The sequence below is a fragment of the Ambystoma mexicanum genome, chromosome 3p (genome assembly GCF_040938575.1).
Source record: "Ambystoma mexicanum isolate Mex_15411 chromosome 3p, UKY_AmexF1_1, whole genome shotgun sequence".
In the NCBI taxonomy this organism is placed as follows: domain Eukaryota; kingdom Metazoa; phylum Chordata; class Amphibia; order Caudata; family Ambystomatidae; genus Ambystoma; species Ambystoma mexicanum.
This window is the reverse complement of record NC_090925.1, coordinates 858,391,904-858,536,082: the sequence shown is the minus strand read 5'-3', so window position 1 is coordinate 858,536,082 and position 144,179 is coordinate 858,391,904. Positions and strand designations below refer to the sequence as shown.

Below are 144,179 nucleotides of genomic sequence, written 5' to 3'. Positions count from 1 at the left end.
GTTACCACCCTGACCATTTTATGGGACGATCGCCAAGTACAAGTATGCCCTTACGCGGTACTAATGGCTAGATGCAACATATATACCGTTGTGGTGGCCTAGTGCCTCGTTGTTGGAACAGCCATGCGATTATCAGTGCGACCGAAGAGCTTATTTTATCGTAAACCAACACCCTGTGTACTGCACACGAACATCGCTTGCCTCAAGACGAACTATTTTGGATCGAGAGCAAAGAAAAATGCAAATCGCTGAATATTCTCTAAACATTTGATGTCAAATAAATGTACTTTACCAAATTTACAATCTTGCGGTTTGATTTAAAAGTACAGTTTCATATTCCGAATTGTGGCGCGCTGTGTTGTGAGCTGATCTGTGTTGGTTTCCGGGTTCTGTGTGGAGTCGCGTAGAAGACGCCTGGGCGCGTTTGCCTACGCAGCACAGTCACATCATGGATAGAGGCGGGGAATATGAATGTTTTGATAAAGTCTGTTTCAGGGGCGGGGGATATGATTTAGTGCCACAAACGCAGGTGAGCCAGGTCGATGGGGGGAAATGATAGGATTATCACAAAATGGCAGCTGATTTCGAGTGCGTTAATGGACGAAAAGTCGGGTAAGGTCCATAGGAAAGTTTTCTACGATCTACCGATTTATGCTTAAAAACACATGGCCGAACTGTAGGGACAATAAAAAAAAAAGTCCCGGAACTATCCTTTAAAGATAACACTAAAGAGCACCACACTAAACATCCCCAGAGAACGCCACAGGCTACAACTTCACAAGCTTTTTTACTAAACCAGAAGAATCCTCTTAGATAGGTGTTCCATTGCTCATCTTGGCTACATCTTCTACGTGTTGCAATGGATCCTCACAAGGTAGTGCCAATTATAGAATGGCCTTCACCAGCCTAAACAAGAGACAAGGTTTCACCAATTTCTACAAAAACCTTTTAATCCAACTCTCCCAGCACCAATTACAAATCTATTGAAAAAGTGCTTCCGTTGCATTCAACAAGCAAAAAGTGCATTTTTATTTACTACTGCCTTTACACTAGTGGAAGCAGAGGCTTACGCCGAACCATTGGTACGATATTTGATGAATAACCTCCTCCATTACCTTCCCATTTCAAAAACTGGCAGGGGAGCTTGGCTAATAACTGCGTTCTAGAAAAGGGATTGCTCATCATGACAGGCCTAATTTGACCGCACACATCTACTCCAAGCAGGATAGCTTGTGAAAATTAGAACAGACCACGTTCTACTGCATGTGGGACAGAACTAGCTGCCAAGCGATCATTTCTTTTCAAAATAGTACCTGGTCATCGGGCATATGCCCGGCCCACCAAACAAATACTCAAGAGAACATCCGAAGACCCTGTATAACAGAAAATCATCCTGGCACCATTGTGTGGGCTCAATGGCCTCCTTCCTCCAAATGCACCATGGCATCCAACAGCACAATCCATGGCAGTTTACGAGCCAGAAGCTGCTCGGGCACCTCAGCAAAATGCTCCAAAAGCAGCTGCACAGAGTGTTTGCCACAAAACCAATCTTTGAAAGCTGCTACCTGTACCTCACAAGGTCTGGGGATGCAGAAATGTATGGCACCTATTGTGATTACATGCATCCATGCCAAGACGCACCAACTAGAGCATCCCAAAACATCATTCCTCTGATGATGTCAACATAATTACAGTTCCTGTGAGTTCTTTCACTAAGCTTGCTCACGTGTTCATGGACTAAAAGGGTCCCTTCAGCTACTGAAAAGTCTATGGTTCTCCCACAGGACATCTTCAAATGACATGGCCTTCAGCTACGTGCATTTATTGTATTTTCCAAAGCACTGAAAATTAGGTAAAAAGACGGTACACATCAATCAAAATGAGATAAAATGAGTACATTCATTACGATAGTGCGACGAGCAGGTGGTTTTTCAAAGCCGTACCGAATAGATTAACAGAACAAATAGAAAGAGGGAGGAAATTCAAGGGGTATAAAAAGATAAGCAGGATAGGAAGGGGGTGGGGGACCATGGATGCATTTATATACTACTGTCATGCATGCTGGACGCTACGCTCGTAGAACAGCTAGACCGTTCTACTCCAAATGGAGGCTATTCGATACGTTACCGGGAAAACGACGTTTACACTTTTCACGTCGCTAACTTCACGTGACTTTTGCTTCGTCACGTGAACTACGGTATCACGTATTTAAGCAGCGTAGAAACTTCACTCGCTGCTTCTGATCGTCTCTATTGGCGTCGTGTAGCTGAACCTCTGATCTACATCCTGGTATATTCCTACAGCTACTTTTGGGTCTTCGATAGCGTGTGTTCCGCCACACGCTGATTCCTGGAGCTATCCCTTCGCGTGCTTTTCCACACGCGCTCTTCGTCTGCAAGTGCGGCCGGCCCAGGCTGCGTGAATCCTGCCCGCGTGTAAAATCCACACGCGCTCTTTGTCTTCATACGCGGCTGGCCAAGGCTGTGTAAAACCTGCCCGCGTGTAACATCCACACGCGCTCTTCGTCTTCAAGTGCGGCCGGCCCAGGCTGCGTGAATCCTGCCCGCGTGTAAAGTCCACACGCGCTCTTTGTCTTCATACGCGGCTGGCCAAGGCTGCGTAAAACCTGCCCGCGTGTAACAGCCACACGCGCTCTTCGTCTTCAAGTGCGGCCGGCCCAGGCTGCGTGAATCCTGCCCGCGTGTAAAGTCCACACGCGCTCTTTGTCTTCATACGCGGCTGGCCAAGGCTGCGTAAATCCTGCCCGCGTGTAACATCCACACGCGCTCTTCGTCTTCAAGTGCGGCCGGCCCAGGCTGCGTGAATCCTGCCCGCGTGTAAAATCCACACGCGCTCTTCGTCTTCAAGTGCGGCTGGCCAAGGCTGCGCGAACCCTGCCCGCGTGTAAATCCACACGCGCACGTTGTCTTCACACGCGGCTGGCCCAGGCTGCGCGATTCCTGCCCGCGTGTAAATCCACACGCTCACGTTGTCTTCAAACACTATTTTTCTTCTAACTCCTGCATCTGTGGAATTAACAGAAGGATTGATCCCTAAGTGGGAAGGAAGCCTTTCAAGGATTATTGGAAGTGACTTTGAACTGAACTTTGGACGCTATCCTGTGGTGAATTCAACCCGTATCTAGCGTGAGCCTCGTTCCGTCCGGGATAAGTCTCCCTTACTAATTTTCCCTTCCCTGTCGTTTTGTTCTTCATTTCAAATCCATCAAGAGACTTCTGGATTGTTCTACCCAGAGATACAGGTCAGTGTGATCATTCCTGTCATTATCTAACTCATCATACTCAGGTTGGAGCAGTTATTCATGATACTTTAATTTGTCCTAGGCTGGATTACTATACCTTACCCACGCCCTTTCCAGTGATCCATCGCTCTGCCTGTTTTATCAGTCAGAGGGTTGTATCATTTGGAAGGTCTTTGTTGACTTCACGACTATCAAGTCGGGTGAACAGGGATCCGGAAGACCCTACCTCCTGTATCCTTTTGAATATTGTATCCTTTTCGGTTGATACTTTGGTGCATTCTGACAACTATACATTGGAAATGAAAATGAGTTCTGGAACGAAAGGGGAGGCAGAGTCTAAATAGAGGCACAAGGAGAGCGAAAACATAGGGCAAAGAAAGGAGTTAAAGACAGAACTAAGGGGAGCAAGATGGAAGGCTGGGAGACTAAGAAGACAGGAAGAGCAATAGTCCAGTCAGGAAAAGGCAAGGGATAAGCAGTTTAGTGGCAGGGTGACAGGAATGGACTAGCACGGCAAATGTTGTAAAAGTGATACCAAGTGCGGGCAGTAGCAGCAATGTGAATACAAAAATGAAAGTGTGAGGAGTCAAAGGTGACAGATTACAGGCGGTAAAAGAAAAGGGAGAAAAACTGGCGATAAGAAAATACCAACAGGAGCTAGATTTGGGGCAAGGAATAAGAAGTTCAATTTTAGCTGGGTTTAGGTGCAGTAAACGGGTGTGCATCCAGTGTTTGGCAGAAAGGTATGCTGAGACATTGGCCTAAAGAGAATTTGGCAAAGCATGAAAGGAACAGTTGGGTGTTGTTGGCATAGTGTGTGGGGGAGGGGGGATAAGAGTTGGAAAAGAGGGATTGTTTAGTGGGAAAATAGGAGGGTGCCAATAACAGAACCCTGAAGCACACCAAATTGGAGGGGGTGGGTATCTGAGGTAGCACCGGCCTAGGAACCCAAAAAGGATCCGAAATGTATTGAAAATGAACAAGCGAAGGACAGCATCAGAAAGAACAAGGAGGGCAAGAGAATACAGGAGAGGTGTGATTGACGGTATTAAAGGCCACCGAAAAGTCGAGGAGGACAAAGGAAAGTCTATTGTGCCATGCAGCGTGAACAAAATTGGTGACATGTCCAAGGGCAGTTTTGATGGAATGGGCTGGAGGGAGGTGGCGCAGGGGAGTAAAAAGTGCAGGAACAAACCTGGACATAGACTATTGATTCCAAGCGAAAAGGAAGCAGAGAAATGGGTTGATAGTTGTAATAATGAGGAGTCAAGAGAATTTCTTTTGTAGACGAGATGGGCATGTTTGAAGCAGGAAAGAGAAAGATTAAAGAGGCAAGTAAGGTAAGGAGTAAGATGGGGATAGACCGGAGGTATAAGGGAGGATGGTAGTGGAAGTAGGAGGAGAGGAAGTAGGGTGAATAGGTGAATACTATGTACTTAAGTGGCAACATCTGTCAGAAAGTAGATGAAATGGGGAGCAGTGGGGAATTTGACCAAAGGTCAACAGTAAAACCATGTGATGGCATGTACAGATATCCACGTGGCAACCCTGCAACTATCCAGCAGGAGAACATGGGGGGATGGGGGGAAGCTGTTGTAGCCACCAAAGCCCTGGAGGAATAGGCTCTGGGCCTAACTGAGAGGGAAACTGTTGACCTGCGACTGAAGCGAAGGTACTTCGGGAGCCAGAGAGATGGATTGGGACTTGAAAGTACACACCTTCTAGGTGTAGGGATGAGAGGAAACCACCTTCCTGCCGCTGTGGGAGAATATGCTAGAGGGAGACCATCTTGAAAGTCTGAACCCAGAGGAACTTTGTTGTAGGTCTAGAATGGGCCTCCAACCCAATTTCTTCTGTACGAGACAGTATCAAGTGCACGTCTAGATCTTTGTACAGGGGTGCGGGGGGGGGGGCGTGCTCGATAGCCCCTTTGGAGAGAACCTCTTGCTGGTGTCATGGAAAATGCTTCTTGACCTTGGCCAAGGGATGAACTGTCACCCAATTAATTCCATGAACAGAGGGCGGTCAATAGATGAATTCCAGCGTGTGGCCCTGCTGGATCAAGACACCCATTTGTCTGTGGTAATGGAACACCTAGTTGGCAAACTTGTAGAGCCGCCCTCCCACTGAGATGTGAAAGTGGAGGGGCAATGGCAGAGCATAGTCAGGCCCGTTCATTGGCCCATGTTATACAAGTAACCGCTAGGGTGTAAATTGCCTCTGTAGGCCTGCAATTTCCCCATCTTGCCTTCAGATACAGGGTAGGAACTAGACCGGTAAAATGGGCTGTAATCCCAGGATGTCCTTGAGCAGCAGGTCTTCCCGGACTGAAGGGACTGGCGCCATTGTTGCAGTGTACTAAGGAAGTGGACGGCATCTGTGAACCTTGATGACTAAGCATGTGGTCCACCTTCTTGCCAAAAAGGTCTCCATCGAAGGTCATGTCCATCACCTTCGACTGCACCTCTGGACAAAGGTGAATGACCTTGAGCCAACCCTGATTGCGAATGACAGCGCCGTTAGCCATTTGCCAGAAGCCAGTGTCCGCAATGTCCACTGCCACTTAAATGGCATGAGGGGCATTTCTCCCCCTTCACGAAGGAGGGCAAAAGCTTCATCCTTTTTGTTAAAGGAAATCCAAGATGGGACCCATTTTGAACCAGAGTTCCCCATTGTACCTGGACAGGATAACAATCACGTTACAAGCCCCGATACTAGTGGCGGCCATGGTGATGATGCGTTTCCCAATTGAGTCTAGTTAATTTCCCTTCCTTGTCTGGTGGCACTGAACAAGGCAAGAAGTATTCACAGGGCAGACGGGAGATTACTCATAGTAAGCATGCCATCTTCCCAAATGTCATCAAGGACAAGTTTGGCCACCACCAACCTCCTGGTTTGTTCTCTTCACTGGTACTACCGTCTTTTGTTCATCTAGAACGAGATCAAATAACTAGACAGTCCTAGACATCACTCTGTGTCATCTTGAGAAGACACATATCCTCTGGAAAAACAGGTTTTATTGTGCATATCATTCCCCCAGGAGAAGTCATCCTTGGTATCAGTAAGAGTGGAAGGCGGAGGAAGAGTATTTGTGCATGCCTGTGAGGGGCGCCCAGCTGGTGGTGGAGGAACAGACATGCTGGAAGCTCTTGACATCGACACCAGAGTATAAGTGTGGACAGAATGTCCAAATAGAGGTTGCAAGACTCCGGTTGAACAGCAGCCAACCTTTGAGATGGTCCAGAAGGGGCATATTTGTGGAAACCGGAGCAGATGAGACTCCCCTCGAGTGCTATGGTAGTCTGAGAAGACACCTCTCTGCTCAAGTTCTGCCTTCGGGCAAGGTCGCAAAAATATCCTCTGGAAGTATAGTAGGACGAGAAGAGCCTGCGTAAACAGAGGAGGGGTACATGTAGGCCATGGTAAAGCAACGTGCAGAATCTCCAGCCAGAGAGGACTTGTGAAGCCGTCGACAGACGAGCACGTGCGGCAAACAAGTCACCAATGGGACAATAAAAACACAGGATTTAGTCTGAGTCAACCGAACAGGGGTGGACAAGTGCTTCCTAGTAGATGACTGAAGGTTAGCAGAAGATGCCAAAGGGCGTTTTGCAGTTGTAGACCAAGCAATCTTCATGGATGAAATAAACACATGGGACCGCTCATGAAGAGAGGGTCATGGACGAGGAGGGGGGTTGCAGGACCCCTTTGCCCTTTAGCCACAAGCAGGGATGAAGCGGTGCATTAAGGAGCCTGCTCCGTTGTAGCCATGCTTTGGCGACTGTCCAGAGTCTCGCTAGAAAAATACTGACAGATAGAACATTCTCAGAACACCATGGTATGTCAGCAGGGGTGGGAGGTTGGAATGTGGTTTGATGCACCCTATTCATCCTTGTATGAAGCAGCCAGTCATATGTACTGCATTTCGGTCCTTGTGCACACTGAAAACTAACACATTTTCTTAAACGAGGTCAGTGAAACTGTATCTCCGGAGGACTGGGCATAGAAAGTTCCTAGCGTTGTGAAGAGTAGGAAGAGTTTAATACAGATATCGTAGCAAATGCATTGAAGAAATTGAGAGATTCGGAGGATGCCCAGCGCTGAACATACAGCAAAAGAAAGCTCAAGATAGCCTCCAGAGGTGGAACTAAGGGAGATGTGTTACTAATACAGCACTAAAGTGACAGCAGTTTTAAAAACAAACTGCTTTACTATACCAACAATAGGGAATTTTCGAATAGCATGTGAATCTATGACAGATTCAACACTGGAGAACTAGCTCAAAGCTGTGCTCTCTCAGATCATCCATACAAATAGTTGCACCACCCTATCACAATCTCACATAGTACATAGCTAGGATCCCGCATCATAAGCTATACTCCTACGTAGCATCAGATAAGATGAAACAAGAGAAACACTGAAATGGAACATACTGAAAACCCTACTTCTCAACACCACCCTTCTAAGAACGAACCACCACCAAACTGACAACTGGAAAACACAACCACTCCAAACACTGACATGCCACAATACAAGAAAGAACTGGCAAGGAGGGACAACCGAACAAGTATGGTATTAAATACAAAACCTGTGTTAAACCAAACAATGTCCTTTCCAATCATCAACATATTATTTTGTATTATTATTTATTAACACAGAAGGGCCCCCCACTGTCGAACAGAAAATCATATCGTGCCTCCTATACTGTATGAATATATGTATGTTGGCCTACGCCAAGCCGCTTCGCGAAGAAATCCGCGTTACAAGGTCTTGACCTTAGATCAGTGTAAGCCACCATTTTAGGTCTATCCGCCATTTTAGATTCTCCCTTTAAAGTCACCCTGTGTTCCAAAATGGTGGACAGTGTCATTCTGAATTTAACATGGCCGTCTTGACCTCTGTGTACAAACTAATATGTAACTTGCCTGCAGGCCACATGTTGGGGTCATGAACTGAGACCTTGTCCTTCGTTGACTTGTGTGTAGAGGACTACCTATGCCAATGAAGCTGATCCGCGAGCATATGTTAAGCACAATGTTGTGTAAATACGAAACGTGAACACTTGTTGAACTGTATTGTATTTAAATATGTACTAAGGCTTATGTCAAATCTGAGAATATACTGTTGCCATTGTGATTTGTTGAACATGTAAACTGAAGGTGATCCATATGCATATAGCTGGGCGAGTCAGAGGTGAACTAGGCATGAACCCTAGATCCGTGATGCATTAACTTGTAGGTGGGCTGAACATCATGTTTTTGACTGAATAAAAGGTGCGACTATTCTAATGTACAGTCCCACTCACTGAGCACACCGAACCGAGCTGGATTTCGCAGTGTTGTACTGAGGGCCGATAGCTATCTGTTGCTTTGTCCTTTGAAACTGTTCAGTATCAAAAAAGATCTGCATCTTTCTTTGTAACCCACATTTGGTGTATTTCCTTTTGGGGTACTCAGCCTCGATATTTTCTTTTTGATTTCACAGATGGCGCCCGAATAGGGACCCTCAAGATTGATGCCAGCTCGTTGAAGGTTGACGCACGCTATCGGACCGGGATCGGATGGTGTGACAAAAAGGGGCCCCTTTCTGAAAGAGACGCGACACCTCAACAGCGCTGCACGGCCTGATCCCTGGACGATGAGCTCGCGGTCCGAGTCGGCATCTTGACGAGGGTCCACTTACCGAGGCGGGCAGATTTGCCGAAATCACCAAACACGAGGTAATATTCGTTAGAAAAGAGCTTTGTAATCCGATCGGATCTCCTTAGGATTGATCAGGTGAGTCGTGACCCAATTCTTAAGTATCCTAATAATTTGTTTTGGCGCATTGTATCTGCAACTACAATTATTGACCAGGTAACACCAGTATTCTGATATGCCTGGGAAATTGTCTACCTGCTTCAGGGCGTTATTCCGCAGCAATAGACAATCTTTGGAATTTAGCCGTCCGGCACCACAGGAGGGGTCGCCGGCTTGTACTATGTACTGTTAGCATGGCATTGGTAGTATAGTGTTTAATGATATTTGGCACAGACAAACAGACATGCTTCCGAACTTCAGTGGCCGATCAGTGGTAGTTTTGAAATCCCTCGTATTGAGTATTTAGAGTCAATTTTATTAAAGAAAAAGGCTAGACCTACAGCATTTGATGTATTACAGAATTGGACAAAAGAAGCTTACAGCAGCTTAAGAGTAGGGAAAACCATGCGCGCCGTCATAAGACGAATGCTGAAAAAGTGTTATATGACCAAGATAAACAGTCTGAGTCAGCTAGGAATATGGATAGGGCTTTCTCACTTGGCATTCAGAAAATCTATCCTTCTAAAGACCTTCATGTTTCCGACAAACTCATCGACAAATTGTTAAATGAACGAAGGCCTGGTGCCACTGCGTCACCTCCGTATGTTCCTCTTCCTGCTGGTTTGCCTCTTCCTGCTGTTCCTCCCATCCCCCCTGTTGTTCCTCTTCCTCCGGTAGTTGTTCCTCCTTTTGTTGCTGCTCCTCCACCTGCTCCTCCATCTTTTCCTGTTGTACCCATGATAACACCTCCGTTGAACATGCCTACTCTCCCAAGTGGTCCTGCCCCGCTTGTAGTAGATCAGGGAGCGGGATCATGGGTTGTCACTCGCAATACTCTACCTCCAGAGCAGAAACGTAACTGGATTGCATGGGCTAAGTATTGTATAGAGAGGGATGATCGAGCTAATGTTTTTGCCACACTTTCTAATATGGACAATTTTCCTGAGAAAAATGTTTTTATTGAGGGATTAGGGATTCACTTATGCATATGTGGGACAGATTAAACAATACAGATCTCCCACAAGGGTTGAGGGATTTGAACACTTTAGCGCTTTCTAGAGACACTGTGGAGAAAGTACAAGGTTGAGAGGGTATTCGAGTATAGAAAGGAGTTGGAAAGGTTACAGAATGAGGATGAAGATGAGGATAGTATGTATGTACAGAAACGGTTCCTTGCTTGTCGTAAATCGATATCGGAGGAAACACGAATTTGCACGAAAGATGCGATTAGATGGATCTCAGACAAGTCGATAACTCCATTTGAAGTATATGACACTTATAGTCAGTATACGCCAGAAATGCAGAGGAAAGTGATACAGGTAATAGTAGAGTACCTACCGGATGAATGCGTAAAAAGAAAGATTTGTTGTCCCACAGAGTTATTGAGTATTTATAAGAGCTTTTTCACTTGACACTTCTTCGGCTGCTTTAGCGCTCGATTTGGCTCTGTTGCTTAGTAAGCGTTCAGAGTTGCCTACTTCTCAGTTGCCTATAAGAGAGATTCCTCCAACATTTGTCCCAAAAGTTGAGATTCCCGCTGATGCTGCAGCAGGTACACCTGCTTGACATATTCCCGCACATTATGTGTCGCAGTTTGTTCACGTCCCGTTCTCAAGACAGGAAGTGAACACTATTAGACAATCTATTCCCGATATTAGGAAAAATCAGACAGGGTTCTATAAAGAAATAGAGTCTGTTTTGCAATCCTCAGTATTCACCTTAAGTGATATTGATCTGTTATTTCCTGTACTCCTACCCGTAGATTTGTGGAAACAGGTTAGGACTAGAGCTGATGTAGCAGGGTTAGAAGATACATGGGCTAACATAATTAGACTCGATGGAGAAAGGCCAGCTGGCGAGAGACAGCCTCAGGTGATACTAACTTTGCCTGACAGAATCGTTGCGAAATTGAAAACTATAATTCCCGAAAAAAGAATTATTTGGGACAAGCTTACGGCCTGTGTGCAAGGGAAGTCTGAGGGTGCGACCGAGTTCTTTAATCGGTTCGAACAAGTATTCTCAGATTTCAGTGGCACAGAGTCTGGGAAAAGATTATTCGTAGACAAATTTGTGCGTGGATTGTTGCCTGACATCCAGTCACAAATTATGTCTTCTGAGAGCGCTTGGCAAGCGAAGTCTCAATCAGAAGTACTGCACATGGCTCAGTACTATGTGAATCGTGCCAATAATGAAAAGGAAAGAATTGAAAAGAGAAAAGGTGATTTGAAGACAAAAGTATTATTACAACAAATTGTTAGAGGCCCAAGAGGGGGTAATTCGCAGTTTAGAGGTCAGTATGTTCCACAAGGAAGTGTGCCCTTGGGTCCTGTAAACATTAACCAGTGTGCCTATTGTAGGCAAGAAGGTCATTGGCGTGCACAATGCCCGGTCCTTCGACAAAGGTCAAATAACACATTTGGAAATATGGGTAGACGATCCAGAGGTCGCCCGGGTGTAGGGGGCCCTGGTAGAGGTCAGTTTGCACAAGATTCACAGCAACCTTTTTCACAGGATAAACAGGCACAAAGTGTGGATACTAGAAACATATTCGACCATCCTTCTGCTGCTTACCTCTGAAGAACTCCTTTTCGATGATATTCTGTTTCGTTAGGATTGCCCGAAGCAGGGTTTGGAACCTACACCTATTCCCGTTAATCAGAAAGGCCCCTACGTTGAAATGATGGTGGGAAATAGGAAACATCTATTCTTGATAGATACAGGGGCACAGAAGTGTTCCATTGATCATTCTCGGGTTCCAAACATTCCACTGTTAGGGCAAAACAAGGTTTCAGTAGGGTTTTCTGGCACACCAGTTGTTTGTCCGGTTTCTTTGCCGGTGCCCATCTCTTTGGGTCCGTTTACGGACCACTGTCCATTCCTTTTGACTTCGAATTGTGGAGAGAATTTGCTGTGGTTGAATCTGTTGAAGCATTTAAATGCGGTAATTAATTGTTCTTCTGATGGAGTGCGTTTGACGATTTCACCACAGCAACTTTCTAATTCCCGACTAGACCTTTGCCGCCGGAATTTTGTACGGTTCCAGAGTGTTTATGGGCAATTGACGACAATGATGTTGGTGTTTTGCAAATCGAGCCTGTTAAAATAGTCTTGAAACATGGAGTAAAGCTGCCACGTATTCCACAATTTAAGATTTCAGTCAGGGGTGAGCAAGCTTTGAAATGCATCGTCTCCGATTTTGTGCATCGAGGGGTGATTGAGGAAATTGCATGTAGTTTGTGCAATAGTCCGATTTTGCCCGTGTACAAAAAAGACGAAAATGCAATTCCTTTTCGTTTCATAATTGATCTACGTGCCATCAATAAGATCGTCGCTCTACAATTCCCAATTATGCCTGATGTAATGACAATATTAACCATGATCCCGGTTTCAGCTACTTACTTTAGTGTTGTGGATCTGAAGAATGCTTTCTTTAGTATCCCTATACACAAGGACAGTAGATACCTGTTCGCGTTCACCTTAGGGGGACACTCGTTCACCTTTACCTGTGCACCGCAAGGTTACATGGAAAGTCCTAGTATCTATAGTAGGGCTTTGAAAGAACGGCTTGATACTCTTGAATTGCCTTCTACTTGTACACTGCTTCAATACGTTGATGACCTGCTTTTAGCTGCCGACTCAGAGAGCGCTTGTAAGGAAGGCACTGTGTTGTTGTTTATTCACCTGGCTAAACATGGTCACAAAGCTTTGCTTAAAAAGTTTCAATATTGTTGTCAGGAGGTCGCCCATTTAGGCCATCTCCTGTCAAAGGAGGGAAGAAGATCGACACCTGAACGGATAAAACTAATTGCTAGCATGTCTGTCCTAAATACACAGAAGGAAGTCAGAGCCTTGATAGGTATGGCTTCTTACTGTAGACCGTGTATGCCCAATTTCTCATTAGTGATTAAGCTGATGTTGGCTCTGACAAAGGGCATTTCTTCACCATTGCCGTGGAACATTGAGCACCAGCAAGAATTCGATTTGCTCAAGACTGCATTGTGCTCGGCACCGGTTTTGGGCACACCAAACTATGAAAAGGCCTTTGTGTTGTTTGTGCATGAATCTGATGGATGTGCTTTGGCTGTATTAACGCAGGAACATGGAGGGAAGAATAGGCAATGCAGTTACTTTTCGTCCGCCCTTGATCCTGTAGCATGCACTTTGCCAAGATGTTTGTGAGCTGTCGCTGCTGCGTCTGTAAAACAAAGTGAGGGAATGGTCCTAGGCCATGATTTAACCCTAATGGTGCCTCACTCTGTGGATGTTCTGCTGAACAGAACTCAAACGCAACACCTCACTTCCGCACTGTTGACGATATATGAATTGATCTTGTTTGCCCCACACATACAAATCAAGAGGTGTTGTGTTCTTGATCTGGCTGAACTCTTACCTTTCCCGCAAGGTACTGCCCGCAGTGACGAAGAGTCACATGATTGCCTGTACACTACCAAACAAGGGACAAAGGGTAGAATTGATCTAAAAGACACTCCTTTGAACACTCTACAAGGGGAGCTGTTTTGCAATGGCTCTTGCTTCAAACTTCCGGATGGTACATCCACAGCTGCTTATGCAGTCACCACATTGAGCACGGTCGTGGAGACCAAGAGAATCACACATAACTCCGCGCAGGCCACAGAGATTATAGCATTGACCTGAGCTTGCGAACTGTCAGAAGGGCTTATAGTAAACATATACACTGATAGTCAGTATGCCTTTGGGGTGGTTCACAACTTTGGTAGACTTTGGTCAGAAAGAGGATTCTTAACTTCACATGGTACAAAGATCCAGCATGGCTCCCTAATAGCACGGCTACTCTCAGCACTTGCACTCCCCTACTCAGTTCGCTATTGTGAAATGCGCCACGCATCAAAAGATTGTAGACAACATAGGAAAAGGGAATGCTTTCGCTGATCAGATAGCTAAACAGACTGCCACTGATCTCTCTGTAGACTTGTGCACTTCAAGAGAGACCGTAAATGCCTATGGAATGGATGAGGGTGTCAATTTTGTGAGGGATATCCAAGCCGATGCCACATTAGAAGAGTCCAAGAAATGGGCTGAAGGCTTGGGGAAACTAGATGATGGGTGTTGGGCGGACAGAGTTGATGTAAAATTGTTACTTCTTGACGCGTACATCATGATGATGGTCGTCATGGCTCATGGCCCTACGCACATGTGCCCGAAAGCTTACAAAAATGTTGGAGAAAGTTTGGGCAAATGACAACATTTCTAAAATAGCCGAGCGATATGTTCAGGACTGTATGATCTGTTTACAGCACAATGTGGGAAAAGGAACATCAACTCCTAGGGGAAGTTTTGGGCCACCTTCTGTCCCCTTTGAGGTCATACACTTTGATTTTAATCGAACTGGAGCGGTGCAATAACTTGAAATATGTGCTAGTTGTTATCTGTGCTTTCAGCAAATGGGTTGAGGCTTTTCCTGTTAAAGACGCTACAGCTATGACTACTGCAAAAACTAAAGGAATATTTTCCTAGGTTTGGGCTACCAAGAGTCATCTGGTCGGACAATGGTCCACATATTATTGCTGCTGTAATTCTGCAGATATGCGCGGGATTGCAGATCAATAAATGGTTCCATTCAGCCACACACGCTCAGAGTGCTGGATTAGTAGAAAGACACAATGGCATCATCAAAAACAAGCTCGCTAAGATGTGTGCCGGCACCAAATTAAAATGGCCAGACACCTTACCGATCGTGTTGTCTATGCGCACGACCCCTTAAACTAAGACTGGGCTCTCTCCCTTTGAGGTGGTAATGGGGAGACCTGCTAATATCTGGAACCTTCCAAAATGTCGTTCTTTGAGAAATCTTGAAAATGTACTTCTTTCAGATTACTGTAGCCAGTTGTCTAAAAACCTGTATTTGATTTAATCACCAGGTGCGAGAGGCTTTACCTGTACGATACGAGGGCCCAGGTCACAGCATTCGGCCCGGTGACTGGGTTTTGATAAAGGCATTTGAGCGATCCTCTTGCCTTGCACCTCGGTGGCAGGGCCCGCTCCAGGTCCTGCTGGTCACACAGACTGTGGTGCGGGTGGCAAGCAGGAAAAATTGGATCCACGTCAAGAGGATTCCACACCTGGTGCCATATAATAATAATTTTGCATTTATATAGCGCTACGAACCCTCAGGTATCTGAGCCCTGCTTATTATTACCCACGGTGTGTGTGGTGCTCATTTATCGAGCTCGGAAGGATGAAGGGCTGAGTTTGGCCCTGCCAGGATTTGAACCTGCGGTAGCAAGCTCTGCACGGATGTCAAAGCAAGCGCTCTACTCACTGTGGCACTTGACCGGCGTGAAGAAACAGAACCCCTCACTAGTACTGCAACCAACGATCCCGAAGCAGTAAACAGCATCGAGAGTGCGTCGGAGACTCTCTCTGAGCCTGTGAGGCCTGGGGAAACAGCCATTTTGTCTCCACACTCTCCAAAAGTTTTGTTTCCGGAAGCTGTTGTTCCCGATCTTGAATCTTCACTTGCTCTTGATACGTTGCTTCCAATGGGAAGTGATGACACATTGTTCTCGGATCAACCAGTACAAGGGACATCGAGGTATAATCTGCGTCCAAGAAAATAGACTTGCGCCACAGTTCGGCTTTGCATTTGGAGAAGAAGGAAAAAAAAAATCAAGGTCTTGCTTTTGGCCCAAGTAATTGTTTGAAAAAGGGGATTCTGTTGGCTAGGGTTTGTGGCAGGACTAAGAAGTCGCTCGGCCAGGAGGTCGCCAGCTAAAAACACTGGGGTTTTTCCATTTGAAGACTGCAACACCTGCAACCGCCACGGCTCGTACAGTACTGATAAATGAACATGTGACCAGCAGTGAGAAGGGACAAACTATTTGGGCCCCGAGAACGTACTGCTGTTTTTTCATAATGATAATTGGTTTTATAAGTCATTGTTCTAGGCTTTTGGTACCTAGAAGTACATCCGTTAGAAAATGTGTTACCGACTGAAACTATACCTACTGTTTCTACTCCTTTTGTGCATCTGTATACTTTATCTCCTAGAGACTCTCAGCACAGACAGAGATACTACAATAATACATTACTCATCATGAATGCTACACATGCCATTTTTAATAAGTCCAACTGTTGGGTTTGTTCGCATTTACCACAACACGGGGATAAGGGGCTAGGTTGGTATATTCATCCTTTACCTTTGACAACTGTTTGTTATGATTCTCTTAGAGCACTGTTCTTTGGCCAATGGAACGATAGCATCTCGTGGAACTTTAACGGTACTAATTTGAATAGTTTTGAGAAACGTGTTCTTACACCCCTGGGATGCTCACTTTTCGCAAATAGGAGCAAGCTCAACGTTGCTTCTATTAGGCCTTCTGACAGACTATCTCGTCCTTTTCAATCTTTGATTTCTTTCAAGATGGCTCCTATAGGCAATAAGGATGCCACAACTCCTCCTTACAATGTTAACCATAGCCCCGATCCAGTTTCTTTCTGCATACAGAGGAATGGTACTTAGTCAATGGGAGATTTTAAAGGTTGCGCCAACGTTGCGAATTTGACTGGGGAAGACAGACCTTGGTATGTAGGCGAACCGGTCTACTTTGTTTGCGGTAATGTAGCATTTCCATGGTTACCCAGGGATTGGCAGGGAACTTGTTATTTAGGGACCCCGTTACCCAGGGTATTCATAGCCAGCACTGTAGAGGTTTCAAAGGCTCGTCCACGGCGGGACTAGGATGGTGACACTTCAGCACAAGTGCTGGGAGATGTAGCGAAATCCTTCATGCCCTTTTTGGGACAAATAATGAACTCTGAAGATATCAGCAAACTAGCAAGAGTACTGGAGAGAACCATCAACCGGACCACGGACATACTCTATAATATGACATTAGAACAGAAAGCAATGAGATTAGTAGCACTTCAGAACCGGATGGCATTAGATGTCATTCTGGCTGAACGTGGTGGCGTGTGTAAATTAGCGGGGTCCGCTTGCTGTGTTTCCGTGCCAGATTCCTCCCCAACTATTTTCAAGGCAGTACAAAACCTGCATGTCCTTAGTTCAGAAGTGCATGTTCCCGAGGGAAACTGGGATCTTAGCGCTTGGTTCGGGGACTTCTTGCAATCCTGGGGTTGGAAGGCACTTTCGATCTTGCTGATCATTTTGGGAATTCTGTTGTTCCTTTGTTGCTGTATACAGTGTCTACCTAGTATATGTTCGATGCTAGGGGGATGTTGCGCACAGGCGCTGGGTACATTAGGACACAAGGTACATGTCCCAGACAAGGACTCCAATGAATATGTTCTGAAGGAAATTCTGATAACTGATCTAATGGCAATAGATATTTCCGATAGTGATTCAGGGTGTATGGACGTTGAGACGTGGAGTTGTTCATAAAGTGCCCAGTAGTTTTAGCGCTTGGCATAGGCCAAAAGGAGGGTTTGTCAAACGGAAAATCGTATTGTGCCTCCTATACTGTATGAATATATGCATATTGGCCTACGACAAGCCGCCGCGAGGAAATCCACGTTACAAGGTCTTGACCTTAGATCAGTGTAAGCCGCCTTTTTAGGTCTATCCGCCATTTTAGATTCACCCTTTATAGTCACCCTGTGTTCCAAAATGGTGGACAGTGTAATTCTGAATTTAACATGGCCGTCTTGACCTCTGTGTACAAACTAATATGTAACTTGCCTGCAGGCCACGTTGGGGTCATGAACTGAGATCTTGTCCTTCGTTGACCTGTGTGTAGAGGACTACCTATGCCAATGAAGCTGATCCGCAAGCATATGTTAAGCACAATGTTGTGTAAATCCGAAACGTGAACACTTGTTGAACTGTATTGTATTTAAATATGTACTAAGGCTTATGTTAAATCCGAGAATATACTGTTGCCATTGTGATTTGTTGAACATGTAAACTGAAGGTGATCCATATGCATATAGCTGGGCGAGTCAGAGGTGAACTCGGCATGAACCCTAGATCCGTGATGTATTAACTTGTAGGTGGACTGAACATCATGTTTTTCACTGCATAAAAGGTGCAACTATTCTAATGTACAGTCCCACTCACTGAGCACAACGAACCGAGCTGGAGTTTGCGGTGTTGTACTGAGGGCCGATAGCCATCTGTTGCTTTGTCCTTTGAAACTGTTCAGTATAAAATAAAGATCTCTGCATCTTTCTTTGTAACCAGCGTTTGGTGCATTTCCTTTTGGGGTACTCAGCCTCGATATTTTCTTTTGATTTCACAACACAATCTTATCTAGCACGACCTCTCTCAACCTATAAACCAACAGTATCACTGACAGAAGGGAAAAGAAAAGGAGGCCCAAATGGACATGCCTAGCAGAACCTTGAATAGAATCAGCCTACTGAAAATGACACGCCTCATCAGGACGAAGCAAAGTCAAAAACACTCGGAAAACTGTCTTTCAAGAAACAGAACAAATCGGCACAATGCACTAATAAGTCTTTCATAACAAAAGGTTGGCGAACCAACATCACAATGATAGAAGACGGACAGACACAGCCCATTAGAAGTCTTCAGCATTTAAACAGATTAAATCCCTACAACCATATCCAGCAACACTGACACAAAAGCTCGGCTCATACCAATCAAATGCCAAACACCTATGCGCTATCCAAAGAACACAATACACTGCATCAACTGATGTTAAAGACTGTGAATTCCTAATCAACTTCAAACTCAGTAACCAAGCACCTACTCATATACTGGCCACCTACATACAACCCAAACTTCACAGTGAAACTTTATAAACGCTGTAGCCAGCCTAGCCAAGATCATTGTACTGGGAGATTTTAACAATGGGTTTGAGAGGGGAAAAACAAATTGTTTAACTCCCAGTGTTCTCCTAGAAAAAAACCTTCATCTGAAACAAATGGTCCACTTAGTCACCAAACAGGCCAGACGCACACTAGATGCGATCTTCTGCAGAGATTTACTTACAACCATCATCGCCAGTCATATGGAGCAACCACCACAATCGTGTTCACCATCAACATCCAAACTCTTAACAGCCACAAAGCTAGCTAACACGAGAAATGGAAAACCCCAAACCATGCTGCCAACACCTGAACCAATTAATGGCAGATATTTTTGGGGGAAATAAAATCTTGATAACTTACAAACCTCCCTAGACAAACTGACAGCACTAAAACACTACATTTCGAATGGATTGTGTCCTCCAACGTGTTGCACATCTTTGATAATCGCGTCCTGCTTCGGAAAACTTATTCGGCAGAGGGTGCCCTGCCTTGTCGATGTCCCTCGAAGGCGACGTCATCGGGTGATCCAAGCAGCACGCGCGGCGCCCGTTGGCCTCAGTTGCGTTTTTCCACAAACGTGTTTGCTTCTGAGACTCGACACGCCTTGTTGGTTTATTTTCACAAAACAGCATAGTTATTTGACTAACGATTAAGATGTCCTCCACTCCAACCACACCTCGCATGAGTTAAGAAGTGCAAGGCGTGTGGACTCAAACATGTCGATCACGGACCCACATCGTTCTTGCCTGGGGTGCTTGGGGGAAGGCCATGACACAGATTCCTGTTCAAAATGTCAGTCAATGACAGGAAAAGCCCTGCGAGAACGAAAGGGGAAGTTACAGGTAGGAAAACAGTCCAAACCTCGTAAGATCAAACCTGATCGTGCCTCACCTGCCGAGTCGAGAGATAGTTCTTGACGGAAGAGAGAACGATCAAAGTCCCGTAGTGGCTCACGCCATTCTTCGTCCTTGAACAAACGATTGAAAAGGAGGCACCATCGGTCGCCCTCCTCTTTTATCTTCGTCAGGCAGAACCCCAGAGAGAGTAAAGTGCCCTACCAAAAAGTCTTCATCTCCGGAGTGGGAAGTATTCCATATAGAAATTATGAGAATATTTGAAAGGCAGGGTAAGCCTCCGTCCGCACCTTCTATTGAAGCTGGCTGAGCGCGGTCTCGACCAGACACTCACGCACCCTCGAGCCCAGGTGGCGAAGGAATACAAGAGAGCCCTCAAGGGCTCCAATGAGTAAAAGTCACTCTAGACGTGACTAGCGTTCGAGATAGCCGACTCCGCTGAAGCCTGCAGAACCCACAAAGCCAAAATCGTCGATGGGGACAGTCGATTCATCGACACCATCCAGGCCATCGGCGCCATTGACACTGGCACCATAGACACTTCAGTCGATGCCAAAACCATTGGTGCCAAAAGTACCGGTAGTACCAGCTCAGCCTCCAGATCATGAGGAAACTCATAAAAAGATTAAATCAAAGTCTTCTTTGAAGCCTACAACACCTGTGAATATTCCTGACAAATCTCTTACCCCTTTGCCAAGAAAGGAATATTTCAAATACCTTTCTTCCATCGTTGAAGACAGGTCTGACGACAAGAATGCCCCTTTTGGGCTTAAATTTGGAACTCCAAATGTGCCGGAGTGCTTCATTTCACAAGAGAGCAAAATTGAAGAATTGTGTGATCCTCTACATAATGCCAGTGGTATGGATACCTCTCCTGAATTGGAGTTTGGTCCCAGAACCTGGGGAGCACGCCGACTCTTCATACAGTCACCTAATGTCCAAGGTTGTGGAACACCTAGGCTGGGCTAGACCTCCTAAACGGATATTCTGGACCAAGGTTCACCTACATATCCGATTCTACCGTTCCATGTGGCTCTACAAAATAGGGTGACCAAGAATTGGGAGACACCGGACTCCACTCATGTGGTGGACAAATCTCTCACAAGGAAATATCACCCTTACAGTAGCGACCCCAGCTACCTGTCCAAGCACCCCAGTCCGGAGAGTCTGGTGGTCCAAGCATCCACAGCTACATCGAACAAGGCAGAGTACCCTACCATCCCTCCAGATAGGGACGACAAGCGTATGGATGGGCACAAAAGATATTTTCAGCTGCGAGTATGGCCCTAAATCAGCCAACACCACATGTGCCTTAGCAACATTTTCATACACTCTCTGGTAGTGCATATCCACGGCAGCGGAGCACATTCCAGAGGGGGCGGAAAGGGACAGTTTCCTAGCCATCGTTAAGGAAGCCACGCGCGACTCCATGTGTGTGGTGTGTTGTTTGTTTGTGTATTTTTTTATTTTCTCTTTCTCCCCCCTCTCTCTCTCCCCCCTCTCTCTCTCCCCCCTCTCTCTCTCTCCCCCCTCTCTCTCTCTCTCCCCCCTCTCTCTCTCTCTCCCCCCTCTCTCTCTCTCTCCCCCCTCTCTCTCTCTCTCCCCCCTCTCTCTCTCTCTCCCCCCTCTCTCTCTCTCTCCCCCCTCTCTCTCTCTCTCCCCCCTCTCTCTCTCTCTCCCCCCTCTCTCTCTCTCCCCCCTCTCTCTCTCTCCCCCCTCTCTCTCTCTCCCCCCTCTCTCTCTCTCCCCCCTCTCTCTCTCCCCCCTCTCTCTCTCCCCCCTCTCTCTCTCCCCCCTCTCTCTCCCCCCCCGCCCCCCATCTTGATTGACCACAGCATCAACAGATCCATGGCTACGAGCACTGTAATGCGCAGCTGTGTGGTTGCGGGAGTCCGGTTTTGCACTGGATGTTCAAGCTCGTCTTCTCAACATGCCATTTGACGGGTCTCAACTTGGTTGCAAACCTCAAAGGCAGCTGCCAAATCTTTAATGGCCCCTGTTAGGTAACCTCAGCCTTTTTGTCTGACGGACAGCCATGGAGGGGGCCGATCCCATCACAGCATCCAAAATGCCTTAGCTAACAAAATCACTGGTCTTCAAAACAAAATCGAATCCAAAAGATTACAACTATCAAACAGCAACGCCTTCATACCTAGCACACCCACCCCTACTAGCAATACCTCCGGCTTTACATTTAAACTGGTTACTATACCTGAAATTCAAAAAATCAAAGTATCCCTTAAACCTTCAAATTGTAAAGGGGACAGCTGCCCCGCACAGATCATCAAAGACGCGGCAAGACCTCGCCCCATTTATCTCCAAACTAGTAAACCTATCCTTCCAAACTAATTCTGTACCCAACAACCTAAAAGTCTTGGGTTCTCCCTCTCCTTTTAAAAAAAAAAAAACAGTCTCTTGACCCAGCCATTCCCACCAATTATAGGCCTATTACCACGGTCCCCTTCCTGCTAAAAATCCTCGACAGAGTTGCCTAAAAATCCAGGACTACTTGGAGTCTAATCAACTGCTAGGCCTGCATCAATCTGGCTTTCGCCCTCAACATGCAACGGAAACTGCCATTGTTGACCTTAAAAGCCAGATTGATGACATCAAGGACAAAAACAAAGCAGCCGGAAGTGTAAGAAAGTGTACTGTTGGACTGGCTGCTGTGTCGCCGTGCTCTGGACTTTCGAGCGGTGGACTCGCGGACTTGCTGGCAATCACTAGTCTGCAAGAGGAAGGGTCGTGTCCCTCTAAACACGCTGCCAGCGCCGTTAGTTCTCGAGGGAAAAGAGAAAAAAAAAAAAAAAAAGTAATTATCCTTTGTTAAAATAAGTACTTGCTAAAAGTACTTACTAGTGGTACTAGTGGTACTTGAAGGCAGCACTTTTTGAGAGTTCTCCCTGTGAGAACTTGTGTTTACTAAAATACTTTGTTCGCTTTTGTCCCCTCCCTAGACACTGCCCCACACCGTCATCAGTCCCTCCTCCCTCCTGGATTTTGATTGGCTCTGACCACTACAAACACTCAGGTCACGCGCACCGGAAGTGTATGAAAGTGTACTGTTGGACTGTTGGACTGTTTGACGGTGTGGCGAGTGTCGGGTGGATCTATATATAGGTACGTTGTTTTTTTAATTGCCTTTCTCTCCATATTATTGCAACTCGCACGTTGTGACTTTGGGATAATACTAATCCTGTTGTTTGATCATGGTTGGGAGCTTGCGTAATGGAAAGAGTGTCATTAGAGATAAAACAGATACTGCACTCGATGGTAAAGTACCTATTCAATTACATGACTCCATACTAAACAAATCTGTGCCAACATCGTTTAAGGCACATGGAAGGAAAAGGGTGATGGATGTTAATACGGTACCCTATAGCCTCCAGTCTCTGTCTGTCGAACCTAATGATGACAGAGACAAGACTGGATGCAACCTCAATAACCGCTTTGGGAACTGCACAAAAAGGTACTATTCTCAAGATGCCCATATATGCGACTCCTTTTAAGGGGAAAAATCCCCCACCTTCATCTTTTAAGATCGCTAAAAATGAGCTGTCAGATGTTTCTATTATGGCGCCAGCTTTAATAAATGAATGGGAAAAACGCTGTCGCATCTCCCTAGGGTCCTCTTCACCTGCATTATTGCATCCTGGGGACATTGAAAGCATCTACTTGCATAATGAGGAAAATATATCACATGTTGCGTTCTCTTCTGAGCATGATTCTCCGTTGATACCACCACTTATAGGCCCCTCCACTAGTTCACCAACAAATCAAATTATGGGGGAAATTTCTCAAATTGGGGTTTCGGGGGCTCATCCGCCCAGAACCCCACATGTGAATAGTGGAGGGGGCGTTGATGAAATTGGTCAACAAACTGAAGACACAATGAATAATCAGTCTGACACAGCTCCAAACAGTACTCTCAATCCACCAACTACGGGCAATGAAAATGCAGCATTTCCGGTGATCACCTCTATTTTGAACCTATTAGATAAGGGCCATGACCTCACACATGCTCATTTAAATACGATCACGAGTAATTTGGCAGATTTGTCGGGAAAAATATGTAAAATAGAGGGTTTTATGTTGGCCTATGTTACGTGTCAAAATGAAAAAAATTAAGCTGATTGATTCTCAGCTTACAAATATGACCCAATCCATACAAACACGAAAACAGGATACCTCCTCTCAGACTGAGGAAGCTTCATATGCAAAGGTTTTGACTCTAGGGACAAAAGTTCAAAATCTAGCACCTACAACATCTACTAATGTGCTTCTAAAACTAATCCAGGCAAACTCTGTAAAAATAGACGAAGTGTTATATCGCTTAACACTACAACAATGTCTCGCACGACAGGCCTGTGAAATGACACTGGTGAGATTGCCCCACCGATTACAACTGAGGCAAATCACGATGTGGACATTAATAGTCCCACGCCTCTAGTTGACCTGATAATGGGTGATGACTCAGATCATGGAGAGCTAGGGGGTGATAAATTGAGCACTGACAGAATTGATTCTCGAGAAAATGATTCAATCAACCCGGAAAGTAAAACTAAACTCAGTGAAGAAAATCCAACAACGTTTATATCTCGAAAGATGAAACGTGCGCAATTAAAAGCCCTAAAAAAAGTAAACCAAAAAAATAAAAAAAATTCTTGCTCAGACTATTCAAGTCTTCAAAAGTGCAAAAAAAAAATAATAAAAAAAAAGAAAGCAATCAAGGACAACAGAATATTCCCAATGATGACCAAGTTGACATTCATGTGATGAATGAAAACGAGTCCGTCAACGAGTTAGTGATTGATCTATTACAACTGAACGATGAATCAAAAAGCATTGCTAAATCTGGCGCTTCCAAATGAACAGAAATTAAAAGGTATGGGAAGGAAGAGTATTGAAAAAGATACGTATGGCCACACGGTGATGGTATCTGACGAATCTAATGCTCAGAAGCAAGGGCGTCTCTCAGCTTTCTTCCCCGTTATTAAAATAAAGACGAGCAGAATAGATTCTAATCATGATGTAGTAACCAACACACAACACAAAGAAATCTCTCACTCGACTGTGAGTGAACTTGTTGCTAAGGAGTTGCAGAAAACAAGAGAGGATACTCGGATAATTACACAAAACAATGATGCGGATAATGAAACTAAGCAAAGTGATGAAAGAACTGAATTGGTCAATGCGATAACGAAAAATATTCTGGAAAGCATTTAAAACGCTCCCTCTCACCAAGAACAAAGTACCCATAAATTGAGTAACATATTAACGAGCAATATACAAGAAGAAATTGAGTTGGAAAACAAAGATCACCAGGCACACATAAAGTTAGAGGTAGCTAGGGAACAGTGCTCCTTTTCAAGGGACACACGCTACATATTGGGTTGGCAGAGTGATCCCCAGATGAATGGTCAGCAAAGATTAAACAGATCATTCATGTTTCATAACATATTCAAAAGGGAGTCCGCAATTAAGAACCCTAAACTCTAACAACATTGAATGGATCAGGCTTGCAAATCATAACAATTTGCGCATGATATGTGCTCCTCAGTCACAAATTATTACGAAGCTATTGTGGGAACAGAGGCAGGACTTTGAGTTGCGTGGTTTGGAACTATCTCTATTCCGATCTATTGAAGAAGCTGAGGTTTTTTTGGATGCGCCATCTGCATTGGATGTGAGCAAATCTGGTGATAAAAGTCATGCTGGTAGTCAAGAACAGGCAGCAGACCTTGTCACACAGATCACTACACTTGTAGGTGTAGCATCCAATATAACCTGGCTGGGGCCCCTAATGACATCTATCATCGACATGGCGACAAATAAAAAACAATCCTAATGAGGTTGAACTAAGATTCACCTCTTGGAATTGCTGTGGGATGAAAAACCTTGGCGATTGGCTTAAAGTCTCTGTGGGTATACAATCACCTATGGTTATATTCCTACAGGAAACAATGTGTTTAGATTAATTTTTTATTGATGGATTCAATACGATCAGTGTACCTGCTCGCAAAGGACAAGCTGGTCGTCCTTCGGGAGGTGTAGCAATCATGATTGGTAACTCTATTGATCATAATGCGAAAACCCTATATGCAACAGATAACCTACTAGTAATTGAATTTTTTGTGTGCGAACATCCTAAGTATATGTATCTTTTGGTCTGTGTTTACTACAATCCTGCTGATTGTCTCTTAGAAACACTTTTGGAACTAATAGATGGGATTTTTTTGGTTGCTATGGAACAAAACCCTAATTATTCGATATTGATTGGTGGGGATCTTAATTCTATTTGCATTGATTCAGGGTTACTTGACAGACAAATTTGCAGTTCTAAACATAAAACCAACCTAATTAATAGGGGTGATAAATTGCAGCAGTATTTTAAAGCGTGGAACATTGTCCCGGTGGATTTTGAAACCGGGGTATTAAATGGTACCTGGTGGAGCTGAAACTTATCTTGACTACTTTTTCGTCTCAGTCAACCTTATGGGGCGCGTGAGTAGGGTCACTATAACGGATACACCTTATAGTGACCATGCGCCTATAAATTTGAACATTAAGATTGCTTTTACAACTCTGGAAACTAGTTCTATTCTTAAAATGATTAACACCAAGAGAATTCAACACTCAGTCAGGTGGCATCCCTCCTTATGTAGAAGTTTGAACTTCCTGGTCCATAGGGACCTATGGAGAAGTCCCAAAGGAGAGGATGCAAAACAGAATGCCAGTCTTCGAGAGGCATGGAACAATTTGATCATAAAAAAACATCTTCAATCAATTATAAGCGATGCAGGGATGCATAATTTAAGTAAACCATACACGTTCAATGCTGAAATTGCTTCTCTGAAACGTGAAAAAAACCGGTGTTTGAGAAAATTGCGCAAATTGAATTTAACTATTGATTTGCACTCATTATGCAAAAAAAAAAATCTGTCTAAAATACACAAATAAGAACAAAAGTATTAAATTTAGAACTAAGCTAATGAAGAATCAGCAAACCATGAAAGCCATTATTCGAAATGACACCCGTAGGCTCTGGTCGATTATTAATGATACCAATGGACGAGAGCAGCATGATTTTAGTTCCTCGGTTTCTTCTGAAACTTGGAAATCATTCATGATTGAGAAATTCAAATTACCATTTAAATTTCATAAAATCACCTCAAACATTCATACTGAAAAGTGCACTGATAATTTTGTACTAACTATGGATGAGATCCTGGATGCTATTAATTTACTTAAACCTTCAAAAGCTGCAGGTCCTGATGGGCTGCCTGCATGTGTTTTAAAGGATGATCCGATTTTCTGGGCTACAATCCTTTATACCAAATTTTCTGGAATCAAATTGCATTCCCATTTCTTGGCGGAATGCGATAATTATTCCCATCTATAAAAAGGGTGATCCGACCGATCCTGCAAATTTTAGACCGATTGCCCTCATGGACGCTTCCGCAAAGGTTTTTGCCATTTGTTTACTAAATAGACTTCAATCCTATATTGACAATAACGATATTTACTCAAAGCTCCAATCTGGATTTAGAAAGAACATCGGAACATCCATTAACGCTATTATCCTTGCACATTTTATTTCTAAATCTAAATTACCTGAGTCCGGACCAATATACCTTGCATCGCTTGATTTAACTAGTGCATTTGACTGTGTAATTCGTGAAGTGCTTTGGGAAAAATTGTTGAAGGAACAAGTTACTTACCTGTAACTGTTGTTCTCCAGCATGGGTCTGGCATGGATTCACATGCTCATGAATATTCCCCGTCGTCAGGCTGGGAATCCTCGGTAAAGAAAAAACCAGTATCAGTTTCGTTTCTGATCTGTCTTTCGTAGTAATAACCAATCACTGGTCTCTGCGTCATACTGACCACAGCCAATGACTGCCCTCTACCTAAGCACCGCCTCTGGCAGCCATCTTCAGATTTGGAAGCACGTGAAGTGGCAGTATGACCAAGTGAAGAGCCGCAGAGGGGTAGGCGGGAGGGTTCGCATGTGAATCCATGCCAGACCCATGCTGGAGAACAACAGTTACAGGTAAGTAACTTGTTCCTTCTCCAGCATGGGGTCTGGCATGGATTCACATGCTCATGAATAAAGAATACATAGCAGTACACACATGCACAACCACGGGAGGTGGCAAAGGCTCAACATTAAGCATCACATCAACTCAACATTAAGCATCTTACCTCCTCACCAGGCTCACCTCAGGCGAACAGGTTGCGCAGCACTGCTTGGCCGACCCTGGACTCCTCCCTGGAATCCCGGTCGACGCAGTAGAATTTCGTGAAGGTGTGCGTCGACCTCCACGTAGCAGCCCTGCATATGTCCAGCAGGGGCACACCAGATAGGAACGCCGTGGTAGCTGCGATCGCTCTGGTGGAATGGGCTCTCGGACGGCCAGGCAGCGGTCGGTTTGCCAACCGGTGACAGTACATGATACAGCCGGAGAGCCATCTGGAGATGGAAGCCTTCGAGAGAGCCTTCCCCTGATTGACAGGTCCAAAGTTCACAAAGAGTTGTGACGTCTTCCGAAAACCTTTCGTGCGGTCCACGTAGAACTTCAGCGCTCTAGCTACATCCAGCGAGTGCAAAGTCCTCTCAGCCGGCGACGAAGGCGACGGGAAGAACACAGGTAACACCAAGGGTTCGTTGAGATGAAAGTCCGACGGTACCTTGGGCATGAAGGAGGGGTGCGTCCTGAGCACTACCCTCGTGTCGTGGAAAGTCAAGTACGGGGCCTTGCAGGAAAGGGCCTGGATCTCTCCCACTCGTCGTGCGGAGGTGATGGCCACGAGAAAAGCTGTTTTCCACGATAGAAACTTCAACGGGGCCGAGTGCAGAGGCTCGAACGGAGGTCCCATGAGTTTGGTCAGCACCACGTTGAGCTCCCACGCCGGGGCCGGAGCCTTCACCGGCGGGAACGATCTGAACAGTCCCTTCATGAACTCTTTCACCAGACGATGAGACCACAAGGACGTCCGGCCCGTGGTTCTGGTGTATCGGGAGATCGCAGCAAGATGAATCTTGATGGACGCGTGTGCCAGACCAGCTTTGGCCAGCGTCAGCAGGTACGGCAGCACTTGGGGAGCCGTAATCCGTAGAGGGTTAATCTTCTGTGCGTAGCACCAGACAGAGAACCTCTTCCATTTGTGTCCGTAGCATTTAAGAGTCGAGGACGCCCTGGCCTTTGCAAGAACCTCTCTGCAATCGGCCGGTATGTCGTATCCTCCAAACTCTAGCGCTGCAGGAGCCAGGCCTGCAAGTTCAGCGACTTCGGGTCGTGGTGGAGGATGGCGCCTCCTTCCCTGGAGAGTAGATCCGCGTCCGCCGGCAGCTTGATTGGCGGGGACGCCGACAAGTCCAGAAGGTCCGGGAACCATATCTGCCTCGGCCACGCAGGTGCGACGAGGATCATCCTGCACCGTGACCTCTTGAGCTGGTTGACGAGCCGGATTAGCAGAGGCAAGGGAGGGAACGCGTAGAGGAACAGGCCCTCCCAGGGGAACGAGAAAGCATCGCCCATGCTCCTCGTCTGGGGAAACCTGCTGGCGAACCTCCGGCACTTGGTGTTCGTCGCCGTCGCGAACAGGTCGATCTGGGGTGTGCCCCACCGTCGGAAGAGGCGATCCACCAGATCCTGCCGTAGTTCCCACTCGTGGCACGAGCGCAGCTCCCTGCTGAGTGAGTCGGCGATGGTGTTTTTTATCCCTGCCAGATGAAACGGCACCAGAAGAATCCCTTGGGCGACGGCCCAATGCCACAGGTCCTGCGCCTCCTTGGACAGCGCTGGGGACCTGGTTCCGCCCTGTTTCCTGATGTAAAACATGGTGGTGGTGTTGTCGGTGAAGATCCTCACCACCTTGCCCTTGAGGGACGGAAGGAAGGACCTGAGGGCCCAAAACACTGCACGGAGCTCCAGGACGTTGATATGCAGGGACTTCTCCGTCGGGAGCCAGAGTCCCCTTGCGTGCAGATTTTCGGTGTGCGCTCCCCACCCTTCTAGGGAGGCATCCGTGGTCACAGTCACCTGGTGGGCTGGGGTCTGGAAGTCCATGCCCGCCGTCAGATGCGCGCGGGTGCCCCACCACCATATCGCTCGTCGGAAACTCTCGTCGAGCTTGATCCTTTCCTCGAAGCTGCCCGTCGTCTGGATCCAGCGCGCATCCAGGAACTCTTGCAACGGGCGCATCCGGAGCCTGCACATGGGAATGAGGTAGATGCAGGAAGACATCATCCCGAGGAGGGACTTGATGGACCTCACCTTGGCCGCGTCGGCCACCAACATCCGTTGCACCTTGCCCAAGATGGTCCTGGTCCTCTCCTCCGACGGGGAGGCCAGAAGGGACACTGTGTCGAGCCTCGCTCCCAGAAACAGTGCGACTTGCGCGGGCACCAGGTGGGATTTGGCGTAGTTCACGGAGAATCCCAGGTCCGTGAGGAGTTGGACGGTCCTTGCCGTGTGGACCACGGCGAGCTCCCTCGTCTTGGCGCGGATGAGCCAGTCGTCCAGGTAGGGGTAGACGTGAATCCCCTCGCGGCGCAGCTGCGCCGCCACCGGTGCGAGGCACTTGGTGAAAACCCTGGGTGCCGACCGCAGTCCGAAGGGAAGGGCTTTGAACTGGTAATGACGCCCTTGGACCACGAATCTGAGGAATTTTCGGTGCCCCTTTAGGATGGGAATGTGGAAGTAGGCATCCTCCAAATCCAACGACGATAGGAAGTCTCCTTCCTCCAGCTGACCCAGGACGTGCTGGAGGGTGACCATCCGGAACTTCTGCGCCTTGATGAACTTGTTCAGGCGTCGCAGGTCCAGGATGGGGCGCCATCCTCCCGTCTTCTTCTTCACGAGGAAGTAACGCGAGTAGACTCCGGAGCCCCGAAGCCTCTTTGGGACGAGTTCGATGGCGCCCTTTCTGAGCATCGCCTTTACCTCCAGGAGAAGTTGAGGGACGTGAAGTTCTTTCCTGGCCACGGGGGGGGACGCGCGGGCACCTTCTTTGAAACTCGAGCGCGTGGCCCCGGGCCAGGGCGTCCAGCACCCAACGGTCGGTGGAGATGGACTCCCACACGCTGACGAAGCCCGCCAGCCGGCCTCCCACCGGGGTGCTTCGGTGGGGGCCCGACCCCACGGCCGGTTCAATCCTGCTTGGACGCGGCCTTGCCGCCTTGGCCTCCTTGGCGACGACGGCGGGGGCCGCCAGACTTGCCTCGTCCTCTGTAGGCCTCTTGCGACGACGAGCGGGCCGCTTGACGGTAGGAAGCGAAACCGCCGCCGGAACCTTTGGAGGCGCCCTTGCCTCCGCCGCTCCGAAAGGGCGTCCGCCGTTGCTGCAGTACTCCAAGGGCCCGGGCCGTCTCAGTATCCGCCTTGATGGCCTGAAGGGAATCGTCCACTGTCTTCCCAAACAGGTTGTTCCCGTCGAAGGGCATGTCCAGGACCCTGGTCTGGACGTCCTGCCGAAAGTCCGTAGCCTTGAGCCATCCGCGACGTCGAAGGCAAACGCCGTTGCCCATCTGGCGGAACCCAGTGTCGGCGATGTCCGTCGCCACGGTGATGGCGTGGTCCGAGGCCACCTCACCTTCCTGCAGGATCTCAAGGGCCTCCGCCCTCTTGTCGTCCGGCAGAAAATCCAGCAGGGGAGCTATCTTGTACCAGAGTTCCCTGTCATAGCGGGCCACGATAGCCAAGGCGTTGGCCGCTTTAATCGTCGTCGCCGCCGACGAGATGACTCTGCGTCCCATGGCATCCAATTTCTTTCCCTCGCCGTCCGGCGGGGAAGTCGACGTGGAGGCCGCACCCCCCCCCCGCTTTCTTCCTGGCTGCCGCGGAGACGACGGAGTCCGGGGTAGGCTGCGCCCGGAGGCATAGGGGGGCCGAGTCCGGGACCCGGTACTTTTTCTCGTACCGGTCTCTTTTAGCTGGCGTCGTGGAAGGGTTCTTGAGGAGGGAAAGGCCCTCATCCCAAATGTCGTCCAACAGAGGCACTGCGAGGACCGTCTTCCTCTTGGTCTCGCGCCGTTGGTAAAGGAAACCTTCCTTTTTCTTCTCCTCAGGGCAGAGTTGGAAAAGCTCGGATGCCCTGGCGATCATTGAGTGGAACGATCCAATCTCGTCGGGCGGAGAAGCCCTGGTGGGAGGCGACGACGGAAAATCCTCGTCGTATGCCTCGTCGTCCGTACCCGTCGCTGCCGTGTCAGTCCCCGTATCATCCCCTCGGGTGGACGGGGAGGAGGGCTGGACGGGGCGCGACGGTTGAAAAGGAGGCGGTGGATGGATCCTTCTTTTCTTGGTAGGGGGAACACCAGAAGGTCCCGGTTCTGGATCCCCCGACGGGAGAGGTTCCTCCGTCGGTAACGGTAGTCTCGTCCTTATCTCGGAGCATAAGGACTGTATAGCCAACAAAATGGCCGCTGAGTTGTCTTGCGGCGCTGGCAGAGGGGAATCCGACGGGCGAGCAGGGACCCCGTCGGTATCCTCGACGATGTCGTCGTCGTCACCTGCGTCGGGGCCCATTCCGACGGGCTGGTCTTGTTCCACGCCTAGGCCGTGGCTTAAGACCTCGATCAGTTCCTCTTCTGAGGTTGAGGCCGAATCTACGACGACGCCCTGCCCCCCCCTTCTTCCCCACGGAGGGTTTCACGGGGGTCCTATCGATGGGCACGAAAGAAGACTCCCTCCGAGGAGGCAGGGAGATTCTGGGCCCCGAGGCCGCCACCACTGGTGCAGCCTCCACAGGCTGGGCCAGGGCCGCCGCGACCGTTTCGATAGAGGGCTTGGTCGAATGGATCAAGGCCTTCACCACCTTAGGTGCGCTCACCGCCTTATCCTTGAGGGAGGGGGCACTGCCACGCTCCTCCTCTGCCTTAGAGCTCGACCGGGGTCTCTCCAGGAGCTTCGCCGGGTGCTCGGCCTTCCTCTTACCCGACCCAGAGCGTTGGCTCGTGGTTGATGGTGCCGGGGAGGGTGCGCCCTGCCTGGCGCCCGTAGAGCCCGACCGTTCGGCGCTCCCGGTGCCAGCGGACTCGCGGTGCTTGGCCTTATGTTGGGCCCCCGTCGCCGGGGCGCCCTCAAAGGTCTTAGAAGACCGCTCAGATTTCTTCTTCTTCTCGCCAGACGGGCTCTTACCCTCCAGCCAGCTGGCGAGACGTTGATGGCGGTCCTTCATGGTCCGTTCCGACATGTTGCCGCAAAACGCACAGTCCTTCTCCACGTGCGTCTTGTCCCCATGAAGGCAGTAAAGGCAGAAAGAGTGTTCGTCCTCCTTGAAGACGTTCTGCAGCTGGCATCCAGGGCAGGCCCTGAACAGCTTTCCGGGCGTCGAGCTTCCCTTCTCCTGGGCCATCTCCGAGACCGGGCCTGAGAAGCTTCTGGAGTCCTCCGAAGTGTAGCTCGACGAAATCTTCACCCTTGAGGGGCACAGATGAATCCGACACGGGTCCCCGTTGATCGGATGTAGGATCGGTGGAGCTTGAGGCTCTTTTGACCGAAAGAATCGAAGTTTTTGTGAAAAAGCGCGAAAAAATAGCACTAACGCTCGAGAGCAATAGCACGAGGATCCCAACACATGAACGTGCGGTAAAAATCTGAAGATGGCTGCCAGAGGCGGTGCTTAGGTAGAGGGCAGTCATTGGCTGTGGTCAGTATGACGCAGAGACCAGTGATTGGTTATTACTACGAAAGACAGATCAGAAACGAAACTGATACTGGTTTTTTCTTTACCGAGGATTCCCAGCCTGACGACGGGGAATATTCATGAGCATGTGAATCCATGCCAGACCCCATGCTGGAGAAGTTTAGTTCTTGTTGTATATATTGTACATAATCTGAAATGCTTCTTCTACCTGCCTGTACATGCCATATATGGCATATTCCCGCCACAATTGTATAACTGCTTGTATATTGAAACTTTGTAACTTGTCCTTAAGCGCCCATTTACCCCTGGGTCTGGAGCGCTATACTAAATAAAATAAATAAACAAAAACAAAGCTACTCCTCATTTGGAAAGGCGAGAGGAATGGCCAGTCGAAGAGGCCAACAGAAAATTCCTCGTGGTGGACAAGGTAAAGGAGCAAAGCCAGCTCCAACTACCTTGCCATGAGCAGCAACTGCTCCAAAAGCACTTTGAGAGCTTGCGTCACAAGTCAACGGTTGGGGGGCAGACTGTCCCAGCATCTCGAAGAAGGGCGAGCCATTACTTCAGATGCTCTAGCTCGAGACAATAGCCCAAGGTTACTGCCTCCCATTCATAACTCAGCCCCACACCAATCCACCTGGGAAACACTTGAGGATTCCAGACCAGCTCTTTGTGCAGGAAATATTAACCCTGTTAGAGAAAGGTGCTATAGAACCAGTACCTGTAGCGTTGTGAGGTTGGAAACCCTGGTTCCCATGGGGTTGGTCGGCAATGGCTATGCAAAACAGAAAAAGAACAAGGAAGCTCAAACCAAGGGGTTGGTCGAGTAATCCAGAGTCACTGAGAGCAGTGACTCCCACTCATAAAAACACGAGAGGTTAGTAGGTCAGCGTTAGGCATTGTGGATGTCAGACCATGCTCTACATCTCCCATAATGCCTCTCGGGCAACACAGAAAGATTCCCTTTAAACCAAACATGAATAAAAGAGGGTTGCATAACAGGAAGGAAAGGTTCCCTTTTCCCTATAGCCGTGGCAGGAAGAGCTATGGGATGGGCAAAGTACAGGATAGGGAAGTTGTACTGAGCCATGGTAAAAACAAAGAAGCAGAAAAACCCAACGACTCGAGAGGCGGAGCGGTGAAGGGAGGGGCTGACTGGGGAAAGGTAGAACAAATTGAGCACACCTGAAGGTGAAAAGGGTGGAGGGGAGGTACAGTTAAAAACAGCCACATGGAAGTCATTAGCTCTCCCAATTCTTTCATCTAGGAGCCAAGTGCGGGCACAGAGGAGTGGAGCCCAGACATCAGTGGATTTGAGTGGGCATACTAGGTCAATCTACCCCTGGGACCAAGGAAGCACCTACAGCCGCACATTCAAAGCAGGGAACTGGACAACCACAGCGAAAACAAAGACGGCAAGGAATGAGTGCTCTTGGAATTTCTGTGGCATTTTACGTCCGGAGCTCTGATTTCAAGAGCACAACGCTGGTCTGGGAGGAACATCCTTGGTTTGCTTTTCTTTATTTTCCTTCTTTGTTCAAACACGACTCACGAAGAAAAGCCAGCAGCAACAAGGGGAATGCTCAGTGATATTTTTAGTATTTATTTTATTTATAAAGCGCACCAGGCCCACGGGCATCCGGGCGCATCACTTAGGTTACAGGCATAATACAGAGTACATACAACAGAATGCATAAGGGAGGGAATACAAGCAGTGCAATAAAAGGATAATATACAAGTTCTATACAGATTAACAATCAGGAAGGGCAACTATCAGGTGGGCACTGGTGTAGCAAGTCCGAGTGACAGTGGGCGCTAAGAATCAAGGCTGGTCTTGGGCTGACAGCCAAGCGTTGGCTTTGCTTTCGAAGGCCAAGAAGGATGGTTCCACTCAGAGTGGAATGGGTAATGAGTTCCATAGTTTCGCAGCCAGGACTGGGAAGCTGCTCCCGCCTGATCTCTGGAGGTTGAAGCAGGGAACGGAAAGGCAGTTGGTTTGAGCACTTCTAAGTGGTCTTGAGGAAGTGTGTAAAGAAAATCTACTGGCCAAATAACTGGGTGCTAGGTTCGTGAGGCTTTTATGCTTTAGCGCTTAAGTGAAACTCTTTGGGAAACAGACAGCGGAGACTCCGTCTAGAGTCTGAGGGGTGGAGGTTCCTAGGGATGTTTAGTGCTGCTCTAATGGCATCATTTTGGATGATCTGTAGTTTGTTGCATTAGTTCGTGCCGAGGGTGTTGCAATAATCAATCTTAGACAGGACCAAGGTCCTGGCCAATGTGGTGCAGTTGGCTGGTGATCGGAACGGTCGACATGCAGTAATGAGCTTGCATGTATATGATGCAGCATAGGATACTACGTTAATTTGTCTAGAAAGTGATAGCATGGAATCAGTATAGATACCAAGTGTTTTTGTATCTTTGGCCACTTGTGAAGGATTTGAAGGCCGGGTCTAACTTCCCAAGTCTTTGGTGAGAGCCTAAGATGAGAATCTCCGTCTTTTCATCATTCAGGCACAGTTCATCCTGCACCATCCAAACCTGGATGACTTGGTAAATAGAGTTGATGGCTAAAGTGTCAGTTTTGTGGTCACCTGTGATAGGGATGAGTATCTGGGTGTCATCAGCATAGTTGGTACATGTGACACCAAGATAGTCCAATATGTCAAAGAGTAGTTTCGTAAACACATTATAAAGTGTCGGGGAAACACACGATCCTTGTGGAACCCCGCAGGTGACCAGCGCGGGATCAGCAGAAGGGGGAGAAGACTCATGGATCTATTTTCCAGAAAGGCGGTGACCCAGGCCGTGGCTTTGTCCAAGAATTGGGAGGCAGTTTTAAGGTGACGGCAGAGGATTTGGTGATTTACTAAATCGAAGGCTGCAGAGAGATCTAAAAAGGAATAATAGGGCTAGCTTGCCCTTATCTTTTGGTCTTCAATCTGTGTTTTAAGATCTAGGAGGGCAGTTTCCGTACCATACCGAGGGCGGAAACCAGATTGTCTCAGTCCCAGGATATTATTAGTTTCCAGGTAATCTTGGTTCTGCAAGTATGTTGCACGATCAAGAATTTTTAAGAGGAAAGGGACCGTGGTGATGGGCCTGTAGTTAGTGGGTATGTTCGCATCCAAGGTGGGTTTTCTTTTTTTTTTTTAAATGGAGGGGGAACGACCCAGGCATCCTTTAGGTTGTCAGGGACAGTCTCAGAGCTGAATGATGACTTTGAGCGTGGTAATGAAAGGTGCTAGACTGTGTGAAGCCTCCTTAATAATGGCAGCAGGACATAGGTCGCCCCGACAGTTAGAAGGTTAAAGGTTATTGATGATATGCTCAACTTCAGTGGTGGATAAAAGGTGAGAAGCTGAATGGTTTTAGGGTATCGAGATTAGTGTTAGTGCTGACCTGAAGGATTTTTTGCTGCAGACTAGTCTGCAGGCTGTTTTTTTTGTTGTTGATTTTAGTTTGGAGAGTGGTGATTTTGCCGAAGAGCGTCTTTTGAATATTAGTACACCAGGTACTGTCTTTGGTACAGGTGTCAGGGGGAGTGGCAGGAGACTCCAGTTCCTTTAAGATTCTAAATAGCTCCTTGGTGTTTGATTGAGCTAGTTCAATGCATTTGTTATACTCTTCTCTTTTGGCCTGGAGTATGACCCCTGTGATTTAGAGTAGCTAGAGTAACGCTAGCTTTGTTTGTTTCAGTTGGGTTGCTTTTCCAGCGTGATTCGAGGCTCCTTTTTTCTTTGTGAAGGGAGCTCAGCTGTGGCGTAAACCACGAGTTGAGGTGGGCCCATGGTTTTGGTTTTCTAAGTTTGGTGGGCGCAATGAGGTCAAGGGCTTTCAGCATGGTCTGATTGTACGTGTCTACTAGGAGAGTAGGGTCAGAACATGCGCGGGAGAGATCGTTGAGAGCAGGGAGGATAAGTGGGAGTAATTTGGGTTACCCTGGTTTCTTGTGGCGGTGGCAAGTGCAATATCAAGGGTGGTGTGGATGATTTTAGTAGGGATACTGAAGGTGATGAGGTGGTGGTCAGTCCAAGCACATGGTTGGTTAGATACAATGTTAGTGTCACAGTTTAAATTAGCTATCCAGTCGAAAATCCTGCCCTTGGAGTGTGTTGGCATATTGATCTGTTGTGTGAAGCCTAAATTGAGTAGCAGGTTGTTGAGGTCGTGTGCAGAGGCATCATTAGGGTCTTGGTAGCCTAGATTGAAGTCGCCAAGGACGATGATTTGGGACTTCGTTTTGGTGTTATCACCAAGGATGTGGGAGAGATCTTCAGCAAACGTGGATAAAGGACCAGGGGGTCTGTAGATAAGGTGGAGTGTAATAGTCTGATTAGAGGTGATGGCGAGCTTCACGGAGTAGTTCAGCTGAGCTGATTTGGAGGGCAGAGGAAAGGCGAAGACAAATGGTATTTTTGTGTATAAAAGGCAATACGGCCTGCTTTAGATTGGCCAGTGTTGCGGTCACTTCTTATAATAGTGTAACCTTCAGGGATCGCTAGAGATGGGAGAGGGCCTGAAGCTGCATGGAGCCAGGTTTCAGTAACAGCTAAGAAGTCAAGGTCGTGAGAGGTGATAAGGTCAGCTAGATCATGTGCTTTAAGTGATCAGGTGTTGATCAGAGCAGCCTTGAGAGATGCTGTGGGAGTATGGGGTTGGGTACTGGCATCAGGATTAGTGCCCACTGTGGGTGTGGGTAAGTGCTGGGGGGTGAGGGCCATTAGCTCTGGATATGATCGATTGGACTGCTGGTTAATATTAATGTGGTGGTAGGAGCCAGGAGGTAGTCTAGATCCTAGTCTGAGATTCCTCAAGGGCCCAGTGCAAGGTTGGTTAGGAGTTGGTTTGGATGCAAAATGTTCAAGCCAGAGGGAAGGGGAGATGAGGTAAGGGTTGCTGGGAAAGCAGCAGTGGCAGTAGCCAGAGAAGGGTTTTGCTGCCGTGTGAAGCACAAGGTGCCAATGAGGCAAGGAGCGTGTGGAGTAGGAAACATGATAGTTAAGAGTTGTGGCGCGCAGGAGAATGAAGAGTGCGCGTGTAGGTGGGTCAGTGTTGGGGCTGCAAGTGGGGTGTTACTACAGATTAGGAGAGGTCCTAGCAGAGCTAATAAAATTAGGGTGAGGCACAAAGCGCGGTGGGTACAGACAATGGGAGAGTGCTGGTCAACCATATGTGACATGGGTTTAGGGTTGCCAGAGTGCAGTGTACAGTTAGTTGGTGGACAGTACTGTGTAGAAGGGTAACTAGGCTGGCAGTCAAGCAAGTTAACAATGGCGCAGGATAGCACGGGAGAGAGAACAAAAGAGCATTATTGCGTGGGCAGTAATGTGCTTGGGTGGGAAGGAGGGGCTAAAGCACGGTTGGTGGCAGGTAGTTCGCCATGGGCCCCAAGTGCTTGGGCGGGGTGGGGTGGGTCAGTAGTCACAGACAGAGGCATCACGTTGGCAGAGTGAGGTAATAATGAAGGCAATATACGTCAATAGTTGCTCAGTGGTCACAAATACAATGGCATCACCTTAGCAGGGTGCATGGGTGAGGCAATAATGAAAGGCAATGTAAGAAGACAATAGCTGCTCACAAATACACAGAATGGTCACAAATACAGTGACATCACATTTGCAGAGTGCATGAATGCAGCAATAATGAAGGCAATATGAGACAGTGGTCACCGGTACAGTGGCACCACGTTAGCAAAAAAAAAGGGCATGAGTAAGGCCAAGATACAGGCGAATCGAATCAGATGTGCTGAACAAATGAAATAACAGGCATCTGAGTATGGACGTCATCTGCAATGCCATAACATAGGGGCAACGTGAGAAGGGCTCGAGTGTAACGGGGGTCGAAACAAATCGTGGACAGGTGTGCCTAATAGTGCAGGGAGCGGTCTCAGTGTGCAAGAGGGGAGTGGGCAAGCATACACAACAGGCAGATTTAAAAAACAGGAGCTTGTTTTAAACAGTTGTGGGGGTGCACGTATGCAGTTGCTATAGAGGTAAGCACGGATGCGTTATCTAGTGTAGGTCAGGGTGGAACAAGTATTCAATGTTTACAGTTTGTAGAGTCTTACTGTAGCAGGATTATGTTGGCGAGTCAACGGCGGTAGTGCATTTCATCAGGATCTGCGTGCACGGTTCATATGTTCATAGGGGTGATGGTGGGGGCGAGGTCGGGCATAGGATCTTGGCTAACGGCGAGGAAGGCTGCGCAAGCTGAAGATCAGAGTCAGCCTTCGTGTTCTGGCCTTAGTGCTTCTGGGCCGGCTGTGGATTGGCCCAAAAGAGGAGGGCAGCAGCCAATAAGGATCGTGATGGGATAGTGGTTAGGCAAGACCAGCACTAACACAAACAAAGTCTGCCATCTTAAAAGGTGCAAATGCCTCGTGGCAAGCAATGGAGAATGCACAGGCTGATGAAAGTACCCAGCCAAAAGACAGTTGCAGGATCAGAAGAAGGACTTCTCTGTGGCATCCGAGTGACTGCCAACAATAATATATCAAAATGGCGCAATATCGCCGCCGGATAGCTAAAACGGCAGGTTTTGAGCAGACGGTTGCATTAGCCAGCAGGCTTACCTTTGTGGCTGCAAATGCTCTGGTCATACAGATAATTAAGGGCACTGCTCAAGCAGCACTGTAGGGAGCTCCAGCTCCTCCGAGACGGTTGCGCAGGCTGAATATCATTGCAAGTGAGGCGCAGGACTGGAAAGCCAAGCCGGATGAAATAATGAACACGAAGTCTGTTTTGTTCCTTGCCCTCATTTATAACTTTCTTCCCCCCTGGACACTTGAACTCTGATTTAAAGAAGGAAACCCGAGGCGGGACTTGTTGCCGAATACAGTGCCAGCGAGAAGCCCATTTACTTTGCATAGTACGTTCTATGAGTTACAAAAAAACTGAAATTTCGTTCTGAAAGCCTGAATAAACCACTTCTTTATGTGAACCTGAAGTACTGACTCCTGCCTGCTATTTAACAGTGGCGTGATTCACGGTAACCCCTTACTACCACATCCATCATGGAAGTAGTAATAAAAACTTTGGCGGAAGGGCAGCAACAACAACTACAGCAGCTGATTCAATTGCAAGGCCACCAGGCACAAGCCAATCACCAGGCATTACAGCAAGCCATACAACTGCAGTGCGTGGCCCAGGACCAAAGAAGAGAGGTGCCAAGGATCCTGGGGGAGGCTGTAGCCGCAACCAGAACACAACCGGCAATACCGCCTACTATTCTGCAAAAATACCAAAACGGGGATGACCCAAGTTTTTTCTTTGTTAACTTGAGCGTATTGCAAGAGCAGCACAATGGCCACAGGAGAGATGGGTGTTCTTTCTGGCCCCTTTACTAACGGGAGTCATGGAAGGGGCCTACCAAGCCGCCAACCCCACAGGCGATACCCCATATGCAGACCTGAAGAAAACGATCCTCGAAAGGCTTGGAATGGATGAACAATCCTACAGGATTAAATACAGAGACCCGATTAAAGCCCAGAGAAAGCCCAAGACAGCTGTTCTACAGGATACACGATTTAGCCAAGAAATGGCTGCAGCCCAGCACCGCTACAGTAGGACAAATTAGAGAAAAACTCATGTTGGAACAGTTCGTGGAGGCATTACCCAGTCCAATCCAAAGATGGGTAAGACAGCATCACCACTTCACCACTTAACCCTGCCTGAGGCCATAGATGTGGCCACCGCCTACCATAAAAGCAGGAGCGCCTAGATCTTTTATGATACTTCCAGTGAAACCACATGGTGAGGCTACAACCCAGCACCAGGGGCCCTACCGGACACCCCCGGCAGAGCCTAGAACGAGACCAGAACTTCGGTCAGTAATAGGTGGTGGCATCCAGAAAAATTCAGGGCCGCAGTGCTTCGGATGTGGGGAATGGGGTCACATCGCGAGGTTCTGTTCCAAGAAATCAGAATCCATGGAAATCGGAACCCTTCAGTCACAAGAACACAGAAGGAAGTGATTACCCTATGTGATAGAAGTCAGTGTGGATGGCCACTCTGCACAAGCCATGCTAGACAGCGGAAGCAGACAGCAATCCAGCCACATGTGAGCAGTCCAGAAAAATTCCAGGTGAGAAACATAGCAGTGAAATGTGTGCACAGGGATGTTAAGGAGTATCCCACACGAGACATCCTGGGGAAAAAAGGGGACAGGATACCTATAAAAGCAGCGGTAATACCCTCCCTTCCAGCACCAGTCCTAATAGGCACCGACTTTCCCCAAGTTCGAAAAATGGTTACAGGAAGCTCCTTATGCCGAGACCGAAATAACAGAATATCCAAAAAGGGAACAGTTGTCCCGGGCTCAGAAGAGGGAAATCAGGGCAAAGTGGAGGGCAGAGGCCCATGACATAGACCCGATAGACTGGAGAGTGGAAGATCATACTCCCTCCTTCCGCACTGAAACAGAGCGATGACTCCCTCAAAAGAGCAAGAGAACAAGCACAGGAAGGGAGCCCCCAACAGAGGTTCCACGCCATATTTCAAAGAAAAACAGGGCCTCTATTACCGGGTTACTAAAGGCGCTGACCACACAGAACAGGAGCGGTTATTGGTACCCCAATCTTACAGCTCGAATTTGGTGCAGCTAGCACATAATCACAACACGGGGGGACATTTGGCGGAGAACATGACGCTTAAGAGACTACTCCAGAATTACTATTGGCCAGGAATATATGCAGAGGTGGCTAAATATTGCCAAGAACTTTTTTTCATCAGGAAGCCTGCCGGTGAGTTTGATCTTCTAGACCTCTGATTTCATCTCCCCCACAAGGCCAGAGGGCCACCACCCCTCCCCCCAGGCCCGTGTGCAGCCCCGCTCCCCAGTTCGCCTCCCTTCCGTGTTTCCTGCCCCTAAGCCCGCCTTCCAGCCCTCCACGCTTGGTACCCCATTTAGTTCATAGCCGAGTCTCCCAGGGCAGCCCTCCTGCCCGTGCAGCCCTGCGGCTTAGGGGCCAAGGGCGGCTCCAACAGAGGCGGCTCCAGGAAGTGTCGGCAGGTGTCCGCAGGGGAAGCCAGTGGCCAGCCGTCAACCAGCAACCACAAGGACCCATAAGGCAGGGTGGCCTGGGTTGGGTAGAGGTACAACTCTACCCCAGAAACCTGACCACTAGGCAAAACCAATGTCGATCAATGTAATCACCGCCCATTGCCCCAAACTGCATTGATAGCAAGGCCCCTGTGCCCAAATTGCATTGTGTGACCTCCAAACTGCACTGATAGCAGGGCCTCTGTGCCCAAATTGCATTGTGTGATCCCAAACTATATTGTTGGGCCTCTCTCCCACTATACAGGTGTCTCAAACTTAGCGGGGCCTCTGTGCCCAAATTGCACTGTGTGATTCCCCAAACTGCATCGTTAGGCCTCTCTCCCACTATACAGGTATCTCAAACTTAGCGGGGCTTCTGTGCCCAAATTGCAGTGTGCGATTCCCCAGGCTGCATTGATAGCAGGACATCTGTGCCCAAATAGCATTGTGTGATCTCCAAACTACATTGATAGACCTCTCCCCAACTATACAAGTGTCTCAAATTTGATAAGCCTCTCTCCCACTACACAGGTATCTCAAATCTAGCTCACTCGCACATTTAGCAAACTCTCAAGTAAGACAGAAACCACCAGTGAACTACAGTGGTGGGTCACTCTGACTAGGGCCTCTCGCATCACAAGGCGAAAGCCCAAGCTATGCCCGTCCAAGCCACCCTCCAACCAGCAGATACCCTTCCCTACCCACAGAGCCTGTTCACCACAGTGAACCGCACTTAGGGAGACAGATAGTAAAGAGAGCCACCGATAACACCCAACTTAATAACCCTCACCACCCCCCTTCCCCTCCTAGGACAGCGACTGGACGAGTCGACAACTCCAGCCGGAGTACCACCCACAGACGGAGCCCAAACTAGTAGCAGACACCCCCTCACCAGCCACTACACCACAAGACCACAAAACAACCAGATCAAAGCAGGACCAACTAGACATCACCAAACAAAGATTAAACAACTCTCAATCCTACAATGCCGCACAAACGACCAATTCCGAGAAAAAGATGAAAGAACACGCCAGACCAGCAACCTAGAACCACCATAGACTGGATGTCCAAAACAACAAACAGACGACCGACCCAATAACCCCCTACATCACAAAAGCAAGAGGAACTCCCAATCAACAACCACAACTCCTGGAAGACGAACCCGAGAAAACACAAACCCAAGACAAAACCTAGAAGAACTCTTCGAAGACACTGAAACCCCGAACCGCACAGCCCAACAAGTGGCTGACCAAGAAGGAAACCCCAACACCGACCGGAAGACGACCTCGACAAAACCCAAACCATACCTCCTAACTTAACTGCAATCTAATAAACGCAAGATCCATGTCAAAACACTCCGAGATCTTCGACCTACTCGACAACAACGGCATTGACATCCTGTTCATCACAGAAACATGGCTGGACGACAACTACAAAAATCACACTCCAAAATTGCCTTCCGACCAACTTCAAATGCCTACAAATAAACAGAAAAACACAAGGAGGCGGCATCGCTATAGCATTCAAAGAACACCTGAAAATAAAAACTGACGAACCACTCAACAGCCTCAACTGCGAAACCATGGTAATACACCTAACAGCGAGCCCAAAAACCAACATCACATTCATCCTGGTATACAGACCACCAACATATGATGCAACATTCGTCGATAACTTCATAGCCATCACCAAGTTAGCCATCAACCACCAACACCTAATCATCCTGGGGGACTTCAACATCTGGTTTGAAGACAGCCACGCCAACTCTCAAAACTCACTAATTGAACAACTCAGCACCATGAAACTACGACAACTAGTCAAAGGAGACACGCACTCAGCAGGACACACCCTAGACGCAATTGTCACCAAAGAAAAACTCATCACCAGAGCACCTCCGATAAAATACTATGGAGTGACCATCTCATCATTCCATTCGTGATCACTCTGCCTACCCAAGCCTACATCCAACATTCGAAACTCGCAACCACCACCAAAATAAACTGGAAACGCGTCAAAGAAAGCAACCTATTCGAACAACTGGAATTAACGAAACCCCCAACTACAGAACTGGAGCTAGCCGACCTAGACAGAAAAGCAGAGATACTGCACAAATGGATCACAGATACAATAGACAAGATCGCCCCAGAAAAAACCGTTCACCCCATCAAAGAAAAGAGCAAAGGCAAAATGGTTCACCCCACTATTAAACGACATGAAAAAGGAACACAGAAAGATGGAATTGGAATGGAGGAAAGAATACGACCCAGGAAAAAAAAAAAACACTGTACCAGAAACAAATCTGTGCATACAAGAAGGAAATTCAAAAGGCAAAGAAAAGACATTACCATGACAGAATCAACAATGCCACCAACACACAAAAAGAAATGTTTAGCATCATTGAAGAAATGAGAAACCCACAAGGCTGCGACAACACCCCAACCCCCTCAGAAAAACTATGCAACGACCTGCCAGATCACTTTAAAAAAAAAAAAAAACGACATCCGTCAAACCATACAAAAGCGACCAACCACAACGCACAACCCAACGAACCCAACTCGGAACCTCAACACAAACTCTGCAGCTTTCCTGAAATATCAGCAGAGGCATTTGCAATGCTGGTTAAACGAAGCAAGAAAGCGGGATCACCCATAGACCCATGTCCCCCAGACATCTACAAATCAATCCTTGCGCAAGGATCACCAGCAGAACACTACAGAAACCTTCTAAATCTATCACTATCAACAGGGACTGTACCGAAAATCTTCAAATCAGCATACATCAAGCCACTCTTAAAAAACACAAGTGGTGACGTAGATGACCCTTCCAACTACAGGCCGATCTCTAACATCCCCTACCCAGCGAAACTTCTAGAAACCTACGTATATAAACTAACCCAAGAACAGCTCAAATCGATTTCAGACCAGCGAGAGGAACGGAAACAGCACTACTATCCATCTGGGATGACCTAAAAATTAACGCAGACTCACTACCTCAGCCCTTGTTCTGCTCGACCTGTCCGCAGCCTTTGACACAGTTAGCCACGACACCCTGACCAAAAGACTAGAAGACATAGGCATAACAGACAGCAATACGCTTGACCAAATCATTCCTAGCAGACAGAACAGAAACCTAAACCTTTCAAATCCACTCCACGAGTTAACGACTGCGGAGTACCACAAGGATCCTCACTATATTTCAACATCTATCAGACTCCGGTCATCAGAATCTTCAAAAAATACATTACATGTTACAACTACACAGATGACATTCAGATCATATACAAAATCAAAGACACTGATGCCGACCATTCAACCCTAATCGACTGTCTAAAAGAAGTCTTCAACTGGATGGATGCCAACAACCTGAAAATCAACCCAGGAAAGACAGAAATCATGATCGTATCCAAAGACCAAGAGAACGAAACCACCATGCCATGGCCCATGGAAATGGGAAACGCACCAACACCTTCGAAGGTAGTAAAAAATCTGGGAGTCCTAATGGACAACAACCTGAGCCTGGAACCACAAATAAATGCAACAGTGAAGAAATGCTTTTTTCCTCCTCCACACGGCAAGAAGAATTCTACCTTTCCTCTCCTTCACGCACAAATCAATCACTATCGTCACCCTAAACATGTCTAAAATCGACTATGCAAACAGCCTCTACCTCGGAATACCAGAATACCTCCTGAAGAAACTGCAATGGATCCAAAATGTAGCAGCAAGACTACTCCTCAAACTATCCAGAAGAGACCACATCACTCCAGCCCTAAAAATACTACACTGGCTCCCAGTAAAACATTGCATCACCTTCAAAACAATGTGCATAACGCACAGAGCAATCAGCGGACAGGGATCAGAATTCCTACAAAAGAAAATAACAGTCTACAAACCAGCGAGACCCCTCCGATCAAGCAACGAAATCCGCCTGGAACTCAAACCATACCATAAGAAAAAACTTGGAGGCACCTCCTTCTACCACTTAGCCGCAAAAACCTGGAACAACATCCCAAAAGAAATAAACACCTAAAATTCAGGAAATCACTAAAAACCTGGCTCTACAACACTACAGACTAAACCAAGAAACCGAAACTGGAAAAAAAGGATGACTAAACCAAAAAGACAGACATCCCTGACCCCGAGAGAGTAACGCCCACGGCACCTGGACGGATGACACCGGATAGACTGGAACACAGGTGGCACGCTCGGAGACTGAGTCATCTACTCCAGACAATCCCACCAACACTCTTGCATGCCTACTTAATCACCGCCAGGTACCACACATTACCTGAGAGGTTGTCATTGGCAGGTGCAATGGCCACAGGAGTATGAACGGAAGATAAGGGGAGCTATGAGAGAGCATGTTAGAGGCGGGGGCTAGAGAAGTAAGGAACCTGTATGCCAGTCAGACCCAGATCTGGACAGAGCCACAACAGGGGAGACTAAAAGAACTGAGCGCTTCAATTCAGGATAAAGACGCAAACTAACCCCTACTAACAATTTCCCTTTCTGCATACACCTCTCAAACTCCAAACCAAACACAACCAAAACCTACAGCACAACAAACCGCACAAACTTCGGACCCACCGGGCTGAGGCCGCCAACAGCACATCACTGCTCTCTTGCACTTTTCCTGCTTCCTCCCACTAACCCAACCTCCCCTCCTCTTTCAGAGCCACCAGAGCGCCAAGGGACCACTCCGGTGGTGATAGTGCACGGTACAAATGTCCTTTAACAATTTGTACCGCGCACTAACAAGAATGTTCTACCTGTTAAAAAACCAGCGCCCTTATTCTGCCCAGGGCCCCATTGCAGAGAATGCCCATCAGAGAACCATTCCAAAGAATAGGGATGGACATGTGGCACCTCTTGAACCAAGCAGTCGGGGATATAGGTACCTATTGGTAGTGGTTGATTATGCCACCAGGTAACCAGAAGCTTTTCCTTTAAGAAGAAACAATTATGCATTGTCCTGTTTCCCTATTCCGCAAGAGTGGGAATACCCCAAGAAATAGTGACAGATTAAGGGAGTAACATTATGTCGGTAGCGATGAAAGGTATGCAAGACCTTGGGGATAACCCACCTCAAGACCTCAGTGTATCACCCTCCGACGGATGGTCTGGTGGAAAGGTACAATCAGACAATAAAACAAATGCTACGAAGAGCCACCAGCCCTACCGAGTTGGGCTGGGACAGAAGCTTACCTTGGGTCTTGATGATCTTGCGCGACACCCCACAATCCTCTACAGGGTTTTCACCATTCGAACTCTTGTTTGGGAGACAACCTAGGTCCATCCTAAGTGTGTTAAGGAAAACATGGGAATCCCAAGAAGAGCCCAATTTATCAGATTATGTTAATAATCTACAAGAATGCTGGGACGCCTGCGGGACCTGGCCCAAGAGAAGTTAGGAAAAACACAATTACAGCAGGAGAAATGTGATCAAGGGACCAGATTACGCACCTTCAAAGCCGGGGACAAAGTGCTGGTATTGCTACCTACCAGCTCCAATAAGATGTTGGCTCAATGGAAGGGTCCATATAAGATCAAAGGTTTTAGGTCCTGTAAACTATGAAGTGGAATAGCCAGATCGACAAGTGAATCAAAAGAACTACCACGTGAACCTGCTTAAATTGTGGAAGGAACCAACCCTCAGATTTTATGTAGCACCCAGTCAGAACTATCGGTAACAGAACAAACGGTTACCATGGTTCAGAGCGGTTTACAGGATGTAGTGGTAGGAGATAAGCTGAGTCAAGAACAAATCACTGAATTATTCAACCATCTGCAACCAGTTTCCGGCATTTTCTCAGGATTTCCCGGGCGAACTAAGATGGTGTCACACCACATTAACAGAGAACCAGGAAAGATTGTACGACTCAGTCCTTATCGTATACCCGAGGCAAAAACAGAAGACATGAATCAAGAAATAAATGTTGAAACTGGGGGTTCATTATACCATCTAAAAAGCACCTGGTGCTCCCCGATAGTTTTAGTGCCCAAACCAGACGGAACTACCAGATTCTGCATGGATTTCAGGCAATTAAATGCCTTATCTCACTACGAGGCGTATCCCATGCCCAGAATAGGAGTTATTAGAGAAATTAGGGGCAGCAGCGTATCTAAGCACATTGAACTTAACTAAAGGGTACTGGGAGATTCCATAACATTCGAAAGACAAGAAAAACAGCGTTTGCCACTCCTCAGTGTCTCTTCCAGTTCACAGTGTTACCCTTTGGGCTACACAGGGCGCCAGCTACCAGCACTAATGGACCAGCTACTTAAACCACATGAAAAATATTCTGCAGCCTATTTGGACGATATAGCCATATTCAGCACATCCTGGGAAGAACACCTAGTACATCTGAAAAAGATACTGATAACCTGGGAAAAGGCTGGCCTTCATATAAATCCAAAAAAATCCAAACTAGCAGCCGAGACCACCAAGTACTTACGTTACTCGGCATGAGGCGGGATCATAACCCCCTTGGTAGATAAGGTCCAAGCATTACAACAGCTACAAATACTAACCACCCGGAAAGGAATAAGGGCATTTTTGGGGTTTGTGGGATATTACTGGAGATTCATACCTCATTTCTCCACCATTGCGTCTCCACTAACAGATGCCCTAAAAACTAATAAACCGCTGGAAATCAAGGAGGACGCCATTAAAGCCTTGGTGGGCATGATTTCTAACAGACCAGTTCTACACCGCCCTGATTTTTCCCCAACACTTCCATTTACAAGCGGATGCCTCAGGTTGCAGTCTGGGGGCTGTTTTGTCGCAAGGAACAGAGAATAACCTATGTCCCATCGCCTTTATTAGCAGGAAACTGCTACTGCATGAATTGCCCTATTCAACCCTGGAAAAATAATGCCTTGCTATTAAATGGGCAGTGGAGTCCTTCCGCTACTACCTACTGGGAAGGAAGTTCACCATATTCACAGACCATGTGCTTCTACGTTGGCTAGCTACTCAAACATTCTAATCAGAGTTTTGCGGTGGTTCCTCACGTTGCAGCCTTACAACTTTGAAACCGTACATAAGCCTGGAAAGTACCAGTTGGTAGCAGACTACCTCTCTCGCTCTCTGGATCCACCCGATCGGTGTGATCCTTTGAGGGGAGTAAGTAGGCTGGAAACACTGGTTCCCGTAGGGTTGGCCGTCAATGGCCATGTGAAACAGAAAAACCACAAGGAAACTCAAACCAAGGGGTTAGGAGAGTCACCGAGAGCAGTGACTTCCACTCATAAAAACACGAGAGGTTAATATGTCACCGTTAGGAATTGTGGATGTCGGACAACGCTCTACATCTCCCATAATGCCTCTGGGGCAACACAAAAATATTCCCTTTAAAACAAAAATGAATAAAAGGGGGTTGCTTAACAGGAAGGAAAGGTTCCCGTTTCCCTATAGCTGTGGCAGGAAGAGCTAACGGGTGGGCAAAGTATGGGATAGGAATTGGCACCGAGCCAAGGTAAAAACAAAGAAGCAGAAAAACCCAATAACTCGGGAGGGGGAGGGGCTGACTGGGGAAAGGTGGAACGAATTGAGCACACCTGAAGGTGAAGTGTGGAGGGGAGGTATGGTTAAAAACAGCCACCTGGAACTCATTAGCTCTCCCGATTCTTTCATCTAGGAGCCGAGTGCGGGCGCAGAGGAGTGGAGCCCAGATGTCAGTGGATTCAAGTGGGCATACTAGGTCAATCTACCCCTGGGACCGAGGAAGCCCCTGCAGCCGCACATTCAAACCAGGGAACTGAACAACCACAGTGAAAACAAAGACGCCAAGGAAAGAGTGCTCTTGGAATTACTGTGGCATTTTACGACCGGAGCTCTGATTTCAAGAGCACAACGCTGGTCTGGGAGGAACTTCTTGGTTTGTTTTTCTTTATTTTCCTTCATTGCTCAAACACGGCTCACAAGGAAAAGCCGGCAACAATAAGGGGAAGGCTCAGTGATATTTGTCTATTGCAAGTGACGCGCAGGACTGAAAAACAGAGCCAGATGGAATAATGAACACGAGGTTTGTTTTGTTCCTCGCCCTCATTTATAACTTTCTTCCCCTCTGGACACTTGAACTCTGACTTAAAGAAGGCAACCCGAGGTGGGACTTTTCTTTACTTTGTTGCTGAATACACAGTGCTAGCGAGAAGCCTATTAAATTGTTCTGAATGCCTGAATAACCTGCTTCTTTATTTGAACCTGAAGTACTGACTCCTGCTTGCTATTTAACAAGCAGAGAGGAACAAGGGTTGGTATTCCCCTTTTTGATCCCCAAGACTGACTAACAAAACCCATCTTGGATTAGAGATACTTGAACAAGTGCCTCAGGAAGGACAAAGTCAAGATGGTTACACTTTCTCAGATCCTTCAGGCCCTCCAATTACAGGCTTGGTTGGTGTCATTGGACCTTCAGGATGCTGATTTTCATGTGCCAGTCGATCTCAAGTACAGAAAATACCTGAGGTTCACTGTTGGCGGTTCGCACTTCGTTTGAAGTCCTGCCATTCGGGTTGACCTCCACCCTGAGGGTCTTCAAACTGATGGTGGAAGCGCCTCTCAGGAGAGGGGCGATTAAAGTCTACCCCTACCTTGACAATTGGCGGATCAGGGCGCATTCTCCCAAACAAGCTCTGGATCACCTCAAAGTCACCTGCCACTCCCTTCACAGACTGGGCTTCTGCCTCAATTTCAAGAAGTCACAGATGAGACCTTCCCAGCAGCTCCAGCACATCGGAGCTGAACTAGACATCCTTGGGAAAGAGCTTGCCACCCAAGGCAAAAGACATTCTTCAGATGGTTACCAAATTTCAAACTGCCCAGAATCTTCTGGCCTTAGATTTCTTCAGGTTGTTCTGGCTCATGGCATCCTGCATTTTTCTGGTGCCAGAAGCCCACCTGAGAAGGAGATCCCTTCAATGGGCTCTCAGAACACAATGGCCCCAGTTCTCAGGAAAGATGTCAGACCGACTTCAGGTTCCAACCAGGGTCTCAAAGGATTTTCTGTGGTGGGATTGCAAGAATAATATTCTGAAGGGAGAAGATTTTTGGCAGCCATGGCCGGAGATTACAGTAGTGACGGACGCCTCACTCACGGGGTGGGGAGCCCACACCAACGGTCTGACAGTCAGCAGTCGTTGGTCTCCATCGGAGGCCAAACTAAGGCCTTCCTGCCCTCTGTCAGGGAAAAGAATGCCCTGATAATGATGGACAACACAGTGACCATGTATTACCTCAACAAAAGAGGTGGTGTAGGGTCACTACCACTGCAGAGGCAATGTAGCTCTGGTTCTGGGCAATTCAAGAAGGAATCTCCCCATCGACAGTTCACCTAGCCAGAGAGAACACGACGGCGGACGCTCTGAGCAGACAGAGCAGTCTCCCACGAGTGGGAACTAGCTCAGGAAGTCCTTCAAGAGATCTTCATCCTTTGGGGAACCCCTCAAGTAGACCGGTTTGCGACTGGGATCAACCGTAAGTGCCCAAGAGGAGCTCTAGGATACGCGTTCGTGGTGGATTGGAAGTTCCCACTGCTATACGCGTTTCCACCAATCACAGTCATTCCTCAAGTAATCAGGAGGTTGAGATGGTTCGGAACCTGCATGATTAAAAAAAAAAAATTAAAAAAATAGATATATATATTTATTTATTTATTTTACCAATGCTTGCCAAATCTCAGGCAGTTCAGCAGAATTTTTTGCAGGGGCCTCGGTAAGAACAATCGGATACCCGAGTTGTTGATGGCTTTGTTCTTTATTTTTAGTAGCTGTCTGCATTCGTAAGTGGTTCATGTATTGTCACAATGTGATCTCCAATATGTTAATGTTAAAGGATATATGAACTGCACACTATCACCACCGGAGTGGTCCCTTGGCACTCCGAATAAGGGGACGGGTGGGGGAAGTTAGTAAGAAAAAGCTTGAAAATTGAAAGAGCAGTAATGTGCTGTTGGCGGCCTCAACCTGGCAACTCCGTTGGCTGGGCTTGGGGTGTTTTCCAGTCGGAAGTCTTGTGCAAGTCCACGTGTGGTTTGTTTTGTTGCAGTGTAGTGAAGGAACAAGTTACTTACCTGTAACTTGTTCTCCTGCATGGGTCTGGCATGGATTCACATGCTCATGAATATTCCCAGACGTCAGGCTGGGAATCTTCAGTAAAGAAAAAAAATCAGTTTCGTTTCTGAACTGTCTTTCTACTAATAACCAATGACTGGTCTCTGGGTCATACAGCCCCCTAGCCAATGACTGCCCTCTACCTAAGCCCCTCCTCTGGCAGCCATCTTCAAATTTGGTAGCACGTAAAGTGGCAGTAGGACCAAGAAAAGAGCCGCAGAAGGGTTTGGAGGGAGGGTTTGCATGTGAACCCATGCCAGAGAACAAAAGTTACAGGTAACTAACTTGTTCCTTCTCCAGCATGGGGTCTGGCATGGATTCACATGCTCATAAATACAATACTTAGCAGTACACATGCACAACCACAGGAGGTGGCAAGGCTCAACATTAAGCATTTCAACAACTCAACATTAAGCATCTCTTACCTCCTCATCAGGCTCACCTTCAAGCGAACAGGTTGCGTAGCACTGCCTGGCCAACTCAGACTCCTCCCTGGAATCGCAGTCGAATCTCCTGACGTTGTGCGTCGACCTCCACGTAGCAGCCCTGCAGCTGTCCAGCTGGGGCACACCAGACAGGAACACCGTAGTAGCAGCGATCGCCCTGGTTGAATGGGCTCTCGGATGGCCAGGCAACCGTCGGTTTGCCAACCAGTGAGTGCATGATGCAGCCGGAGAGCCATCTGGAAATGGAAGCCTTAGAGAGGGCCTTCCCTTGGTTCACAGGGACAAAGTTCACAAATAGCAGCGATTGTCTGCCGAAAACTTTGTGCGGTCCACGTTGAACTTCAGTGCTGTAGCCACATCCAGCGAGTGCAAAGTCCTCTCAGCCGGCGACGGGAAGAAAACCGGTAACACCAAGGGCTCGTTGAGATGGAAGTTCAACGGCACCTTGGGCATGAAGGAGGGGTGCGTCCTCGGCACTACCCACGTCTCGTGGAATGTCAGATATGGAGGTTTACAGGAGAGGGCCTGGATCTCTCCCAGTCGTCGTGCGGAGGTGATGGCCACAAGAAACGCTGCCTTCCATGATCGAACTTCAACGGTGCTGAATGCAGAGGATCGAATGGCGGACCCATGAGCCTGGTCAGCACCATGTTGAACTCCCACGCCGGGGCCGGTGCCTTCACCGGCAGGAACGAGTGCTAACAGTCCTTTCATGAACTCCTTCACCAGGCAGTGAGACCATAGCAACAACCGCCCCGGAGTTCTAGTGTAGCGGGAGATCGCCGCCAGATGGATTTTGATGGAAGCATGAGCCAGCCTCACCATGGCCAGCGACAGCAAGTACGGCAGCACTTGAGGGGCCGTAATCCAGAGGGTTGATATTCTGTGCACAGCACCAAACAGAGAAACTCTTTAATTTGTGTCCATAGCAGTTTGCAAGCACCTCCTTGCAGACCGCTGCAATGTCATACCCTCCGAACTCTAGTGCTGCAGGAGCCAGGCATGCAGGTTCAGCGATCCTGGGTCATGATGTAGGATGGCACCTCCTTCCCTGGCAAGAAGACCCTCGTCTGTTGGCAGTTTGACAAGGGGGTGTTCAGGAGGGGGGGGTGGGGGTTTGGGGAACGCTGACATGTCCAGAAGGTCCGGGAATCAAATCTGCCTCAGTCACACTGGTGCAACGAGGATCACCCTGCACCAGGATGGTCCAAGTTGACTGATGAGTCGCAGCAGCAACGGCAACAGCGGGAACGCATACAGGTACAGGCCGTGCCAGGGGAATGAATGCGTCACCCATGCTCCCCAGCTGGGGAAACCTCCTGGCGAACCTCTGGCACTTGGTGTTCGTCGCTGTCGTGGATAGATCAATCTGGGGATTGCCCCATTGTTGGAATAGGAGATCCACTTGATCCTGCCGAAGCTCCCACTCATGGCAAGAGCGCAGCTCTCTGCTGAGTCTGCGATGGTGTTCTTTATTCCTGCCAGATGGAAGGGTACGAGGAACATCCTGTGGGCAACGGCCCAGTGCGACAGATCCTGCGCTTCCTTGGATAGGGCTGGGGATCTGGTGCCCCCCTGCTTAAGGATTTAGAACATCATGGTGGTGCTGTCGGTGAAGACCCTCACCACCTTGCCCTTGGGGGATGGGAGGAAAGATCTGAGGGCCCAGAACACTGCTCGGAGCTCAGGACGTTTATGTGCAGTGACCTCTCCTCCGGGAGCCAAAGGCCTCTTGCGTGGTGATCGCCAGTGTGCACTCCCCATCCCTCCAGAGAGGCGTCCGTTGTCAGTTTCATGATGTGCTGGGGTCTGGAAGTCCATGCCTGCCGCTAGATGCACACTTGGCGGAAAGTCTCTCGTCTTCGAAGCTGCCCGCCGCTTGCATCCAACGGGCATCCCGGAACTCCTGCAGCGGCCACATCCGGAGGACGACATCATGCCGAGCAGGGACTTGATAGACCTCACCCTGGCTACTTCCATGGTCAACAGCCATTGTACTTTACCCAGGATGGCCTTGTCCTCTCCAACGGTGAAGCCAACAGTGTCACTGTCGAGTCTGGCTCCCAGGAACAGGGCGTCCTGCAACGGTACCAAGTGGGAATTTGCATAGCTGATCGAGAATCCCAGTTCCGTGAGCAGGCAGACGGTCTTCGCTGTGTGATCGATGGCGAGTTCTCTTGACTTTGCTCAGATTAGCTAATCTTCCAGGTAGGGGGATACGTGGATCCCCTGCAGGTGCAGCTGTGCTGCCACCGGTGCCAGGCACTTGGTGAAGACCCTTGGCGCCAACTTCAACCCTAAGGGCAGGGCCTTGAACTGGTATTGCCGCCCTTGGACCACGAACGTAGGATCTTAGATGTCCCTTGTGAATGGGGATGTGGAAGTAGGCATCCTCCAAGTCCAGCAACGACAGGAAGTCACCTTCCTCCAACTGTCCCAGCACGTGCTGAAGGGTGCCCATCCGGAACTTCTGGGCCTTGATGTACTTGTTGAGGCGGCAAAGTTCTAGGATGGGCTGCCAGTCTATCGGACGAGGTAGTACCGCAAGTATACTCGGAGCCCCAGAGCCTCTTTGGAAGAGTTCCATCGTGCCTTTTTTTAGCATTGCTCATACCTCCAGAAGCAGCTGTGGCATGTGGTTTTCTTTCCTGGCCACAGGTGGGAACGGGGACACTTCCTAACTCCAGAGTGTTCCTGTGGGCCAGGGCATCTAGCACCCAACGGTCAGTGGAGATGGACTCCCACACGCTAATGAATTTCAACAGCTGGCCTCCGACTGGGGTGCTCGGGTGTGGGCCCGACGTCAAGGCCGGTTCAGTCTTGTTTCGCCGAGGCCTTGCCACCTTGGCGACGACTAGTGTCATGTCTTGTTGCGGCCTCTGTAGGCTTCCTGCGACGAGGAGCAGGCTGCCTGGCGGTATGAGGAACTGCCGCAGAATCCTTTGGAGGCACCTTGAGACTTTCCTCCAGAGGTCCGAAAGGACGGCCATAACCCAAAGCCTGGGCCGTCTCGTGTCCGCCTTGATGGCCTGCAGTGACTCGTCCACTGCCTTGCCCAACAGGTTGTTCCCGTCGAAGGGCATGTTCAGTACCCTTTCCTGACGAAAATTGGTGGCCCTGCGCCAACTGCGTCAGCGAAGGAAAACGCTGTTGCCCATCCGTGATGGCGTGGTCCGACACCACCTCACCTTCCTGCAGGATTTGAAGAGCTTCCACCCTCTTGTCTGGGAGGAAGTCCAGGCGGGGAGCGTTGAACCACAGTGATTGCGAGGGCGTTGGCCGCCTTGATGGTCGTCGCTGCCGACGTGATGACCCGTCGTCCCATGGCATCCAGTTACTTCCCCTCGGTGCCTGGTGGGGGAAGTGGAAGTTGATGCCATCGCCCCTGCCGATCTCTTCTTGGCCACGACGGAGACCACCGAATCAGGGGACGGCTGTGCCCTGAGGCACATAGGAGCAGAGCCCGGGACCCGGTACTACTTCGCATACCGGTCCCTCTTCACCACGGCCGTGGATGGGTTCTTCAGAAGGGACAGTCCTTCGTCCCAGATGTCTTCCTCTTGTCCTCCCGTCGTTGGAATCCTGCATACTTCTGCTCTTCGGGGCATAGTTGGAAAAGCTCTGATGCCTTGGCAATCATGGCGTGAAAGGAGCCAATTTTGTCAGGAGGGGAGGATGGGAAATCTGTCCGTCACCATCCTCTTCTTCCATCGCCACCGTCTCAGTCTCGTCCCTCGGAGGCGGCAATGGGGGTGAAGGCTGGAAGGGAGGGGGAGGATGGACTCGCCTCCGCTTGTTCGGTGGGCTCCCAGATGGTCCAGGTGCCGCTGGATCATCCGCTGGGGCTAAGGGCAACCTTGTCCCCATCTCCGTACACAGGGTCTGCAAAGCCATCAAGATTGCTTCTGAATTGTCCTGTGGCATAGGCATTGGTTGCAATGGGAGCGACGGCTGGGGCCCGCGGCTCCTCGTCGGCCCCACCGTTGCTCTCTACATCCGCCTCGTCGGGATCCCTCCCGTAGGTCCTGACCTCCTCGAACTTCTTGTCCAGGATAGATTTGATGCAAGCCAGCTCATCCTCAGAGGTGGTATCCGTGTCCGTTAGGGCTACCGTGCCCTCCCCCTCTTTCTTGTCCCAGGGTTTCACAGGGGTCTTCTGGATAGGCTGGAAAGAGGTTTCCCTGTGTGGTGGCAGGGAAACACTAGGCCCGGAAGTCGTATCCACTGAGGTAGCCTCTGCAGGCTTTGCCAGGGCAGCCACGACTCCTTCAATCGAGGCCTTCGGGGTCTTCACGACCTTGGGCGCGTCGGAGGCATTCACCTTGGGGGGGGACGGGACGAGGCGGTGACCCTCCCCTTTGGTTGTTCATCATGATCGACTGGGGCTTCTCCCAAAGTTTACCCTGGTTCTCTCACCGAGCCGGAGCATTGGCTTGTGGATGACAGTGACATTGCGCCCTGCCTGGCAGCCGAGGAGCCCAAACCAACGGCGCTCCCGGTGCCCACGAACTTGGTGCTTTGCCTTTTGTTGGGCCCCTGTCGCCAGAGCATCCTCAGAGGTCTAAGAAGACTGCTCGGACTTCTTCTCACCTGGACCTGAGCTATTCCTCTCCAGCCAGTTAGTGTGCCGAGTAAGACGGTCCTTTGTTGTCCGGATGGACATGCAGTCCACCTCCACGTGCGACTTGTCGGCGGCACCGGGAGTGCTCATCTTCCTTGATGACATTCTGTAATCCACATCATGGGCAGATCCTAAGCAGCTTGGATCCAACAGGCGTCGTGTCTTTGTCCTGGGCCATATCCACGCGGGGTAGGCCTCAAAGACCTTCCGGAATCCTCCAAGAAGTGAAAACTCGACAAAAAAAAAAAAAAAATTGCCCTTGAGGGGCATAGAAAATTCCGAACTAGGTCCCCGTTAAACAGAAGAAGAATCGGTGGAGCTTGAGGCTCGAATTAACCGAAAAAGAGTAAACTCTTAGGAAAAACGCAGTAAAAGCTCGAGAGCCAAGCACGAGGACTCCACTTGAACGTGCGGTAAAAATCTAAAGATGGCTGCCAGAGGAGGGGCTTAGGTAGAGGGTAGTCATTGGCTGGGGGCAGTATGACCCAGAGACCAGTGATTGGTTATTAGTAGAAACAGTTCAGAAACTAAACTCAGATTTATTCTTTACCGAGGATTCCCAGCCGGACGTGGAATATTCATGAGCATGTGAATCCATGTTAGACCCCATGCTGAAGAAGTTTGTGCGGATTGTGTTATAGGCTTGTGGTTGTGTTTGGTTCTTTAGAAGTGGTTTTATCTTTACTAGTTTCACCCACAATACAGCCATTGTGGCAGATTTAACCTTTTTTCCATACATTATTGCTTGACAGTATTTTTTTCTTTAACAATGTTCCATTTCTTTTATGGTTTTTAATTTTTACCCCTTTTTTCTGTTTTTGATATATACCCATGGGTCTTAGTTGATTGGGTTTCTGATATGTGTAATGATTACATTCATTAGGCACAAATTCAGCTACTGCAACATACACTTTTCTCGCTAGTAATGAACTAACTTATATTCAGCTAGTGTTAGTACTGCTGTCTTTGTAGCTCATCTTCGCTTTTTTACTCATTTCGTGCAGTAACAATGAATGAATATCTTATTTACATTCAATTGGCTCGCATTTCTCAGTAAGTGACATACATTTTCTAAGGCTTGGAATAGGTTGTCGGTATTCATGCTTGCAAAGCTATTATAGGTGCATCCAAGATGCCAATTTGCAAGCTTTTCTATGGAGTATCAATAACTATGGATACCAACGGCCTACAATCCAAGGCAAGTCTTGACTGGTCTATAACAATCTGGCCAGTTAAGAGGATCGAACTCAAATCTTTCACCTTGCTTTTATGGTTGATAGTTCTCATTATTCGGTAACTCATCTTTATGTGTTCCAGTTTTAGCTGAACTGTTGCCACAGGATGATTTTTCCATAGGATAGGTATTGTTCAATGAGACCAACAGTTCTTTATTTCTAAGTGCCTGCCTTTTTGATTTACTAAAAGGCATAGTGGGTTCTATAATACCACTTAACTGTTCGGTACTCACTTCTATGGTCAAATGTTTTTCAGCCAGATCACTTAGTCTCTGTACCTGACATCTCTTAACCACTATGTCTTTGCCACCACCATCAGTGACATTAGAGATGGTTGATTTGGCACATACTTGGGTCAGGGAAAGTGTCTTTCCGTCAGTTATCTTTGCTAATAGACATTCCAAGTCTTGTGTTTTCTCTTCGATCTCTACTACTTTATGAGGGGCTTAAATAGGGCTTGTTCAAATATCTTAGGGGGGGGGGTTATCATTGTTGGATTTGCCATCGCGGGCTGGTCAATTTTACTGAAAAAAGTCATTTTGGCTAACTTCTTATCGTTGAGGCGGCCAGGTTGACTAATTATTTTACATTTGCATGCACGGCTAGAACGTGTTGAAGATTTGTTACTGGTAATGATTTTATCCATATTAGTACTTCTTGTTGGGGAACAGCTAGCAGATAAAGTGATGGGTTGCTGGGCACTTGTGGAACACAATTCCATCATCACAATCTAATTAGTGATTTGGATCAAAATCAACACTACAATGCAGCATTGTCGCAGCACATGTGCTTAACAAATGAAAAAACATCTCAGATAACCGGCTAAGCTTACAGATACAAAAGGTGGAGGTCCTCTCCCATTCAACTTAGCACTATTGAAACACAAATAGGTGCAAACAGACACTAAATCTTTGAATGGAGACAATAATGTGTGTACTATCTTTAGGACAGCAAGCAGTACTTCCATTTGGAGTAAGTCTAATTACTGAAAGTAAGCAGTTTCTAAGTTTCCATGTTATGCACACCATGCACAAGACAGCGAACAGCCAACAGTGCACACAACTTTTTTAAAAACTGCGGGCGGTTAGGGGGCAGGCACAACATGTGCTCTACGTTGCTGCAATACAAGAAGAGAACAGGGCCTGAGCACAAGGAGCAAAGGATACAGTCGCAACACAAGGTCACAACAAACTATTAAACATAAAGTCTCATTTCCTCGCTAGGCAACAATAATTACTTTGAAAAGGCCAAGGTCCACGCATTTCACCGCATATGCTTCCTCGTGCTGACCAATGCCCTGTAAATCCACAGACAGCAATCTTGGGGCAGATGGATTCCAGAGAGACTCTCCAACGCAGCCAACAGTACACTTGCAGCCGCATGATCTTAATTGCCCCAGATCGGTCCAGGAGAACGCGAAGCCTGGACCTTCTGGATATCGGTCCTCCGATACGTCTTCCACAAAGAGGATCTTCTCTCGCAAAGGGACACACAGGTTCTCCAGACACACAGGTTCTCCAGAGGTCACTCAACCTTCACGCATGGTTTCTGAAAGGTTGAGATACAAGGATTGGGACCTCCTGCATGATATGAGGTGTTCCTTTCGGAAAGAAGGCCAGCAACAAAATCCCTATACCGATGCCGTCGGAATACGTTTTGCAACTGGTGCAGAGAAAAGAATGTTGATCCTTTTCTATGTTTAATTCCGGATGGGTTTTCTTTTCTCCCATCATTAGCATACAGGTCTTACTATTGGGACCATTAAAGGTTACCTGGCAGCGCTTTCCATATTTAAGCGCTCTTCGCAAGAATGCTCCTACTTCAAAATTCCCTTGATCAATTCCTAAAAGGGCTCATAAATGTGTTCCCACCTTCTTCCTTTCAGGTTCCAGTTTGGGAGCTTAACCTGGTTCTTACACGTGTGCCCCACTTAAACCTTTGCACACGTGCCCATTGAGGTTATTAACCTTCAAAACCATATTGTCGGTTGCACCAACATCTGCACGTAGAGTGAGCAAGTTGCAGGCACTTTCTTCCAGGCCACCCTATATCGTATTCCACAAGGACAGGGTTGTGTTGAGGGTAATACCCCCACCCGCCCTTCTTCCTGCCTAAAGTTGTATCCAATTTTCATTTGAAGTTCTGCCGGCATTTTATCCCCCGCCGCATCCCAGTAAAGAGGGGAGGCTACATGAGACCCTAGAAGAGCTTTAAACTTTTATATTTCTAGGTTCTACAAATTGAGAGGGGAAAACCAACTCTTTATTGATACACTGGACGAAAATTAGGACAAGCTGTGACTAAACAGACTTTGTCAAGGTGGATTATCCTTTGTATTTCAGAGTGTTACAGATTGGCAGGCAAGGACCCACCAGAAGGTCTGCGGGCTCATTCTACCAGGGGCATAGCCATTTCCGCAGCCCTGCAAAGAGTACCCATTAGATCCATTTGTGATGCTGCAACATGGTCATTGTTGCATACATCCACCAAACATTATGCTTCCCACGTTCAAGAAGTCACCTTTGGTAAAACGGTGCTTTATTCTGCCGTATGAAAGATTGTTCAATTTAAAATTCTCCACCCCCCTCCAATCCTACATACTGCTGTGGGAGTCTACCCAAGATGAGGAATATGTTGAGGACACAATCCATTCGAAGAACAAGTTACTTACCAACTGGTAACGTTCGACTGGATGTTCCTCCAACGTATTCCTTATCGCCCTCACATCCTACCCCTCTAGAATTTCCTATGCCGTTACAGCTTTCGTTCTTGCAAGGCGGATTACTGCCTGCCTAGGCTAACAGCAATCTCCGATGAGGTCACCCTCGACGGAGGCCTTCGAGGGACATCAACTCTACGCAGGGCGCCCTCTGCCGAAAAAGTTTTCCAAAGCAGCCAAAGCTGGACGTGGTTATCAAAGATGAGGAATACGTTGGCGGAACATCCAGTCGAAAGAATGTTACCAGTTGATAAGTAACTTCTTTGGCAATGTCAACTGTTTCTGCACCTCCGCAGACCATGTCTTGCACAAAGTTTGATGGTAAGGCTTGATAAAGCTGGCACAAAGATCCCAGGAGGGTGCGTTGCGGTTAAGGAATGGAAGGACGAGAATGGGGATGGCCAGTCATTGGGTGGGTACATAACCAAAGACCTACAAACCGTGACCCTTCTTGTATGCCCTTTAATGCAATCGTTTTGACTTGCAGGTGGCGCTCTAGTGGCATACAATAAACAAAACTAAAAAGAAGCTGCATGATAGTTCACGCCAGGTCAAAGAAAGCATTACAAGCAGACAAAGTGAAATACCAACAGCTCAGCCTTTACAAAGAAGCCATGTTGAAATCCAAGAAATCACTCTATGCTGAAAGAATCCAAATCGGCAACAAATCCACAGAAAATTAAAAACCTCATGCAGCAATACACCCATATCCTCCCAAAATCTATGCAGCAATATTAGGGACCAGCTCCGAAACAACATCAACAGAACGACACAATCACTCCATATACAACCTACCATATCTAGGAAATATTGGGTAGGTTGCATTCAGGAATACCATTCAACCACTCAGACAAAATCTTAAACAAGCGAGTAAAGGCGAGCAATAAAGCTGGATCACCCAATGATCCCTGCCCACCAGACATCTACCAAAACCTACTTGCTAAAGAGACCCTAGCCCTTTACTTCCAAACATTAATGAATACATGTCTGGAAACAAAGATTGTAACAAAAGCATTCAAAATGGCCTACTTTAAATGGTTCCTAAAGTACCAAACAGGAAAAGCAGACTGTCCAACATACCCCATCTGGCATGAAGGAACATGCATACAAAGACATACTCGAGCATATGGAATTAAGTGGATTAATGACCAAAGCCAGACACCCTTCACAATAGGAAGAGAAACAGAACAGTTACACCGCACCCATATGGAATGATCTTGGGATGAATGCACCCAACAGCGCTTATTCAACTGAACGTATCGGCAGCCTTCAAGACCATCAACTACACAATTTATCCGGTATTCACAACTCTGCAATGGTTATAATCCTTCCTCACAGACAAAACAATCTACTTACCTCATGTCACCTGAACAACCTCCACCAATGGTGGCATCACACAAGGCTCTCACCACTCCTCTTCGTCCTATACATAGCCCTACTGATGAAAGCAACATGCTAGAACTAGGCAGAGTCAGAGGACATGTAGCAAACTCAAACAACTCACTGAATATATTCCTCAACAAGATGAGCTTCTGGATGGCCAACCACCTAAAACTGAACCCAAACAAAACCAAAATACTGATCACCCCATACAACTTCCACCACAGATTTCACTCTTGCAGGACACTGGCAATGTGAACACCGGAAAGATCAACAGGAATTTCAAAAAATCTAGGCACTCATTTACATCAGACAGGAACAAAAGATTAGCTAAATTGTACTAAAACGCTACCACCACCTACACACAATCAAGAGCATCCTCCAGCTTCCCACACCAAACCCTTGTCCCAAGCTCACTTAGTTTCACAAGAAGATTACAGAGTCTATACCTATGAATGCCAGGTTACCTCCCCAAGAAAGGACCACGCATCCAAAACACTGCAGCAAGACACCTGCTTGGAATAAACCGGAGATAAAACACCATCCAGGCCGAGAGTCGTACAGTGGCTACCAATAAAGGAAATAATCCACTTCAAAGCACTTGCAACAATCACAGGGCCCTGCACGTCCAAGAAGCGTAATTCTTCCAATCAATTATCACCCACTACCAACCAAGAACATTGAGATCAAGCAACAACGTACTCCTACAATCAAGGCAGAGAGAAACGGTGAAATCAAACATGACAAATCCTGGAAACTCTTAAATTAGAACAGGATAGGGTGCTACCCATAACCTCAAGATTGGTCATTGTGCTAGTTTTCTTTGTTTCCTAATACCTTTAAAGGGACTACAACTAAACCTCAATAACAAAAAAGGCGCACAGACAAACGGAGCTAACTTTCCAAAGCTAGCACACTCCAGCCTGAGCCACAGAAACCAGAGTACACAAGATTCTTACAAGGCAGGAAGATGAAAACCTGGCTTTCAGCCCCCACTGTAGGGTGTGGATATGGCCTAACAACGCCTTGGGGGCCCATGTTTGCTTCCCACATTTAAAAAAGTAACAGCGAGGGGCCTCGGGTGGCTGAACAGCAGGCGGAGAATGTGTATTCTCACCCACTGGTCCACCAACCTGGTTAGCTGAGCACCCGTCCCCGGGTGCTAATTGAAACAATCTGAAGAAATCATAAACACATCCATGTCAATTACAATTGCGAGCCAACGCTAGTGGATAGCAGTAGTGTTAATTGTTTGCAGTGCTTATGGATTATCCCTAGTCAGTGTTACTTTGAGTGCGCACCCCCAGGTTCTCTGCCTATGTGGGGCAATGTTGCACGTTTAGCCAGGCTTCATCATCTTTGATGGTTCCCTTACCCCCTTCGATGGTCTGTATTCTGCAGGGTGTGTGTGTGTGTCGGGTCTTCATTTCAGGTGAAATCAGGCAGCACTCCTCCCATCGGCTGCCTCCAACCGGTCCCCATGTTCAGTGTTATCAGTGAGTGCATCACTTACTTTAGTCTTCGCCAGTATAAATTAATTGGATGAGTCTTCTGCGCTCCTTGCGACACCTTGCTAGGTTTATGCACAGGGCATGTACTAACTCAAAGGTCAGTCACACGCTGGTATAAATTTTTTTTTAAAAATAGGGCATGTCGCTCTGTCCCGTAGTAAGCCTGATTTATACGGTCTAAAAGTACAAAAGACATGAGGGCAAAGAACAGACTAAAGAAAAGACTAGCTTACATAAACAAAATCCCACCCCCATTAACCAGACAGACTTTCAAACCAGGAACACTCTCGATAACTAGAAAACAAAACCGCCAATGGAATGGTATGCAATATGATAAGATGGGTATATCCAGATCCATAAAACAAATTACTGCTGTGAACAAAGACTCAGTAGTTTTGCCATCTTTCTATTACAAGCCAATTGCGAACTGTATACCTGCTGTACATTTTTTTTTAAAGCGTCCCACAGGTTGGTCAACACAAATCAGACAACGTAAAAGATCACTGCCCAAACGAAGAATGAATATGGTTTAAAAGTAGTCAGTTTTGTATGTTTAGGTGTAAAAGGAACAGTTTGCGGTTGGTCCCATATGAAACCCCAATATATATATTTGATAGATTCATTTGGAGATGGAATGCATTGTGTGTACATTAACACTGGATCCAACCGTCATGAAACGTGCATGCCAGAAATAAACCCTCACTTTTCCATATGGTTAGCATGGTTTGCTTATTCGTCCATTGGAATAGTCAACACATCATTTGTAATTGTCGGCAGTTCTAGGCACATACAAAATGTCCACACATCGGACAGATTTTTCTTCTCCATGACTCAAGGAAGAATCATGCATACGAACCAAAAAGCACTACAAACTAGGCAACAGCCATGTGCACAAACACTTTCTGGAGAGCTCTCATTTTCAAACCTCGAGATTTATTTAAAGAGGCCACCTAACAATCTGAAGTGATTGACAAGTAAATCTTGTGGAAAAGGTTCAGCTAGTGAGAACATCTTGCTTCTTAAGGGGCTTATATAGATACGTTCACCTCCACCGTGCCAAGTTTTTGAGCCTATTTGGAGTACCAAATGTACAATTCAGGAAAGTGTAGACATCCAGTAGCATGTGGCAACCTCGAAAAATTCAGATTAGATTTCTTGCGGGACAAACTGGCCGAACATCAGTGGCAAAATAGATTAAAAAAGCTCTGCATTGGAGCCAAATTAAATTACCATGGAAAGGGTCTAGTTAAGGCTATCCATGAAGCAAGACCATTTAATTTACGATAGTGTGCTCATCATCTCGACCCAAAGAGGCACAACAGAAAATGCATTTACCTTGGTGGAGAAGGCTCAAAATACGGACTGCTACCAGCTGTCCCTAAGCGCACTAAGGAGAAGGCGCAACAGAGGTAGACGACCAGGAGACAGTCCGTTTCAGTAACGTTTAAAGGCTGCTGTATTTCGTAAATGCAGCAGGTTAACTTTGTAGGGTTCTTGCACTTATGTGGTTTCAACCCAAATGTGCAAATCATGAAATCTGAAAACAAGAGCAAACAGCAAAACTGCATGTAAGGACCACCCATTCATCCATTGCAATGTTACTGGAATGAACAATCTTAGTTAAGTCCTCAGTCACAGAAACAGGATTTTAAACTCACTTCCGTTACACACGTTATTACAAACCGTAATTAGAAACTAGCAAGTAGAATGACGTGCAATTATCAGTCAAAAAGTAACAACCCACTGTATTAAATGCACTCGCCACCAACACAAACTGTGCAGCGATACAAAATAAACGCGCAGGGCTATCCATTTCCACCCTACTACTCAGGCGGCTTGACATTACCAGACAAACAAAAAATTCTTTTTGTCCTTTTATTATTGCACAGTTCACTCACAGGGAGGGAGCCATTTTGAATTCAGTTCAAATGTCAAAGATGGCAGACAATTCTCGCCTGCATATATGGTCCATCATGTGACTTTTGGCGGAAGGTCGCAGGGCCAGTCTTCTGGCACCAGCAGCCAACAGGATGTGTTCATTCCAGTTTTCCGCTGACAAAGTAGCCACAGGGCAGGCGCTCAATAGTCCAGCAGTTTTTAGAAGGCGGAGAAGACATTTTCCACCTGTTCTTCCCCAGCAGCAGTAGAATTTGCAGAATGCAGAAGTGGGGGTGAGGAGAAAAGGCAGTGGGAAAGGGGCGTCATAGTGGCTGATCAAATCCTTAATGGAGAGCGCAGAATCCGGAACTTGGGAGCAGAATCAGTTCCTGAACTTTCCCACCGAGAAATGGGTGTATGGGGTCCAAGCAGAAACAGGGATGGCATAACCAATATGCAAATTTTAAAACAAATTTCAGAAACACAGAATCCACACCAGGAACAAATCTAAATAAATAGGCACCTTCAAACATACAAAGGAACCGCAATCTTTACTCCCATGACAATACAACTTTAAGAGCAAAAAGGGTCCTGCCCACTTACTCATCAAATCCCGAAGCAAGTCCTCGAGACAGTCCTGAGATCGTGCATTAAGTTGAATCAGTCCCACGTGTGGAATCAAGGTTCAAATGTTGAGGCCCAAGCAAACAAATTCCCCCAAAACATGGGCACATGGTTAGCAAGACTGAACAAGCAGTACGTGAAAGAGCCCTCTAGTTTGGAAAAATGCAGTGCTGGGGTAGATGGAGCAATTGCATTACAAAGTGACACTCCCCCGGCCCTGCACCCTTCCCTCCTCTGTTCGCTCAGCCAAACTACTCCAGGCACAAACCAAGAAGGAAAATTCAGCAATGAAAACATGAAAAACGAGCAGGGAATCGAAACAAATTTTACACATTTTGGCTCAGATGGACATTAATAACTCAGTAGAAACAGACAAACTCTCCCACTTCGCTAAGGAAAATGAATTATGCTTTGCAGCCTTATACTTCTAGTTACCCCCACTAGTCTATTGTGGGCCCAAAGAAAAAGTGTAGGTATTAAGGGTGTGAATGACCTTGGCGTAGTAGATGCAGCACATGAGCATTAGCAATACCACATCTACGCCCAGCTTCCACAGTTACCTCAAACACGGGACTATATAATAGTGAATTAACCTTGAGTTGCCTTTTAGAGAAAGCGGGCTAGCAGACGTGTTTAACTATCCACTCAAGAACGTTAGAAATAAGCTTCAGAAGCAACGGCAATGCCCCCACGTTTACACTAACCCCAAAAAGGACTGTCCCCAATTAAACTCTAGAAGTTAATCATAGTAAAGCAGTTCCCACCCAGGAGTGTTTTTTGGGTGAAGGGGGGGGGGGGGGGGGTGTATCGTTTATGCCAATTATGGACCGGTTGAACAGAGCTAAAAGCACTACCTCCCCATGGCCAGATTCCAACTAGACAGGTCTCTCATACAATCTTACTGAGAACTTCACAAAAAATGTGGACCAAGGTCCCACAAAATCACAAGGTATAGCAGCCAAAACAAACTGCTTGGCAGTTAAGGGGGAAGGGAGGAGTTGAGAGACCACGGCCAGCCGCAGACAACCATTGCTGCACCAAAGGGCATGTCAAGCTCAAAGTAGGTTATAACATTTTTATTTTTAAGGGCAGAACGAGGTGGCAGCACTGCAGGAAAATAGGGAGGCCAAAGCCCAAGTTATTACCCTTTTGAAGGAAGAGGGATAGGAAGCTTGAAAAAGAAAAGTTAACAGAAAAGCAATATGCATTCCAAGACCAACAAACAAAGAAAAAAAGCTTAATTTAAAAAGCCAGCCAACAGTCCATAAAAAACCCTCAAAAATAGAATTTTCTTTTTTTAATCTTGCGCATAGACAAACAGTTTAAGAAAGGGCAAGTGGCGTTTCTTTCCTGTGGGCTTGGGTGGCTAGCACTGTCTGTGGCCATACCGCATTGTCAGATACAGCTGACTGAATGCTTGGTAAACTCACACATTCGTTTCTAAACTTTAGAGAAAAAAAGTTAATAGGCTAAATATTATTTCTACTTATCCCACACACGCATGGAACGATGCACATTCCCACAGGGCCCTCTTTTTCCCAAATCACCAAGGGCTAACTGCTCCAAGCGTTTGTCTCCCCCTACCCACAGTTTTCTGGTTGCTGGTATGTCGCTAAAGACCAGCGCACCTACAAATGTGGATGGTGTAGAAATAACCCCAGAAGCAGATAGAACCAAGATGCGTGAAAACACTGACAGGATAGAAACCAGACATAAAATAAATGCTTCCGGCTAAAAACCACCATTGATTGCAGGACAAAGGACAAAAAAAAAAAAAAATTAAATATATAGATTTCTTTTCACCAGCCCACGTTAAGAGGCACTTGATGTGTTGCTGCCATGATAAAATTCCGTTTGGGTCAATTAAAATGTTTATTGTATATATATATATATTTCTTTTTTAAAAAGGTGCCATAAACGAGTTGGGGAGAGCGAAGGGACAATCCCAAAAAACAAAGACAGCAGCTACATACAGCATCAAGCACCCTCTGTTCTTTCTCTGGAGAGAAAACTGCTCTGGAACGGTGTTAATAACTTTTCTAAATGTTTTTTCATGTTTTATTTTTTTTGTTTTTTCTTTTTTTAAATTCAGATGTTAAAATTTCACAGCTCGGGAGTAGCCCCTTTTTGAGGTGAAAGGGCGCAAGTAACGGGCATGGCGCTACCTCTCCTTGCCGGCATGGTGTACACCGCACCACCACTAGCCTCGTGTGCACACACACAGACACACTTGCACAAGGGCAGCCTGTTCTCCCTCACGCATTTTTTTAACGTATTTTTACATTGTATTTGGGGGGATTTTTGTCCATAGTTTTATTTTTTACATTTTTGTGTGTTAAAGAGGTAAAAGACAAAAGGGTCCCAGGAGGTGTGGCCCCCTGGGGATGAAATCCTTTTAACCCTTTCCGTCCATGGACTCCGAGTAGACAACAACTCTGGTGGGATCTGTAGAGGAGAAAGAAAAAGGTCAGTCAATATTTAAAAGAAATGCGTTTTTAGTAAAGCCCTTGGCAAGGCAATCACATGGCATACACTTTTAAACTTAAAATCACCCACACGTACTGGAAAGGATTTAGGTGAAGGAGAAAGAAACCTTAGCTAGCCACTCTGTACACAATACTGACTTGCTGCACTTTTGCTAGTTCATAAAAACGAGGGCAACCTACAAAGTACAGTCCATCAGTCCCAATAGTGGCTGGGTCAAGGGATTCACGCAGAGCTATTCACTTTAGGACTGAGGATTGGTATGAGAACGCATAGCCATGGCACTCTAAAGTAGATCAGGTAATACAGCAGGTCAGTTAGCAGGGTAGACTGGTTGGGAAGATTAAAAATTAGACAAATTGTCATCGCCAATACAGATCACTCCTGCATAACTGCGCAAAAATAACCCTTCTATAAGGACTTGGAGGAAAATAAAGGGTTGGAGCATCAAACTGGTTCCTCATGTTACATCGTTTCCACACTTATTCTCAACCTTATGCTTGCGCCTTATCTAGACAGGATTATGAATCCTAGCATGTGCCACACTTAGACGGACTAGTGAATGATAGCAGGCACCACACCCAGACATAATTGCAAGCACAGCTATGCCAACTAACCAATCCACTAACAATTTAATACTTCCGCATACACCTCTCAAACGCTAACCAACCACAAGCGTTAAACGCAGCAAATCGCACCGCACAAACTTCACTAACAAAATAAACCACACAGACTTGCACAACAGCACACGACGACTACAGACCGTAAAACACCCCAAGCCCAGCCAGCGGACCCACCGAGCTGAGGTTGCCAACAGCACATCACTGCTATCTTACACTTTTCAAGCTCATTCCTACTAACTGACCCCCCCCTCTCCCTTTTTCAGAGCCGCCAGAGTGCCAGGGGACACTCCGGTGGTGATAGTGCGCGGTACAAATATCCTTTAACATTACATAGAAAAAAAATGAGTTAAGTGTTCACCAGGACAGGAGCGACTAGGGCCCTTCCTCTAGATTGATTAGCAACTATGCAGGATTTACGATGGATCCAGGAGCCCAATAAAAACCTCGGCCATTTCCCACCTCTCTGAAGGTTAGTTAAACCCATATAAAAACTCATCCACTGCCTCCACACTTTACTCTCCCACCCCTCACTCATCTCACCTGGACTCCCACTCTCAATATCTGCTAAAAAGTGGCTGCGTTGCATTTTCATCTTGTCCTGCTAAAGGTGAACTTACCTGTGTACACTACCCTCCTGTGCCTCAGTACTTCAGACTGGCAAGTGTCCTCACCACTGCAGCTAGCTATGTCACTCCATCTCTCCCATCTTCGCCAAGTCTGTCTGGAAGAAACTTAAGGACATACTTGGCCCCAACCATAGCCTCACAGAAATCCTTTTCTTCGTTAACGTTCCTGACCTACGGACTGGCTACATAGTCCGCTACCTCTCTCCCATTGCCTCTTCTCCCATTAATGGTGGCACTCGCTGGAATGTTCTCCTTGACCTCTTCTGCATTTTTTTCCGGCCTCTGCAGGAGAGTGGAAAGGCCCATGGGACCTATTTGGATTTGTTTTTTAGTGACAACCCCCCCTCCCAATTGCATTCTGTGCCCAGACCCTCTCCCAGATCCATTTCCTCGTTTGCCGACCCTCCTCCCATCCTGCCCCTCCTCCCCGATTGGGTAATGGCTGCCCTGTGAGGGACTGTTAAAATGCAGCGCTCTGCCTGTCCAGTCCCTGCAGCTAAGGGCGGCTCCTACATTGGCGGCTCCAAACTGTCTCTGCAGGGGAGGCCAGCAGCCAACCAGCAGCGACCATCAAGGTACGTGTGGGAGTAGAGCAATCACTGTACTTGGGAAACCCTGACTCTACCTACCCTAACATAGCACGCTAGGCTGTTAATACAAACCAGCTTAACTAAATAGAACTGTGAACATTAGCTTTGCCACATTACTATCCTAACCATAAAATACTAGCCTGCGTGGCAGAGACGTAGAACTGCGAATATTAACCTGCATCGCACTGATATGATATGGCATTTATAACGCGCCTATACACAAGTGTTTCAAGGCACGACGAGACAAGGGAGGGGGGAAACGGGGATGACAATGATCCTACTAGGCCAGGTGTCATTCAGATCGCACAAGTGCATTGGAAGAGGGAAAGGGCAAGGGTGGGGGGTAGGAGGGAGGGGAACTGCAGTACATGGGATAATTGAATAAATAAGAAAGTAAGGCCAGCAGGTGGCAAGTGCAAGGGTAAGCGCAGACATCAGGTGTTCAGTGCTGGTAGCGGGGCTTTAGGGATACAGAAAACAGTCCCCAAGTGTGGGGGTTGCCAGGAAGACAGTGCAGGTGACCAACTGGCGGGGAGGGGACCTGGGCCCGAGATCGGAGGGTGGCCAGATCAGCCAGGAAGTCAGCAGGGGAGAGGAGAAAAAGCAGAAGTAAAGTCAGGGAGGCTGTTCCAGAGGGAGGCCCCAGCTGAAGAAAGATCTACCACCAACTCGTTGCTTGGAGAAGCAACTGACCCTGAGGGCATTGGAGGCGGATGAGAAAGAGCTTGAGAAGTAAGCTATTTAGGAAGAGAGAGAGTAGAAGGTATTGAGGTCCCAAGCCCCAGAAGGCCTTGTGGACAATGCAGAGGGTTTTGAACTTAATCCTTGCAGCCACTGGGAGCCAGTGCAGGGATTTTAGTCCTGGAGAGATGCGATCCCTGGGCTTGAGGCAAAGGACAAGTCTTGCAGTCTTGTTCTGGATGAGTTGCAGAGGACAGAGTAGAAGCAGGCAGATTTAGAAAGCGGCTGTTGCAATAGTCCAGCCTAGAGAGAACCAGAGCTCTGGAGACAGTGAGCTTCTGGGGGGGGGGGGGGGGGGGGGGAGGGGGAAGATGAGTAAAGGAAGAATACCTCTGAGGAGGTGCAGCTGGTAGTGGGACCAGAGAGTCAGATGTGAGGAGAGTGCCGACCGAGGTTTTTAGCCTCACAGGTGGGAGCAGGAAGATGGCTAAGAGTGGCCAGCCAGAGTGACAGGAAAGGAGGGTGTGGGTGTGCCAATGAGGAGAAGCTCAGTCTTACTGGCATTAAGGCAGAGATTATTGGCGGCAAACCACTCCTGGATGGACTAGAACTGAATATTGTTGCTATAATGTGTAAACCTACTCAATTGTGAAACCTAGGCCTCTCTCCCACTATACAAGACTCAAATCTAACTGTCTCCCATACCTGTATTGTACTGTGAAACCTGGGCCTCTCGCTACTGTACAGGGCTCCCAAGTCTAGGTGCACCCTCCATATCTGCCTACTCTATTGTGAAATCTAGGCCTCTCTCACTATACTGGACGCAAATTCAGGAGTCTCTCCCATGACAAGGGCAATTTTGCTCCTCCAGCAGTGAAACCGGCTTGGTCAGTGAATTTTGCCCTGAATTTGTGATTTTCTTTGCAGAGCCAAGTCAGACACTTACACCCACCGCATCAAGGCCATACTCTCTGTCAGCTTCAATGGGAAGCTACACAAATCAAACATTCACCCCCCTTGAAACACAGGCCCTGATTCATGGATCATTTGCGCTGAAAAAAATTGGATTTGTGCGCCATTCTGCCCACAAATCCCCATTTGTTAAACAGGGATTTGCGGGCAGAATGGCGCACGGGTCCTGTTTTTTTCAGCGCAAATAATCCATGAATCGAGTACACAGTCTCTATTTTCATTGACTTGAATGGGATCGCTGTGGCTGGGCCAAACCAGCCCTTTATCGTTACATGACGGATGGATAGACTGCCCTTAAGCAATGCAATGCATCGCTTTCCAAACCCTCGGAGCGCGGTGAGTGTGCCCCCAGCAGCACCCTCCTGGTGTTTTTTTCCCCCCCAGCCCTATGACTGGTAGGCCCGTGCCCAGTAGCTGGCCTTTTGCATCCCTCCCTCCCAGCACCCGTTCCTGGTTCCCCAGCCCGCCTCCCGACCCGCCCTCCCTCCCTCCCTCCCATTGGTGCATCCAAGTTCTGTGTGGAGTCTACCGACTCGCGAGGCCCCCACCGGCTCCTTTCCAAACCCTCGGAGCGCGGCGAGTGTGCCCCCAGCAGCACCCTCCTGGTGTTTTTTCCCCCCAGCCCTATGACTGGTAGGCCCGTGCCCACTAGCTGGCCTTTGCATCCCTCCCTCCCCGCACCCGTTCCTGGTTCCCCAGCCCGCCTCCCGACCCACCCTCCCTCCCTCCCATTGGTGCATCCAAGTTCTGTGTGGAGTCTACCGACTCGCGAGGCCCCCACCGGCTCCTTTCCAAACCCTCGGAGCGCGGTGAGTGTGCCCCCAGCAGCACCCTCCTGGTGTTTTTTCCCCCCCAGCCCTATGACTGGTAGGCCCGTGCCCAGTAGCTGGCCTTTGCATCCCTCCCTCCCCGCACCCGTTGCTGGTTCCCCAGCCCGCCTCCCGACCCGCCCTCCCTCCCTCCCTCCCTCCCTCCCTCCCATTGGTGCATCCAAGTTCTGTGTGGAGTCTACCGACTCGCGAGGCCCCCACCGGCTCCTTTCCAAACCCTCGGAGCGCGGTGAGTGTGCCCCCAGCAGCACCCTCCTGGTGTTTTTTCCCCCCCAGCCCTATGACTGGTAGGCCCGTGCCCACTAGCTGGCCTTTGCATCCCTCCCTCCCCGCACCCGTTCCTGGTTCCCCAGCCCGCCTCCCGACCCGCCCTCCCTCCCTCCCATTGGTGCATCCACACTTCATCACCGGTCCCCCCAGGGCAGCCCTCTGCCCGGCAGCCCCCAGCGGCTAAGGGCCCCGAGGCCAAGGGCGACTCCAACAGAGGCGACTCCAGGAAGTGGCCGCAGGTGTCAGCAGGAGAAGCCAAGGAAGCCAGCAGCCAACAGACACCAACAAAAACCGTGAGTGTGGCATGGGTGGGGAATAGAGCAATCACTCTACTCCAGAAAACCCCTGCCACTCTATCTTACCTATCAATAAAATAAAGTGCAATAATACTTGCATGTCCACTCTTTTAGAACTGTGAATGTTAGCATGTCCACTCTTAGATAGAAGCGCCAAATCTAGACAGAAATGTGATTGTTAGCATGTGCCACACTTGCATGGAATTCTCAAAGTTTAGTCTGCGTCGCATCTAGATGGAAATATGACGGTTTGCATGTGCCACGCTTAGATGGAATTGCAGAAATGTGACTGCTAGCATATACCACACTTGGAGGTAACTACAGAAACGTGATTGTTAGCATGTGCCACACTTAATGGAATTTCTCAAGTTTAGTCTGCGCCAAATCTAGACAGAAATATGAATGTTAGCAGATATCACACTTAGATGGAATTTCAGAAATATGATGGTCAGCATGTGCCACACTCAGATGGAATTCCCAAGCTTAGTCCGCGTCGCATCTAGATAGAAATATGATGGTCAGCATGTGCCACACTCAGATGGAATTCCCAAGCTTAGTCCGCGTCGCATCTAGATAGAAATATGATGGTTAACATATGCCACACTCAGATGGAATTCCCAAGCTTAGCCCGCGTCGCATCTAGATAGAAATATGATGGTTAGCATATGCCACACTCGGATGGAATTTTCAGGAATGGGACCGTTAGCATATGTGACTCTTAGCATGCACCACACTTAGAATTATGAACCCTAGCTTGCGTCGCATCTAGATAGAAATGTGACTTAGCATGTACCGGACCTAGATGGAATCCCACAATTGCAAGGACAGCAATGCCAACTAACCAACCAACTAACAATTCCATCCCTCTGCAGACACCTCTCAAACTATAACCAAACACAACCACAAGCCTTAAACGCAGCAATCCGCACAAACTTCACAACAATGCAACAACAAAACAAACCGCACATAGCCTTACACAACAGCACACAACGACTACGGACCATAAAACACCCCAAGCCCGGCCGACGGAACCACCGGGCTGAGGCTGCCAACAGCACATCACTGCTCTCTTGCACTTTTCCAACTTATTCCTACTAACCCACCCCCTCTCCTCCCCTTTTCAGAGCCGCCAGAGCGCCAGGGGACCACTTCGGTGGTGATAGTGCGCGGTACAAATGACCTTTAACATTAACATTAACATGACTAAACTGTATTGTGAAACTCACCACACAGGACCCACAAAGCCAAGTTACCCTCCCGCACCCCCCATGATCTACCAAACCTACTGTAACCTAGACGTCTCTCCCACGGAACTGCACTCAAATATAGGCCCGATCTCTCAGACTCCAATTGTACCATTCCATGAAACTAGCCTTTCCCCCGGCAATCTTGCCCGGCTGCCCCACCAAGTACCATAGACCAGGCAAACGCCATGCCACAGTGCGCTGGCGCACTAGTAGGCCCGATTACATTCACTCCAGCCGATCTCTACCTCCACCAACACAGCCAACTACCAACCCTCACAATTCTCCTATCCCCACTCGTCAAACCAACCCTCCTCACCTCGACCCGCTATCCAACCCTCCCCCACAGATCCCTCTCTGCGCAACTAAGAGCAGCAAGATGGAGACAAGGAGTGGACAATATAGTTCCACGGAACAAACCCCAAGGCACAGTGAGCCACTTAAACAACTGTCACGCACCACCAACCACTCACTCCCACCATCTGCTCACACCTTCCCCATACTACAGCACCTCAAACTAATTTCCCCAGCCTTAGCACAGCAAGTGCAGCTCTGGCCAAAAACCCACGCTCCACAGACCCACACACGCTCCATAGACCCACCCAAAAGTCATGGAAATGCCAAGACCAAAGGCACCACATACCCCTAACTAGCATCACCTTTTTTCCAAACCAGCCCGCAAACACTGCCACCACACTATTAGCACCCAAACCTCCACTCCCGCACCCAACCCAGTCCTAGCCCCATTTCCCTCTCCTCCCACTCCTGCTGTTCCTTCTCCACACTCTGCCACCAACTCTCACCGTCCCCCACTCTACTCATTGCCTGGCCTCTTTCCAGCCCCTGCTATTCCCTTTAATTTCACCCACCCAGCACCCACAAGGACAACCTACCAAATATCCTGCACCCTCATCAACGGCAGGTCAGTTTCCAAAAACAAATTCCACATTTAGGACATCACAGATTAAAACCCAGACAGTCTTCATCACCGAGACCTGGTTTTCTGACGACTACAAGCCCTTCATACACCAGACGTTCCCTCCTGGCTACAACCTCACTGTGCAGAGCAGATCACGAAGGGGGGGGGGGGGGGGGGTCACGATAATACACAAACACTAACTCCAGCTAATAATCAAGGACACCTCCACCAACACCAGGCTATGAATCTCTTGGTAAAACTGCAACTCTCACCCTCCACCTCCCACAGTGTCCTACTCCTCTACAGACCCACCCCACCCCCCAACCTCCAGCTACAGACATTTGCAGACACGCTGAGTGAAGCACTAGCCACCAACATCATCGTACACTTAACATCTTTGGGGATTTCAACATATGGTTCGACTAACCATCAAACCCGATCACTCAGACAATCTAGAAACACTCAATCTGACAAGACATCTCCACACCTAACCAAACGAGAGGTCACACCCTGTATGTGATTTTCAGCACCACAAATATATCTACCCAGCCCCCCTGCTCCCTATCCTGGACTGATCACTCAGCAATTAACCTCTGCACACCGCTTAACACAGCGGCCGGCGTTCCAGGACACTTGCAACCTCCACCAATCACCCTGCTACCATTCCACTATGGAACAAAGTTATAATTACACCAGATTAGCACACGCCCTCAACTGTAGATACATTGTCTCTAGGAAGAACCTCCAGCGATCGAATCCTTCAACCTCTGGCTTACAAATGCCCTCACACCAACAAAACAGATCAGGACCAACACCCAGGTGGTTCACTACCAATCTGAAATCACTTAAAACTCTCAAGCACCATCTTGAACGGACCTGGAGAGGCGACCCCTCAGCCCAGAACAAAATCACCCTAGCAAAAACAACCAGAACATACAGACTGGAAATCAAAAAAGAAAACTTCTATGGGGACAGAATTCTAAAATGTTGGTAACCCAAGCAAGGAAACACATAGAATCACAGCGTAATTCAAATCCACTACATGCACGAGCCAGCTGCCACCAATGTCCCAAGCTCTGTGTGACAACTTATTACTGCACTTCCACACTGTTGCTAAAGACAGACACTCCGTCAGCATCTCCAAATTAAAAAAAACGGCACGCCACCCATCGCCCTCCTACCAAGCTTCAATCACGTCCCATGATACAAACCCTCGACTCTTTCTCCCCCATCGCACACCAAGAGTTCCTCTCGCTCATAGCAAAGGACCCCTGACCATCCTCACTCATAAGCATCCTAGTCTCTACATGTGCAGGTAGCGCCGCACGCACAATACTCACATTCACTCACACCAGGATCTTTCTTGAAAGCGCTAAAAACCTACGTCAAACCGATCCTCAAAAAACCAACACTCGACCCACTCCTCCCCCAGAACTACCGCCCCATCTCCAACACACGCTTATCGCCAAACTCATGGACTGTGCGGTATACTAACAGCGTGGCCCCTTTGCAGAAACCAACAACCTCCTAGACCCTGCACAATCAGGCTTCAGGCCACGAAGGGGAAACAATCTTCCTTAGTCTCATGTGAAAGACCTAAAAAGAACAGCCGACACAGAAGGCTGCGCAGTACTCATCCCGCGGATGTCTGCTGCCTTTGATACCATTGATCACTATTTTACTAGATCGACTAACCACCTCAACCCAGGGAAAACTGAAATCCTAGTCTGCACGAAAACTGCCCTCCACCAACCGATCCCATGTCCTCGAGCCCTAGGACAAGCCCCGGAAATCTCCAACGTGGTAAAAAAACTTGGGCTCCACATTGGACTCAGACCTTTCCCTCACCAAACACCACTACCATATCCAAAAGCTGGTTCTTCCATCTATAGATTCTCAGGCGCCTCTTCCCTTAGCTCACCTATCCCAACCGCTTCTCAGCCATCAACTCCATCATCCTGTCCAGCCTCTATTACGCAAACAGCCTCTAAGCGCTCCAGCATCTCAACTAAGGAAACAATAGAATCCAAAAAGTAGCAGCACGCCTGCTGATAAACCTACCTGCCAGAGAACACATCAGCCCCACACTAAGCATCCTCCACTGGCTCCCAATTTCGATGAGCCTCTTTTAAAACCATGTGCATCACCCACCAAGCCGTCCACAACACCTGACCAGATTTCCTTCGAGATAAAATCATGCCCTACCAGCCCCCAAGGAATCTCAGATCGCGCACAGCATTTCGCCTAGTGGTCCCACCTCACAACTCGAGGCTGGGTGGATTCTCCTCCTCCGTCCAAGCGCCAATCACCTGGAACTCCCTACCCATACACATTTGCAACATTGAAAACAATCTGAAATTCAGAAAGTCCCTAAAGTCCTGATTCTTCCCAGAATACCCCCCTGAATCCACTCCACCGAACCCAGTCAGGCCAGCCAATCAGGACACCCTTACACCAATTACAGAGGCCGGCAGCCCTTGCAGCGGCTCAACCGTCATACTATCCCCCCCATACACAACACCCATTACACCAGGGAAGCCAGCAGCCATCGCTGTGGTACACGCAATAAACTAACTCACCCCACCACCCATACCCTCGAACCCAAGAAAGCCAGTCATCTGGAATTCCATAACCCTACACATTCGCAACACTGAAAACCATCTGAAACTCAGAAAGGCCGTAAAAATCATGGCTCTCCCAATTTCCCCTGAACCATCGCTCGTCGAAACTACACTACCAAACCCAACATCCTCTTACACCAAGTACAACACAAGTGGTCAGCAGCCCACCTGACCATCACCCCATTCACAACAACACTCCTACCCGACAATACATCAGTGAAGCCAGCAACCTTTCGCTGTGGCACGCTTCAATAAACTCCCCCTATCCCTCCCACTGCCCCACCACACAAGAGAGACCACGAATAATGAGACAACACCTACACTAGAGAGACCAAGAAACATGAGACCACGCCATGCACACTGGGCAAAGATGGTTCCAGCCGAACAACCTCGAAGACTACGGTACGTATACCTTACACCACACCTGTGGACACAGGCTGCAAGCACGGCCAACCATCCATGCACCACAGCATAGAATGCAGCTACTATGGCTATGCTTTACGGGCCAGCAGCACATATAGCCGTCCACACTTCAACACCAAACGTACCTCAACACCTGCCACTAGCACACAGCAACTACGATCAAAGAAATTCATTATAGCTGGCCAGGCATCAACTCTCCCAACAATAGCATCCCATCACAAACCACCAACATAACCCACCCTCGTGCTCAAACTCTTTTTGGGCAGCTTAGACCAGCATAGCCAGCCACCTAAGCCTCAGCGAAAATGCACATCTCAATCTAAACGTTAGAATTTTGCAGCACACCGACTGTTAGAGGGCGTTTCAACCACAAAGCACCTTCAGGACATACAAATGGGGAAGAGCGATATATAAAATGACCAAATACAATACAATTTCCATTCTCGTCGTTAATGTGCATTTCAAGGGAACCATCATGGTTCAGGATCCTCAGCCCAACCTGCTCTTCGACCAGCTCCTCCTTTGGCTCTCTAACCTCACCTCTCCTTCCAGACAGCCTTTCTTACCCGCTGGGCTCCTCCTCCTCCTCAGACTCCTCCTCCCAGACTCCCTTGCCCACTGGGCCTTCCTCTGTACAGGCACCCTGGCCTTGCCTTACAATCCCGGCTCCCTAGTCAGCCTTGGCTCTCCAGCCATCCTCACTGTCCCCTGTGCCCCCCGCAGAAGGCCTTCAAAGATGGCAAGCTGCTCCATTGCCACGCTCAACACTTGCTGCGCTGTCAAACACTAATCCGACATCTAAAATCTCCTATAAGTTCTGGATCTTGATGTGCAGGTCATCACAGACATGGATGGTTCGGGGATTGCACTGACACTCCTCCCCGTAGGCTACAAAATCCTCTGTGCCCAGGCCAAAGAAAAGATGGGGTGGTGGTGGGCGGGATTATCGCTGAACTTCCCAGAATGGATACCTGTGCCTATCATGCCTACTCAGGCCTACTCCGATGGCCTAATCTGCATGCTCGCACTCTCCTAAATCTTCCCTCTTTATGGCCACCATCCATCAGCCACCAGGACAGTCCACTCTTCCTCTCAATAAGCTGACCTGGCCTCATCGCCTCCTGATTGATCGCAACATCCACCTGAACTCTCCTGAATCCACAGGGCCTTTCCGCAACCTATGCAAGGCTCTCCCCTTCTATCCTACCCATCCTCTGGCTCCATGCACACCGCAGGCCTGACTTTATGCACTGATCTCTACCGACAACTCTCTACCCTCTCTTGACTGACCACTCTTCCCTCAACACACCTGAAGATCTGCTCTCCTTTCCTCTTGCGGCAACACACCCGGCATGGCCACTCCACCACATGGTCACCAGACCAATGGAGAAAAAAAAAATGCTGCCTCTGCCTACTCTCCACCCATTCCTGCGGCTGACTCCCACCCTGACACAGCCCTCATTAATTTCAATCTCTCATCTCAAACACTCTTGCCCCCGTCATGTGGGCCCAACTGAAGCCTTCCAAAAAGTGCAACTATTGGTACGGCGCCAATCAGGCTGCCCTAGGTCAGCTGATCGGAAATGGAACTAGTCGGGCGGACCATCTGACAAACTGGCCTGCCAGCTCCTTCAACTCATCTGCTCCAAGAAAAGAATGCATTCAAGCTTGCATCTCTGCGGCATCAAACATGGCCGAACTTTTCAAAGTCTACAAGGAACTGGCCAATACTGCAACAGCCTCTTCGGTCACACCGACCCAGGATCTTTGCTCAGCCCTGGCTGCACACTTCATTACAAAAACCTAAGATCTTCTTTCCTCCTCTTTTCCGCACCACAACATGCACCAACACCGTAGCCTCCCTTGCCTGCCCCCCACTCTCTCTCTCCACTTCCCCTCTCTTCGCTCACCCGTCACACCTTATGAGGTCACCAGACAAGTCCGGTCTATGAAGGCTTCATCCAAACCGATGAACCCCTGTCCCTCTAAAACCATCAAGGACAATATTTCGCCTCAACCTTTGCTGATCTCTGCAAGCTCTCCTTTTCCCAACTGCTCTTAAGCACTCCCTTGTGTGCCCTCTGCTCAAGAAACTCTGCCAATCCCTCCATTCCAGCAAATTACCACCCTATTTCTATCATTCCTTTCCTGGCCAAACTCCTGGAGAAGTTGGCCGTCTCTCAGCTGACCCTCCACACTGAATCTATTGGTTGCTTCCATGACCATCACTGGCTTTAGAGTATCCAGAGGCACGGAAATTGCTCTTCTGAAACTGAACACCTGGGAAGACCTGCTCTCAAATCTTTAAAACACTCCCTCTGTCCTCATTCTCCTGGACCTCTTCTGCCTTCGACACGGTTAACCACAACATCCCGATAGTACGTCTGAGTGACACCCTGGGAATCACAGGTCAAGCTCTGGTGGGGTTAACCTTTCTCTGACCGACCATCCCAGGTTAACTGAGCCTTTCTCGCGACTATTGCTCCCTCAACCTGTGGCGTTTTCCAGGGATCCAACCTATCCCCCCTGGTTCAACGTCTATATGGCTGCCTTGGCACGTGCGATTGCCACCATCACCTCTAGCTTCCAATGTTAGGCGGATGACATGCAACTTTCTTTCAGGCTACGCTCAGCCGCTTCCTCCTCCTCGCTCATATCAGACTGTCCGCTATTCAGTCATGTTGTGCTGCAAAGGACTTGCCTCAACGCCAGTAAGACAGATTGTTTGCATTGGGACCCCTGCCCCAGCTTTCCCACTTTCACTCTGGCCAGCCTCCCTTGGCCCTGCACCCGCACCTACCTGCGAGGCCAAAAAGGTGCCATCTTTGACTCCACCCTCTCCTCTCACATTTCGGACATCTCTAAGCTCGGTCTATGCTGGACTATTGCAACGGCCTCTTCCTCAACCTCCTATCCCGTGCCCTCTGCAACTCATCAGAACTGTGAGACTTATCCTTGGCCCCAAGCCCAGGGACCGCATCTCTCCAGTGCCGAAATCTCTTCACTGGCTCCCTGTGGCTTCAAGGATCAATTTCAAGACCCTCTGCATTGTCCACAAAACTTTCTGGGGCATTGGACCCAACTACCTGCAACATTGCCTACCCAAATACTCTGCTCATCTACCTCCAACCTTCTGTGAGTGAGCCGGTTCTCTAAGCAGAGAAACTTATCCTCAGCAGGCGCTTCCATCTGGAACAGCATCCTGCCGCCCTCCGTCTTGAGCCCGATCTTAAATTCCGGAAACTCCTCAAGACCTTACTCTTCTCTTCCTTCTCCCCCTGTACCCTGCCAACCTAGCTCTTTGCCCTTTCCCTCCAGCTTGCCGACTGGCTGCCTGATGTACCTCAGTCTCAAGTCCCGGGCTTCCCTGCCAGTCCGCTCTCGCACTTGCCTGAGGGCCTTACACCCCACTCACCCACACCGTACTTGAGAATGAACACAAGAGTGGCGCTCTCTGCACTAACCCAGTCTCCACCGATTGGGTGCACTTGTACCTCCCCCTCCCTGTGACCATCTGTGCACTTGCACTATCCGAATGCACCGAGCCTGAAGATCGTCCATCTGTTGTCGCTTGTCTTCACCCCTTAATTGTACTGGTAAAACAGCAGAACGCTGCCAGGCCTATTTGCTGTGTCTCAACTTAATATAGTATACGCACTTACTCTGCCTGTGTATTAGCGTCTCAGAATTTCAAGGACTGAGCCATTTTTCCCCCCATGCTCCCACCCTCCTTGAGCACTAACACTTGCCCGTGTAGAGGCAAATACCATACCAATGCCACACCCTGAACTTAAAAGCCAACCCATCCATGTACGCATTGTTGCATTAGTGGTGATAAAACAAAAATGTTGCTAATTGTGTGCTGTGCAACATCTCGGTTGTTTGAACAGCACAAACTTCTATTCTAGCCCGTGATGCGAATGTCAAAATGTGCCACTCGCTCTTCATAGGACTCATACTGGCAGTACATGGAGTGCAAAGCCCCTTCTGAAATACTAAATGCACACCCACTAACTGTGGGTGTGGATTCCTCATTCGTTTGGAGAGAATGCTCCTTGCAAATGGAGGAAACCCTCCTGCCAAGTGTCCATGATATTAAAAGGGCAACTAGGCACGGGAGGTGTGCTAAACATGCGTGCCACGGTTGCCAGACATTTGGTCGAAAAAAATTGGTCGACCAGACAAATGGTTGAACCAATTTGGTCGAAAACCAAATGGTCGAATTTTTTTATTTTTCCCCTTTTTTTTGGGGGGGGTCCCCCCCAACCCCCTTTTTTTCTCTAAACACCCCTTTTTTAACTAAACGAAAACCCGAAAAATAAATATATAAATAAAAAAAATTCAACCATTTGGTTTTTGACCAAATTGCGTCGACCAGTTTTTTTCGACGAGTTGACTGGACACCGCGTGCCACCACAAGGCAACTATGGGAACACCTACAGTCTTCACTTTGGAATGGGAAAAAAAAATCTGGGCAAAACACTAGCTGGTACACCAGAGCCAACAATGACAATGCCACAGGTGAACCCGCCACTTGAAGCAGTGTGCAACTATGTACCACTGCAGCTGCATTTCAATGCTTTTTTATTAAGTCCCCTGCCCGGTTGCGCTTTACACAGCCTTCGTGCACTACATGAGTTAGTGTTTGGACTGCTTGCAGGGCCCTGTAACAGAGCAAGGGTCAGGATAACCATTTGGGAATCAGGTAATTATTTCATAACCCCAGCAGAAGCCTGACAAATTAGGTGAAGGAAGAACCTGGTCTGTTGTAGAATGTGGGTGGAGTGACCAGAGTCCAGAATAGTGAAGCCGACAGCATGTGGGAAGAGGGTTAAAGTTTTTCACTGCAGCAGATCTGGATTCAGCAAAGCTCCAATGCGATGAAGGGTCCCCTCGCATAAGCTACCTACAACCAATAGCACGGCCATGACTCACTACAGAGCCACCCAAGAAATGGATGCTTAAGGGGTAGGCCCTGTGTGGGTCTCTGGAGGGACTCATCCACAAAAGAGTCCCGAGTCACTTCCTGATAAAGTAAACAGGAACACCCAATAGTCTATTCAGTCTACTCGAGTCTTTCCCAGACACCACAATGTTGCTGTGCCCAACTGCTTCCCTCTTTCAGGCCTCAACAGTTCCACTTCAGGAATCTGAATACAACAGTGCCTAACATACTACATGAGCAATGTGCCCAAGTGCTTTGAGGATCTCAATGTAGCCGAGCCTGCGCAGTGTGTACCCAATCTCGGTGTGTGTGAACTTCCAAAGAGGCTTGGCAAAGTTGCCGTCTTCCTGCCTATAGTGGCTCAGGCCAAGGTAAAGAGTTATTACTCAAGTTTGGGTGGGAGGGAGGCGGACGGACACACAAACACACCTCATGTTCTCTGTTAAATATAAAAGGACAGCTTCTCCCAGAGATCAGGCAACGATTTGCTAGGAAGCGTATGCCAGAATTCATAATCGTTCTGAGAGAGTTAACATGGAACTAAACCAAGCATTGTAACACCATTATTCTACATTGGGTGGTGAGGCTGGGAAGATCAGTGCTCTCTGCGCCCCCCCCCCCACCCACTGCCACCCACTTCTCAGTAATCCAACCCATGAAGCATGCATCAATTACGCCACCACTTTCTCTCCCTCTCCTCCACCTCTGGCTGCCTCAAATCCCGACAGCCCTTTCCATGCTCCACTCTTCCATCTCTGATACTCTTGGTGTACTTGCCCCGGTCACGAGAATCCGCTTGAAGCCCAAAGCCAAGTCCTGGTACGACTCAGACCTCGTCACCCTAAAACGCAAGTGTAGGGTGGCTGAGAGGAAATGGCTGGCACCTTGCACATCCTCTGACAAACTGGCCTGCTGCCTACTCCAAAGGCAATACCGGCTCCCTGTCCTCACTAAGAAGAGAGCTCACATCCAAGCCCGCGTCTAACAACTCGGCCGAACTTTTAAAATCGGCAAGGAGCTGGCCAATCCTGCTAGTCTCTACCTCTCCTGTCCCCTCCCAGGCCCTCCGCACAGCCCTGGCCTCACTTATTCTCTAAAACCCAGGACATCCTCTCCTCCCTCTCCAGCCACCTCTCCTCCTCCCTTCTCTACCTTTCCTCTGTTCACCCGCAACAAGGTTTCTAGACAAGTCTGATCTATTAAAGTCTCGTCAAAACAGGTTCTTCCCAAACCATCAAGGACCACAATTTCCATCACTCCTTTCCTGGACAAACTCTTGGAAAACTGGCCATCCCCCAGCTTAATCTTCACACTGAATCGGTACCATCAGTCTGGATTTAGAGCAGCGAGCAGCACAGAAACCGCTCTCCTGAACATCTGTGAAGACCTGCTCTCTAACCTTGATACTAATCACCCCTCTGTCATCTTACTCGATCGTTCCTCTGCTTTTAACAGTCAACCATGCCATCCTGCTCTCCGATAACCTGGGTATCACTGATCAGGCCCTGGCCTGGCTGACCCCTTTCCTCTTCTATCGACCCTCCCAAGTCCAACTTCGGTCCTTCCTCTCCTCCATCTCACCCTCTACCTGTGGTGTTCCCCAGGGATCTAACCTTTCTCCCCGGCTGTTCAATCAACACCCGGCACCTCTCACCTACTGCATTGCTGCTCTTTGCTCCAACTTTCAGTGCTATGCGGATGACACTGCTCGTTTCCAGGCTCCCCTCTGCCACCTCTTCTCCCTCTCTCATCGTGGACTGTCCGTCTGCAATCCAGGAGTGGTCTGCAGCCAATGATACTCTGCCTAAATGCCAGAAAGACCAAGATCCTCCTCATCGGCACACCTACACCCTCCTTCCCAGTCACTCTGGCCGGCCTCCCTTCGCCCTCTTCCTGCTCCAACCTGTGAGGCCAAGAACCTCTGGGTCAGCTTCCACTCCATACTCTCCTTCGCTCACGTCTGACGTCTCCAAGTCAAACTACACCACCTCAGATCTTTTTCCTCACCTTCCCCCAGAAGCTCACCATCTTCAGAGCTCTGGTTCTCTCTAGGCTGGACTACTGCAACAGCCTCGTTTTAAATCTGCCTGCCTCTACTCTCCACCTTCTACAACTCATCCAGAACAGGGCTGCGAGACTGGTCCTTGGCCTCAAACCCAGGGATTGTATCTCTCCAGCCCTGAAATATCTCCATTGGCTCAAAGTTGCTGGGATCAAGTTCAAGACCCTCTGCATTGTCCACAAGGCCTTCTGGGGCATGGGCCCACAATACCCCAACTCACTCTTGGGAAAAATCTTCATACTCAAGCGCTTCGCCCCTCCAACTCCTTGAGGGTCAGTCGCTTCTCCAAGCAACGAGTTGGGGTAGATCTTTCTTCGGCTGACGACTCCCTCAACAGCCTCCGTGCCTCTCTGAAACTTTAGCAGAACCATCTCAAGACATTCCCCTTTGCTTCTGCCTTCTCTCCCCTGCTGATATCCTGTCCGATACTGCACTGGTCACCTGGCTACCCTCTGAAATTTGGGCCCAGGTCCCTGCCCGCCCAGTTGCATACCCGCACTGCCTCCTGGCAACCCCTACACTTGGGTCTGCATCTATAACGCTTCAGTCCCCTTACCTGCACTTGCCACCTGTTGGCTGCACTATTTGTTTTATTGATCCCTTGTACGGCACTCGCCCATCCTCCCCTTACCCCTGGCACATTTCCCCTCCCCCTGTACTTGCACAATGTCACTAGGCCTAGTAAGATTGTCGTCTTTTGTCCTCCCTCTTTTTCACTCCCTTGCCTCGTCATGCCTTGAAAGACTTGTGTATAGGCGTGTTATAAATGTGATAACATGGAAACGGTAACTAAGAGCACAGCCCACAACTAGTCTTGTGCTTAGAAAGAGGCAGTGACATGCGCTTAAAGAAAATGCAAGGTGTTGCTACATACCTTGTTTATGAAGCTTCCAGATGTACTCCCATTCTGAAGGAAAAAAACGAATCATTTCAGAACAAATGCCATCACATCCGAAATAAACATGTTAATTCTTAGCAGAAACCATCATGCCAAACAGGCTCTCGCATTGTTGTGGTCCTGCAACGAGCAAGCAAGTCCACAAATTGGTACCCCCTGGAATAAGGCTGTGAAAAGCTCAAAGTCATAAAGAAATCGTCCCTCCAGTCCACATTGGGAGCACCAGTTATTAATGGGCAAAAAACACATTAGCCCCAGTACCACACCCTCTTTCCCCTTCAACCAAAGGTCACAATTAAGTGGACGAAAAGTTCTTTGGGGTGCCCAAAATGGCATAGTAGGATGTGCTGCAGGCAAAGGCTGACACATGCAACAACTTTGTGGATCTGCTACTAAAATAGTACAGTGGGATACAGATTAGGAATTAAGGTACAGAAATTTGCGGCAGAGTACTGCACCCCTCAAAGACACCAGCCCAAGATCCCCTTCCTTATGATGTTACGCCTTCTATAAAAACAAGCACATCAACACCCCCCCACCCCCATATGTGCAGGGTTTTGAATTATCCACCATCACCATAATTACCTCACGGATCAGATCTAAGACTCGTACCTTGCGTATGGTAATGCACTGTAGCTTCCCATTCTTTTGTGTCCATATCCCAGAATCCCTGGTGTCCATTCTCCTGTGGAACGGCCATCTCAACGAAGAACCCATGTTGGGCGAGCTCAGACTGCTTCCCTGTATCAGCACCACAGTCCTGGACATCCGCAGGCACAACCTCCTCCTGGCAATGCACTTCCACCAGCGGAGACCCACCAGGATCAGCATTTGTTGCAGGAACAGTCGCTGCATCCTGTCCAGGGTCATTAATGAAGGAAAGCCCCCACTCATTCTGGAAAATGGCACCCAGCTGCTCCTGACTTTGGCCTGCTGAATGTCCATTCTCTTGGCAGGGCGAAGGAGATGGTGAGGAGGAAGAAGAGGCAGCCGATGACGAAAAAGATGAGGAGGAATTTGAGTGTAGAAGGGCAGGCTCTTCAGTTCTATTAGGAGCAGAGGATACGGTGGTCGCCACAGCACAGTGGAAAACCTCAGAGGCACCTAGTGGCACTGCACCATTCTGCTGGCTCGTAGGACTGCTAGACAACACACAATTAGGCAAGCTGCTGGTAGTCCGTACTGCAGAGGCTGGTACTTGGGTGGGCTTCCCCTGCTGACTAGCTAGCGGCTCTTGCCGCCGCCTCTCCAAGTTCTCCTTCACCTTACTGGCATAGCTAATTTTCGGTTGAGTACGTGCACTACTGTTGTCCACAGGGAAGACTGGCAGTGGCTTGAACAAGGACCAGGTGTCCTCTGCAGTGCCAGGTGGCCGGCCCTTGGCCAATTCCTCCTTCTTAGCTGTAGCAGGCACTTTGCTCTCGTCAGCAGTCTGCAGTTGTTCCACTGGCGGGGCTGGAGAGGCAGTGGCATAGCGTCCATTGGGTTTAACGGTACCAGAGCGGAAAGGCCGGTTGTAGTCAGCAGATGGAGGACGTTCACCCTCTTGTGTAGGGGGAGGTGTGCCCTTACCCTCCTCCAGACTGGCCAGTGACTCTGTACTGCGTGCCCTGTAGTTCTTATGCTCCCCACTTGGATGAGGGCCATAACCATTCACAGCACCACCTGGCCGGGGCGCCCACTCCTTCCGCTCAGGTCGCTTGTTTCCATCTCTAACAAACTTGTTTCTGTCATAGTCCCGATAGTTTTTTCTATAGCCAGGGTAGAATGGCCGAGGCCGATCAGAGTAATAGTATTGTGGGTTCTGATACTGATATTGGTGGTGTTGGTTATGGTACTGGTGGTGCTGGTTGTAGTAGTGGGTGGCAGGTCTCTGTGACCTGGGACCATGCTCCCGGTCAGAGCCCCGCACATGGTGAATATTGAGACTGTTGGAAGGACTCAAAGGGACACTATCTTCGCTACGGCTTGGCATTGCTTCAATCTCGAGGTCTGCCTTGTGTCCGTTAGTGTCCCAGGAACCTGGAGGAAAAGAGAGATTAGTCAGCCATGGTCAAAAAGGAACCAACAGAAAAGATTGGAAGAAGAGACTGAATGTGGGTGACAAAATCAAGGGACAAAAGGGCATTGCAAGGCATATGGTTTGTATTACGTAGGCTACATGAGGGGATAGGATACAATTCATTAAGAGAAGCAAACTATAGTTTCCTCGTAGCGGTTAAACCATCTTGGTATGACACAGAATCACAACACATACATGCTCGGATAAATAACTGGCAACCATGTACTGCAGTACAAACTATGTGGAGACTTAACGTGCCAACCACCACCATGGTCACACTGATGGAAGGTCCAATACATCTCCCACCACCAACTAGCACATCTCTGACAGATACTATTCATCTCTGTTCACTGCAAGTTCAAAGGGACTAAAACAGAGCGGGTGCAGCCATAATCACCACGGCCACTCTTAAGTGCCAAAGGCCTTCTCACTAGGCAATTTTTTTTGTTTTTAATAGTTGCAAACCATAAATAATCAGGGTGATAATATAAGTGAAAGTGAGCTAAAGAATCTGGGTAAGGCTCTCGTAAACAGGACTAATATCTGGCAGAGGGACTCCCAGGGCCCCACCACCCCCTGTTAATTTGCATAATTAAAAGTAACTTTGGATTGCCCCAAGTTACTAGGAGAATCCAGACGTGGACCCCTTGCTCGCTATAGAGAGGCACAGCTACACCCTACCGATTAGTTCCAACCAGACCGAATGGCGTGTCTTGGTTTGCTGTTGGTACAATTATTCAGAGGAGAATTGCCTAGCATTTCGGTGCTATACTGCCCCAGGGCAGGACAAAGACTGATATGTTATCGGATATTTCTCATCTGTGAAAGAAATGTGAGCTAAAGAATATGGGCAAGGCTCTCGTAATCAGGACTAATGTCTGGCAGAGGGACTCCCAGGACCCACCCCTGTTAATTTGGATAGGATAATAGAAGTACAACATCCCAAAACACATGGGTGTGTTTGCTAATCAAGCACCAATGTCGACCATGTCCATTAGCTTTTGGCACTGATTTATGAACGGGTTGAAACCTCGCCCTGTCAGGAGCGAGAGAAACGTAGCTTCAAGTTTGAAGCATCAGTGTGGGCTTCTGGTAAATTGGTTCTGCAACCTTTCACAACAGCTGCCTAGGATGGTCTGTGTGTCGGTTCCTTCAGGAATGCAGTCAACAGTAACTAGTATGGATGGTAAGTGTGGGTAGAAGTGGTTGGGGTTGCAAACATTAACACTAGAAAGCCACAGGCCCGAGTGTTGGTGGGTGTTTCTCAGGGATGCGTTATGCGAATGTGCGTCAGCTTCTTCAGGGTTGTCAAATTTCCAACTTCCATGATTTCTAGAATATGCAAATTAGTAATGGGATTGCAGGGAGCGAGGGGGAGGATGTTTGCAAGTTCTGAAACATTAGCATGTGAAAAAGTGTGGCGTTTGTCATGGTGGGTCGGTCATATCTGCCTTTGCCTTCCACGACGACCAAGAGGACAGAGTGGTTTGTTCACTCACGCTGGTTGGGCCCGGATTCCATTGCGTATTCAGAGAGTGGCTGAGTACTTTCCTAATCCCCAGTGCTAGTTTCTGGGCGATGCCATTTGGAAGCTTCCAAATGTGCTTACCGTGTCAGTTTAGGATTGTAGCGCTTGCATCTACCATGGCATGTGTGTGAGGGTAATGACCAGACTTACCTTCTTAGCTAATTGGAGTCCATTGAAAAGCATTTGCAGAGGGCACAAAAAGTGTCCCACATGCCTTGCAGACCTCCAAGTGAACACGTTTGTGGAAAGCCACCAATGGGGCTTTCACGCTCCCCACTCAACTAGAGGAGCATGCATGCCTGTAGATGAAGCAACTTTCCCATAACCTGTAGCATTCAAGTACGCATTCAGTCCAGTGAGCAGGCATTCGGTGTTAAAAATGCCCACCCGGAGGAAGCAGCTGAGACTCTCAGGAAATCCAGCACCTGGCTGCTTAATGAACACTACCAACACCGCCCCCCCCCACGGGGCCCCCCTCCACAAAAGCAGGTAAGTTTTGTTCTTTGGGGCGAAAAGGGGCCACCCTCACAGGGTGAACAAACAACTGCCGTCGGAGGGGACGGTTCTGCATGCAGTGTTCTCCACCTGGACATGGACCTCATCTGCCTGAAAACCAGTGGGAATTGCCATGGGGCACAAACCAGTTTTAAACGGCAAATCAACAGGCATAAACCAGAGGGATTGTGTACCTGCTGGCTGTTGAAATAAAACAGCCATCACATTGTCTAAATGAGCAGCACTCCGACATGCAATCAAATGAGGCAAAGCATTCATAACGATAAGAAAAAACCCGCTTTCCACCGTATTTTCTTTTTGCAGAGGACCCACATGCCATCTACTTTAAGTGCCCCCACAATCGTGCTTTATTTAACCAGTCAGGGACAAACCAGTGGCAAAAAAAGGATGATTTAGGATATCAGAAGAAATTCCCACAAGACTGACTCAACTACCTGAAATCCACATTTACTGGAGCAGATCCTGATAAAAGATTGTGGTAAGGGCTCCAGGTACCTATGCCGCGCAAAGCACATGTCTCGCTCATGTAAAATCTTGCTTACAAAACCACCTCGATGCACAACCTTCATGGGCCTAGAAACTCTTGGGTACAGGCGTGTTGTAAGTGCCATATCATGTCACAAGGCCACCAGCCCCAAGGGCCTCTGAAACATTTGAACTAAAGCCAGAGTAGCACCAAACATCTCGAAATAGACCTCCCCTACATCCAGAGTTCTCGCTTGGAAGGCTTGCCCACCCAAGTGAGACAGGTGTCCCAGACAGTTAAATGTAAAGAGTCTGAATCAAATAAGAAGTCATGAAATGGGCCAAAAATGCCTAGCCAAAGCGCACCAAATGTAGTGTTAACTAGAAGAACACCTCTGCCTCCAAAACCCAGCTTGGATCAAACACTCATCCAAAAACATCTGAAATCTCCAGCAGGCCACCCCCCCAAGAGTTCTTCAAACAAAATGGCAGCAGCTGCATTGTCCACAAGGCCTTCTGGGGCATGGGACCTCAATACCTCCAACTCTCTTCCTAAATAGCTTCCTTGGAGCTCTTCACTCATCCACCTTCAACTCCATCAGAGTTAGTCGCTTCTCCAAGCAGAGAGTTGGTGGTAGATCTCCTGCTGCGGCCTCCCTCTGGAACAGCCTCCCTTGACTCTCTGAAACAAGGAGAGCCATATCTGGTACCAGAAGCACCACAAGAACTTCCTCTTTGCCTCTGCTTTCTCTCCCTGCCTCCCCTGTTGATCTCTGGCTGAATCCGAAATGGCACTGGTTACCTGGCTACCCTCCGATTGCGGGCCCAGGTCCTGCCCAGCCAGTTGCACACCTGCATTGCCCCCCCCCCCCGCAAACCCTTGCACCGGGGGACTGTTTCTGTAACCCTACAGCCCTTACTAGCACTTGACACCCAATGTCTGCACTTCTTGCACTGCAACCAGCTGCCCGTAGTGTCCATAAATATATCATTACCCATGTACTGCACTGCCCTTCGCCCCCCCCACACTCCCCTTCCCCTGCACAATCTTAATGTCACATGGCCTAATAGGATCGTTGTCCGTCTCCCCTCTGTTCCCATCCCTTGAAACACTGGTGTATAGGCACATTATAAATGCCATATCAAACTTAAATGGGCAGAAAACGGATGGACAGTCTACAGCATAATTCATTCCCTGCCCCTGGAGGACCAAAAGTAAGTGAGAAAAAAAAAAAAAAAAAAAAAAAAAAAAAAAAAAAAATCACTTGAGAAGTTCGAGAGAAACTTGCCCTATGGTACGGATATACAGGACGCAATTTACTCATTTAATGAAACACATTGTGAGGGATGGATAAGTGCGATGAAGCCGTACACATCACGAACTACCTAGTCAGTGTAGACACCTTTTTGGATTTCAGTGTGAGGGCTAAACATGGTCATCATCGGAATTTTGATATACTGGGCACCCAATGTCAGAATGGTGGAATAACAGATACTGAAGGTTTCTGAAGATCTCTGCCACATCTTAGAGATAGCCCCAACTTTGGTATACCTCCATGCCGGGTTTAAAAAATACAAAAAAATAAAGAATAAAATCGCACACAAGTTGTGCCTATTAGTGAATTTGAAGTTATCCAAGCCTCACCATCTAAAAGCCATTGCCCATGGGTTGCAAACAAGCCCATCACAAGGAACACCCCACTCCCACCCCAAACCCAATGACAATGCCAGTCTCCTGTATGAACTTGGTTCCCTCAAGCAAGGCATTCCCACAAATGTCAATCCAGAAACCTGTGCACCTAGCAGCAGGGCCAGCATACGACATTCCACCATTTCCAGCGCTGGATTGGACATTGAAAGCCACCGAAACTGCATTATAGGTCTTTCTTTCTCAAGAGTAATGTGCTATTGCATACCAACCTGCATGCATCCTGAGCCAATATGACTGTAGTATGGGAAGGGCCACTGTGGCTGATGGCAGACGCGGTGGTCGATCAAAAAACCGAAAAAATATAGAATCACAAAAATATCGAAACCAAAATCTCGAAAAAAAATAATCTCGATTTATTTATTTATATGTATTTGTGGGTTCAGGTAAGTATAAAAAAAAGGGTAAAATTAAAAAAAAAAGAAAAAAGGGGGTTGGGGGAACCCCCCCATTTCGAAATAAAAACGTATTAAAAAAAAAATTCGAGATTTTTGTTTGAGATTTTGGACTCGAGATTTTTTTTTCTCGAGATTTTGTAATTCGGTTTTTTCACTATAAACCGGCAGACGCTGCCATGGAGCGATGGCTGAAGTCACGACTGTTGAGCTAGCAACTAAGAAAGGGGTAATGCCAGAACAGTCTCATAGTAAAAAGGAGTAGAGCCTTTTAAGCAGAGGCTTTAAATGACCACCTTGTAGACCGCTGGTCCTTGTGCCCGGTAGAGGCTTTGCATGGACGAGGCTAAAAAATGTAGCCCCTTCCACCAATCCAGAAACCGGAACTTTATGGCATGGGGAAATAAGTAAGAGGAGTTCAAGCGCTCCATATTGAGTTCCTGCCTATGGGTGAAAATTAAGTTGCCTGTGACTTTTATAGTCCGTTCCATAACTGCAGGGTTCAGATGGAAAGGACAGGCTACTTTGGGGGAAGGTAGCTCTGGGTGAAACATTTCAAGTTTCTAGGCAGGCAACCAAGTCACTTGCCACACACACCTGTTCAAGTGTCATCACTAGCCAGTGGCAAGTGGAAATGTTGACCCTTTCTGGCGTGGCATGGTTGCTCTGTCAAGTTATGGCAGCAAAGGGCCTTCCGGGCCGCCCGAGCGAGGCAGACGAGTCAAACGATACTACACTCCTAGGATCCTAAGCATGGATGGATTCCATCTTGCACAACACCCCCAACATGCAGTGATTGTTTAGTCTGGCAATTGCTCTTCATCAGGGGGGAGCAGATGTAGGGAAAGTACTTCACAGGCAAACTCCAAGGGGATTGAGTTGGGGGGGGGGGGGGGGCAGAGGGGTGTAACCCGGAGGACAGGCAAGTACCCCCGCCCCTTTGTTATAGAACCAGGTTTACGCTCAACTGGGCAGGGTTCTGGATTGCTCATACCACCCCCCTTGCCCACCCACCAGACTAAACGAAACTCAGGAAATGAGGTACCCGGCAAGGATACCCTACATCAGTGGTCTTCAAAATGGGTAGCCCGAAGGATATTCAAGAGGGATTAAGATTACTTTAATATAGAAACTAATATCAAAAAAGGATTAAGGTGACTGCCTTCAATATAAAATATAATCATCGGCTTATATTTGAAATGGCCCGGGGCCTCCTGGAAATACTTTAGGTTCCCTTGGGGGGGGGGGGGCAACCACTAGGTGGGGGGGCTCAAACAATGTTTTTACTCGGGGTGGGGGGCGCTCAGCAAGAAAACGTTTGAATACCACTGCCCTAGAGAATGGAAGAGATTGCTTCCATTTACCACCATGAAGTTCGTCAAGTCCCATGGACAACATTCTCCCATCCCAGAGCCACGCCTTCAATGTGAAGCTTAAGAGCACGCCGACAATGAGCGCCCATGGTGGTCCAGGAACGCCACAGCAAAGAGTGCAAGTTAGCGACAGAAAGCCTAGCCGCACAGCACAACCTAAACTTCTTTGGCGAAAGGAAAACCAATGTAGGTTCTTGTTGAGCATAGCTGGCTCAGAGCTCTGGACAACAGCCACACAAAGAAGAAACGGGCGGTAGGCACATCAGCATGCACATGGGAGAAAATGGGCAACGCTGGCGTCTTGCTTTATACTAAAAAAACAAGTCGACATCCAACCTGCTTCGGGCCAGGCACCCCATAGGTGTGTATAACGGGGACTGGTTGTAGCCCTCCGCCGCCTTGAGCCATCAGGATCTACCAGCTAGAAGCCGTACAAAACCAGACTGGCGCTGGATGAGGTCATGGCAAGCTAAGAGCATGGCCAGTTGAAGCTCCGACTATTACGATCTTGATTCAGTTCCTTCATTAGGCATGGGGAGAAGCGCACGTGGAATGACTGGCGATTGCCAGGCACGGCACATCATACACACAACATGGAATCTCAGAAGACCTTACACGGATAACTGCGGGCAACTGCAGCCAGGGAAAGCTGCCACACAAGTTAATCAACCACCAGCAGATGCCAATGAGCGAGACTCAGACAGGGCAGGTGGGCAAGAATAATTGTGAGGAGGCGATAGTTTTATCTAAACACTTAAGCAGTTTCGAGTGGAGCGACAAGAGCTGCTGCTGGTTAATTACCAGGCAAGGAGAGTTCCGTATAGTATGGTTCAACAAGGCTGCATGACTGTCAAGGATGACATCCAGTGTTGGAAAACCAAAAATGAATCCTCCTGGAGATCGCAATGACTGGATTTCTTACGGTTAATCTTCATTAGACCGGGCCCTCTACTTGCCTCAAAGGCACTCCCCTCCAACAAACCTCTTCAATCAAAACCCGCCCATCCCCCCCAAAGGTGATGGGCAATACCTCATTCATATCACATAATTCACCAGTTACATGAAAACATGCTGTGCCCCACGCCTCCCAAGTTTCTTAAAGATCTCAGTTCGATATTAATTGTAGGACTGATTTGGGAGAATGAATGTGCAGACTGATCTTTGAGTCCCGAGAGACTGACATCACGTCACGTCTGGATCCCTAAACTCCATTGTTTGCAAAACCTAATTTAGGAATTCAGTCCAGATAATTCCTCCTGGGATCACTTCTCTGACCAGGCCATAGATTAGGAGCAAGATTAAAACGAAGAATCATAAGGAGGTTAAAGAGGACAGGCCCTTGCTTCTGGTTTCCTCTTGCTGCATAATGGCTTTCACCACCTACTCTGACATTCCACGTCTGTGATCCCTTTTCATTTTTTCAGTTTTTTGTTGCGTGTCTTCATTGTCCTTGGAGTACAGTCTGCATCAGTACCTTTTCTTTCTTTTAGTACTCAGGATTTGCCTCATCACTCAACAGCACAGGAGACCTGCTCCCACCACTCTGGCCAGCTACCACCCGCGATTGGCAAGTTGGTCCCTGCATCCGAAACGTGGGCCTATCGCAAAGGTTTCTTCGCTTAACCTCGCCACGGAGGTCGCTTTGTTGGAATTAGACTGGCCATTTTGGTAATGTATTTTATGCCATCCCTTGTGCAAACCGCGCTAGGAGTGCTGGAGTCTGCTTTCACCGGCCCAGCTCCTCCCTCCTGGCCAAACCACCACATTTCATTGGCCCATAGCCTCATATCACACATTGCTTTGTGGCAGCCCCTTCCCATGCAGCCACCTGAGGCAAAGGACAGCTCCAGCAGAAGCAGCTCCAGACAGTGTTGGCCTGTGGAACATGAAGCCATAAACCAGCAGCTACTGACAAGGTAAGTGCGGCTCGGGAAGGGGGCTGCAGCCATTAATGTACCCCACTAAACTGACCAACCCAAACCTCTTCCGTTTACTCTGATACAGTCTGATACGTTCAGCCCAGTTAGTCTAGTAATCCTATCTCGCATCTAGCCAAGTGTCACTGCACCTACTGCTGTGCCCAGCTTTACACCTTTCTCCCGCTATCCAGGTGTAAGGTTGCTGCATATGGGGCCAGGGAGGAGGGAAAACAGCGGGTAAGGATAACAGGCCCGCTTGGGAAAAGTCAAGGAGGAGGAGCAGAGGGCAGCACGGGAAGTGGAGCCTCCTAGCTGTAGTAGGGGCATTCGAGTTTAAGGTGACAAAGGTAAACATGGGGATGGGATGATTGTATGGGCGTGGAGCAGAGGGCTGGTGGGTAATGTTTTGGACTCACGAGGGGGGACAGGGGGCGCAGTGAGGGGGTTTTTGGGGGAGGGGGGGTGTCAGGATACTTCCCAGTGGGGCGACCTTAGGTGATTTTTTAGGCCAGACCTTTGGGTTTAGTCCCTGAAGAGAACATAGGATCTTTGGCTAGTCCTGAGATGGAAAGTTGGGGGGCAGGGGGAGAGAGCAGGGACAGAGGTTGTGGGAAGGATAAGCAGGCCAGTGTTCACGGTTGTATCATTTGAGAGGGGGTTAAACTCCCTCGTAAAGCGTAAAAAGATGGAAACCCTAACATTTTTTTTTTTTTAAAAATGGAACGAGCAGATGTTACGTTGCTGGAGACACATTAAGAGGGCTGACAAGTCAGTGTTGAAATTACGGTACTTTTCTCGAATTTCTCAGTCCAAATCGATGGGAAGACGTCTGGAGTTTTGATGGGGTGCAGGGATACATTGAGGGCTACGATTGTGCATGCACTATCAGATACTGAGAGGAGGCATCTATTTGTATACTGAAAGGAGGCATCTATTTGTATACTGAAAGGAGGCATCTATTTGTATTAGTGCAGATGGGACACAGACAAATCCCTTTGGTAACGGTCTATACACCAAATACAGGGCAAGTTGGATTCTGGCAGGAGATCGTAGCGAAGCTGGAGATCGTAGTGGAGCTGGAGGAGGGTGCAGTGGGGAAAATGTTATTTACTGGTGATTTTAATTTGGCCTGGGACCCCACAATAGATAGAAGTGGGGTGGAGGGAAAGCAACAGTACTCGAAAACACGGGCACTGAAGGAGAGTTTTGAATCATTGACATTCCAGGATGTTTGGTGGACTATACAGGGAGAAGAAAGGGGCTACACATGCTTCACATGTATACCAATCTTTGTCCAGAATTTATTGTGTGGGTAACAGCTAGGCTAATAGAGGTAAAGGAACTGGATCTGGGTTCTATTTCACTGTCTGACCATGCTCCGTTGCTAGTAGAGACGTAGGGTGGCGTAGGGGGTTATGGGCTTGGATATTTCCAACCAAGTTGAATGATGCAGTGGCGGCGGAGGAGATTGGGGACAAGATCGAAGAGCATTTTCATAGTAATAATAATCAAACTGTCTAACCAGACGGGACCTGGGATGCCTTTAAGGAAGTGATGTGAGTGGAATGTATTGCTTTGCGCACTCAGCAAGAGAAGCAGAATGGAAATGGATCTGAAGATCAATTACATGAAGTCCAACAAGCTATTGCAAAGGGTAGAATGCTGGCTCTGTATGAAAGATTGAAGGAACTCCACAGCCAATAGAATTGCTGCAGACCCGTAGGGCAGAGAGATCCTTGCAGATGAATAAGCAAAGGTATTATGTGCGGATAAAGCAGATAAGATGCTGGCCACTGAAGGGACCAGAAGCAGCTAGGACAATATTGTGGATAACGCAACTCGACGGCCCTAATGAAACCAAAACAGAAGCTATATTGGAGGCCTTCGCCAAATTTGAATCGTTACATGCATCGGCGCATCACAACCCAAGGGCGATAGATGGGTATCTTTTGGAGATAAATAAGGCAAAAATAATGCAGTTGGAACAGAAAGAGCTAGAAAGGGATATTAGGGAGGAAGAGGAAGCGCCAGCCATTAAGGCAATTTCAAGGAATAAAGCACGAGGACCATATGGGTTTCCAGCGCCTTTCTATAAAAAGCATGCCAGGTTTCTGATCCCCAGGTTAACTAGGTTAACACAATGGTGGCTGTGTGGGGTGGGATTGGGGGTGTTAGGTGGTGGGGATAGGGGGGCGCTTTCAAGGGTGGGAGTAACATCCATGACAGAGGCAAAAGTGGTATTTGGGAAATCAGGCAAAGACTTATCAAAATGTGTCGCATTCATATTGATATGAAACTATACACAGGTATTTTGGCGGCGCGACTGGCACCTTTACAGGTTTGATTACCTATGATACAAACCCTGATTGGTCAGTGTTAGACCTGGGACAACACTAGGAGGATCATTAATTTAAAAGAGAAGGCCAACACAAAGCAGATCCCATCAGTGCTTCCGTCATTAGATGACGAGAAGGCATTTGACTGGGTAGAGTGGCCCATCTATTTGCCGCTATAGGGTGTGGGAATAGGAACAAAAGTTACAGATGGTATGGGCAATTCACCACACTTCCAACATACACCCGTCAGTCAATAAAAATCTCATAGCATTGCAATAGGTTAGGGAACGAGACAGGGGTGCCCCTCGTCATCCCTCCTGAATGCAATATATTTAGACATTTTTGGAAAAATTAGACAGACGTTGGCGATACATGGTATAGTCTTTGGTGAGGAGGAACATAAGATCGTGGCCTTGGCAAAGGATATGCTAATAACACTGACACACCCAGAACTGTCCATTCCAGCGCTCATGGCCAAACTGGCAGTAATAGAACAAATAGCGGGTCTTAGAGTTAATATGGGAATTCTGAGCTATTAGATCTAGGTCTATCCCCAGAGCAGAAGGAATTCCCACCTTCCTATTCTCCACTTGCGGTCACTGCCAACTATATTATCGCAGATGTTCAATGGCAATTACCCGCAAGTGCTGCAACAGGTTAAAGAGGATATGGGGAGGTGGACCCCACTATGTATTTCATAGCTGGGTAGGGTGACTACCATTAAGATGGTGACCCATCAGAGAATAAATTACATTTTTCATGCTCTCCCGATATCTGTCCCACGCTCGTTCTTTGTGGCACTGAACGAAGTGGCCTCAGCATTTCAATGGCGCAATAAAACCCAGAGAGTGCCACTATGCACTCTAGTGGCACCGAGAGGTGGGGGTTGGCCTCCGAAATTTTGTAAAATATTGTGAAGCTGCACAGCCACCAGTGCTACAAGAAGGGTTTAAAGGGGATATCTCAAAACCCTAGAAGGATGGACCAGGCGGTGGAGGGGGTTCTTTGGCTGCGTAGACGGATAGACCCAAGAAAATGCGTATAGTCGTGATTTGTGATGTATGAGATCAACTACTAGAAAAGGGATCTTTATCCATACGCCCATCTCCATTCCCCCCACTTTCTGGAAATCCGCAATTCCAACTAGGAACGCTACAGGGAGCGTTTAGGCAATGGAGGAAAGTGAGATGTACAAAGTTGAGAGATATGATGCAAGGAACTGACATTTGTACTAAACAACTGGTGGGTCTATCAGAGAAGGGCAGAATGGAGTACTATCAAATGAGACACTGGATAGCTAGGTTAGGGGGGAAAGCAGTTGTGGGGGAGCGTTTACAGGGTTTGAGAAATGTATAACCACACATTCAGGTACTAAGCAAATGGTGTCAAAATTATATTCAATACTGATGGAAAGACAAGATGGGTATACCTGCGCAAGTGGGAAAAGACATTGGGAATGACTGTCCAAGGGAGCATTGGAACACTTATGGGCAAATATCCCCAAAATGATAAGGTCAATTCAGGTTCAGTACCCAGGGAATCGATGTGCGGTTTGAGCCAGACATCCGCCTGCCCACTACATGCTAAAAGCAGCATGGCTGGTGAAAGCATATGAAACAGGTGGCCACTTTCCATAAGGGACTACCTGTTTAAATTGTGAGGGTTTATGGCAATGGAATGGAATGTTGAGATTCCAAAGTGACTGGGCAATGGTTTTGGACTTCCTTAAAAAGGGAATATGTACAGCAATGCTAAGAATTTTGAACATTATATAATTGTACAATGTGGTACTATGGCATGCAATATGGAATAGATTTGCCCTTGCGCTGCCTCCGGGCTCCCCATCCGGTCTGTATTGCAACCCTACAGCCCCTTCTCTCTGCACTTATGAGCCACCCGCTGGCTGCACTTCCTGCATCCCTTCCCACTGGCCCTTCTCACCTTCCCTGCACGCGCAATCTGAAATGACAAAAAGCCTAGTAAAATGCCACATCATATTATACCACAACCCTGTCCCGGGGTGGTAGGAGAGATCAAGGATTAGTTTCATATATATATATATATATTAACCCAGACGGTCTGAGGAGTCATACAAAGGACAAAGCAAAGAGACTACATCTCCCATTACATCTCCTCATAAGACTGAGTGGTAAACAAAGATGGACCAGCAACAACAGACAGGCAATAAGCATTAATAGAGCCCACCAGGATACCAAACTTAACACAAGTAATAAACGACCCCCAACACAGTCTACACCATGGCAATACCCCAACCGGAATCAGGGACAAACTGGAATCCATTAATCTCTACGCGCCTTACATCGCCAAAGACTGGAGCACCGGACGGGTACCAACACAGATCACCATCTGCAACCAACCGAAACCCTGCCCCACCCATTAACCTCACTACTTGACAAAGACTGTTCAAAGAACTACACCGCCCAACATGTTCAACCAGTGAAAACCACCAGCAACAAAGCCCAACCAACATACCGAACCGACAATACAAACAACCCGAATATCACTGCAGCCATCTCAACATTAGATCCATGGCAAAACACTTAATAGAAATCCATGACCCAAGCGAAGGAGGCACAGACGTACCGAAATCCAACAAAGCAATACCGGACAATACACGCCAACGGAGAAAACCAAAGAAGAGGCGGAATCGTAATCATACACAAAGAACACATCAGACCATATCAACTCATCACAACCAACGTAGAAGACTGAACCCCGCCATCAAGATAGAACCTAACGACCAAACCACCATAGTATTCCTCCCGATCTACAGATCACCTTCTTACACCAACTTCGCAACAAAACCAGCAGACGGGGCCACCATTTTATCAATCTACAACAACCTAGTGATACTGGGAAACTTCAATATCTGCCTCGAAAAAGAAACCTAATCCACTACAAACACAATCTGGCCACTAGTGGAAACTTTACATTTCAAGCAAATAAATGGATCCACCCACTACACCGTACACACACTGGATGCATCTTTCTGCAGGGGAGGACTATGCACATCCGCGCCACCTACAAAAATAAATGGGCCAAAAAACCACAACAAGAACGGGGCAAGATACGGCAAGCAGCATATAAAGAGCAGCACCAGAGTCTCCAATAAACTGACCAACGTACTAACCCATTCTCCCCTTCCTGCTCTTCCAACAGACACCATACAAGACCATACGCTAGCCACACTACACAAAAACCAAGAATGAATGTTCACACCCAGCATTTAGATGCTGAAACACAAGAGTGAACCACCCACAGTCCATTAAAACAGCAACAATGAATTACACACAATTTAAGCTTACAGCTGTGGCCACCTGTGACTCTGGATCCCTTATGGACACCATTTAACCAGTGCACACAACCTAACTTAACGCACCATCCAATCAAGGCACTGCATCTTAACCATACGGTTGCACCACACAAGGCCTCCCGCGCGAACGCCCACAAAACACTCCGATGCCAGTTCATCCAGGTTCTGAACCCATTTCACCTTATACTCACTAACATCCCCACACTCCTTTCTTGCAGAGCCACCAAGTGCCTGGAGACAGACCCTGGGTGGTAGCGGCGCATGGTTTAAATCAACACAACAGTACAAACACAATGTTTCATTGCTTCACCTTCTCAGTTGGTGCCTCATAGTCCCCAATTCAATACGGCCACTGTAGCATTTGGTACACTGTACACACCTACCTACAAATTGTGTTCTGTGTAGGTGTACAGAATTCAGGAGCCGAGTGACTTGTTTATGGCTGGCTAGTAACTTTCTTGATGCCTGTAGTGTGTGTACCCTTACTTATCTGTGCCCGATGCTGCCATAACTAACTTAACTGGTCGAGAGCCTGACTTTCCTGGAGTGGGCCGCTTGTGCCTCAGATTATTTTCCAAAGTCTCAGAAGGATATTGTTCCAACCCCCCCTCCTGCCACAGAGGACCAACTGCTCTTTGTTTCACCGCTCACCTGATCCTGGGTAAAGGAAGGTTCATGGGAAAGATCACTCTGGACCATGGTGTTCTTCCTTCCGTAAACAAGCTTCTCGGGAGGCCTCCACCCCCGTCCACTCGCCTCACAGACCAAGTCCTGAAGAGGATCTGCTACACAATGCTCCCGCAAAGCCCAGCAGTGGGAAGATTATTAGGAGGGAGGGAATTTGTATTAATGGTGGATTAATGTACGGCACTGTCCTTTCCCACTGCACTTCTCCTTCCCATGCACGCGCGATCTGAATGACACCTTCCTAGTAGGATCGTCGTCTGTCCTTCCTCTGTTTCCCCCTCCCTTGCCTCGTCACGCTTTGAAACACTTGTGTATAGGCGCGTTATAAATGCCATTTCATTATGGGCAGGGGTATGCCTCCACATAGGGGAGGGGGGGCAGGGCTATAACTGGTTTGGTTAACTGCTACTGGGTGAACTGCTACTGGGACACAGAGGTAATGATCGGAGTACATGCGCAAGGATCTGTAGAAACCACCCGGATCTCATGGGGTCAGTGTTGAGATGGGTGATGCATAATTATAGTGTGATTGGTGGAGGAGTAGAACAGAGGAGGGTCAATGTTGTGAAACCTATAGCCATATGCTGGACAGGAGACCAAATAGAAGGGGTGGGGGTGGCTACAGGGCGATTCCCCCCATTGAAGCCCCACTCATGATGAGGGGGAGGAAAGGACAGAGGTGGGGGCTGTGAAGAGAACAGGTGTTGGAAGCTCAGAGAGTGAGTGGAATTATGTAGGAGAGGCATGAGTCCAGCCTGCATGGGAATATTTTCAGCCGTACTGCCCTGTGGGACCCCGCCCAGGGTGAAGAGCACACAGCTGAACGCCCAGTCAGGCAGGCCAGCCAATGCGGTAACAAAATCCATCAAGCCCTGGGGAAAAGGCAGCATGGAAAAGAAAGGACAGATCAGAGTGGGCTGCACGTAGATGGCAATAGGGTCAAAAGGGCACAAGGCACTCAAAGGGTTGCGACTTACACTACAAATGGACAATGCATGGAAGATGGAGCAGCTTCAAAATTGCTCTAGGCAGCGAAGAGAGAATTTGTACACAAATGCCCAGTTTGGAACTTGTGCAGCAATGGAGGACAAGTTGGACCTGGAATACACACTTTGGAAGCTTTATGGACCGAGGTGAGGGTTGTAGGACTCTTCGGGACTACCATGACGGGTACAGAAGGTGGTCTGGGTGACTGTCAGCGATCAGAAATGTCTTGCTGAGGTGTGAAGGGCCACCACAGCAACAGGGAGGCACTGCAGAGTTGGAGTGATGGTGGGACATGGATCTGGTTGGATATGGTTGGGTAGGTGTAGACATGCTGCACCAGTTTAAGAGGAGAGTGCGTCAGAGCAGGAGCTGGCAGGGTAGTAACAGGAAAATATCGAACATACAAATATACACACTTTCTCAGTGGGCTCAGGAACTATGGGGCAGCCACAGGATCCAATTCCTCACATTTCTACTGGTGCTGGCGGTACTATGGAATCAAAAGTTGAATAGGAGCATCCATCTCACACTGGCAACTAGGCTATGGTCATCATTAAAAGAAGATCACGATTTTTTTTTTTTTTTTTAAATGGAACATTTATTTCCAGGAATGATACGCCAACAGATAGTGCTGGCTGCACTTGCTCAACAGGTTCCAGCTATTGAGAAGTTGCAGGAGCGGGAGCTCTGGAATGGTGGATGCTGCTGTGCATGTCAATGAATTGCTCTGAATCAATAGTTTGTTATTAGCAGAAGAACACATTACTTCCCTGTGGTAATGTTCTTTCCAATTGATGTGCCTCCCAGAAATATCTCGTGGCAGCAGATCTAAAATGACTGCAGTGGGCTCTGCTACATTGCCTTGTCCACAGGGGAAGCAACCATGCATTACACCTCTTGGTGCAGTGCATGGCCACCATGAGGTCCATCATGATCAGCAAAAAGGCCATCAGCAACAGTTTGATTGCTCTCATCGCCGAATAGGTTTATGTGTAGTTCAGTGCAGTCTGCTAACCGAGGTGGGCACCCCAGCCTTTGAGGGAAGAGTCGCCGGCTGGAGTATGGCTTCATCGGTCTACTTCTGGCCAGTTGCCAAAAGGTTCTCCAGCCATCAAGTTCTCCCCACGAGTCCACCACAAGGCATCCTGCAAGACTCTGGTCGGGACATGTGTCAAGACGGACATAACGCCTGAGGACTGCGACCAAATTATCCAATTCTCAATCAGGCCTCTGGCAATGGGAAGATGCAGGGTGCTACGAGAGCCAGCAACTTCAAAAAAGCCCCGAGTTGCCACTGGGCATTTTGAAATCTGGCTACCATCTGCTGGCTGTGCAGAGCCCGGTCACCGGAAGGAAAATCCTCACCCGAGGCAGAATCCAACAGTGCTCCAGTGAACTGGTGGATGTCACTTGAGACTTCTTGAAGTTGAGGAAGCCACCCAGTCTGTGTAGAGGTGGCAGTTGCAATCCAAATAGTCCAGAGCTTGACCCTGCGACAGAGCCTTGAACAGCCAGTCATCCAAGTAGGGCAAAAAAAGTGAATTCCTCCTTTCCCAAAGACTGCCCGCTACCACCATTGACAGTTTCGTGAAGACCCTCTGGACAGAGGGGGAGCCTGAAACTGATATGGGAATTGCCAACGACAACACTCGCATGCTTTAGTGGTTTGGATGGATCGGCATAGCAAAGTAAGCATACTAGAGGTTGAGTGACTACAACCAATCGAAACTTGGAGGATCTCCGAGAGCGATACCATCTTGAACTTGACCTTCTTGAGGAACTTGTTCGAGCGCCTCAGGTCCAAAATAGGTCACAGTTCCAGTCCTCCTTTGGGACTAGAAAGCAAAGGGGTAATCGCATGTGTCCGGAACAAAGGGGAGGCATGACAGGGGTGAAGGGAAAACGACAATACAGCAGATGCTGCAGAAAGGGCAGTCAGTACCATTACCTGCTGCGCCCAGGTGTGTGTACTAACACTATTGTGTGAAACTGTGCAACAGATCCCTCCCCTTACCAGCGTACAGTGGGGGAAGATTTCAACATGGTTTTAAAGCTGCAGTTTCACAGAAGGTGCCCACCTCATACCCTGGGCACTGTCAAAAATCTTCTGATCCAGGTCAAGCAGACAGTTTGTCTCTTTGGATACCATAACTATAGTAGCGAAAAGGCTTTCCATTGGGATGTGGGTTGGTAGATGCACATCCGCTCCCAAAGATTTCACTGCTGCCTTTGATGCCTGTAATTTCCCCAGGCTATCACCACCTTTTGGGATAAGCAAATGTGATTTATCAAAGGGCATGAGATTGTACATCTTGAGCAAGCCCTGCTTTTCTGAGCCAAGCAAACCTCTGTGAAACTGAGCTTATTGCCATTTCCATCCCAACGCAAACTGCTGCACCCAGTCCCAATTGAACGACAGGGCTTCTATGTCATCCCCTACCATTACGGGAGCTATACCTCATTTTCCCTTCTGGGATAAGCTCTGCCGCTTCAGACATCACCGCTTGCAAGGTGTGTTAGGGGTTGAAAGTGCTGTGTGCCATTTAGCTCCAGCTTCTACCCAAGGGGATCCCGGTTGGCGTAACTCCCAAAGTTAACGAGTACTGTACCAACAAACATCAATCTAAACCTTGAGTATTTGAAAAGATTATTGAAGAATTACGACATCTTGTATACAATTAAACATAATGAGCAAAATTTTCAAGTTTGCCTCAATGGGCTGTGTACTCATTCTTGGTTACCCTGTGGTTACTCCTTCCTACGGGTTAATGCCAGATACTGGAGAGCTGGATTTAGCTCATACGCATTGAATGTTGAAACGTGTGTATATTTGAAAAACGCACATGTAGCAGTTATGTCCTTTAGAGGCATACTGTCTGGGGCAAAGACTTTCTTTGCTAAAGCGCCTTAGCTCGTCATCCCAGTCAGGGGTTAAGGAGAGATGAGAAATGTGCATATGCATTCAGACCTGCAGCTTGGACTACCAAGCTGTCATTAATGGGGTGCCTTGTGAGAAATTCCGGGTCACAGGGTGCTGGCTTGTATTTCTTCATAAGATCCTTGTGCACGGCTGGCACTAAAACTGGAGGGCAGGTCCCACCTGTGTCCCCAGTCAAGGATTTGAGATATACTCCGTTTTTTTCTATAGCAAGAGGGGCCCAACCCAAAGCACCCGAGGTTTTGCCATCATTTTCCCGTAGGCCACATTAGGATCAAATTCCGTCTCTGGAGAGGTGTCTAGCCCAGCAGCATGCTTAAGACCTGCTTAAGATGCAGTAACTGATTGGACTAGTCTGTCCTCATTCTGAAATTCCTCAGGGGCTTGAAATCGATTCCAACATCTCAAATCCAGACAGGCTCAGGCACCCATTGCCCAAGATGCTTTGGAACGAGCCCATGAAAACCTTCCTGCATTTCGAAGTGAACCACGAAGCTGGAGATTGCTACCCAGTCCACGCCTAACAGCACACAGCCGACATGGCTTTAACAAGTTCTTAGCCATCGCCAGGATTTTGCTTTTGGGTGTACCCTAAGGACAGGTCTCAGACGATGTCGGCTTCGCCAGGTTCCGTGGGGGCACCAGTATCTTCGAAGAGGAAGCAGGTGTCCAGCGTTCTCAAATATAGCTCACCTTCCGGTCTAGGCAGTTCGAGGTAAAGAGGGAAAACTCAACTGTTATCAGGTGAGGAGTCTGATGACTAGTACATCTGCCTCTTCTTGGGAGACAAATGTCAGAATTTGCTCCTCAAGTCTGATTGTTGATGCCTTCTCATTTCGTCTGCGATCTTTCAACCGCAGCGCTCTTGGCCTCAGAGCTTTGTTTTGAAGGGGCAATACTTTACGACTGATGCGGAACGCCCGAGTGACAATTTCAATACCCTCTTCAAATGTATGGCGTCAAGACCTACATCTGCGAGGGCGTGATCAGCACAGAAACTCCACAGGCAAACTTTGCGTGCTGGTCAGGTATATTTGCGTCTTATTCCCGACACTTTAACCCAGAGGGCTTTGAAGACGACAAATTTAGTACATTTTAAATACGTTAGAAAGACTAGCTCCAGAGAAGTATGCAGACTATATAGAAACAAGGCCACAAGGCGGGCCATTTGTGCAGATTTCAGCCTGAGCAACAAGAGCGCAGGGGAATCATAGCTGGTAGATCCACCTGCCCCCCCCCCCCTCCCCAATTCAAGATTCCAAGATCTACTGCTGCATGGAGTAAACATATAAGATGAAGAATCAGTGGGAAGAAACAATCCAGTAGAAATTTGTGTAATTTTTTTTAGTAGGACTGGCCATTACTGAAGGTGAATGAAGATGACTGTAAGAGGGTGTGTGACAAAGACAAGGGCGCCTCACAGGTAAGATTAGAATGAAGTGATTACCATACCATAGAGTAAAGGCAGTAAACGTTTCAGACGGGGCATTTTTTTTTCCAGAGCATGAGCCAAAATTGCTAAGACAATTTCTCTTAGTATATTTGGGAGAGGGGGTTTTGCAGCGCTTAGTGTTCAAAGTTACAGGGGTGTGAATAAGAGCGGGTTTGGGAGGAGATGCTGTGAAGGAAACCAATGGGTGGATGTATAGTAAAAAAATGTTAGGGGCCAGCCAATAAGGATTAGTGGCAGTGTGGCAAAGGATCTCCAGGGGACCCTAAAATACATATAAAACTAATTCATTTGTTTGCTTGTGAGGCGCTTATACAATATACTGTTTCAGAGCACCCACGGGGCAGGGAGGGAGGGTCGAAAAATAAGAGATGGGGGGGGAGGGTTTGAAGACAACCCTACTGTGCCTTGAGTTTTCAGAACATGCAAGTTCAGAAAGGAAGAGAGGGCAAGTGCTGGGGAGTCCAAGCCTGTGGGTGAGCCATGGACGAAGTGCTAAGAATGCAGAGTGCTACACGGCCTTGTCCGTGGGAGGTGCAAGTGCAAGCTGGGAGGAATTGGTGCAGGAGGCCAAGGCCCCGATGATGCATAAGGGCCAAGGACAGCAATTCAGCAACTGTGGGATTAGCAGAGGAGAGAAGGAGGAGGAAAAGAGGAAAGTCTTAAGGAGCTTCTGAAATTTGAGAAGATCCTGCTCAAGGTGCAAGGGGAGGCTTTTCCAAAGGAGGGAGCTGGAAGAGGAGAGAGAGCAACACCATGTTTAGCAGAACACTTTACACACAAACAGTTGGTGCAGAGGAGCGAAGTGGTCTAGAGGGAGTGCATTTAGAGGGGTAAGGTTGAAGATAGTGGGGTCCCGGGCCCAGACAGCCCGGTAGATGATGCAGGGGGATTTGAATGTAATTGTGCAGGAGCCAGTGAAGACTTTAATGTAGGAGAGATGCAACCCTTGGGTTTAAGGCCAAGGATAAGTCTTGCTGCCCTATTCTGGATAAGTTAGAGGGGCCACCGAGTGGCAGGATGAGGCTATTATAAGTCTGGAGAGAACGAGGGCTCAAGTCACACTGAGCCTCTGAGGGAAAGTGAGAAAAGGTAGAATTCCTTTGAGAAGAGCCGACAGTTGGACCTCTTGGCAATGTCCTGAGCCTGAGGGAGGAAGATTACTCCAAGGTCTGGCTTCGGTTCAAGGCACAGGGGGGGTGAGCCCAAAAAGCAAGGCCAGAGTGAAGGGAGCAGGGGTCCCAATGAGAAGGATCTCAGTTTTACAGGCGGGAGAGATCATTGGAGGCGCACCAGCACTAGATGGCAGATAGGCAGTTAGGGATGATGAGGGTGCAAGAGGATCAGCAAGCAGGGAGTCTGAAGAAGAGCCGTGTAATCTGAACTATTTAATTACCCATTGAGGCAGCTGTATGTGTGGCATGCAAGCCGTATTGAGTATGCAAGCCGTATTGGGTATGCAAATACAGTTAACCTCTGCCCCGGGGGAACAGAGGTATTGAAATAAAAGATTGGCAGAGTTTTCTTTTATAACCTCCCACGCCTGGACCAGAGGAAATAAATTGAGAATGTTGCGGAATGGGGAGAAACCAGACATCAGTAAACCAATGAAACCATTAAGAACAGGTCGCAGTACCTCCCCCTGCTCCCATCAGAGGTCCAAGTAACAGAAGGGGAAATTACAGAGGAAAAACAGAATCCTGGAGGACAGCTGCTCAGAATGCTGCGAGTAAGCACTCTGGCCTTGTTGGAGCACGACTACCTTGGTTAAAGTCATCAAGTTACTGTATTTTGTTAAGTGTACAGATTTGATGGGGGTTATGTGGAGAGACCACAGACAGTTTCCGTAGAAGACAGGGAAGCGTTTTGGTCCCTTTGCTAGTTTTATTATATATTGACAGTTTGGTTCCAGCATTCCAAGTGGCTGCCATGGCTGCTCCAAGATTGGGAAGTTATAAATGGAACCTCCTTTTGCTTGCAGATGTCGTTTTGTTGTCTAAAACCCTGATGGGTTTTCAGAATCAACTGTATGATTTTGATTAGCTGTGTTCTGCATCAGTTTGGGCGTAAGGCCCGCACAGGGTTGAGCTTCCATCTGAACTCTCGGTTGTTGGGAGTCTGAAGCCTTTAATTATTTGGGGGCATATCTTATCTAACACATTAAAATGGTTGGTTGAAAAAAGCTCATTGAATCTTCTACCCCAATGTGGGTTAATAGGAGTCTCATGAATCTCTCGATGGAGAAGCACTCAATTCCCTTTAAGATCCATCAGGGCCAGACAATACCTGCAGTAACATACAGAGCCGAACTATGGGGATATGGTGATTGTACCCCCCCCCCCCATCCAGATTGCCGAGAATAGATTCTTGAAAACTCTTCTCGGCCTTCCATCAAGTGCACCATTTACCCCGGTGGTGTATGAATTTGGTATAACAGTAATTAAATGGATTATCATGATTCAGCCTGTCTTACACTGGCTATGCATATGGAATACAAGCGCTTACATTATTATTGGGAAGAATTACATTAGTTATTTCTTATACCGGGTGGAAGACGATGGTTACGACATGTTAGAAATATGCTAACTAGTATTGGGACTGCGGACTCACGAGAAAACCAGAAAAAGTTTGGGTCACATATAAAATGTCAAGAAATGTTTCACCGAGTGGGCTTGGAGTAAGATGATAGACAGCTGTTTAGGGAAAAAGTCAGCAGTCTCTTTGCAGCTAAAAAGTGGGCTGTAATCAGCAGACTCCCAACCTTAAACGCTGGTATGCAAAGTTTTGGTTGGGTATTCTTCCACTGCCCTACTTTACTGCCAAATGGAGTAGCGGTAGTACATCAACTCTTTGCCCGCTCTTAGCCCTACAAGTTAAGGGGTATATCCGCCACTTATTGCCAGAAAATAGGCAAATACTCCCAAAATGGGGAGTAAAAAGAGCATACCCTTCTTCTTTCATCAGGGATGTGTTTGGACCAGTAGCTAAGCATAAGGCCACAGAAAGAAGCTCTATTATTATTACTACCTGATATGAAGAGGAAGAGTGTACTTTTCCATGTACATGTGTAGATTGGTGCAAAGCAATAGGTCTTACAAAACTTTTTTCCATGCTTATTAAAATAACTGGGAATGGAATTTTTTACACTCCTAAAAAATAAATTTTACTCCCAACTTTAAAAATACTTTATTACTTTAGGGGGGGGAGGGGAGACTGGTTGCTGTAAGTGATTAATGGAGATGTAACCGACTGTTTTATATCGGTTTGTACCATTTTAATATGAGTTAGTATTTTATGGCGTTTCTGCCGAAACAGTTATTGGAATTGGACTACCAAGTTGTGGAGGTTATAGGGCTAGAGGAGGGAAGCAGACAGCAAGTATAGTCAGATGATCCTGGAGATCCCAACAGAGCAGGAGAGCTCCTGCAAAATTGAAACTTAGTAGTTGATATTTGGAGAGCAGAGATTTGTGGTGCAGGAAGAAGCAGGACAGCCAAGGAAATGAGTAAAAGTGCCGAAAGAGACTGCAAGATTAAGAACACAGATGCTGCATTAAGTGTCAGAAAGATAAGAAAGCCATGAAGGTGCTTGGACAAATAGTGAACACACTGAAATAACTAATTATCGAGAACTGAGGGCACAATGAAACTAAGCATCAGAGACCAGACGTCTCTTGGAAGGAAAAAGAAGAGATGTTCCACACCCAATCATTTAAAAATAAACCTTGTAGCGAAACCTACACAACTATGAATTTTTGCTGGGAGCATGTTTACCTGAGAGCGAGAAGGGCTGTGGAGATGTTTATGCCAGCCGCTGTAATATGCGCCATGTCAGTGACCACTATAGTATATCCTTTGGGCATGTGCTGTGTCCATACCAGGGTTTTTCAAACTGGTTTGGTGACGTCAAGTTAGGTGGGAGGAATGGAGGAATAGTGATGATTCATGGGTCCAGGGAGCAGAACCTAACTAGACAAGACAGTGAAGGGGCAACAGTAGGAATTTCAGATTAACTTCGCAAAAACAGGAAGCACAGTAGTAGACCGCCGATGCATAGGGTACGGTACGTTCCAGCAATCCATTGCAGTGTGGAAGTCGGATGGAATTAATAAACTTAATCTTCTCTTCAGAAACCAGCCCAAAAGGACTGGATTTGCCATGGCTCAATAGGTCAGGTAAATTTGAAGTCCATGAGAGGACAGTGCAAGAAACGCACAGGGGCAAAATGAAGGTGAGGCAAGTGCCTCAAGAGCAGACCACGGGTGCACACTGAACGACATGCACCAGTTTGTAGGTTTGATAGATTAGGCTGCTTCATGAGTCAAAGGGTCTGCGAGAGGCTGCCTGAAGTGAAACCTAGATTCTTGAAAAATTCCTGCTCTAGTCGCAAAAGAGCGACTAAATCAGGCCCATTGTCTGCGATACTGAACGTTTCAGAAACCCCTGCATCTAGAGGCCCCCCCAAAGTCAACTGTCAGGAAGTAGTGGGGCTGTAAGTGCTATGTATTGACTCAATCGTCCGGCATACACGGTTATCCCTTAACTTCTGACATGAGCAATTCTGAGCCTCTGCCTGTGGGTTCAATAGGGCTGAGAAAACCCCTCCACCAATTTACGTCCACATACTGAAACCGAAGCGCCCCTCTGCCCCCACCCCAATGAATGTACTTGCGTGTGGAGGCGGGGAACTGAAGATTACCAATTTGTAATCACTAGTCTTTAGGAGGAACTGTAACCTATGTAGAGTAAGCACACTGGGCAGATGGGGCATCTGCACCATCATGTAGCTCCTTGCTCTTCCCGTTGCTCAAATTCCTGTATTGGATTGACTAGTAGGTTCTGCCCCTTTGTGAACGCCCCCACCCCCCTAAACGGCACACCTTTGTTCTTCTGTATTGCTTAGGTTCAGAGTTGCTCTTCCTCACCCGTTTTTCTGTTTGTCTTTTAACATAGCAGCAATAAATATCTAAAATGCTGAAAATGCCTTTTCTATTTAGTGCAGCTTTACCATTGGGTGCTCCTTTTTAGACATTTAGGTGGGAATTAAGTGTTAGAGGTTTGTCTGACCAGACGCAGCACTTGCTTGAATGCAGATGCTTTACTGACACTGTATGCCATTACAAGTAAAAGAGCCAATATGAGATGTGTTCAGGGCCGTTTTGCCTGTGATTGCCCAGAAGAGCTGTGTTTTGGGCAATCGCAGGCATAGCAGCCCTGAAGTTACAAGTAGGAGCATCCCAGAGGAAAAGTGTGCGTTCTGAATCACTGAACATTTAGTAGCCCTTTTGACAAGTCGAAAAGTAAACTCTGTTACAGTTGAATGTTACCTGCATCTTAAATGCCCATCTCTTATGCAAACTCACTAACCCGCCTATTAACCCTTAAGTGCCAAGGACGAATATCTTTTTGCATAGACTTGCATAATGGCCTGGCACTTAAGAGGATAACAGGATTTTAACTAACAGGTTACACAATCTCTGCAGCAGGGTTCACCGACTGAGCTGCCTTTCCCAACAGGCAGACACTGAAAGGCACATAGGGTTAGGGCACTGGCAGTTCCATGCGAGGCTTGCCTGACAAATGCTTGTGAAAAGCTCCTGTCTGGGCTATCCCTCTATAGTCGGGAGATTCATAATGAGGCTTTGAAATGTGCTAGATATTTGGCAGTGAGACTCCAATCTGACATGGGAGAAGCATACGTTTTGAAAAGCGCAAGACCAAATAGAAGGGATAGATGTATATGACAGCAATGCCATCTTCACACTGTTGGATGTTGGTGGGAGGAGCTCAGACACTGTTCTTGCTCTGTACTTTAGTTCGCTGCAGAAAATGCAAACACATGCTCATGCTTTCTTTCAGCAGCCCTGTTAAGAAATTCAGGTACTGCCCCAAAACATAGCAGTCCTGCTAAGAAATGCGGGCACGATGCAATCAGCCCTGCTGTGAATATTTGACATTGTGTGACATGTGCACGGTACAGCAGCTCTGTTGATCAATTAGGCTACTTTGCCTGAATATATAGAAGTCCGGTTGAGAGGTACATCTGTGCCACTGACAATATATACTGCACTGCCTCTAACTGTATCCATTATACCTGCTTGCGGTGGGTAGTCATAAAGGGAGTTAAAGTTCAGACCATATGCCTAGCTATGCAATTGGTGTGCTTCTGTGATGAAAAGAACACAAAGTATGAAATGCCCATGCTGCTGCAACTGCGCTGCCTCCATTAAAGCCAATTAAGCAGAAATGCAGCCCTTAAGACAATTTTAATTTTACACAATGCTACCTGTGTCCTAAAAAGCAAAGTGAAAAGCATGTTCACGATTCAAGATGATTTAATAACACTAACCTACAAAATGCAGGCAGTTGTGGAAAAAAAAAAAAAAAATAAATAAAAAAAAACACATTCCCTTTTACATTACTCAGAAAAGTATTATCTTGATAAAGAGGAGAGTGTAGTTGCTCCTTTCAAGGAACGATTAAGTAAAGTAAAGCGTGGATTTGCAAGTTGCTGCTAGCCAGGCTGTCACCAGTGAGTTCCATGATTTATGGAGGTGATATGATATAGCACCTATACACAATGTGTTTCAAAGCGCTTCAAGGCAAGGGAGGGAAAAGGGAAAATACAATTCTTACAGGCCATGAACAGCAAGGACGTGAAATTAACTATCGTACGCAGCCTGACGACATTTCAGATAGTGCTTGGGAGAGGTGGGGGGGTAGGAGATAAGAAAAGTGAGGAGGAGAGAACAAGTTTTCAAAAAGAGTGGAGAAGAGAGGAGAGCGAATACAATTGCAAAATTCAGTAGTAACACAATGTTGCAAGCCAGGATACAAGATGAAGACGGGAACAGCATGATTCAGGGCCGCCATGAGTACAAGATGCAAAGAAGTCCAGCATGAGAGTTGAGAAAGGGTGACGCACCGTGAATCAATGAAGTCCATAAACGTCAAATCCAGCATTGGCCACAAGACGGTGATGGTGAAACCAGAATGTATCAGGACTGACTCATGCAGAAGTAGGTTGGGGGAGAGCAGGGTTGAAGAATCAAACAAACAAGCAACACCTCTGTGCGAGATGGGTGGAAGGGGAACAAGGGAACATCACGGGTTACTAGAGCAGCAACCAGAAGGCGCCAGGTGGGCAGGGCTTAGGCAGGTGACCTTAGATCCACTTGCACCTTCTCTCCATCTGCAAAAGAAAAGGGGCTGGAGGGCTCCTTGAGTAGGGAAAAAGAGCAGCTACCAGGAAGGCACCAAGTGGGCGGGGCTTGCTAAGTGGTGAAAGGGAGCAGCAACCTGCAAGGCGCCAGGTGCTGCCATAAATAGCCAGTGTGGTGTACGCAAAGAATTAAAAAGGGTTGTATAGATAAGATTTCGAATGGATTGTGTCCTCCCACGTATTCCTCATCTTAGATAGCTTGTCTCCCAGCTTTGCCGATTCGGAAAAACATTTTCACTAGAGGGCGCAGTGTTGGAGGCCGCAGAGTGTCAAAGTCATCCACTGTATAAAGGGCTCGAGCAGCACACACTACCTCAGTTCCGTTTTTCCGAGCAACTGCTTCGTGTCACGAATGGCGCATCAGGTTTTTTCTCGACGATGACCTTTGTCATCTACTCCCACCACACCCAAGACAGGTTTCAAATAATGTCAGAAGCGTGGTAGGAAAATGTCAATAACCGACCCCCATCGGAATTGCCTCTGGTGCCTCAACCCAGACCATCAGGTTGACGTGCAGTTCCTGTCAGGCCAGGGAACGGAGAGGTAAACTGCCGCTTGGGGGGTGGGGGGACTTGCACGTCTTCTAAAAGACAAAGATAGGAAGAATCTAGTCGAAAATGAGTCATTCGAGGAAACCCCCCCCCCACGCCTCTGACTAAGAAGTCAAAAAAGCAACGTCACAGGTCATCCTCCTCTGAGAAAGTGATTTATCCATCCAAGCACAATTCCCCGGAAAAAATGTGAGGCCTTCGATGCTTAAAATATTTGAGAAAGCGGTCCAAACCCTCTCGAAGATGCCACGTGGAGCTTATGCCTCTGCTCACTCTAAAAGTGACAGAGGGAGATGAAAGACCAAACACGCGAGAGCCGAAAAATAGAGTGTCAAGGGAAAGTTCCCCCGACGCCTAGTACTAAAACAAAACCTCGGGTGCATAAAATTGGTGGTAGCGGAATCGACGTGCAAGTCAAAACTCTACGACTACATCATTGAAACCGCCGACAAAAGTGGCGTCGGCACCCTCGACTATATCGAAGCCTTCGACATCATCGAAGCCTCCTTCGTCAAAGCCAGTGTCTTCTTTATCGATGCCTTTATCGAGGCATTCTTTAATCCTGATACCCAAGTCAACGCCATTGCCAGGCCCTCTTCACCTGAAAAAGCTTTCCATCCGCAACCCAGACAGTAATTTTTCAGATCCAGGTCATCCATTTTTGAAGAATACTCCACTGAAGAGGATGTTACTTCAGCTGGAGTTGGGTTTGGAGCCAGAGAGGTCCCTGAAGAACTAGTGGACCCGAATTCCAAGGTAACAGATCTTTATGACCGTCTCCAAAATGCCATTGGCCTAGACACTTCCCCTGAAGTGGAATTTGAGAGACCAGACCCTACAGATCCTAGTTATAGAAAGCTCATGGGAAGTGTCATTGATTTTGTGGGTTGGAAGGCAGCTTCCCCAAATTTCGACCAGGATGACATGACGGACATCCTGACTAAAAGTCCTCTAAATGACCCTGTTCTTCCATTCCATAACACACTTCAGAAGAGGGTGATGGTAAATTGGAATACTCCGGATTCGGTTTCAGCAGAAGAAATTTGTACCAAAATACAAGCCATCTTCATCAGATCCAGAAACATCCCTCCCCTGAAAGTTTAGTGGTACAAGCTGCAACCTCCACTGGGCAATCAGCTAACCCCTCAATACCACCAGACAGGGAACGTTGATGCTTGGGCCCGGAAAGTTTTCTTCTGGCTGCATGAAATCGACTAATGTACCTTGTACTTTAGCAAGATTTACATATACCCAGTGGGACTGCATGACATCAGCGGCTGAACGCATCCCGGAAGGTGAGGAACGGGATGGTATCCTGGCGATAGTAACAGGCTATGGAGGAATGCCTTCAGTCAGGACTGGACACTGCTGATAGTGTAACCAGGTCCATGGCATCTAGCACGGTTCTACGCAGATTTGCATGGCTGAGGATATCTGGCCTTGTACCGGATGTGCAGTCTAGATTACTCAATATGCCCTTTGATGGCTTGAGGTTGTTTGGCAGCAAGGCGGACGAGAGCTTGGAGAAGCTGCAGACGTCAAAAGAGGCAGCCTCAACACACTTACGCAGGCTCATCTTCCTGGAGGAGTCGCCCCTTTTATTTCTGCTCTTTTGGGAAAGGGAGGGGGCAGGCCAGTCAAAGAGGCCAACAGAGAAAACCCTTTTGTGGGGGAAAAGTGGGAGGTTCTAGATCAGCCCCAGCAGCAGCTACTACCTCCTCAGTCACTGCTGCAAAGCCACTTTGAGGTCTTCACCCACAAGACCCCTTGGGAGGCAGAATCACTCGGTATCCGGATGAATGGCAGGGCATTACGTCAGATGCCTGGGCACTATAGATAGTGACCCATGGTTACTGCCTTCGTTTTAATCAAAGACCTCAAAGTCATCCATCGGGAGCCAACTCTAAAAATTCCAGACCCGCTCCTTGTGCAGGAGATTTTAACACTGCTAGTGAAAGGAGCAATGGAACATGTACCTGTAGCGGAAAGGAACACGGGTTGGTACTCCCCTTATTTTCTTATCCCCCAAAAAGGACGGAGGATTGAGACCCACAAATTTGAACACATTCCCCAGGAAGGACAAGTTCAAGATGGTGACCCTTTCTCAGATCCTTCAGGCTCTTCAGCTTCAGAACTGGCTGGTTTCATTGGACCTTCAGGATGCTTACTTTCATGTGCTAATCCATCTCAAGCAAAGGAAGTACCTGAGGTTCGCAATTGGTGGTTCTCATCAGTTTTACCATTTGTGCCGACCTCCGCCCCGAGGGTTTTCACCAAGCTGATGGCGGTGGCAGCGAGTATCCGGAGAAGGGGGATTCATGTCTACCCAGGGCAAGTTCACAGAACGAGCCCACGAACATCTGGCCTTGACCTGCCACTTACACAGACTGAGCTTCTCCCTCATTTACAAGAAGTCACAAATGGTTCCAAGCCAAAGACTCCCAATTCATCGGAGCAGTCCTGGATACTTCCTCAGGGAAAGCCTAGCCTACCGAGGAGAGCTCACCACATTCTGCAGATGGTAACAAATTTCTACCGGCATTCGACTTTGTAAGGTTACTAGTCCTCATGGCATCCTGCATTTTTCTGGTGCCAGAGGCCAGATTGAGGATGAGATCCCTTCAATGGGCCCTCAGGACTCAATGGTACCAATTTTCGGGGGCGATGTCAGACCATCTGCAAGTCCTGGCCAAAGTGGCTCAAGATCTCCTATGGTGGGCTTGCAAGGAAAATATCCTCAAGGGGGAACCTTTTTTGGCAACCATGGCTGGAGATAATGCCTCAATCACAGGGTGGGGAGCCCACACCAACAATCTGACAATCAGCGGTCGTTGGTTTCCATCGGAGTCCAAACTACACATCAACTTTTTGGAGCTGAAGGCAATCAGACTAGCGCTGAAGGCCTTTCTGCCCTCTGTACAGGGACAAAATGTCCTGATAACGACAGACACCACAGTGGCCATGTACTACCTCAACAAAAGAGGCGGCGTAGGATCACTCCCACTGTGCAGAGACAATGCAGCTCTGGTTCTGGGCCATGCAAGAGCGAATCCCTCTATCAGCACTTCACCTAGCCGGAGAGCTGAATACAGACGTGGATGCTCTGAGCAGGCAGAGCACAGTCTCCCAAGAAAGATCTTCGCCCTTTGGGGAACCCCTCAAGTGGATCTGTTTGTGACCAGTGCCAACCGGAAGTGTGAACTGTGCTGCTCAAGGGAATTCCCTCCAAGAGGAGCTCTAGGAGACGTGTTTGTGGTGGACTGGGTATTTCCACTCTACACGTTTTCCCCAGTCCCTGTAATTCCTCAGGTAATCAGGATTTTAGTTCTGAAAAACCATGATCCTAGTTGTCCCGGATTGGGCCAGGAAGACGTGGTACCCAGACCTTCTTGACATGTCCATCTGCCCTCCAATACGTCTTCCACAAAGAGAGGATCGTCTCTCTCAAGAGGAAGGTTGGGTTCTCCATCCAGAGCATGGTTTCTGAGAGGCAGAGATATGAGGATTGGGACCTCCTGAATGACGTAATGGAGACACTGCTTTAGGCCAAAAGGCCAGCAACAAAATCCATGTACCGGTGTTGTTGGAACAAGTTCAGTAACTGGTGCAGGGATAAGAATGTGGATCAATTTTTATGTAATACTCCCAACAGTACTTTTTCCTCTTACACTTGGCCAATTTGGGGCTCCAGGTTGGCACTATAAAAGGATATCGGGCAGCACCATCTATCTTTAAGCGTTCCACGGAAGAAGGGTCCCATTTTAAAATGCCCTTAGTCATTCAATTCTTGAAATGGCTAACAAATGTGTACCCTCTGACACCTTTTCAGGTGCCCATCTGGGAGTTGAATTTAGTGTTAACATTTCTCATGTGTGCCCCTTTTGAATCTTTACATTCTTGCCCATTAAGCCTGCACTCTTAAAACAATTTTGTTGGTGGCTATAACATCAGCCCGCAGGGTGAGTAGCAGGCCCTTTCTTGTAAGCCTCCTCACACCGTTTTCCATAGCGACAAAGTTGTTCTAAAAGTCAAACCATCTTTCTTGGTTAAAATAATCTGATGTTCATACAGAAAATTACCTTACCTTCTTTTTATCTTCCTCCTCCTCACGCTAGTAACGAAGAGGAAAGGTTACATAGACTGGACCCAAAAAAGGCCGTTTCTACATTTCCAGATTGACAATGTGACCAACTATTTGTTGGATATACTGGACACAAATTGGGCCGCGAGTGTTTAAACAAACCCTATCCAGATGGATAATTCTAGCAATTTCTGTGTCTATAAATTGGCTGGAAAAGAGCCTCCAGATGGAGGAAGGGCTCATTCAGCCAGGGGCATGGCAACTTCCACGGCTCTTCAGAGGGGTGTCCCGGTGCAGGATATTTGTGCTGCGGCCACCTGGTCGTCAATGCACACCATTGTGAAGCATTACTGCGTGGACTCTACTTCATATCAAGGCAGACTCTTTGCTAAAGCGATCCTTGATTCAGTCCATAATTGAATTTTCTGGTACTCCCTCCTCTAAATTTTTACTGCTTTGGGAGCCTAAGATGAGGAATACGTGGGAGGACACAATCCATTCCAAGAACAAGTTACTTACCAACTGTAACGTTCTTTCGATTGGATGTCCCTCCCACATATTCCTCATCTACCCTCCCAAACTTCCCATCCGTACAGTTTGCGCCAGTTGCACTCGAAATTCCTTAAGAGCCTAAGGACTTTAAAGCCTGATCAGCTGATGCGACCATGAACACTAAAAACAGAACCGAGGTAACGGGCACTGCTCGAGCCCTATGCACAGCGGATGACATCGACGCTCGACAGCAGCCCTCGGGGGAGTACAACTCTGCGGCCACGAACACAGTCCCCTCCGATGAAAACTTTTTTTTTTCAGAAGCAGCCAAGCTGGGAGACAAGATATCTAAGATGAGGAATATGTGGGAGGAACATCCAATCGACAGAACGTTACAGCTGTTAAGTAACTTGTTCCGTGCGTAAAATAATAAGCACCTTTTCTGGAGGGATGGCTTAATCCGTTACTTTCTTATTTGAGGTGGGTTGTCCTGCGAACAATGGAATTGTTACCCAAGATGGCTATGAAGAAGGTGTAAAAGGAGTTCCCGGAAGGCATTGCATTTCAGTCCTTGGATAGCTTTGAAGGTGATGCATAGGCAATTCTCTGTCCCTCAGCGAGCCAATGAAGGAATAGCAGGATGGGGGAAAGCGTTCTCCAAATGGCACAGGATGAGTTTAGTCTGGTAGTCTCACAAATTAGCATAGTTGTGCTCAAATCAACCGCAGTAAATCTAGCAAGAACTAAGGAAAGGGCGGGACTGTATTGGGGGTAGGGTGGAAACATGCAAGGAAGTGAATAATTCTTTGTGGATTTAAGGTGGCAGAAATACATGGAGGGCGTCAGTCTCGACTCCAAGTCTCATGTGATGGTTCATGAGACAGGTCAGCCCATGCAGAAGGTCTTTTAGAAGTACGGCTCAGAATTTCCATTGTATTCCCAGTCCCTCAGCTCTTTTCTGCAGGCCTGGAAAATGGGAAGAATGAGTCAGCCAAGACTGAGACCCTTGACAAACTGGAGAGGTCAGTTAGGACTGCAGGTCTAGGCAGTGGAAAGGACTGGTGTATAGTGAGAGTATATGCTGTTGCAATGGGAAGGAGAGCCATCCCAGACAAACGCATACTGAAATGTCAAATTGCAATCTACTAGCGAAGCCAATATCACTTAGCCCCAGCCCCATGCATGAATGCCAGCTCCCAAATATCAATGAGCACACCAATGGCACCAGATACACTTAAATCAGAACTGTTAAATCAGAACAGAGAACTAGAAAAAAAGGAAGCCCAACACAATACTTTTCCTTTCAGCCCCACTGCAAGGGGCTCTGGGATTTTCTTGAGGACTGGGAAATGGCAGGTGACCAACCCAGGATAGGCATGGGCAACAGGAGAAAAGGCATGCAAGACTAAACTGCATGCCTTGGGGAGGTACATTAGCCCAGGCAGAGGGTCTCGTAGATGGCATGCCAACACCAGACCATCCATTATATCCCCAGTCCAGGGACTGGGGTGTTTTTCCTCAGGCTTGGGGAAACGCAGTCTGGACTGTGGTTCTGTGGAAGAGGGCAAGTCGGGCCCTGGGTGGCCCTAGACACACAACCCCCATTTTTACCCCAGAAAGACCATGAAGTTGCGGTCAAAGCGCTAGTCAATGTAAGGCTGACTACGGGAACAGTACACTTGTGGTTATACCTGATAAATTAAATTAAACTGCCTTCATAGGGCCCAACATGCTGAAATTCGATTGATATTTAAAGCACCCAAAAATGCAACTAAATCTGCAATGCGCAGATCACTACTTGCTTCAAGCAGAGAGGATGACCAGAAAATCCTACGCTAGGTATTAAAATGCCTTAATAACCTAGCTCCAAGCTACATGCCTTGCAGGAAGGTTTATTATAAGCCTAAGCACCACTTACGATCCCTTGACAAGCACAGAAGTGATTCCACCATCTAGATCCGTCTATAGGGGTGGCAAACATTTTTCAATATATGGGCGCATATTATGGAACTTACTGCCTTTGGACATTCGGAGCACCATACCATTTAGATATATTCAGGAAGGCATTAAAGACGCATTTGTATACCTAACCGCACTGCCCTTCAGTTAGTGATACCAGTGCGTCTAATAAACTAGTAACATCTGCGCTTGGATGCAGGCAATTCTGCTGAAAGCACGTAGAAATACCTAAAAATTAAATTGCAATATTGGACCCTAGGCAAAAGAGTGGGCTCAGCACACTGCAGGAATAGGCAAATAGGAGAGCAGACGAGTCAGTCCAGGGTGCCGACCAGGCAACTGTAGTAGGGCTCGCAAAATCCACTTGCATAGTCGTGGAGATTTAAGTGGGACGTTTGAAACTTATTTCACATTTATTTGGTTGCTGTAAATGGCAAATAAGAGTTTCACTGTGTGTAGCTGGCCTCTGGGTGACATTGGGCCAAATATTAAGTGGGCACCATTTTCAGTTAACAGAACTTAGTGGGAAAATGTCATCACCTATCACCACAGGTCAATGACATATCTCCTAAATTGGCTAGGCAATGTAAAATGACAGGCCTGATCGAGTTGGATTGTAAGTATTTGCAAGGCCTGTGTATGGAAGAAGAATCGGCCCGGACAGCAGTGCAGGTCTGACCAAGAAGGGAAGCTCTAGACTACATCCATTTCAACCATTGCACAGGGACTTCAGACCTAGCAATTATTGGGATAACTAGTCAGCTCAGAGACATCCCTGGGCAATGGGGAGGCAGAGTCAACTGAGCCCGTGGGTCTACTCTATGGGAAGAAGGGCAAGTCACTGCGGACTGGAGGCATGGGCAATATGACAAAAGAGTAGGTAGTGAAAGTTGGTTTAGATGGCAGTCTAGGAAGCAAGATATGCAAGCAAGATGTGCCAGACACAAGTCTGGTAAGAAGAGAGGCCAGCACCAGATTGGTGTACCCCTGGGTACTAGAGTATCAAGCCTCTTCTAAATGCATGTGCAATGGGAGGGACGGAAGGTGAACAAATGAGCCCAGACTACCGGTCTAAGTTTTAGGCAGGATGGAGAGTAGGACCAGACTGGAGGATTGGGCAATGGGCTGGACAAAATAAGGGGACGCGAGTCCAGACTGGAGGATTGGGCAATATGGGAGAAACATCACCCCACGGATGAGACCTAGGAAGCCTAAGAGGCAGATGCAAGCAAGTCACCCCACACTACAGGCAGACAACACAGGGGGAGGAACATGAGATTACAAGCTTCTAGTGGGGCTTATGCCCCAGACATTAACTGCCAGTTCACAGCTTGCCGTCAAGCACACCTTTGGCGCATGGATATGGTTTGGTCAAATCATACAGGAGGGAGGTCAAAACCCCCCAAAAAAAAAAAACAAAAACACAAACATTTTTTTAAAAAAATGGTTCCAGCACCAGCCCAGGGCCTTTGGCTTCTGCAGGCTTGGACATTGGCAATACCATCAAATTCCAACTGCTGACATTGATAATGAGGGGTTGGAGTTGGGGGCAAGTCTGAAAACGACAGTTGTAAGCAGTGGACAAGTAGAGTCAGCCCAAAATACAAGCCTAGGCAAGTCGGCTCAGACTACTTAAGGCTTAAGAGGGGGGGTTGTAAACAAGGCAACATAGGTAAATGGGAGGGCAGAATCGATGTGTGTAACCCCAAAAATGCAGGACTGGGGCCGGGCGATAAATGCTTCGGTCAGCAAATGCAGTAGGCCCAGAATATTTATTCTAGACCCGGTTGGGTGCTCTCCTATTCTATCAGAGCACCCTTACAAGTTAGGAAACCTGGCCATCTACAACCACCCCATAGCATTATGCATTCCCTGCTTCCCAACTGATCACCACATGCTACAACGGTAGGAGTCCCTTCTGTTCTCCACGGCATTGAACTCTAAGAACACCAATGGCGGACAGCGTCTCAAGTGGCTCAGCGATTGTACTGGCATTTTCTCAGTTCGCTCTCGTGCAGCTTGACACGCACATCACGTTAAGAGTGTGTTCCTGGGCTTCGGGGCCCTTTGCCCTCTACCTGGGGGATTCCTCTACACTCCTGGGTGCCAAGGTTATTGGTGATTGATTGCGCAGGGGCTGGGGACGCTGCAGTTACCGAGACGGTGCTGTGCGTTTGAGAAGCAGTGAACCCACTGTACCAGCCAGGGTCATGTAGTAAGTGGAGTGGATCACTCGGTAGGGGGCCTGTTGGTGTTCAAGTGTTGGGTGGTGAGGCTTTCGCCACAGTCATAGCTGGCAAGAAGGTGGAATTTTAGGAAAATCCACAAACTGCCGCTAGTACCCAGTACAGGGCAGTGTTTTCCAACAGCTCCCCCAGCATTTGACAACAGTTATTTTCAGGACATTAGGGAAGCAAAGAGCAGTGAGATAAGAGCAGTCTGCAAACAGAGTTGGCTGGAGCAAGAAAGTCAGTGCAGCATGTGGTCGGAGCGGCGCTGGGATATAACGGATGAAAAAAGGATCATAGTGCACGCCTTGCCCGTGTTGATTTGCATGTAGCTCTGCCGCTTGGTAGAGCTAAGGTTGCCTTATTCTATATGTCAGAAGCGGCTTCGGTTTGTTCCTGGAGGTGTGGCTTGACACACAGGCAGTATTTATTTTATTTATTCACATTTGTTGAGCGCACAAAAGCCTGCAGGCATCGTGGCGCTTGTTACAGTGGATGATCATGGCTTAGTTACATACAACTACAGACAAGCATACGAAGTACAATTTGTATAAGCAGTTAGCAAAGCTGCAGGAGTGGGAAAGTATAAGCAGTTGAAGAGCAAGGTTTTTCCAGAAGGCATGGAGAGAAGTTTCAGCTCTGAGTCCAGTAGGGAGTGTATTCCATAGCTTAGGGGCAAGGTATGGGAAGCCCATCCCTCCAGCCTTTGCCCTGTTGGTTTTTTTTTCCCCCTCTGATACCTTCTCCACGAGGAAGGTGTGTGCATCTGCCGTGCAATGCTGGAGAACTGAGTCCAGCATTCAGGAAAGTGGGCCAAAGCACACACCAGAGTAAAGATTGAAGAGTAGAGTGAGTTGCGACAGAAGCTACCTGATGAATTGAGGTGGTGAGCTAGGGGGTGGGGTCTTGTGAGCACTTCTGTGGGAGGGACATTCAGAGTCGTGTTGCCTGCTCTCCCTTTTCTGCCCTGAATGTAGTGAGCCAGTACTACCTTGGACTATAGTGACTGGCATGACGGTGAGACTCTTGGTCCAGAAGGCACTAAAAATCGTTATTGGGTACAAAAGTTGGTAGGGCTTGCAATACTTCACGGCGGACCACGATTAATTGTAGTGCCTGAAGTCAAGTGGCTATGAGGGAACCCCCTGGGATCGAGAGACTGAAGGAAGTGAAAAAACAGGGAGGCGGCAGCAATCTGGCTGGCCGAGACAGGTGGTGATGAACTAGGTTGACGCCGAGGAGACCATTGTGATTAACACAGCCAGTTCCTCGAGTAGCCTGGTGGCTGCCACTGTTGCTACAGTGGTTTCTGATGGTAACAATGATGCAGAGGACTCGGAGCTGAGAGGCGGGTTGCAGGGAGGATAAATCAAGCATCAGTACTATTGGACGTTCATACGTATGATCTATCTGGACGTATAACCCAGGGGATAATCTCCAGGCACATTCTTGGCACCACATCTGTTTGCGAAGGGCCATCATTAATATCGACTAGGTCATGTGTACCCACTGCGTCTAATGATAAAACCTCTGATGTTGCTCACAAACTAGTAGCCACGGCCGAACCCTCATCTAGATCAATTTCGGAGGAGTTTGAGCGTTCAATTGACCGATATTACTCAGAGAACTGTTTACCAGGAAACTGTGCATTGCAAGACAGGGTGGAGTGCGTAGCTGTGGAAGAAGTCCCGGAAGATGCCATTACATCCATATGGGTGTACAAGTTGTGACCTTGGAGGAGGATCTCATTAAGGATATGGGGTTGTCCACACAGTGCGGTCCGGCATCTCAGGATTTCAGTGGTGGGACCAATCCTATTTGACAACTCCTATGTACTCCATCCATAATCAAAGAAATTAGTAGCAACTATCCAGTATGCCCAGTGTGAACCTTGGATATCTGCATCCACCGATTTTTGGGCTTAAGCCTGCTATCCGATGGCGAACTAGTTGTTGGGCACAGTAGAAGTACAAATACAGATCATATTTTATATTTTGCCACACCTCTTAACAGGCTCTCAACAGCATTTATGGAATTGAAGGACAGGGGAGAAAAGGGAAAACTGATACATGTCTGGGGCTATTAGCCTGCTGGTAAAGTCTGTGTCCAGCCTGGTAGGAAGGGATATTGATAAGATATGTATATTCAGTTGGGGGCCGTGTCATCTGTATCCCACTGCCGAAATCCGACAAGGATAATACGTAGCCCCTCCTGGAAGAGCTGGTGGCAAGCCACCCGGTACGGATTATGGGGGCTGCTAAATCTGTGGGAAAAGATGAACAGACAAATGATACATCTACGCAGCCCAAAAGCAGGGCAGAGTCTAACATCAGGATGCCCAACCCTAACTTACTATTAAGTCTGATAATGGAAAGCAAAGCAGTGTGCACGGATTTAATCTGGGTGACAGTGGAAATAACACTTGTAACAGACAAATGATGCATCCACACAGCCCAAAAGTGAGGTTGAGGTGGACACCAGGATGCCCAGCCCTCAACTCACTCAAGGCTGACAAAAGAAAGAGGGGCAGTGTGCATGGATTTAATTTCGGAGACCGTGGAAATATCATTCGGAGCGATGTCAATCAGGAAATTCCATGTGGTGGCAGGAAGCTGGGGACTCCCAAGGTCGATCTGGGTTGTCAAAATACAAACTTAATCTGTTGTTTTAAGGGACTAACACATAGTAATCAAAATGCCTACAAAACAGCCTTAGCGAAGGGCTTATCCGAGGGGCACGCCATTTTGTTGCAACCGTTTCCCACTGTACGCATTCCCGACTAGGTTTTGTAAGGGTTGCAATGCTAGCTTTTTTTGTGTCAATGCAAACTTTCCCATGTGTATCCTAAATTGTCAAGATGCACTAGCTAAAAGGGGAATTGAGGACACCAAGATAGACATGCGTCATCTTCATGGATTCCAGGGTTCGAAATTGAGATTCAATGAGCAGGAGCTAAAAACCAGCTCCTCTGTGTCGGGCATCACCCTGTAGGGCGTAGCTACTGTAGGGGGAACCAGGAGCCAGAGATGCTCTTTTAACTTTGTGAACATTTTGTTTGAACCATTTTCTTTAAAATGGTTATGAGATGGGTTCTGGTTCTTGTTTCTTATTCTCAAAGTTAATATATTTACATGTTTGGAAGACACCAGTTGGCATTAGGGGCCAAATGTAGCTACTAGTAGCTGTTTGTTTCAAGCTAACCAGGCTCTATTATGCTAGAAGCAGGAGCTAAATAGTGCCCATCTCCCCTCAATCTCAAACCCTGCGATTCATGGTATTGTTGGCAAGAAGAGGTGAAAGGGGACAATGGCTTTTTGAAATCTGCACGTCATCCCTGGGAAATTGTGCTATGGTACCAGTACTGATCTTATCAAGCCCAATCGTCTTATTATTGATTAGACAAGAACAGAGTTGGAGCAGAGGTCGAGGCAAGCCGGCATGGGAGAAGGTGTATGCATTCCATATACTGGTTCCACCCTTGAAACAGCTTTAGGGAACGTGGCCTGAGTTTGGAGACTGAGAACTTGCTATGGAGGCAACTGAGAGGTGGCTTGTTAAATGCTTTGTCCGATTGGCCCCATGTCACCCAGCCAGCTAAATCCCTGGTGATCCGTTTCATGAAATATGGTTGCCATCAAATCTAGATTGGGCAGTCCAAAGACCAGGTCACTTTTTGAGAAGTTAGACATTGTCTTATTACAGGAGACCTGGGCTGTCACTGTGAATGGGTGTGTGGCATATAGTATAGTGGCACGAAATAATCTTAGAGGACGTTGCTATTGGGGTTTGTCTATTCTGGCAAAATCCACTTATTTAGCAAACTGTCCTTTGGAGTCTTCTCACCCATTCTTGCATGCAGTTAGAATCTGCAGGTTGGGTGGGAATGATATGATGGTGGTCACCTTTTAGAACAGTCCCTGTGCACAGTGCACCAGGGGCTGTCTCGTGGCGTTATCCTCTGTTGTGGAGGGCCTCGTCAATCCGGCTGCTGCCAATGGGCTATTCCTGATTCCGGGGTGGGATTTCAACGCCAAGATGGGTGGCAGCCCCGGAACTGGCTTATTCGATTCTTCCGAGTCAACCAGGATTTCGATTCCCATTACGAGGGACATTAGAATTTTCACAGAGGGACGTATGCTGTGAAGTTCCTCTATGAATGGGGGTTGCGTTCAGCTAATGGCCATTTCACATATGATATCCCTGGCAATTTTCCTTTCTCGTCAGCTTCGGGTCACTCATCGATTGATTACGTGACCCAGTAAAATCCTGGGGGCGAGGTTATCAAGTTTAGTGTGCTGGGCGACATTTGCAGTGATCATTTTCCTATGCTGCTTGTGCTCAAAACCCTGAGGAGTCCCGCCCTCAAAAAAGGGATATAGTTGGTGCCTGCGCTGTATTTAAAAGACCGCCGCCAGGAAGACTGAAATTAAAACAGATTCCTGAAAGGTATGTGTCAATTCTTCCACCACTAATGAAGCTAGCTTTTTTGACAGCGTACAATGGCCATTCTTTTTACAAATTTAAGTCAAGAGGCGCTGAGGTCATGGTTTCTGATCAGGTTTGGGTGGCTCACTTTCACGCCCTCCACAGTGGAGATCATGCAGTGGTGGCTACTGAACGACCACTGGCCGTAGATCCCCTGCAGTTGCCATACTCAATGGAAGGGAAACAAAATTAAAATTGGGGGAAATTGTATTAGCTGTAAAATACCAAGCCAGAAATAGGGCTCTAGGTCTTGACAATGTCTGGGCCCCGATTTTGACTCTGGGTTTTAATGCTATTTGTGTAAGGGGTATGCACCCGGTTTCTTGGTCACAGGCAGTAATTCAGCCGATATTTAAAAAAGGGCAGAGGGTGCTATAGCGTCATAGACCCATTTCGCTTAATCATGGGAAGGGTCCTCCTGTTGAGAATCGAGTCTTGGGTGGAATGTAACAATGTTCTTACCCTCCATTGAACTGGGTTTTAGACCAGGTCTCGGAACGGCTGAGCAGTCCTTAAACCTTTATTTGGTGGTGGCTCACTGCGTGTATCAAGGATGAACCTATTTTTCTTGCTTTCATGCATCTGAGCACCACCTTTGACAAGGGCAATCGTAATAAGCTTTGGTGTGTGCTCAGATCCATGAATTGTTAAGGTGTGCTGGTGGATCTTCTGGAGAGACTACTTCATCCATGGTGACTTGTGGGAGTGTGCAGGGACGGTGCACTGCTTTCTTTCAGGTGGAGCGGGGGTGCACCAGGGCTGTGTGCTGGCCCCCCTGCTTTTCTGTCTGTACATGAATGGTCTTTATGTCCATTTACTTAATTCCACTCTGGATGTCCCCAGGGTGGTTAGCCAGCATGTGCCATTTTTGGGTGATGCAGTTCTGCCGGCCCACACTCCAACCCTTGCAGCGCTTTAATGATTATGCTTCTTTCAAGTATTCCCTGGATCTGGAGGTTAATGCCCAAAAACCAGCAGTCATCGTCTGTACTAAGGGGAAGTGTCCTCCAAAATATCAGACCATGTTCAGTAAGGGGGTCTTGATCCCCAGAGTCTTTTTGATTATCTGGGGGTTAGATTCCCATCAAACTTTAGCGCTGTAGCCCATTTTACCAAGCAGGCTGCAAGGTTCAAACAGGCTGAAGGGGGGGCGGGGGGGGGGGGGGAGACCATGGGCCATGGGCTTGTTAAGTCTAAATCGGTTTAGCTGGTGCGAAACGTTTATAATGGGAAAGCTATTTCTGTTGCCATTTATGGCATGAGCTGTGGGGATGCAGCAATGTTGAGCCCATACATGTGGTAGAGAACACTTTTTTAAACTAATATTGGGGCTTCCACGCTCGGCCCCTAATTTTGAAGTTCAACAGGAATTGGGATACAGGTTCATCAGTGACCCCATCGCAGCTCAGCCCGTAAATCATTAGGGTAGGCTGCAGGGACAGCAAGGCTGGTTTAACTCAGGAGTTTCAAACACTTGGTTCCTAGGGACCCCTACCTGAAGATTCCCTGGCTGGCTTAAGTATGTAAAGGCAATGGTGCCAGAAAGATATGGCTCAACATTTTCTTATGAGAGATGTTGTGCCGTGCACGTTTTGAGAGCTATAGAAGGATGTTCCAGATCATAGGGAGTCATCTGAGATCCAGAGGCCCGCTAATAGGAAACATGAGATCATTCCAAACGCAGACCTGCAGAAATATTTGCAATGGGTACACAACCCACCTGAGCATGTTGAATACAAGAGCAGTGGTGGTGGATTGGTCCAATGGCAATGAAAATTACACTCCCAAGGAAGACTAGGCCAATTTTTTACTATTTTTTCCAGCTTTCCTCTTACGAGATCGCACGCTTAAAACCACTCTTGCATGGCCAGGGATTCCTTCTGCATCAACCTGCACTGTTGCTACCCATTATGGGTGGGATCAATCTGTGTGGATTGGGGTTAATTATAATGTTTAAAGACTGCGCTGAGGAAACTTAATGGAAAGGGTTTGAATTGGTCATTTTAAAAATATTGCATTGTTTTAGGAGGGTGGAATGTTATTCTTTTATTGTGTAATTATGTTATGTATTGCTGTTTGTGGGTACTTTTTGTCTTCCCAAACACTAACTACTGTCCGTAGTGCCCACACGAAACTTTAGACAACCCCCACTTATTCCGCCCCAAAAAGATTTTAAAAAGTGAAGCCTACAATTGACATTCCACCCCAAACAGCCCTCCAGTGAACGCTTAACCCCCCCCCCTTCCAAAACATGTTGCACAACTACTACGGTAGTAACTAATTAGCCTGTCCTACCATATCCAAGATTATAAAACGTCCGTGGTCACGAGAGCAGCTCCCTCCAATAAATATCTTGGACATTTCAAATCCGTCCGGTGCCCGTATAAGGGGTCGGGATACACCACCCCGCCAAGGTTTCATTTTAATTGTTACTTGGGTACCCGTTTGCCCACATTTCAAATTGTTACTTTGTTACCAGTTTACCCTTTCTGGGTAAGCGTTGTGGACATACGAGGGCAAAAAGACTCCCATGATCCGCCCCAAATACATTTCGTCACGGCTCAAACCAAACATTGGGAACCCCCCCCCCCCTGCCAAATCACACGGGGGGCGGAACTGCCTCCGCAGCGTTCTACGCCGCTCAACGCCTAGCCCTACCCAACCCCCTCCCCCCCACAAACAGAAAATTTCGTCGCAACAATAGTGTTTCACCAGGAGAAAAAAAAAATCATAAGCTATCGAATGTCTAGTGCCCTTTCCAAAACGTAACATCGCCCACTCTACACAGCCGGCAATGGAAATCTTTCCCTGCCCTTCTTCAGCCATTTCAGGCCGTGGCCTACCCGGCAGGCTTCACTGCACCGAGCAGGAAATGGCTGCATCTCGCATGTGCCTGGGCCCAGATTGCTCTCGGGGCCGACGGGGCGTCTGCATCCACAGGACACCCTAGAGGGAGCCCGATATGAGTGCCACCCGTTAACCTCCTCACAGAACAGTTTATACAAAACGCGAGTACCCCACCTCCAAATAATCCCGCCCAAACCAAAACTGCGTTAATACACTGGAGGAATCCCGGTCTCGTGTTAGGCGCACACACACAGTGGGTGGACTATTGTAACCAATATACACCTCACCATAAGCCATGGCCTGTATATGGTGATCAGGGTCTGTAGGTGGGGCGCACTTCTCTTCTTGGAACTAGAAAGCGTGCTTGGCGGGTGAAGCCGCTTTAGCAACTGGCCTCGAGTAGTACGACTCCCATTTTAGATAACCCTACGGCCACGTAAACCACGTTTTTACATATTGGTGTAAATCATACAGCCAGAGCCGCCGCGCCCCCCCCCCTCACACACTTCAGCTTATGTGCGAGCAAAAACGTAGCCCGTCGCACCTTGGATCTGAAGAACACCGTTTTGAATCATGAGGCATGCAACCATTTTGGTTTTATTCAGCGCAGTTCCGCGGTTAGATAGGTGGCTTCTAGACTCAATACGAAAGCAGCCATTCAACAAAAGGAGTCGATAAGGACGATCGTTGCCATAATAAAAACAACCAACCTGGATATAAATGATCTAAAGCTACAAATTAACAGTACGCCCACCCCCTCACGTCTATGAACTTCCAAGCATAAAGCTGGTCACCCTCACCAACCTCCCCTAAAAGGGATCACAAAGGCACCCTACATCAACCATATGCAAGATCCAGTTCACAATGAAATCCGTTGACTCACACCTTTGTTTTTCCTCACCTGATTTGTTGCCAATCCTGCTGTTGATCTGGTTCATTTCCAGCTCACCCGAGCTGAGCTTGTCCTTTCGGTTGGGTAGGATCTCTTTAGGGTTCCTGTTCTCATCACGAGCTATGTTCTCCTTTTGCATAATGTCCAGTCACTCCTCAAATTCGAATTCAACTCACACAAAGCCGGTAGAAAATAATAGGACTAAAAAAAAAAAATCCCCTAAAAAAAAAAAATAAAAAAAAAAAAATCCTTTCAAGCCACCAAAACCAAGGCTACGAGCGCTTCTTAGATCCAGGGGGAAGGGTTGCGGAGAAAAAGCAATTTTTTTCTCCCCGGTTCCTTCGGTTTTAGGACTAGTTATTTTCTTTCCGGTTCGCCTTTACGGCAATTTTTGGGTTGTTTTCCCTCGCCGATGCAGACGGTTTCCCCCCTTTTCTCGGCGCTTCTTTGTCCAACGGGCTTGAAGCTTTTCTTGTTGTTTCGGTTGAGGTTACACAATGTAACCAGGGCCCTAGAAAGGCAAAGAGAAGGCACACACCACACCTTAAGGCCGTGGCAGAGGAAGGAAGGGGGCCCAGCTCAACCCTTCTATATCCCAGCTCAGCAGATTGCAAAAGAGAAGGCGACGAGAGAGAGAGAAAAAGAGCAGGCTTTTTTTCTCTCTAACTGACCAAAAAAAAAAAAGGAGCATGTGACAACTTTAAATAGAAGCCTCTCCCTGCCTGGTAAATGTGGCTAGTTTTTCAAGAGGAGCAGATTGCACACAGCAAAAAAGCAGGGCCTTGGCGGGGTGGTTACATCAGAGAGCGGTGGGGGATGGGAGAGGAAGAGGAGGAGTAACGGTGGTGGGAGAGGCGAGATGACTCAGGAGGAGTGGCACAGAAGAAATGAAGGGCGGTAACCTGAGCCTGCAGAGGGAAAAATGGTACGTGTTGTGCTGGTGATGACTCAAGGGAAAGAATAGCCGAAATTAAGCATGAGGGAGCGAAGAAATGCAAAAAAGAGAGAAAGTGAGTTAAAAGGGAGAGAAAAGAAGAGAGCAGTGGCGTCCGAGGAGAGAGTAAGACATAGAAAACTCGTGTGAAATAGGGGCGGTGTAGGGGTTTACGGGGGGCGGGCGTAATTAATGTGGAGATTGATACGGGCTTTCGTTATTTGGTCATGTTGTCTCAGAGCTAGGGCTTCATGGCATGCTTTGAGCCTGCGGGATAGAGGTAGTTTTCACACGGTTACCTACCAATGCAGCAAGTACTTATTTTTGTCTTAATGGGGCTGTCTTTGGGATTATAATATTAACCAGAGCAGGAGTCGGGGAACACGCGGCTGGACGGCGTCCGCCCACTTTTTTTTTCCAGAGGGAGACGCCGTTCCACTTATGCGTTTTCAGTGATTAAAACAAATATACCTACCAGTGCGCGTGGCAATGAGCTAAGAAACTTAAACGTGGGACCACACCAATCTCATATGAGGCAACGGTAAAATGTCTCTTATTGACTGCTGCACAGGGCATGATTTTTTACAATCCTTTCTAAGGCATAAAAAGTGTACAACATTGGCAAATGCATATTCGTCCTGTCCAATTTCTGGAAATGGGAAATACACCCTTGAAAACATTAATAAGGCACCATTTTAGCAAATACATTAAAAACAAACAATTCATACGTTTAATCAAAATCATCAATGCACCAATAAAGTGTTATCCTAGATCCTAACACCCAGTCATTTCCCAAACTCCAATCACAAGTAATTCCCGATAGTCACTTATAAAGGCTTTAAAAACTATAGAAAGTTCATCACTGTTAAGATTACCGAGACATGGTGCCCATTAAAAATCCTACTCCACATTTCATCTACAGTTAACAATTTTTAAAAATTGTTTTAATTGCATTTGGTTTAATTAATCCTTCTTAAATTCAAAATAAACAGAAATCTACTGTCACAATAAAATCACATAACCGTCCTTAAAAATCGTATACAAAAAGAAAAGGAAAAGAGAATGAAAGAGCGGGAAGGAAAAAAAGATCAGGAGAAAAACAATAAAAGAAAATACAGCCACTTGTAAATGGGTATCACATGGGCCGTGCTCCAGGACTGTGGTGTATCCCCTGTACCAAAGATATCCTTAAATTCTAGGTATCGTAGGTTCGGCCATATATTTTGAACGGCCTTGAAGGTATTATTTGTTAGGCCATTTGGGCCCGGGGCTCTAGACCTTTTACATTTAGTTATCAAGGAATAGATAACACTGATATCAAGGGAGTGCCCCATATGATACTATACGAAAAGTCTCAGAGGGGTAGATCGTTGGTGGCCCAAGACTTTCCTCAAAGAACTCAACCCATTCCAACTCAGATGCTATTTAATTGGGAAACTACATTATTTGGGTCTTGGCCATTGATCAGCTGCTAGAAAGTGCTGACCTCTGCATTGATCAGGACCCCCAACATAGTCTAAACATCCTTTGCAATAGACTGTTTTTTAGTGACTTGCAGTCTTTTTTATAGGACTGCTTAATTTTCTTCACAAGCTCATAACGAGTACCCTCATCCATGTTCGTTCGACGGATCAATCTCATATTCCTTATCATGGTGCATTTCGTGGAGGCCAGGTCCCCATTATAGCGATGTGTATTTCTAACATGGCCATTGCACCCAATACTAGCCCTAGGAGAGATACCGAAGACGAGGAGACTAATACATCTCTGAAACTCAATTGTGTTGAAATTACTGAGTTTTCAATTGAGGGTAGTTAAATTAAGGGTATCCCTCAGTTTCTGATTCAAAATACAGATATTTATATCCATCCATCTTATTGCATTGCCTGCCGCAGTAGTGGTGACGGTTTATAGTCATAATCCCGGATTTAGAAATCCCGAAAAAAAAAATCTCGAATAAAAAAGGCCGAAAAGAATATCGAATTTTTTTTTATGACGTTTTTTGTTCGAAATGGGGGGGTTCCCCCCCAACCCCCCCTTTATTTTGTTTTTACTTATTTTAATTATATAACTAGAGCCAAAAAAAAATATATGAAAATTCGATATTTTTTTTTTCGGCCTTTTTTATTCGAGATTTTTTTTTCTCGGGATTCTGAATTCGGGATTATGACTGACCACCAGTGGTGACATGGGGCTGGAATCGGAATTCTCTAGTATTAAATATCAAATCAAAGGTTGCTGTTAGAATGATCGCTCCAATAATTTTTTAACACTTTAAACGCCACACATCGATTCATAAGGAAATTGTCTAGATAGATATCCAAAAGGAAAGAGATATTCCCCCTATGCCAAGTGTGCCAATCGCACTCTTATGATTCTGAGTCTTTCTCCCTACCAAAGGCTGCAGGCCCAGCCCCCCAATCCCACATACCAAGCTCTCCCTAGCTCTCGCTTCCCATACTGGTCCGCTTGGTCCATGTCGAGATCCTAGGGGGTTATCTGGAAACCACAATCAGCATTTAGATCTCCCACCACTAAGATTCTACCATTCAGAAACCTCCCTGACCACTCGTCAATAACTTGGCACACTTTCTCGACAAAGGCATCCACCAATAACTTACCTTTATGCCAGTATATATTGATAATCAATATCGTCACTCACCGGAAGTCAAGTCCACCCCAAGTATACCAAAGGGCAAGTTTAAAAAAATTAGCCCACTAAAGCCCAGAGTATTTTCTATTGCAATAAGCAGGCCCCCTGAGGGCCTCCCACCCACACTCCCTTTTGCTAATTGGGTGAAGATTTTCTAACCATCCAGTATAGGTATAGAGGTCAGCCACGTTTCTTGTAAACAAATACAACTGGCCTCTCTCAAATTGGCCAGGCAGAGCGGGTTGGTAAAAAGATGATTTCCACTCAGTGCCTACACAGATTTGTTTTTTATGGGTCCAGTTTCTGCCACAAGGAGGAGATGACAGCCCAGTCTATTTCTTTTACCTCACCATTCCCATGACCCACACTCTCATTCTCTACCTGAGGGAGCACATTTCTCTACTTGTCATTTTTGCAATAGGGGCCCACTTCTCCATCTCCACCTGCTTAATTTCAAACCCTCGGTTCAGTAGGCCCTCACTTTAATTGAGGATTAGTTCCTTCACTAAGGGAGAGTTCAGATATATTATACAGGTGCTTAGGTGTTCTTTCTCAGGGAAGGCCACTCTCCCAATAACAGGTGAGCCCACCAGTGCCATAGATGCTATTTCTGAGAAAATCACACCCAATGCCACTCTGGGATAGTTAGACATTGGGGGAATATCCACTGGTTCGTCCAATAACAGAGATTTACCACTTCCACTTCCCACCCAAAGGGGAATGGTCCCACACCAATGTTCACAAAAGAGGGTAGTTTCCCCGGCTGTCCCGCCCCGTGTCCTCGAGCGCATCTATTCGGCTTGGTGCCCCAACTGTTCTGTCCCAGTGAGGTACCTGTTCACAAATATTCTCACTCTCGTTCCCCAAAAGAATACATACCTACATACCGTCCACTCCTAGCATTTACTACTGGCAGAGCAGAGGTAGACGCTCCCTCCCTTGGGCACCAGATAGATTCAATCCAGCCAGCCATGGCTGCCTGTGGGCACCGGGTTGTTATCTGAAATTTCAATAATTTGGAAGAGCTTTCAACACGAATAGGATTAAGATGTTGCCCACCTACATACACCCCCACCTCCCTTTGACAAGCGCCATTTGTCCCACAGCGCATGTCAAGCCTAATATCCTCCAATTTACTAGTCACATCTGCCAACATTTAGTGGATTTTAACTCTGCCTAGATGTTATCATACAATGAGACAAATTAACTCAAAACCATATTGAATGCAGAGACAGTAGGGTGAGTCAGGCGTATTCGCTCATCGATCTCCCTCAGAGTGTGGTGGAGTCACTCTGAACGCCAAATGCCCCTGAACCATCAAATTGAGATTGGGCATGACCCTGGTCGTGTCCAGTATTATACCTATCCCTTAGATTAGTGAGCGCCGATGGCAAATCCTTTAACGACGCATCGCATGTTTGTTGAACCACAGTTTCAGCACGGTTGCAAACTTGCCTCCTGTTCAACTGCCTGATCGGCAAGTTCAATAATGCTAATATCAGTCAGATCCTTTGGTCCAGCAAAGTGTAAATGTGAGTTTATAATGGAATGATCCAACATCGCTTTTCCTTTAATTTCTTGGTGAGATTTCAGCTCAGTACTGGCTGCTGCAGCCTTTATAAAATAATGGTCCATGACCCGTTTTCCTGAGATTGGCCTGGTTCCAGGAATAGCCCTGGGTTTTTTTAAACTGAACCAATTGCATATTAATTGCGGTACTTAGACTTGCCAACCTATTGGAGAGATGAATGTCAGCTTTAACCACCAATGTGGGTGGAGGGGCCCAGGATTAAATTGATCATCCAAGTCTAATTTCAATTTTGGGACTGTCTGTCCAGGAGTCTTGACAGAGCCCACCCCCTGATCTAGCTTCTCCCCAGCATGAGAAACTGGGGAGAATTTGCATAATGAAGTTGACACCGGGGGGAGGCCCTCAATGAAAAGGTTCTGTGAGGTAGGACCCCCACATTGTTTTTCCGTTGCTGTTGTAATGCAACTACCCGACAATTGATCTTGCCCCATTTAGCTTCTTAACCCAGACTGCAGTCTGATAGTTAATGCTTGCAGCAGTATTACCAGGGCATCAGGCCAAACGAGCACAGAGGAGCAGTCGTATTGTTCTTAGTGCACAATTCAGATCAAAGGGCAACCCCCAATAGGGGAGCCCCGCAGGCTCTGGAAACGTGCCTACAGTGCTCCTTAATTTCGTCCAGCAGCTGGTAAAATAAAAAGTTAAAAAGGTCCCGGGTCAAAGGGGAAGGCTGAGCGGCAACCCCCCACAGTCTCCGAGCTCGTAACAAATGATTAGGCAGCTGCCGGCTGCCATTTGACTTCGCGTTTTGCTTCAATTAGTCTTCGGAACAGTAGAGGTCAATAAAGTACAGAATGTAGAATTTTACAAAAGAGACTTACCAGCACGAAACCGTGCGGGTTTTGGCAGTCAACCTTTAGAGAGAAAACACCAATCGAAGCGTAGTAAGAGGTTGTATACTGAAGGCAGGCTACCAAAATTAAATATAGAGGCACGATCCTGACTTTCACTGATGATGTGGTAATTGGCCCCCGGATCCTCTCGGATCATGCCCCAGTTACATTGACCTTGCGGTCCTATGACCCGGAGCCCTCTCCACGCCGCCGGTGGTGCTTATATGACCCTATTCTGGGGGACATGGCTGTGAGAGACTCAATCGCCAGCTCCATCAATAATTATTTCGTCGAAAACCGGGACAAGGACACTTCCCCGGCCAACACCTGGGATGCCATGAAAGCGGTCCTTAGAGGAGAGATGATCGCCCAAGGTGCCGCATTCCATAAAATAAAGCAGGCGACTCGAGCAGTCCTGGAGGCTGAGGTCCGTGAAGCAAAGGCTACTCACAAAAGGAAGGGCTGGGCCCCCAAATCTTACAGGATCCTACAAATGGCTAGGAAAAAGCTGGAAGCTCACTACGCTGAGGCTACGGCGAATCTCTTAACCAGAACCAAGCAATGGTACTACGCCCACAACAACAAGGCCAACAAACACTTGGTGAACAAACTGGCAAAGGTGAAGAGTAGGAAAGCCATCCTGGGCCTCCGTGATCCGCAGGGGGTGATCCATTACACGGACCACGAGAAAGTACGTTTGGCAACCGCTCACCACCTGGAAATAATGATGGCGGCCCTGATGGATCTGACCAAGCAACGTTCATACATTCAAGAGGCGGCCCTCCCGCACCTGTCCTCGGCAGCCAGGGAAGACCTTGAAGCGCCGATTACGACCAAGGAGGTGGAGCCAGCCATTAAGAGCCTAAAATCTAGAGCCCCGGGCCCGGATGGATTCTCCTCCCGTTTCTACAAAATCTTTCGGCCCCAATTAGTGGCCCCCCTGGCTCGCCTCTACAACTCATTCGTGGCCACTGGAACGGGAACCCCAACAATGCAGGAATCTATCACAGTCTTTATCCCCAAGCCTGGGAAGGACCCTCACGATATCAGCTCGTACAGACCCGTTGCCTTGCTGAATGTGGATGCCAATATTTACTCCAAGATCCTGGCCAATTGTCTAGCACCCATCCTTCCGAACATCATAAACCCGGATCAAACGGGCTTCATTCACCACAGGTCGACAAAAGACAACATCCGCAGAGCTCTGGACCTCATTGAGATCGCCACTCGGGACTCCCAACAACTAGCTTTATTGGCGCTGGACGCAACCAAAGCGTTCGACAAGGTGGACTGGTCTTACCTGCGCCTCACTCTAGAGGCCTTTAGCTTTGGCCCGACCTTCCTGAAGAGGATCTTTGCGAACTACCAGGACCCTAGGACTAGGCTGAGAATCAACGGCCGCCTATCGGACTCGATCTCCCTCACGTGCGGAACGCGACAGGGATGTCCTCTGTCCCCCTTGCTCTTTGTTTGGCCATGGAGCCGTTGGCTCAATGAGTCCGAAAAAAAACACAAATCAGTGGCCTGAGTACTGGCTCTGCGCAACATAAAGTGGCCCTCTATGCGGACGATGTTCTGCTCACCATTACAAACATTGAGCGTTCCATGAGGGAGGCCTTAACTGAAATCCATAACTTTGGGGTGGTCTCAGGATTCGCGATTAACTTTCAAAAGTCAGCGACGCTGGGAGTGGGTTTGACCTCGGCTGAACGAGAGGCCTTGGATGAGAGAGGTCCTTTCCAGTGGAGCATCAAATCGATCCCCTACTTGGGGGTTCAGATCCCTGCACATCCAACAAAAGTCTATCGGGCTAACTTCCCGTCACTCTTCGAGGAACTAGAAAAGTATCTGACCCGCTGGCAATCACAAGAGATCTCCCTCCTAGGCCGCATCACGGCATGCAAGATAAACTTACTTCCTCGCTTCCTCTATGCCTGTGCCACCCTCTCGATCACCATTCCGCTCCCCCCCCACAGCGGCTCCCAAGAAAGATGGTGGACTTCATCTGGAGGGGAAAGAAAGCACGCATCCCACGGAGAACAATGATGGCCAGCACGAGACTGGGAGTTCCAGGGGTACCCGACCTCCGTAAATACCAAATGGCGGCGCAACTAGCCCACCTCCAAGCATGGGGGCTTGCTACAGGTCAGCCGAAATGGGTGGAAATCGAACAATCTTGCCTTACTCCCCCCCTTCGCTTCCTCCCGTTCCTACCTACAGCCCTACGCCGAAGTTGGCTGGGCACCTTAACCACCACAAAACAAACGATAAGGGCTTGGGAGTGGGCTCGCAGACACCGTGGTGTCCCAGGAGGCCTGAGTGCGCTCTCCCCAATCTTCCTCAACCCAGCCTTTTCCCCCGGGGCCTACCCCCAAAACTTTAGAAACTGGGTCGCAGGGGGCCTCACCACTCTGGGACAACTTTTCAAGGGGGATTCCCCCCTAACCTTTGAACGCTGCAAGATGACTTTCCAGTTGGCGGAAACAGATAGATATTCCTACGCCCAATTTAGGCACTGGTGCTCCCACCCGCAGACCCGGGCGGCAGCTACACCTCACTAGAGCTGACGGTGAATGACCTACCGGCCCGGGGAAGGATCTCAGCCCTATATAGACTGCTGCAGGAGGATCCCCTCCAGTTTAGGCCTTCCTACATGTCTCAATGGGAAACGGACCTCGGACACACAATTGAGGACCACACGTGTGTGGACATATGGACAAGAACGCAGACAAAATCACGCTGCATTACCAACCGGGAGTGTGCCCATAAGCTACTCCTGCGCTGGTACTATCCCCCTCTACGCCTTCATAACTTCAACCGGCACCGGACCCCCACTGTTGGCAACTTTGCGGCCTTCCAGGATCCTACTTCCATATGTGGTGGACCTGCCCCCGAGTGAAGGAGTTCTGGACCCTTTGCTTAGCTACCATAAAGGATGTCACCCAGGTGACCATTCCGCTCACGCCCGAACAGGTCCTCCTAGGGATTCCACTGCCAAGTTCATACCCGCGGTCGGGGAGAAGAGTGTCCCAGTTCTTGTTAGCGGCTAAGATCACGGTGGCCCGCACCTGGAAGTCTGCTGACGGACACTTGATGGCCCTTTGCTGGGTTAAACTCTGGGATATTTTGATAGCCGAGAGGGTCACGGCAGCCAAAGCGGGACTGCTTCACCGATTTCGAGACATCTGGGCGCCAGTAAAGGACTATGACCTGAACTACCCGGCCCTGACCCACAACCGCGCCTGATTGCAAGAGCCCTTCACGCCATGGGTGACCCGCTACCACCACCAGACCAGTCCGATTGAGGCCTGAGAACTATGCTCGCCGGGGAACGCTTGGGATGGGCGAACGGGACTCTGGGTTTGCACGATATGAGAAGCTTCATGTAATGCATTTGTATAATTTCTCCTGTTGATTTACAAATAAACACACTTAAATATAGTGGCACCCCAGCTAACCCCCGGCTAATGCTGCTAACTGCCAGTAACTGCTACAAGCTCAGCCTCAAATTCTGCTTCGCTCCGCAAGTTCAGAAAGTAATTGTATGCTCCTCCTGCTGGTGGTGGACACAAAAACAGTAGCCAGGGAAAATAGCCTCATGCCAGTAACTGCTACAAACTCAGCCTCGAACTCGGCTTCGCTCCGCGAGTTCGGCGAGTAATTGTAGGCTCCTTCTGCTGGTGGACACAAAAACAGTAGCCATAGAAAACAGCTTTGTGCCAGTAACTGCTACAAGCTCCGCCTCGCTCTGCGAGTTCGGCAAGTAATTGTACGCTCCTCCTGCTGGTGGACACGAAAACAGTAGCTAGGAAAAACATCCTCCTGCCAGTAACTGCTACAAACTCTGCAAAATGTCTGTAAAAATATAACCTCCTTTGTGCTAAAAGCTTAGGGCATAACCTAAAATATGGCTTAGTGTCATTGTGACAGAATCTACATGATTTCTGTTCCATCGTCCAATTTAAACTTACTGAGTTGTTCTTCAAGTATTTGAGCAATTATCGGCAAAAGAGAGGCAGTTGCATGCTGGCCTAAAAGACATTCCCTATACAATGCTATTGAGCACCACAAAACCATGATCCTAAAAGATAATAGTCCCAATTCGAAACAAATTATCTGAACGGGTATGTTTTTAGCCCGGGATAATATCCCAATATAACCCTTCTTCTCCCAAGTGGTCATATGCTCACTTAACTTTGTCTCCGCCCCATAGATTACCATGGGGACTGCTTTTTGTTAATAATATGCGATTACAGATAGACAGGAACATTTCTTGTATTTCTTATGCACAATTGGAGCCTGCGCTGCCATTGTCGCCACCTTGCGC

At 47.8% G+C, this 144,179-nt stretch overlaps 1 protein-coding gene across 1 annotated transcript; it reads right to left on the bottom strand.

Moving 5' to 3' along the window:
- Positions 1 to 69,198: 69,198 nt before the first annotated feature.
- Positions 69,199 to 134,609, bottom strand: LOC138581007 (FMR1-interacting protein NUFIP2-like). The gene is made up of 4 exons (XM_069652006.1): positions 133,851 to 134,609; positions 88,000 to 89,409; positions 87,364 to 87,396; positions 69,199 to 69,348 (listed from the first exon to the last, which is right to left on the bottom strand). Exons 1-4 carry the CDS (start codon positions 133,978 to 133,980, stop codon positions 69,299 to 69,301), a joined length of 1,623 nt encoding a protein of 540 aa, XP_069508107.1. The 5' UTR covers positions 133,981 to 134,609; the 3' UTR covers positions 69,199 to 69,298.
- Positions 134,610 to 144,179: the final 9,570 nt, after the last annotated feature.

Excerpts from the sequence above, each read along its gene's own strand:
- LOC138581007 (XM_069652006.1), bottom strand. The coding sequence starts at position 133,980 with ATGCAAAAGGAGAACATAGCTCGTGATGAGAACAGGAACCCTAAAGAG. Across the intron at positions 89,410-133,850 it reads CAGGATTGGCAACAAATCAG|GTTCCTGGGACACTAACGGA; the intron begins GTGAGGAAAAAC and ends CTTTTCCTCCAG. Across the intron at positions 87,397-87,999 it reads AGTGCATTACCATACGCAAG|AATGGGAGTACATCTGGAAG; the intron begins GTACGAGTCTTA and ends TTTTTCCTTCAG.